The sequence below is a fragment of the Phocoena phocoena genome, chromosome 8 (assembly GCF_963924675.1).
Source record: "Phocoena phocoena chromosome 8, mPhoPho1.1, whole genome shotgun sequence".
NCBI classification, from domain to species: Eukaryota; Metazoa; Chordata; class Mammalia; order Artiodactyla; family Phocoenidae; genus Phocoena; species Phocoena phocoena.
This window is the reverse complement of record NC_089226.1, coordinates 37,543,600-37,687,778: the sequence shown is the minus strand read 5'-3', so window position 1 is coordinate 37,687,778 and position 144,179 is coordinate 37,543,600.

Genomic DNA, 144,179 nt, shown 5'->3' with positions numbered 1-144,179 from the left:
TTTAAAATTTGTGTGCTGGGGGTGCTTTGGCTGACTATCAAGGATGGAATGACTAGAACTTAGTGAACTGAATAAAAGGCAACTTGAGCTGGTGGTAGACACAGGCTGGAAAAGAAGAGGATTTTAATCTCAGCTTTATTAATACTAGCTATGGTCAGTGGTCTACTAACTTAACCCTTTTGGCCTCTCCTTGTTCAGCTGTAAAATGAAGTATTAATTTGAACTAGATCAGTGATTTTAAAAACATTTTTTAGCAGACAAATCTATTCCTCAATTAAGTGGAAAAATAATGTGTTCAAGAGATACAAGAAATGCTGTGATGATTAAGGTAAGGTGACAGGCCCCCTGAGTCCAACCTCCTTTGCTCTCATCCCCTGAAGCCGCTTCTGAGATATATCCATAGAATCCCATAGAATCCCATAGAATCCGTAGAAACCAGTATTAAAACAAAAATAAAACAACAACAATAAAAATTTACTATACCTTAGATTCTTTCCAAAGCCAGTTTTCCAAAGATCTTTTTCAAACTGAAATGTGCATTCATAAAAATAAACCCTCCAGATTGTGTGCCAATGCCCGGACATCAACCAGTTGTCTGCCTTTTAAACCCTCCCCCCAGGGTTCATTGATTGTTTGCGTTCTGCCTTGCTTTGTTTGTTCAGCAGTACAAATCTATACCCACACAAATGAGAGAACAGGGCCTTTGTGAAGCACAGCCACCCAGAGAGTATAAAACATACTGTACAGATCAATGGTTCAAATCATGGCTACAGATACATTTCGGGTGGAAGGTAGATGAAGATTCTTATTACTGCAAGACAATGTAAAAAATATTTGTCCTCCTCCAAATGCTATAGCAATGCTCTTTTTCTCTCCTTATTTACAGCCCCCTTCAGCCCCTATCTGAATTAAGGAACATTGAATGGTTAGCTTTCTTTTCACTGGCATTTTGTTTTCCAATTTACATAATTGAATTTTTGGCTGAACTCTGAGCTCTCAAATACAATTTGAATCCTACTGTTCATTTTTATATAGAACACAAACACAAAGCAATAACTTATCAGAAGTGTTACTAGAGAGCTAAGCATAATACATTTCTATTAAAAACAACAGCTAAAAGACAACTAAAGACACTAGCCTGAGCATTATTAAACTGAGGGGACTAAAGCATCCATTTTTTGGTGTTAAGGAGCAAATGGGTGTTGGGTTAAATTCCAACATGGGGTTGGAATGTTGAGACTTCTGGAAGTTTATGACCCTAAGACATTTTGCGATATAGATTATTGGGAGTAAATACAATAAAATCATTGTTTAATTTTCTTAAGCCCCTTTTGATTAGGAGTTACCATTGTGGGATCTTAAAAAATAATTAGACATGAAATATCAAAAGAACATTTTAAAATCACATGTGTGTGAATTCTTACATAAAATGAGGTACATATGAGTCAGATACAGGAGGAAAAGGCTGATTTATTTATTTACTTTTATTGAAGTATAGTTGATTTACAGTATTATATTAGTTTTAGGTGTATAACATAGTTATTCAGTATTTTCATAGATTATGCTCCATTAAAAGTTATTACAAAATTAGGGCTATAATTCCTTGTGCTGTACAGTATATCCTTGTTGCTTACCTATTTTATACATAGTAGTTTGTATCTCTTAATCCCATACCTCTAATTTGCCCCTCCTCCCTTTCCTCTCCCCTTTGGTAACTACTAATTTGTTTTCTATATCTGTGAGTCTGTTCTGCTTTGCATATACATTCATTTGTGTTATCTTTTAGATTCCACATATACATGATATCATACAGTATTTTTTTTTCTCTGTCTGACTTATTTCACTAAACATAATATTCTCTAGGTCCATCCATGTTGTTGCAAATGGCAATATTCCATTATTTTTTATGGCTGACTAGTATTCCATTGTTACTTATTATTAATTAATACTAGTTAATATAATTAAAATTACTTTTTAAAGAATGCATGTATCTTCCCTAACCTGAAGGAACTCACTTGAGGAAACAGACATACCTTAAAATAAACCAGTATGATAAGTAGTATAATGAAAGTAATAAGCTTTAGTAATTGTTCAAAATCCTACAACTCTATCTGTGCCCTGTTCACATACCGGACAGCCTGTAAATACCATCTCCAAAGCATACTATCTCCTTCCACCCTAAAATACTATCTTCTTCCCATTTATGGAGTAATCTCTACTGTGTATACTGGTGGGATGCAATGCCCCACCTCCCACCAGAGAACCTCAGAGGAGAAACCCTGGAAGCCAAGGTTTGGGCAAGTGACTTGTGTTCAACCAATTAAATTCTTCCCAGAGAATTCTCCCTGTCTCCTCTCCCCTTGTAACTTGAGTGATACAAAGAGGAAGAAATAAATAAAGTTTGGGGGTAGTCTGCCAGTGGTGTCCAGTGGCAGTGGCTGTGTCAAGCAGTGGCAGTGGTAACAGCACAGGAGTTATGTAGAGAGATGGGATACTCTTCCTGCTGGCTCACCCCAGAGCTGTGCTAGTCCTTTCTCCTTTGCTAAGCCTTCCTTGGACTCCCTGAACACTCTTAAGACAACCAGAGTTGGTGTCTATCAAGAAGAACTATGACTGTTAAATGCCCCTAAGATTTTAAAATTATGTCTACATGGTGTCATGTGGACACATATTAAATTACCTAAATAAAAATGACTAAAGAAAAATGACCAATAGTTTTATAATATTGACATTAATTAATTTATATTACATATTTATCATGCACTATGTGCTAGTCATTTTATCAAGCTATTAAACTGTATTGAAAAAAGTTAACAAAATGCAATATTAAACATAATTAGTATTGTTATGTATAGTACTTTACATATTATGTAAAGTACTTCTGTGTCAGAAACTAATCATAAAATAATATTAATAATAATGCCACCTTGACTTACAGTGTGATTGTTAAGTTTTAAAAGTCCAAAAGGCTGCATCTGGGGAGAACATTTGAAATCACATCATTGGCTAAATTGTTATGCTTAGGATGGTTGTTATATGGCAGAGATTTTTAAAGGTCAAGCTCATGCTGGAAATTCTTTTTCTGCCACATCTCAGGGTGTGAAATAAAACCCCTTCCAAGGAGGTGCTCTATGTCAAAGAAGTAGAGAGCAAATCTGATTATACAGGTAGCAGAGGAGCCATTTCTTGAATAGTGTGGCAGAATTGATATTTTTCAGAAATATTTCTTTGCAAAAAAGAACATCTATATTTTTAAACTTACTTTTAAACATATTTGGGTATGTGTAATAGAAGTTTAAAAAATTCTAGTAAGTAAATCTTTAGAAGTCACAGAAGAGGATACAAAGTTCAGGAATGAGGTAGACTAGGACAATAGAAGCAACAACTACACTGAATATAGTAGGATTGGGGCAGGAAGATTTTCGTGAATATGGATAAACTAATCTGTAGGGACAAGGAAGTAGAAGTTATCATTGGAACCAAAGTACGTAGTATCACACTTGTATTTAGGTTGTAAATGATCAGTAAATGAAACATGGTTTATTTTATCAAGCTGGGTTCAAGCATACTCATTTATCCTTTTTATTGTTGGTTTTACATCATCCTTGACTCTTCCCTTTCATCAATCCATATTTTTGCTTCTCCTTCCTGATTGTTCTATAATGTTACTTTTCTTTACTCTCAGTGCAAATACCTTGCTTTAGATCTTCATTATGTTGCACTTTGTTTATTTCAGTAGCCTTTTAACTGGTTTAAAAACTCCAGGATTTTTCCTACACGGCTGTTCCTTTCTCCTGCATATAGAGTACCATTACTAAAAATACAAACCTAATTTTAACTTCTTTCTTTAGAATTGTTCAGTAACATTGCATCCTTTCAAGATAAATTTCCAGATTCTTTGTGCAATATGCAAGATGATTCACAAACTAGTTTCTGTTTAATTTTTTACTCCACTAAACTTTTGTGCTTTCTTTAGAAGATACTACATCTCTCTTGCCACATACCTTTTTGCATATATAGTTTTCTGAAATTGAGCTGGCCTTTCTCTGTTTCTATGCCTACTCAAAACTCTTTTTTCTTTAAGATGCATCTCAAATATCTCCTCTTATGTGAAGTCTCCCAGTTGTAATTGCTTCTAAAGCGACCAGTGCATTTAGCAAACAGTTTTGATTATTATCTGCTCTTTTGTCTCGCTCCTGTGTTAAATGCTGAGTTCAAGAGATTTGAGAAGATGGCAGAAGAGTAAGACGTGGAGATCATCCTCCTCCCCACAAATGCATCAGAAATACGTCTACATGGGGAACAACTCCTACAGACACCTACAGAACGCTGGCAGAAGACCTCAGACCTCCCAAAAGGCAAGAAACTCCCCGCATACCTGGGTAGGGCAAAAGAAAAAAGAGAGACAAAAGAATAGGGATGGGACCTGCACCAGTGGGAGGGAGCTGTGAAGGAGGAAAGGTTTCCACGCACTAGAAGCCCCTTCATGGTTGGAGACTGCGGGTGGCGGAGGGGGAAGCTTCAGAGCAGTGGAGGAGAGCACAGCAACAGGGGTGCGGAGGGCAAAGCGGAGAGATTCACGCACAGAGGATCGGTGCCAACTGGCACTCACCAGCCCGAGACGCTTGTCTGCTCACCTGCTGAGACGGGCGGGGGCTGGGAGCTGAGGCTCGGGCTTCGGTCGGAGCGCAGGGAGAGGACTGTGGTTGGCAGTGTAAACACAGCCTGAAGGGGTTAGTGCACCACGGCTAGCCGGGAGAGAGTCCGGGTAAAGTCTGAACCTGCCAAAGAGAAAAGACACTTTTTCTTGCCTCTTGGTTGCCTGGTGCTCGAGGAGGGGGATTAAGAGCGCTGCTTAGCAGCCGCATGGCACAGAGATATTGGCTCAGTGCTTTGTGGCAGCCTGGAGGGGTGGGATAGGGAGGGTGGGAGGGAGGGAGACGCAAGAGGGAAGACATATGGGAACATATGTATATGTATAACTGATTCACTTTGTTATGGGGCAGAAACTAACACACCATTGTAAAGCAATTATACCCCAATAAAGATGTTAAAAAAAAAAAAAAGAGCGCTGCTTAAAGGAGCTCCAGAGATGGGCGCGAGCCACGGGTATCAGCGCGGACCCCAGAGACGGGCATGAGATGCTAAGGCTTCTGCTGCAGCCACCAAGAAGCCTGTGTGCAAGCACAGGTCACTCTCCCCACCACCCCTCCAGTGAGCCTGTGCAGCCCGCCACTGTCAGAGTCCGGTGATCCAGGGACAACTTTCCTGGGAGAATGCACGGCGCACCTCAGGCTGGTGCAACGTCATGCCGGCCTCTGCCGCCGCAGGCTGGCCCCACAACCGTACCCCTCCCCCCACTCCCAGCCTGAGTGAGCCAGAGCCCCGGAATCAGCTGCTCCTTTAACCCCGTCCTGTCTGAGCAGAGAACAGATGCTCTCAGGGGACCTACACGCAGAGGCGTGTCCAAATCCAAAGCTGAACCCAGGAGTTGTGCAAACAAAGAAGAGAAAGGGAGATCTCTGCCAGCAGCCTCAGGAGCAGATGATTAAATCTCCACAATCAACTTGATGTACCCTGCATCTATGGAATACCTGAATAGAAAACGAATCATCCCAAATTGAGGAGGTGGACTTTGGGAGCAAGATATATTATTTTTGTCCCTTTTCCTCTTGTTGTGAGTGTGTATGTGTATGCTTCTGTGTGAGATTTTTGTTTGTATAGCTTTGCTTTCACCATTTGTCCTAGGTCTCTGTCCATCCAGTTTTTTTTTTTAACTTAAAAAAATTTTTTTAATAATTAATTTTTATTATAATAACTTTATTTTATTTTATCTTACTTTATTTTATTTTATCCTCTTTCTTGCTATTTTTTCTCCCTTTTATTCTGAGCCATGTGGAGGACAGGCTTTCTGTGCTCCAACCACGTGTCAGGGCTGTGCAACTGAGGTGGAAGAGCCAACTTCAGGACACTGGTCCACAAGAGACCTCCCAGCTGCATGTAATATCAAAGGGTGAAAAACTCCCTGAGCTCTCCATCTCAACACCAAGACCCAGCTTCACTCAACGACCAGCAAGCTACAGTGCTGGACACCCTATGCCAAACAACTAGCAAGACAGGATCACAGCCCCACCCATTAACAGAGAGGCTACCTAAAATCATAATAAGGCCACAGACAACCCAAAACACACCACCAGCTGTGGACCTGCCCACCAGAAAGACAAGATCCAGCCTCATCCACCAAAACACAGGCACTAGTCCCCTCCACCAGGAAACCTACACAACCCACTGAAACAAACTTAGCCACTGGGGACAGACACCAAAAATAACGGGAACTACAAACCTGCAGCCTGCGCAAAGGAGACCCCAAACACAGTAAGATAAGCAAAATGAAAAGACAAAAAAACACACAGCAGATGAAGGAACAAGGTAAAAACCCACCAGACCTAACAAATGAAGATGAAATAGGCAGTCTACCTGAAAAAGAATTCAGAATAATGATAGTAAAGATAATCCAGAATCTTGGCAATATAATAGAGAAAATGCAAGAAACATTTAACAAGGACCTAGAAAAACTAAAGAGGAAACAAGCAATGATGAACAACAAAATAAACAAAATTAAAAATACTCTAGAAGGGGTCCAGAAGAAACAGAAGAATGGATAAGTGACCTGGAACATAAAACAGTGGAAATAAGTAATGCAGAGCAGAATAAAGAAAAAAAGAATGAAAAGAACTGAGGACAGTCTCTGAGACCTCTGGGACAACATTAAATGCAACAACATTCGAATTACAGGGGTTCCAGAAGAAGAAGATAAAAAGAAAGGGACTGAGAAAATATTTGAAGAGATTATAGTTGAAAACTTCCCTAATATGGGAAAGGAAATAGTCAATCAAGTCCAAGAAGCACACAGAGTGCCATACAGGATAAATCCAAGGAGAAACACACCAAGACACATACTAATCAAACTATCAAAAACTAAATACAAAGAGCACATAATAAAAACAGCAAGGGAGAAAAAAAACAATAACACACAAAGGAATCCCCATGAGGTTAACAGTTGATCTTTCAGCAGAAACTCTGCAAGCCGGAAGGGAGTGGCAGGACATATTTAAAGTGATGAAGGAGAAAAACCTGCAACCAAGATTACTCTGCTGAACAAGGATCTTATTCAGATTTGATGGAGAAATTAAAACCTTTACAGACAAGCAAAAGCTGAGAAAATTCAGTACCACCAAACCAGCTTTACAAGAAAACACAAGAGAAGGAAAAGACCTACAATAACAAACCCAAAACAATTAAGAAAATGGGAATAGGAACATACATATCAATAATTAAATGTAAATGGATTAAAGGCTCTTACCAAAAGAAACAGACTGGCTGAATGTATTCAAAAACAAAACCCATATATAGGCTGTGTACAAGAGACCTACTTCAGACCTAGGGACACATACAGAATGAAAGTGAGGAAATGGAAAAAGATATTCCATGCATATGGAAATCAAAAGAAATCTGGAGTAGCAATTCTCATATCAGAAAAAATAGACTTTAAAATAAAGACTATTTTAAGAGACAAAGAAGGACACTCGATAATTATCAAGGGATTGATCCAAGAAGAAGATATAACGATTATAAATATTTATGCACCCAACATAGGAGCACCTCAATCATAAGGCAAATACTAACAGCCATAAAAGGGGAAATCAACAGTAACACAATAATAGTAGGGGACTTTAACACCCCACTTTCACCAATGGACAGATCATACAAAATGAAAATAAATAAGGAAACACAAGCTTTAAATGATACATTAAACAAGATGGACTTAATTTATATTTATAGGATAGTCCACATAAAAACTGCAGAATACACATTTTTCTAAAGTGCTCATGGAACATTCTCCAGGATAGATCATATCTTGGGTCACAAATCAAACCTTAGTAAATTTAAGAAAATTGAAATCGTATCAAGTGTCTTTTCTGACCAAAACGTGAAAAGAGTAGATATCAATCACAGGAAAAGATCTGTAAAAAATACAAACACATGGAGGCTAAACAATACACTACTTATAACGAAGTGATCTCTGAAGAAGTAAAAGAGGAAAACAAAAAAATTACCTAGAAACAAATGACAATGGAGACACGATGACCCAAAACCTATGAGATGCAGCAAAAGCAGTTTTAAGAGGGATGTTTATAGCAATAAAATCCTACCTCAAGAAACAGGAAACATCTCAAATAAACAACCTAACCTTAAACCTAAAGCAATTAGAGAAAAAATAACCAAAAAAACCCCAAAGTTAGCAGAAGGAAAGAAATCATAAAGATCAGATCAGAAATAAATGAAAAAGAAATGAAGGAAACTATAGCAAAGATCAATAAAACTAAAAGCTGGTTCTTTGAGAAGATAAACAAAATTGATAAACCATTAGTCAGACTCATCAAGAAAAAAAGGGAGAAGACTCAAATCAATAGTATTAGAAAAGAAAAAGGAGAAGTAACAAATGACACTGCAGAAATACAAAGGATCATGAGAGATTACTACAAGAAACTCTATGACAATAAAATGGACAACCTGGAAGAAATGGACAAATTCTTACAAATGCACAAATGGCCAAGACTGAACCAGGAAGAAATAGAAAATATGAACAGACCAATCACAAGCACTGAAATTGAAACTGTGATTAAAAATCTTCCAACAAACAAAAGCCCAGGACCAGGTGCCTTCACAGGCGAATTCTATCAAACACTTAAAGACGAGTTAACACCTTTCTTTCTCAAGCTCTTCCAAAGTATAGCAGAGGGAGGAACACTCCCAAACTCATTCTATGAGGCCACCATCACAGTGATACCAAAACCTGACAAGGATGTCACAAAGAAAGAAAACTACAGGCCAATATCACTGATGAACATAGATGCAAAAATCCTCAACAAAATACTAGCAAACAGAGTCCAACAGCATGTTAAAAGGATCATACACCATGATCAAGTGGGGTTTATTCCAGGACTGCAAGGATTCTTCAATATATGCAAATGAATCAACATGATACACCATATTAACAAATTGAAGGAGAAAAACCGTATGATCATCTCAATAGATGCAGATGCCTGTGCTCCACAATGGGAGGGGCCACAACAGTGAGTGGCCCGCATACCATAAAAACAAACAAAAACAAAACAAAACAAAACAAAAAATCTAGAAAGAATAAATGCTGGAGAGGGTGTGGAGAAAAGGGAACACTCTTGCACCGTTGGTGGGAATGTAAATTGATACAGCCACTATGGAGAACAGTATGGAGCTTCCTTAACAAACTACAAATAAAACTACCATACAATCCAGCAATCCCACTACTGGGCATATAACCTAAGAAAAGCATAATTCAAAAAAAGTCATATACCAAAATGTTCATTGCAGCTCTATTTACAATAGCCAGGACATGGAAGCCATCTAAATGTCCATCAACAGATGAATGGATAAAGATGTGGCACATATATACAATGGAATATTACTCAGCCATAAAAATAAACGAAATTGAGTTATTTGTAGTGAGGTGGATGGACCTAGAGTCTGTCATAAAGAGTGAAGTAAGTCAAAAAGAGAAAAATAAATACCGTATGCTAACACACACACAAACACACACACACACACACACACACACACACACACATATATATATATATATATATATATATATATATATATAATCTAAGAAATAAAAATGGTCATGAAGAACCTAGGGGTAAGAGAGGAATAAAGACACAGACCTACTAGAGCATGGACTTGAGGATGTGGGGAAAGGGGAAGCCTAAGCTGTGGCAAAGTGATAGAGTGGCATGGACATATATACACTACCAAACGTAAAATAGTTAGTGGGAAGCAGCCGCATAGCACAGGGAGATCAGCACGGTGGTTTGTGACCACCTAGATGGGTGGGATAGGGAGTGTGTGAGGGAGGGAGGTGCAAGAGTGAAGAGATATGGGAACATATGTATATGTATAACTGATTCACTTTGTTATAAAGCAGAAACTAACACACCATTGTAAAGCAATTATATTCCAATAAAGATGTTACAAAAAAAAATGCTGAGTTCAAGAAACCATACTTTCCTGTTTTATACATTTCCAGTATCTAACATAAGACCTGACATACTACAGGTATTCATTTGTATTTGTTGATATGACGCATATTTTTTCATGAATGAATGACAGAATTTTCACACACTTTAACTTATTTGAAATGTAGAAGAAATCCTTTGAGTTAAGCCTTCCATATTATTATAATAATACTTTCAATGTATATTGGGAGCTTTATATGTATTAAAAATGCATTTTTATATATTAGCTCTCCTAATCCTAGTAGCAAACCTCTCTTGTAGATAAGGAAGGTATTGTCATTTCAATTTACAAATGAGAAAGTAAAAAACAGTAAATTTAGGTAAGCTTATCCAAAGCCATAGAACTAGTTGGGGGAAGATTACAACCCACCTCCAAACAGAGCGTTTTGATATCCAAAGAATTATTTTATTTTTTCTGCTTCCTCTGTTTGCCCTCTACACTGGCTTCTCTATCTCAATTTAGCTTCAACTTAGTGCATTTGATCTAAAGGACTGTAAGACTCAAAACCTTCTAGAAATACCAAGTGATCTTTCTTGAAGAGTACTAATAAAGCAACTGCCTTTTGTGGGATGGGGGTGAGGGATAAATTGGGAGATTGGAATTGACATATACACACTACTATATATAAAATAGATAACTAATGAGGACCTACGGTATAGTACAGGGATCTCTACTCAGTACTTTGTAATGACCTATATGGGAAAACAGTCTAAAAAAGAGTGAATATATGTATATGTATAACTGATTCACTTTATTGTACACCTGAAACTAGCACAACATTGTAAATCAACTATACTCCAATAATTTTTTTTTAAAAAACCTAACAAAAAAAATGCAAGACAGTATTTCCAGCTGCGATATCTTGGACTGACTATTGTAGTGAAGTCCTTATCCAATGTCTTCAGAAAGATGTAATTAAAATCTTAGAGTCAGATTTGGAAGAAACCTTTGAATTTCAGCTCCAGCCTCTAATCCCTGAATAACCTTTACAACAAAATAACATTTTTTCTCAGATTTAAAATTAAAGAGATTAAAAAAAAAAAATAAAAGCAATGGTTTTACCTGTTTTCTTTAATAGTGGAATTATTATTTAACTTTAACTTTTAAAAAATTTGGTAATTGCTTGAATATAATCACTTAAGGCAAAAGGAAGTTATGTTGCACAAATATTGCCAGTGAAAACAATATATATTTTAGAGTGTGGAATACTTTCACATGTGTTTTCAGATTTATAAATGGAAAATCAGGTTTTTATTACTTTATTTTACATGAATACCTCTAAGATTTTTCATAAGCTGGAAAAAGAGGTGTTCTTATTCTGATTTGACCTTAGTTGTATAGAAACCACAAGACTTTTATTATTATTTCATTACTTTTAATTACTTTGAGAGATTTATTTTGTTGTTGTTAAAAATACAGCCAGTTTACAATAAGGACAAGAGCATGGGTTTAGAGTGAGAGAAAATGTGTTTAAATTCTGACTATTGGATCTACTGCTCCTGTCATTGGACAATGCAATGAATCTTCTGAAACTGCATTTCCTTACCTGTAAAATGGAATTCTATTTTCCCTAGATTAGATCCCTTGTCGAATAAGCTCCTTGATAACATAAGCCAGGTCCTGTCTACCACTCTGTCCTTAGCACTAATGATGCCTCTAGTGTCATGAAGATCAAGTGAAACAATGCCTTGCAAACAACAAAGTGATTTAAAAATCTAAGCTGTCATTCGTATAATGGTATTTATTTCCGTTTGGTAGAAAAGAAAGAAGAATCTATAAACTTGAGGCACTGTCTAGAGTGCTTGTTTTTTGTAAAAGGACTTTGAATATATAAAATACTCATGATGTTTCTCTGCCATGAACATTCTTGTAGATGTATTTACACATGGGTAGAAATTACTGTAACTTATAAACCAGGGTGGGAGTTTTTCTACATCATAGTGTAACTGGGTATTAGGGTAAGTGTACCTTCCATTGTACTTAATATTACCAAATTGGTCTTCAAAATTTTACACCAGTTCATATTTCCACCATCATTGTATAAGAATTTCCTTTATATAATCTCTTCACAATGCTTGATATTCTCAGATTTTACTTTTTGTCATTCTTATGTTTATGAAGTGACATCTAATTCATGCATTTATTTATTTAACAAAAAATAATTGAACACCTACTATGTATCAAACATTATTCTAGGTGCTGGAGATACAGCAGTTTAAAAACAACACCCCTGTCTTTACGAAACCTGCATTCTAATGAGGAATGGGGACAGATTATAAACAAAGAGATATATGAAACAGGTTAAGAAGAAAATGACTATGGAAATGGAATGCTATTTCATGCCAGGTGGTCAGGCAAAGCTGCTTTGGTGAGCTGATATTTGTAGAGAAATCCAACTAGGGTTTCCTGGTCCACGTTCCCTCAGCACTTACCGCTTATGTACATCTAATGGCTTCTTTACTGCAGCAATTGGTACTCTCACCTGTGGGTATTCTCTGGCTAACAGAGTGTGCTAGCTCTACACGTAGGTTAGCCCAGGGGTGCTAGGGAGATAACATCTACAGAAGTAATCTTCTAGTAATGATGGATGAGAGAGGAGGTAGATAATGTCCCGCTTTTTGATCCACATGTCTCTCAGAGGCCTCAAGGGGTTCAGGGACTTACACAAACTGAATTGCTTTTCTCCACGTTTCTGTTCAAATAATTCATCTATCTGTTCTTGGGACCACTTCCCAAATATAATACTTGCTCTGAAATCTGTGTCTTGATGTTTTCTGTGGAGGGACCCTGATATAATATAGAAGTTAGCCATTTAGATATCTGAGGGCAGATAATTCCAGGTTGCAAGAACAGCACTTTCAAAGGCTCATTGTCTTTATCATGATTACCAATTTTAATATAATCAAAAATTTCAACAAAATCTTTTCCTTTTGGTTTGTGATTCTTAAGCCTTGTTTGGAATTCTTTCTTTTCTTTTTTTAGCATCTTTATTGGAGTATAATTGCTTTGCAATAGTGTGTTAGTTTCTGCTTTAAAACAAAGTGAATTAGTTCTACATATACATATGTCCCCATATCTCTTCCTCTTGCATCTCCCTCCCTCCAACCCTCCCTATCCCACCCCTCTAGGTGGTCACAAAGCATCAAGCTGATCTCCCTGTGCTATGCATCTGCTTCCCACTAGATATTTATTTTACATTTGGTAGTGTTTATATGCCCATGCCACTCTCTCACTTTGCCACAGCCTACCCTTCCCTCTGCCCATATCCTCAAGTCCATTCTCTAGTAGGTCTGTGTCTTTATTCCCATCTTGCCCCTAGGTTCTTCATGACCACTGTTTTTTTTTTTTTTTTTGATTCCATATATAAGTGTTAGCATATGGTATTTGTTTTTCTCTTTCTGACTTACTTCACTCTGTATGACAGACTCTAGGTCCATCCACCTCACTACAAATAACTCAATTTCATTTCTCTTTACGGCTGAGTAATATTCCATTGTTATATATGTGTCACATCTTCTTTAACCATTCATCTGTTCATGGACATTTAGGTTGCTTCTATGTCCTGGCTATTTAAAATAGAGCTGCAGTGAACATTTTGATACATGACTCTGTTTGAATTATGGTTTTCTCAGGGTATATGCCAGGTAGTGGGATTGCTGGGTCGTATGGTACCTCTACTTTTAGATTTTTAAGTAACCTCCATACTCTTCTACATGGTGGCTGTATCAATTTACATTCAAACCAACAGTGCAAAAGGGATCCCTTTTCTCCACACTCTCTCCAGCATTTATTCTTTGTAGATTTTTTGATGATGGCCATTCTGACCGGTGTGAGATGATATCATATTGTAGTTTTGATTTGCATTTATCTAATGACTAATGATGTTGAGCATTCTTTCATGTGTTTGTTGACAATCTGTATATCTTTGGAGAAATGTCTATTTAGGTCTTCTTCCCATTTTTGGATTGGGTTGTTTGTTTTTTTGATATTGAGCTGCATGTGCTGCTTGTAGATTTTGGAGATTAATCCTTTGCCATTTGCTTCATTTGCAAATATTTTCTCCCATTCTGAGGGTTGTCATTCCATCTTGTTTATGGTTTCCTTTGCTGTACAAAAGCTTTTAAGTTTCATTAGGTCCCATTTGTTTATTTTTGTTTTTATTTCCATTTCTCTAGGAGGTGGGTAAAAAAGGATCTTGCTGTGATTTATGTCATAGAGTGTTCTGCCTATGTTTTCCTCTAAGAGTTTGATAGTGTCTGGTGTTACATTTAGATATTTAAACCATTTTGAGTTTATTTTTGTTTATGGTGTTAGGGAGTGTTGTAATTTCATTCTTTTACATGTACCTTTCCAGTTTTCCCAGCACCACTTATTGAAGAGGCTGTCTTTTCTCCACTGTATATTCTTGCCTCCTTTATCAAAGATAAGGTGACCATTTGTGCATGAGTTTATCTCTAGGCTTTCTATCCTGTTTCATTGTTCTATGTTTCTGTTTTTGTACCAGTATCATACTGTCTTGATTACTGTAGCTTTGTAGTACAGTCTGAAGTCAGGGAGCCTGATTACTCCAGCTCCATTTTTGTTTCTCAAGATTGCTTTGGCTATTTGGGGTCTTTTTTGTTTCCATACAAATTGTGAAAATTTTTGTTCTAGTTCTCTGAAAAAATGCCAGTAGTTGTTTGATAGGGATTGCATTGAATCTGTAGATTGCTCTGCATAGTATAGTCATTTTCACAATGTTGATTCTTCCAATCCAAGAATAGGGTATTCATCATGGATATGGTATCCAACTATTTGTAACATTTTTAATTTCTTTTATCACTCTCATAATTTTCTGCATACAGGTCTTTTGTCTCCTTAGGTAGGTTTATTCCTAGATATTTTATTATTTTTGTTGCAGTGGTAAATGGGAGTGTTTTCTTAATTTCTCTTTCAGATTTTTCATCATTAGTGTATAGGAATGCAAGAAATTTCTGTACATTAACTTTGTACCCTGCTACTTTACCAAATTCATTGATTAGCTCTCATAGGTTTCTGGTAGCACCTTTAGGATTCTCTATGAATAGTATCATGTCATCTGCAAACAGTGATATCTTTACTTCTTCTTTTCTGATTTGGATTTCTTTTATTTATTTTTCTTCTCTGATTGCTATGGCTAAAACTTACAAAACTATTTTGAATAAGAGTGGTGAGAGTGGGCAATATTCTTTTGTTCCTGATCTTAGTGGAAATGGTTTCAGTTTTTCACCATTGATGACGATGTTGGCTGTAGGTTTGTCATATAGGGCCTTTATAGGTTGAGGAAGTTTCCTTCTAAGCCTACTTTCTGCAGGCGTTTTATCATAAATCAGTGTTGAATTTTGTCAAAAGCTTTCTCTGCATCTATTGAGATGATCATATGGGTTTTCTCCTTCAATTTGTTAATATGGTGTATTACGTTGATTGTTTTGTGTATATTGAAGAATCCTTGCATTCCTGGAATAAACCCCACTTGATCATGATGTATGATGCTTTTAGTGTGCTGTTGGATTCTGTTTCCTAGTATTTTGTTGAGGATTTTTGCATCTATGTTCATCAGCGATATTGGCCTGTAGTTTTCTTTCTTTGTGACATCTTTGTCTGGTTTTGGTATCAGGGTGATGGTGGCCTCATAGAATGAGTTTGGGAGTGTTCCTCCCTCTGCTATATTGTGAAAGAGTTTGAGAATGATAGGTGTTAGTTCTTCTCTAAATGTTTGATAGAATTCACCTGTGAAGCCATCTGGTCCTGGGCTTTTGTTTGTTGAAAGATTTTTAATCACAGTTTCAATTTCAGTGCTTGTGATTGGTCTGTTCATATTTTCTATTTCTTCCTGGTTCAGTCTTGGCCGTTTGTGCATTTGTAAGAATTTGTCCATTTCTTCCAGGTTGTCCTTTTTATTGGCATAGTGTTGCTTGTGGTAATCTCTCATGATCCTTTGTATTTCTGCCGTGTCAGTTGTTACTTCTCCTTTTTCATTTCTAATACTATTGATTTGAGTCTTCTCCCTTTTTTTCTTGATGAGTCTAATGGTTTATCAATTTTGTTTATCTTCTCAAAGAACCAGCTTTTAGTTTTATTGATCTTTGCTATCGTTTTCTTCATTTCTTTTCATTTATTTCTGATCTGATCTTTATGATTTCTTTCCACCTGCTAACCTTGGGGTTTTTCTGGTTCTTCTTTCTCTAATTGCATTAGGTTTAAGCTTAGGTTGTTTTTTTGAGTTGTTTCTTGTTTCTTAAGGTAGGATTGTGTTGCTATAAACGTCCCTCTTAGAACTGCTTTTGCTGCAGCCCATAGGTTTTGGGTCATCGTGTCTTGATTGTCATTTGTTTCTAGGTATTTTTTGATTTCCTCTTTGTTTTCTTCAGTGATCTCATGGTTTAGAAGTGGTGTATTGTTTAGCCTCCATGTGACTGTATTTTTTACAGAGTTTATCTTTTAAGTGATATCTATTCTCATAGCATTGTGTTTGGAAAATATACTTGATACAATTTCAATTTTCTTAAATTTGCCAAGGCTTGATTTGTGACCCAGGGTATGATCTATCCTGAATAATGTTCCATGAGCACTTGTGAAGAAAGTGTATTCTGTTGTTTTTAGATGGAATGTCCTATAAATATAAATTAAGTCCATCTTTTCTAATGTATCATTTAAAGCTTGTGTTTCCTTATTTATTTTCATTTTCGATGATCTGTCCTTTGGTAAAAGTGGGGTGTTAAAGTTCCCTACTATGATTGTGTTATTGTCAATTTCCCCTTTTATGGCTGTTAGTATTTGCCTCATGTATTGAGGTGCTCCTATGTTGGGTGCCTAAGTATTTACAATTGTTATATCTTCTCTTGGCTTGATCCCTTGATCATTATCTGGTGTCCTTCTTTGTCTCTTTTAATCTGTTTTAAAGTCTATTTTGTGTGATATGAGAATTGCTACTCCAGCTTTTTTTGAATACCATTTGCATGGAATATCTTTGTCATGCTCTCACTCTCTGTCTGTATGTGTCCCTAGGTCTGAAGTGGGTCTCTTGTAGACAGCATATATATGGGTCTTGTTTTTGTATCCATTCAGCGAGTCTGTGTCTTTTAGTGGGAGCATTTAATCCATTTACATTTAAGGTATTTATCAATATGTATGTTCCTATTACAATTTTCTTAATAGTTTTGGGTTAATTATTTTAAGTCTTTTCCTTTTCTTGTGTTTTCTGCCTAGAGATTTTCCTTTAGCCTTTGTTGTAAAGCTGGTTTCGTGGTGCTGAATTCTCTTAGCTTTTGCTTGTCTGTAAAGATTTTAATTTCTCTGTCAAATCTGAATGAGATCCTTGCTGGGTAGAGTAATCTTGGTTGTGGGTTTTTCTCCTTCGTCACTTTAAATATGTCCTGCCAGTCCCTTCTGGCTTGCAGAGTTTCTGCTGAAAGATCAGCTTTTAACCTTATGGTGATTCCTTTGTGTGTTATTTGTTGTTTCTCCCTTGTTGCTTTTAATATGCTTTCTTTGTATTTAATTTTTTATAGTTTGATTAATATGTGCCTTTGTGTGTTTCTCCTTGGATTTATCCTGTATGGGACTCTCTGTGCTTCCTGGACTTGACTATTTCCTTTTTCATATTAGTGAAGTTTTCAGCTTTAATCTCTTCAAATATTTTCTCAGTCCCCTTCTTTTTCTCTTCTTCTTCTGGGACCCCTATAATTCGAATGTTTGTGTGTTTAATGTTGTCCCAGAGGTCTCTGAGAGTGTACTGAACTCTTTTCAATCTTTTTTCTTTATTCCACTCTGCAGTAGTTATTTCCACTATTTTATCTTCCCGGTCACTTATCTGTTCTTCTGCCTCAGTTATTCTGCTATTGATTCCTTCTGGAGAATTTTGAATTTCATTTATTGTGTTGTTCATCACTGTTTTTTTGCTCTTTACTTCTTCTAGGTCCTTGTTAAATGCTTCTTGTATTTTCTCCATTCTATTTCCAAGATTTTGGATCATCTTTAGTGTCATTATTCTGAAATCCTTTTCAGGTAGATGGCCTATTTCCTTTTCATTTCTTAGGTCTGGTGGGTTTTTTCCTTGCTCCTTCATCTACTGTGTGTTTCTCTGTCTTCTCATTTTGCTTAACTTGCTGTGTTTGGGGTCCCTTTTTCACAGCCTGCAGGTTCGTAGTTCCTGACGTTTTTGTTTTCAATCCCTAGTGGCTAAGGTTTGTTCAGTGGGCTGTGTAGGCTTCTTGGTGGAGGTGACTAGTTTCTGTGTTGTGGTGGATGAGACTGGATCTTGTCTTTCTGGCAGAGAAGCTCATGTCTAATGGTGAGTTTGGGGTGTCTGTGGCCTTATTATGATTTTAGGCAGCCTCTCTGCTAGTGGATGGGGTTGTGTTCCTGTCTTGCTAGTTGTTTGTCATAGGGTATCCAGCACTGTAGCTTGTTGGTCATTGAGTGGAGCTGGGTCTTGTTGTTGAGATGAAGATCTCTGACAGATTTTCACCATTTTATATTACATGGAGCTGGGAGGTCTCTTGTGAACCAGTGTCCTGAATTTGGGTATCTCCCCTAGAGGAACAGCCCTGACACCTGGCTGGAGCACCAGAAGGCTGTCATCCACACGGCTCAGAATAAAAGGGAGAGAAAAAAGAAAGAAAAAAGAAGAAGATAAAATAAAGTAAAATAACATAAAGTAAGATAAAATAAAATAAAGGTATTAAAATAAAAAATAATTATTAAAAAAATTTAAAGATAAAAAAACAGAAAGAAAGAAGAGAGCAACCAAACCAAGAAACAAATCCACCAATGATAACAAGTGCTAAGAACTATACTAGAAAAAATAAATAAATAAATAATAACAGACAGACAGACCCCTAGGACAAATGGTAAAAGCAAAGCTATACAGACAAAATCACACGCAGAAGCATACACATACACACTCACAAAAAGAGAACAAGGGAAAGAAACATACATATCATTGTTCCTCAAGTCCAACTACTCAACTTGGGATGATTCCTTGTCTATTCAGGTATACCACAGATGTAGGGTACATCAAGTTGATTGTGGAGATTTAATCCACTGCTCCTGAGGCTGCTGGGAGTAATTTTCCTTTCTCTTTTTTGTTTGCCCAGCTCCTGTGGTTCAGCTTTGGATTTGGACCTGCGTCTGTTTGTAGGTCACATGAGGACATCTGTTCTTCTCTCAGACAGGACAGGGTTAAAGGAGCAGCTGATTCAGGGGCTCTGGATCACTCAGGCTGGGAGGAGGGAGTGGTATGGATGCGGGGCAAGCCTGCGGCTGCAGAGGCTGGTGTGACGCTGCACCAGCCAGAGGTGCATCGTGTGTTCTCCTGGAGAAGTTGTCCCTGGAACATGGGACCCTAGTAGTGACGGGCTGCACAGGTTCCCAGGAGGGGAAGTATGTATAGTGACCTGTTCTTGTATGCGGGATTCTTGGTAGTTGTAGCAGCAGCCATAGCATCTCATGCCTGTCTCTGGGGTCTGTGCTGATAGCCATGGCTCACACCCACCTCTGGAGCTCCTTTAAGCGGCCCTCTTAATCCCTTCTCCTCACGCACCAGGAAACAAAGAGGCAAAAAAAAGTCTCTTGCTTCTTTGGCAGCTCCAGACATTTTCCCAGACTCCCTCCCAGCTAGCTGTGGTGCACTTGCCCTTTCAGGCTGTGTTCATGCAGCCAAACCCAGTCCTCTCCCTGGGATCCGACCTCTGAAGCCGGAGCCTCAGCTCCCAGTCCCCACCTGTCTCTGCAGGTGAGCAGACAAGCCTCTTGCGCTGGTGAGTGCTGGTCAGCACTGGTCCTCTGTGCGGGAATCTTTCCGCTTTGCTCTCCACACCCTTGTTGCTGTGCTCTACCCCATGGCTCTGGAGCTTCCTCCACACCACCCCCTGTCTCTGCCGGTGAAGTGGCTTCCTAGTGTGTGGAAACCTTTCCTCCTTCACAGCTCCCTCCCACTGGTGCAGGTCCTGTCCCTATTCTTTTGTCTCTGTTTTTCCTTTTTTTCTTTTGCCCTACCAAGTACATGGAGAGTTTCTTGCCTTTTGGGAGGTCTGAGGTCTTCTGCCAGAGTTCAATAGGTGTTCTGTTGGAGTTGTTCCACATGTAGATGTATTTCTGATATATTTGTGGGGAGGAAGGTGATCTTCACATCTTACTCTTCCGCCATCTTGAAGCTCCTCCCCTGGAATTCTTTCTTATTCTGGTTTCATGATGATATTCTTCTATCAAAAACTGTATATTTTTATGGACTTCTCCAGTGGTGCAGTGGTTAAGAATCTGCCTGCCAATGCAGGGAACATCGGTTCAATCCCTGGTCCGGGAAGATCCCACATTCCGCAGAGCAACTAAGCCCATGCGCCACAACTACTATGCCTGTGCTCTAGAGCCTGTGAGCCACAACTACTGAGCCCATGTGCCATAACTACTGAAGCCCATACACCCTAGAGCCCGCACACTGCAACTACTGAAGCCCGCACCCTCTAGGGCCCGTGCTCCAGTACAAGAGAAGCCACCACAATGAGAGCCCCGTGTACCACAATGAAGAGTAGCCCCTGCTGGCCGCAGCTAGAGAAAGCCTGCATGCATCAATGAAGGCCGAACACAGCCAAAAAATAAATAAAAATAAACCGCACATATTTAAAGTGTACAATTAAAAAAAAATAAAAATAGATCTTTAAATTAGGTATTTGTGTTTAATGTGTCTTAAATGACCAATATAAAACTTTATGACCTATAGAACAAAAGGTCTGAGAATTGGTGAAAAGTCTATTCTTTTCCCACTTATCTGTAATATCATTTATCCCACTTATTATAATCATGTTTTCATTTGTACATAGATCATTTTCTAAGCTCTCTAATCTAGGGGTCAGAAAAAATTTTCTGTTAATGGGCTAGATAGGAAAAGTTATAGGATTTTGCGGCTCTTTAATACCTCTTACAACTATTCAACTCTGCCATTTAGCAGGCAGGAAAGCAGGTAATATTTAAATAAATGAGTATGGCTGTGTTTCCTAAAAATCTTTATTTACAAAAACAGACAACAGACTAGATCTTGCACAAAGGCTGTAGTTTGCCGACCCCTGCTCTATCCTGTTCAAAGTGTTTATCTATGTGTCAGTGCTAAATGGCTTGAATTATTATAGTTTTTAAGTGATGTTTTACATCTTCTAAGCCTAGCCCTACTTCAACTCATTTTGCTTTTTCTACAAAATATCTCATTATTCTTGGTACATTGCAGTTACATATAGATTTTAAAATCAGCCTAATGATTGTACGAGAAACTGATTGGGTTTTGATTAGAATTCTGCAGATAAATTTGGCAAGAATTAACATTTTTATGAAATCAACTTTTCTTATCTGTGATTATGACATATTTTCTAGTTATTTAATCTTTGATGTATTTCAGTAAATGGCTATGATTTTCTGTGTAAGGTGTTGAAAATTTTAGTCAATTTTCCTTAGATAATTTGTATCTATATATATATATAAATTGCCACAGAAAATGACATATTTAAACATTATATTTTATTTTTTTGCTAGTATTTAAAAATGCTAAGTTTGGATTCTTGTCTGTGTATCTGGCAAAAAATGATTTATCCTACTAATTCTAATAATTTGTCTCTAAATCTTCTTTTTTTCTTTTAGGCAATCATTTACAATTAATGATACTTTTTGACTCTTTCCTTCCTTTTTTTCTATCTATTACTTGTTTTACTCTCCTTTTTATAAAAAAAATATTTTTTAATTTCTTTTAGTTTTTCATTATAAACCAAATAAGGTTAGTTTCCATGTTAGTACACACACATACTACTGTTTTTTTTTTTTAAATCACATAAATGATGTACATCTATTTTCAACTCTGAATCTCTCTTGACTACTAATATAATTTAGAGATACAAGTTAAACTTCAAAGTAACAAGGCTTCAGTAACTTAGTCATACCTTAAGACAAATTTTTCTAGTGTTTTCATAGAGAATTTCAGGTTACACAGCTGGAATAATTACTTTACATTTTTTCATTTAATTTTTTTTCAGGTTTTATTGAGATATTATTTATATATAACACTGTTTAGATTTAATATGTACAACAAAATGATTTGACATATGAATATGTTGCAAAATGATTACCACAATAAATTTAGTTAACATCCATCAGCTAACATCGCTAACATTTTCCCCCTGTGATGAGAACTTTTACGATTTCCTCATTTAGTAAATTTCAAATATACAATACAGTATTGTTACATACAGTTATTATGCTATAACTTACAACTCCGAATTCATTTATCTTATGACTAGAAGTTTGTATTTTTTGACCACCTTCACCCAATTTCCCCACCTCCCACTCTCACCTCTGGCAACCACAATCTGACCTCTGTTCATACGTTTGGTTTTTTTTTGATTCTGCATATAAATGAAATCATATAGTATTTGTGTTTCTTTGTCTGACATTTCACATAGATTAATACCCTCGAGGTCTATCCATATTGTTGAAAATGGCAGGGTTTACTTCTATTTTATGGCTAAGTAGTATTCCATTGTATATATGGAATACTATTTTCTTTTCCGTTTATACAGCAATGGACACTTAGGTTGTTTCCGTGTCTTGGTTATTGTAAAAGATGCTGCAATGAACATGAGGGTGCAGATATCCCTTTGGGATGATTTCATTTCCTCTGGATGTGTATCTAGAAATGGATTTCCTGGATCATATGGTACTTCTACTTTTAATTTTTTGAGGAACCTCCATAATGTTTTCCATAGTGACTGTACCAATTTACATTCTCACAGTGCACAAGGATTCCCTTACTCCACATTGTTACTAACATTTATTATCTCTTGTCTTTTGGAGGATAGGAATTCTAACAGGTGTGAGGACATATCTCATTGTGGTTTTGATTTGCATTTTCCTAATGATTAGTGACATTGAGCACTTTTTCATGTACCTCTTGGTCATTTGATTATCTTATTTGGAAGGATGTCTATTGAGGTCCTTCGCTCATTTTTAGTTGGATTATTAAATTGTATTATTATTATTGGATTTAATTGGGTTATTTAATTGGATTATTATTATTATCCTGTTGAGTTGTATGAGTTTCTTACAGTTTTTGAACATTAAGCCATTATCAGATGTGTGATTTGCAAATATTTTCTCTCATTGCCCTTTCATTTTATTGATTATTTCTTTGCTGTGCACCCAACATACAAAACTTCTGAGACATAGCAAAAGCAGTTCTAACAGGGAAGTTTATAGCAATAAACATATATATCCAGAAAAAAGAAAGATCACAAATAAACAAATTAATTTTACACTTCAAAGAACTAGAAAAAAAAGAACAAACTAAGCCCAAAGTTGACAGAAGGAAGGAAAAAATGAAGATTAGAGTAGAAATAAATGAAATAGAGAACAGAAAAACAATAGAAACGATTAACAACACTAAGAGTTGCTTCTCTGAAAAGATAAACAAAATTGACAAATCTTTAGCTAGCATAACCAAAAAAAAAAAAAGAAGAGAGATCCCAAATAAATAAAATTATAAATAAAAGAGGAGGCTTACAACTGATACCACAGAAATACAAAATATCATAAGAGACTACTAAGAACAACTATATGTCAATAAACTGAACACCAGGAGACATGGTTAAATTCCTAGAAATACATAGCTTATCAAGACAGAATTATAAAGAAAGAGAAAATCTGAACAGACCAATAATGAATAAGGTGATTGAATCAATAATAAAAAAAGCTTTCCAACAAAGAAAAGCCAGGACCACGTGGCTTCACCAGTGAATTTTACCAAAAATTTAAAGAAGAATAAATGCCAATTCTTCTCAGAGCTTCCAAAAATTTGAAGAGGACAGAATGCTCAAAATCATTTTACAAGGCAAGCATTACCCTGATATCAACCTGTATGAGAACATTACAAGAAAAGAAAGCTACAGGTCAACATCTTTGATGAATATAGATGCAAACATTCTCAACAAAATACTAGCAAACTGAATTCAACAACACATTAAAAGGATCATACATCATGATCAAGTGAAATTCCCCCCTGGGATGCAAGAATGTTCAACATAAAAAGTTCAATAAATGAGATACCTCACATTAATAGGATAGAAGATAAAAATCATATGATCAACTCAATAAATGCATAAAAAGCATTTGACAATATTCAACATCGATTCTTGAGAAAAACTCTTAACAAATTAAATACAGAAAGAACATACCTCAATATAATAAAAACATATATGATAAGCTCACAGCTAACTTCATACTCAATAGCAAAAGCTTTGAAAGCTTTTCCTCTAAGATCAGGAAAAAGACAAGTGTGCTCACTTGTACTACTGAATTTCAATATAAAACTGGAAGTCCTAGCCAGGGCAGTCAAGCAAGAAAAAGCAAAAAAATCATCAGAATTGGAAAGGAAGAAGTGAAATTGTCTCTACTTGCAGATGACATGATTTTATATAAAGAAAATCCTAAAGACTCCATCAAAAAATCTATTATATCTAATCAGAAAATTCAGTAAAGTTGCAGGATACAAAAATCAACATACAAAAATCAGTAGCATTTCTATACACTAATGACAAATTATCTGAAAAAGAAATAACGACAATAACCCCATTTATGGTAATACCAATATCAATAAAATACTTAGGAATAAATTTAACCAATGACATGAAAGGTCTCTACACTGAGAACTATAAGACACTGATAAAAGAAATTGAAGAAGAAACAAGTAAATTGAAAGATATCCTGTGTTTGTGTATTGGAAGAATTAATATTGTTAAAATGTCCATACTACCCAAAGCCATCTATAGATTCAATGCAATTTCAATCAATATTCCAGGGGCATTTTTTACTTAAGCTAACACACAAAATCTACTGCTACATATAGATCATTACCCTCTGAAAAATATCTGGAAACTAGATGATCTACTTCTCCTTATCAAAGGATAAAAGCTCCATGTCAAGATGGGTAGGGAAGTCAAAGACACAGTCTCACGAAAACCCCATCCCTGGTACAGGAACACACAACAGGAAGGGATCTCACCAGACACATCAGGCACCCCAACTGCTGGGATCTGCATCAGAGAGATGTTTGCCTTAAGAAACCAATAGAGCTGATGTCCAAGGGACACAGTGTGCTATAGGAAACTGAGATTCCCCTTTTAAAGGGCTCATGTGTAGTCTCACTTGCCCATAAACCCAGCATAAAAAGAGCAATTTGAAAAACACCTAGACAATAGGTAAAGGATACTCATTTGCTGATCTAAAAGCATCTGCTGAAGAGGTATGGGACAATTGAAACACTCCCTGGAGAATGAGAAGCTGGTTTATGCCATGATTGCACTCTCCACCTACGCTCTTAGAACAGGCGGGAAGTAAAGCTTAAAGGTGGTACCCTCCCACCACCTTGCTAATACAGGCAGAGCAATTGACCATGACACTAGCCCACTACTTTGCTCATGCCAGGCAAGCCCAGGTAAGACATCTTTCCTACTGCATTGCTGAAACCTGTTGGTATGCACACTCAAGACATTTTCCTGGTGAGCACACCCATGCCCTGTACTCTCTAGTTGCTTTGCTAATGCCAGCAGGTATGTGCAATCTACACAGGGGATTCCCCTTGATCTCCTGGCCCAAGTGGCCAAGGGGGCTGGCATTTTTGAGCTCTGTGGGACTGTAACAATCAAAAGGACAGTTCTTAGAATGCCCCCACCCCCACGGCACTGCATAGACAGCAGGCTGAAACACAACCCCAGGCTTCCTGTGAAAAAGATCTATTTACTTAGCCTGAAGTTTCAGCCTGAGTGACAGACTTCACATTTCTCACACATCGAGGGGCTAAGGAAGCACTTTCAGGAAACATAAGCAGGGAGACAGCATCCATGTGTATGACTTTGGCTTCACTATAGCTCAACAAGAGTTCCTATAAGCTCTTATAAACATAAAAGGAATTAATACCCTTGTCTGGAGGCTTGATTATTGCAACTGTTGCCCAGGGGACACCTCTAGATTTCTTGAACTGAACACCAGCAGGGATTACAATTGTGGCCCTACAGGATTGTATATATTTTCACACTTTAAACCTGCTGCCTGAGGATCTGGCTTCCAACTGCCTGAAACTAGATGCTAAATGAGTTTTCTCCTCTTAGAACACTGATAAGTTTGGGCACAGCCTCAACAATGGGGACACATCAAGAATAAACCAGGAGGTTTAGACAATCATAAAGGTTCAAGAAATAACCAACAGCTAGGACAAGGTTGAAAGAGAAATGTCATCACCTACACAAAGGCCATTCATTCAAGACTTAGAGAGGTAGATGTTTTGCCTAATATACAGAAACACACAGAGAGTCAAGCAAAATGAGGAAACTGAGAAATATGTTCCAAAGAAAAGAGCAAGTCAAAACTTCAGAAAAAAGACATCAATAATAGGAAAATAAGTAATCTACATGATAAAGAATCCAAAGTAATGGTCATAAAGATGTTCACTGAAGTTGGGAGAGAAATGAATGTACACAGTGAGCACTTCAACAAAGAAGAAAAAATAAGAAAGTACCAAACAGAAGTTACAGATCTGAAGAATACAATAACTGACTGAGAAATACACTAGAGGGGTTCAGAAACAGAGTGGATGAAGCAGAAGAACAGATCAGTGAGTTGTAACACAAGACAATGGGACTCACCCAAATAGAACAGAAAAAAGAACCAAAAATAGATAATTAAATAAAGAGAACTTAAGAGACCTATGGGACAATATCTGGCAGAATAACATTTGCATCATAGGGTTCCAGAAAGAAAGGAGAGAGAGAAAGAAAGAGGCAAAAATATTATTTGAAGAAATAATGGATGAAAACTTTCCTAACCTAGGGAAGAAATAGACATTCAAGTCCAGGAACCCCAGAGAGTTCCAAATAAGATGAACCCAAAAAAATCCACACCAAGACAACTTATAATTAAAATGTTAAAAGTTAAAGATAAAAAAAAAAAATTGTAAAAGCAGCAAGAAACCCCATAAGTCTATCTGAAGCTTTCTCAGCAGAAACGTTGAAGACCAGAAGGGAGTTGCAAGATGTATTCAAAGAGCTGAAAGAAGAAAAACAAACAGCAACAGCCAAACATTTCTAACCAAGAACACAATATCTGGCAAGGTTATCATTAAGAACTGAAAGACAACTAAAAGTTTTCCAGAGAAGCAGAAGCTAGAGGAATTCTCATTACTAAACTGGCCTTAGAAAAAGTATTAATGGGATTTCTTCTTGTTGAAAAGAAATGACATTAGTTAATAACAAGAAAACTTATAAAAGTAAAAGCCCCATTGGAAAAGGTAAATATATTGTAAAGTTAGTGGATTAATCACTTTTAAAGCTACTATGAAGGTTAAAACACAAAAATAGTAATAAAACTAAAATATTTTAGTAAAACTAAAATAATTTGATAAGACAGACATAAAATAATAAGATGTATAATGTTACATCAAAAACATAAAATGTGGGTGAGGGGAGGAAGAATGTAGAATTTGGAATGTGTTCAAATTTAAGTTGCTATCAACCTAAAATATACTATTAAATACATTGAATGATGTATGTGACCATCATGGTAACCACAAAACAAAAACATATAGTAAATACACAAAAGAAAATGAGAAAGAAATTTAAACACAAAAGAAAGTCATCAAACTACAAGGGATGAGACAAAGAGAAGAAAAAAGGGACAGAGAAGAACTGCAAAAATAACCATAAAACAATTAACAAAATGGAAGTAACTATATACATGTCAATAATCACTTTAAATGTAAAGGGAATATATTTGTGTGTATATATATATTCAATTTCCTTTATCCATTTATCTGTTATCAACACTTAGGTTGCTTCCATATCTTGACTACTATAAATAATACTGCTAGGAATATTGTGGTGCATATATCTTTTCAAATTAGTGTTTTCATTTTCTTCAGATATATACCCCTGAGTGAAATTGATGGATCATTTGAAAGTTTTACTTTTAGTTTTTGAGGAACCTCCATACTGTCTTCCATAGTTCCTGCACCAATTTACATATCCACAAACAATGTACTAGGGCTCCTTTTTCTCCACATCCTCGTCAACATTTGTTATTTGTAAACTTTTTGATGATAGCCATTCTGACAGGTGTGAGGTGATATCTCATTGTTTTAGAATTACATTTCTTTGATTATTAGTGAAGTTGAGCATCTCTTCGTGTGCTTGATGGCCACCTGTATATCTTGAAAAAAATGTCTATTCAAGTCTTCTGCCTAATTCTTAATCAGGTTGTCTGATTACTCAGCCATAAGAAAGAATGAAATTCTGTCATTTGCAAACAACATGGATGAATCTAGAGGCTATTATGCTTCATGAACTAAGTCAGACAGCAAAATATAAACAGTGTATGTTTTAACTTATATGTGGAATCTAAAAAGAAATTAAAAAAAAGAATGATGTGACAAAACAGAAACAGACTCACAGATATAAAGAATAAACTAGTGGTTACCAGAGGGGAGAGGGATGTGGGGAGGGGAAAGAATGAAATAGAGACTAAAATGACAATAGAAAAGATTAATGAAACCTAGAGCTTTCACTTTGAAATGATAAACAAAATTGACAAACCTTTAGCTAGACTTACTGAGAAAAGGTAGAGGGATCTCTTAAATAAAATAAAAAATAAAAAAGCAGATATTACAACTTACCTCACAAAAGATCTTAAGAAAGTACTATGAACAATTATCTAGCAACAACTTGAACAATCTAGAAGAAATGGATAAATTCCTAGAAATATACAATCTTCCAGACTGAATCATGAAGAAATAGAAAACCTGAATAGACTGATTACTATTAAGTAGATTCAATCAGTAATCAAAACCTCCTAAAAAGCAAAAGTTCAGGATCAGATGCCTTCACTGGTGAACCCTACTGAACATTCAAAGAAGATTTAATACCTGTCCTTAAACTCTTCCAAAAAATTGCAGAAGATGGAACATTGTCAAATTCTTTTTAAAAGGCCAGAATTACCCTCATACCAACACCAGACAAGGACACCACAAAAAAAGAAAATTACAAGCCAATATCCCAGCTGAGCACAGATGCAAAAATCCTCAACAAATTATTCATAAACAAAATAAAACAATATCTTAAAAGGATCCTACACCATGATCAAGTAGGATTTATTCCAGGGATGTAAGGATAGTTCAATATCCACAAATCAAAATGATACACCACATTAACAAAATGGAAGACAAATACCATATGATCAGCACAATAGATGCAGAAAAACCTTTGACTTAATATGACATTCATTTATGATAAAAACTCCGAACAAAGTGGGTATAGATGTACCTGAACATAATAAAGACTACACATCACAAATCCACCAATAGTATCATACTCAATGATAAAAAGCTAAAGGCTTTTCATCTAAGAACAGGAAAAAGATGAGGATGCTCACTTGTCCCACTTTTATTCAACACAGTATTGGTGGTCCTAGCCAGAGCAATTGCACAGAAAATAAATAAAAGTCATACAAATTGGAAAGGAAGAGGTAAAAGTGTTTGCAAATGACATGATACTATATATAGAAAAAGCTAAAGACTCCACCTTAAAACTGTTAGAACTAATAAATGAATTCAGTAAAGTTGCAGGACACAAAATTAATATACAAATCTGCTGCATTTCTATACACTAAAATGAACTAACAAGAGAGAGGCATGGATATATATACACTACCAAATGTAGGGTAGATAGCTAGTGGGAAGCAGCTACATAGCACAGGGAGATCAGCTCGGTGCTTTGTGACCACCTGGAAGGGTGGGATAGGGAGGGTGGGAGGGAGGGAGATGCAAGATGGAATAGATATGGGAGCATATGTATATGTATAACTGATTCACTTTGTTATAAAGCAGAAACTAACACACCATTGTAAAGCAATTATACTCTAATAAAGATGTAAAAAGAAAAAATTAAAGTGGATACAGGAAAATGTTAGGATTTTTCAAATCCATGCAATGACTACATGGATGTTTGTTATCACTAAATGCTCTATGTCATTATTTGTTAATAAAGAGATGTTTTCCAAACTTCAAAAAAAAATAGAAAGAGAAATCAAGAGAATAATCCCACTTACAATCCCTTCAAAAAGAATTAAATATCTAGGAGTAAATTTAACCAAAAATATGAATGAACTATATACTGAAAACTATATGACATTGGTAAAAGAAATTGAGGGGGCTTCCCTGGTGGTGCAGTTGTTGAGAGTCCACCTGCCAATGCAGGGGGCACAGGTTTGTGCCCTGGTCTGGGAAGATCCCACGTGCCGTGGAGTGGCTGGGCCTGTGAGCCATGGCCACTGAGCCTGCACGTCCAGAGCCTGTACTCTGCAATGGGAGAGGCCACAACAGTGAGAGGCCCGTGTACCATTAAAAAAAAAAAAAAAATTTGAGGAAGCTACATATAAAGAAAGATATTCCATGCTTATTAAATGGAAGATTTATTACTGTTAAAGTGTTCATAGTACTCAAAGAAATCTACAGACTCAATCCAATCCATATCAAAATTCCAACAGCATTTTTCATAGAACTAAAACAAGTAATTTTAAGATTTGTATGATACCACAAAACACCCTGAATAGCCAAAACAGTCTTGAGAAAGAAGAACAAAGCCAGAAGTATCATGCTCCCTGCTTTCAGTTTATACTAAAAACCTATAGTAATCAAAGCAGTATGGTAATGGCATAAAAATTGATATATGGACAAATGGAACATAATAGACAGCCTAGAAGAGCCCATACTTATGTGGTCAATTAATTTATGACAAAGGAGCCAAGAATATACTATGGGGGAAGGACAGTATCTTTAATAAATGATGTGGGGAAACTGGACAGCTACATTGAAGAGAATGAAACTGGACCACTACCTTAAACCATATACCAAAATTTACTCAAAATGGATTAAAGACTTGAATGTAAGACATGAAACCATAAAACTCCTAGAAGAAAACATTGCCTTTAAGTTCTGTGACACAATTCTTAGCAATTTTTTTTTTTTTTGGCTCTGACTCCAAAGACAAAGGAAACCAAAGCAAATAAAGAGGGACTAAGTCAAATGAAAAAGTGTGCACATAGCAAAGGAAACCATCAACAAAATGAAAAGGTAATCTATTGAATGGGAAAGATATTTGCAAATCATATATTTGGTAAGGGGTTAATATCCAAAATATACAAAGAACTCATACAACTCAATAACAAAAAACAAACAACCTGATTAAAACATATGTAGAAGATCTGAATAGACATTTTTCCAAAGAAGACATTCAGATGGCCAACAGATACATGAAAAGACATTCACCATCACTAATCAAAAGGAAAAAGCTATCTAAACCACAATGAGATATCACCTTACACCTGTCAGAATGGCTTTTATCAAAATGGCAAGCATTAGTGAGGATGTGGCAAAAAGGGAACCCTTGTACACTGTTGGTGGGACTATAAATTGGTGCAGTCACTAAGGAAAACAGTTATGGAGGTTCCTCAGAAAATTAAAAATTGAACCACCGTACAATCCAGAAATTTCACTACTGCATACTTACCAAACAGAAAAAAACAAGTAATTTGAAAAGATATATGGACTCCTATGTCCATTGTAGTATTCTTTATAACAGTCAGGATATATAAACAACCTGTGTGTCCATGTTAGATGAATGGATAAAAAATAAGTGTTATGTGGTAATGTGAATACTATTCAGTCATAAAAAAGGATAAAATCATGACACTTATGACAACATTGTTATACTTTGTATTATCCTCAGTGAAGTTAGACAAAGACAATTTCCATATGATTTCACCTATGTGTGGAATCTGAAAAACAAAATAAACAAAACAAAACAAAATCCAGACTCATAGATACAGAGAACAGATTGGTGATTGTCAAAAGGGGGGGGTGGGGGGAGTTGGGGATGCAAAATGGGTAAAGGGATCAAGAAATACAGACTTCCAGTTAAAAAAAATGAATGTCATAGGGTTGTAAAGTACAGCATATGAAATATAAGCCATAATATTGAATTAACTTTGGTGATAAATGTTAACTAGACTTATTGTGGTGATAATTTCACATTGTATACAAATGTTGAGTGATTATGTTGTATACCTGAAAATAATATAATGTATGTCAATTATACCTCAACAAAAATATTTTAAAAAATGACAGTCTGTGGTTCACTATTTGTTTGTTTGTATTTTTTTCTTTTTTGGTTGCGATGCGTGGCTTGTGGGATTTATTTCCCCGACTAGGGATTGAACCCAGGCTGTCGGCAGTGAGAGGGTGAAGTCCCAACCAGTGGACCACCAGGGAATTACCTGTGGTTCATTGTTTGATGTGACATTTGCTATAGGCTTGTAGTAAATATACTTCACCAGTTTATGGAAATTCCTCTCATTTGGAAATTAGTCTTCCTAATAGTTCTTTTTTCAAAAATTACAAATAAATAATAATTTTTGCTGAATATTTATGTACCTATTTAAATGAAAAATCATATTTTTTCTTCTTTTATCAGTTAAGGTGTTACTTACATTAAGTGTTTAATCTTTAGGTAAATCTGTGCCTTTGACCTGGTTCCTACATCTAGTTATATGTGATCTTGGGAAAGTTTCTTAATCTCTCCGATAATCAGCTTTATCATCTGTAAATTAGTGATAATATAAAAACTTTGCTGTACTATTGTGAGGTACAAATTACATTGCATATAAAATCTCTAAAACTTAGAAATTTCTAATTCAATAAAAATTAGCTCACTTTCTTTCATACCTTGTTGATGACTTATAAACCCCTGAAGTAAAAATCTATTTAAAATATTTTGATGGCTTCATGCTAAGCAAGTATTTACTATATTCTGTTTTGTTAGATAAATCCCAAAAGAAACTAAAAGGAAAAAAATAACACAACAAAGAGCATCTGCTACAGCCCTTGGCCATAAAATGAAATTAATCAGTATGCTACTGATGTAAATGAATCATACAAATGATAAAACAAAAGATTTCAAATAGAAAAAAATCTTGAATGACTTATCTATAGTGAAAGCTTAAATACTCCTCAAACATATTTGATATTGATGTATCATGCCAATAAAGAAAAGCTATGCAAAAGCTGTATTGCAGATGGATGGGTTACAAGAAAAAGAACTCACTGGACTTTTCTATCAGCCCACTTATATTTTTCTCAGCAGTGAACAATGAAAATAATCAGGTGTCTTATTTTCTGTTGCAAATCAAGTATGATTTTTGGCTTTTTACATACTGTTTATAGAAGACAGATTTTCAAGCATCATGTTCAATATTTGTCTTTTTCTTTTATCTTGCTGAAATGAGTGGAAATCACTTATAGTGTCCTATCATTTTTTTAAGAAATTTCTTCTGCTTTTAGAGTGAGTAAAATTTTAGGCAGACAGAGGAATTTGTTTTCTTGATCCACAGCACATAATCCTGCCCATATAGAAACATTCTATGTATATCCATTGTGCCTAAAATCCCAGGGTGCAAATTTGTATTGTTTTCATCATATTGAGAGTTCTAAGCTTAAAATAGTGACTTTCATTGGCATGGTTTTAGTTATTGAGTACATTATTTACATTGTTTTCTAAATCCTCATTCTGAGTTGTATCAGTAATTAAAAAAAATCACCATCAAGGAAAAAACCCTTTTTTTGTCATAAACTTTCTTACATTTAAATCCTTTTTCCACTTTGCAGTAATAAACCTTTGTGCTGAACTGTCATTAAAGGACATTCAGGAAAGACTAATTTGAATCCCGTGGTTGAGTTAGTCAACATTGTATGTCTTTGTTTTTCATTTCTCTTTTGGCCTCCTGCTTCTATGTATGAAGTCATTTGTGCTCAGAGATCAGGACTATTTATACATTTGTACAGAATACCATAGGAGGATTATTTAAAAATCATAACATGCTTTGTGCTTTTATTTCTTTCAAAAAGGAATGAATGTAGACAATATAAATACAAATAGAAACTTATTGATCCATTTCCTTAGTTTGCTATATAGCACATGCTTTTCATGCTTTGTAATTTCAAATTAATTTAGATCAGATTCTTGTATTTTATAAACCACTGAATTGAATCTCTTTATACCACTGTCAATTATTTCATATGAACAAATTTGCTTAATGCGTACATTTTTCATTTCTGTGCTAAAGGCATTTGATTGAACTTTGGTGTCTTCAGCTGTCAAAAAAGCCAGAATGAAACATTAGAAGGAAGACTGAATGGGTTTTCTTTCATTACCTCTGCAAAGGACTCATCTTTTTTATTTATATGACTGTTCTAACTATGGTAGAATTTTATGATAAGGAAAAATAAATTGTACCCTAAGGTAATATTCCCATTTTGATGGATTATAAAACATGTTAAAATTGGTCATTACACACTATAATTCTTCATGGTTTCAAACCCTGTTAGTATATATTTTTTTGAATTATAAAAAATAGAGATCAATTTAGTTGGTGCTATTAAATGGCAATGCATCTAGGCTACAGCATTGTAAAATGACAGCACCAGGTATCAGGGTTCATGTATCTGCACTCCTGTTGTTTTGAATGAAAACAGCCTTGCCTCCTATGGCATAGACAGGTGAGAATGACAATTGGACCTGAATCAGTGCAATATGTTTGAGGCTTGAAGAAAACCTGAATTCATATTTCACAGAAAATTACCATTATACCCTAAGAAAAAAAGCAGACATTCTTTTTAAAATTGCTTATAAAATAATTGAAGTGTGAGGGTAAAATATGGTCACATATGAAACAAAATTTCAGGGAACAAAAGGAGCGATGGTCTTAAACAGCAGAATAAAGCTTGGATTTTTTGAAAATATGTTGATCTAGCTTTTCCACAGATTTCTCATCAGTCTTCTAACAGTACAACATTCCCAATATAAAATTCTTTGCTTATAATTTCACTACTCGTTGGTCATTCAGACTTCCAATGTGCTAGACAGAGTCACATTTGGTTTCCTACTTAATCCACTTAAATTGTCAAGTAAGGATTATAATCACCATTTTATAAACATGGGAAGTAAATTTTACAGTTTATCAATTTGTCCTAAACCAAGTTACTAATATGTAGCAGAGCTGGAACCTGAACTTTCATTTATTCTGACTCTAAATCCTTTAGTCTTTTATTTTCCTGCTTTTCCACTTTGCTTTTACTTTTCTTGTCCTGCTGTTAATATGCAAAACACTTAGTAAACATTTCTAAATGTAAATAAAGCCTGAATAAACAAATAAAATGATAAACTTAAATACTTAATAATTAAGAATAATAAATATTATAAGGTAAAGGCAAAGCTAATCTAAAAACAAGCAGCATCAGATGTAATCTGGTAAAATATTCAAACTGATAGATAAGAGATCTCACAAGTACAAATCCACTTTAGACACAAAAAAACAAACAAAATTCATCCTTTGACCACTCCTCAATAACATTAAATGTTACCAGGGGACAAAAGAAAAAGGAACATAGAGCTGTTTAGGAAAAAGACTATAACTTAAGATTTCTCACTTTTTGTTAATGCAAGAAGACAACAGAAAGATGTTCTTACTTTTTTTTTTTTTTTTTTTTTTTTTTGCGGTACATGGGCCTCTCACTGTTGTGGCCTCTCCCGTTGCGGTGCACAGGCTCCGGACGCGCAGACTCAGCAGCCACGGCTCACGGGCGTAGCTGCTCCGTGGCATGTGGGATGTTTCCGGACCGGGGCACAAACCCATGTCCTCTGCATCAGCAGGCGGACTCTCAACCACTGTGCCACCAGGGAAGCCCAAGATGTTCTTACTTTAATGGGACTAAAACAAAAAAAAACCTTAATGTGAGGACAAATATTACTGTTGTATACTAGTGTTTAAAAACACATGTAATAAAGATGTTTTTAAGAGTAATTTCTGCTTTCTACATTGAGAGCAGTGGTTTTCAAAGGTTATGGTTGTGATATACATTTAGTAGAGAAGTATTTAACATCCATGTAATAAAGACGATTTTAAGAGTGCTATATGAATGCTACTTTAAAAAGAGTGTTATTTAAGGGAATGGATGTGATAGCCATCCTGGAATGCAAATAGAGAATTGTTTAAAAACATATGTAATAAAGGTAATTATAATAGTGCTATGTGAAAAAAAAAAAAAGAAATATTTAATGCCTACTAGAGGACAGGTACTAAGAGGATACCAGGGCAATGAGGTAATCAATTAAAAGAATAAGTACATTTGATTATTAAAATAATTTTCTTAAAAGTTCATAATGTGATAAAAAGGTAATGAAAGTGTTAGGATTCTAACTGCAGACTGCATCCACAGAAATTGGAAAGAAGTGGTTCATAAAAGCACTGATACCCATATTTTCCACCAAGGTAGTAAAAATTAAATAACTTGTTACTCATTTCAATAGTTAACTTAATATAAAAAGAAAATGAGAAAACTTTATAGCACAGTGGAGTGAAACAACATGTACTTTGGAATTTCTCAATCCAAGACTTGAATCCTTTTTCAAACACTTTCGGATTCTGTTATCTTTTGCAAGTTAGACACTCAAGGGCTCACTGCCCACATCTGTAAAAGACAGACAATAATGCCTATTTTACTATATTATTTTGAGGATGTTATACGTAAAGTTCCAAGTGTAGTGCTTGGCACATTTAATTTATATGAAAACTTCTTCTCTCTCCCTTTATTTTATTCACATAGATCAAATAATTTCTTAGTAGGATTATGTTGCATATTTTATTTGACAGAAATATTTCCCACATATATTTTCTGGTTACTACTACAACATGAAAGTTATATTTTCTCTTGTTTCCAGCCACTTCAATGGCTCATAATATCACTTTAATGGTTTCATTTAAATTTTTATTTTTTATTTTGTTTTCTTTGCAAATAATGATAATTTGTCTCTTTATTTTGATTTAAAATTTTACTGTTTTGTCCGGAATTGAAGAGTGGTCTTAACTCATCATTTTACAATTAATGTAATGCTTACCATTTGATATGTGTGTGTGTGTATGTGTGTGTTTGTGTTTATAGACACATTCACATCAAGGATTCCACATTATAAATAGTTGTTGTGTTGCCTTAGACTCTTCTAGACTCTAACAATCTCTCAGATTTTCTTTGTTTTGAAAACCTTGACAGTTTTGAGGAGTAATGGCCAGGTATTTTGTAAACTTTTGCAATTTTGCTTTATTGGATATTTTACTTGTTATTAAATTGGGTTATGAGATATTTATATTATGCTTTGTACTATAATCCAATACTATGTCATTTATTTTCTTGATCAAATTGTTCCAGCTTTGGACATTGGGAGCTCTATCAGTTGGCTCCTTGGTCTCTTTTACTCACATAATTTTGGTTTCTGAGTACTGCCTTACTTTCAGTCACTAAAAGATTCTCCCAGATTATCTTGTTTGTTCTTGTTCCAGCTCCAGAATCAGCCAGTTCTCCAAGAATCTCTGATTTCTTTTATTGGAGATAATATTAGAGACAAACATTCAAGTTTTGCGAGTGCAGTTGCTACTAGGATGTCATCACTTCTAGATCATATTAGCTGACAAACTATGGACATATATATACGTATACATATATCTATAAATATTTCTATATGTGTCCATCTGTATCTGCATTCAACTAATCATGAGTTCATACTGATGTCTCTAATTCTAATACAGTACTATATGGATCATTCAAGCTTCCCACTCTTACTTATCTGTAATCTCTCACTCCAACATGGCTCCCACCATCTGATATCTAATCACTTAATTACATCAGTGTCAATATACATTTATAGCAGTTTCAGAATTTTTAACCCTCACCCATGGGAAAAAACTTTACTAACTAAATGGAGTGCTTATGTACTGCTCATTTTGCCTTTGGTCTCACAAACGCCACTAATTTCAAAAGTTACCTAGATCAGCATCTTTTTCCCCCACCCCTGTTTAGTGAGGTTACTTCATATATTTATAATTCAGTTATGTTGTTTTGTAACATTCTGCATTCCATCCTGAGATCACCTGACCTCCTAAATGATTTCTTTTTAATTTGCATACATTAAGGGTCACTCTTTATCCTGTAAAGTTCTATGGGTTTTGAGTAATTTATTCAGCATCACAGTATTATACAGAGTAGTTTCACTGCCCTAAAAAAATCCCCTGTGCTTTATTTATTCAACCACCTTCTTCAAGCCATTGGCAACCAATGATCTGTTAACCAGCTCTACAGTTTTTCATTTGTTTCTGAATGTCATAAAATTAGAAACATATAATATGTAGCCTTTTTAGACCAGCTTCTTTAACCCAGTAATATACATCGGGGTTTATTTTTACCTTTATAGCTTGATGTCTTATTTCTTGTTAGTGCTGAACAAAATTCCACTGTATGGATCCACTACATTCTGTTTATACCATTCACCTATTAAAGGACATCTTGGTTGCTTCTAGTTTTCAGCTATTATGAATAAAGCTCTTATGAACATCCAACTGCAGATTTTTGTTTGCACTTAGGTTTACTAGTCATTTGGGTAATGACCTAGGAGTGTGATTTCTGAATTTTATGGTAAGGCTATATTTAGCTTTGTAAAAAACTGATAGACCGTCTTCCAAAATTACTACCATTTTGTATTCCCACCAGCAGTGAATGAGTTTCTGTTGTTCTGCATCCTTTCCATTAATTGATACTGTCAAGTTTTTGGATTTCAGCCATTTTACTGGGATGTGTAGTGGCAACTTACTGTTCTAATTTGCAATTGCCTAATGATTAATGTGCTCAGTTTTCTTTCATATACCTTTTTAGAAATCGTATTTTTCTCTTCTTCGGTGAGGTGTCTGTTCATACTTTTTGCCCTTTATTTTAATTAGATTTTTGTTCTCCTATTGTAGAGTTTTAATTCTTTGTATATTTTAGATACAAGTTCTTTATTAGACATGCGTTGGCAAAATTTTTCTCCCAGTCTGTCTTATGAATTTAGTTTCCTATTGCTGCTATAACAAATCACCACAAACTGAGTTACTTAAGCAATACAAATTTATTCTCTTATTGTTCTTGACATCAGAATTTCTACAAATATGGTGTTGTCAAGGCTGTATTCCTCCTAGGGTTTCTAAGGGAGAATTCATTTCCTTCCTTTTTCTAGCTCCTAGAGGTTGCTTGCATTATTTGGCTCATGGCCCCACCCTCCATCTTCAAAGTCAGCAGCATGGAATTTTACGATCTCTCTCTCTGAGCCTGACTCTCCTTCCCTCATTTTATAAAAATCCTTGTGTTTACATTGGGACCCCCAGATAGTCCAGGATAATCTCCCCATCTCAAGATTCTTAATTATATCTGCAAAACCCCTTTCGCCAAGTAAGGTAACATATTCACACAACTTATTCTTAATCGGGAGATTAGGATGTGGACATCTTTAGGTGACCATTATTTAGCATATCACACTTAGCTTTCAATTCTCTTAGCAGTGTATTTCTCAAAGAAAAATTTAAATAAAGTTCATTTTATCATTTTTTTTTGATGGATTGTGCTTTTGATATGGTATCAAAAAATTCATCAAACCAAAGGTCACCTATATGCTTTCTTCTATAAGTTTAAAATTTTTCCATTTTCCATTTAGGTCTATTATCCATTTTTACTTAATATTTGTGAAGGGTGTAAGGTCTGAGTCAAGATTAATTATTTTGCGTAGGTATTCATTCTTTCTTGTTGCTACAACGAATTACCACAAACTCAGTGGGTTAAAACAACACAAATATATTTTCTTACAGTTTTTGAGTCAGAAGTCCAAAATGGGTTTTAGGGGCTGTGTTACTTCTGGAGGTTCTAGGAGAGAATCTTTTCCTTGTATTTCTAGCTTCAGAAGACACCTGCATTCCTTGGCCCATAGACACTTCCTCCATCTTCAAAACAACAACAAACATATTCAAATCTCTGCTTCTGTTACTTGCCATATCTTTCTCTCTGACCTTCACCCTCTTGGCTGTCTCATATAAAAGACCCTTGTGATTACTCAGCCTTATCTGGATAATCCAGGGTAATCTGTTTATGTCAAGATTCTTAATCACATCTGCAAAGTCCCTTTTATCATGTAAGGTAACATGTTCATAGGATCTGGGGTCAGGACATGAACATCTTTGAAGGACATTATTTTGTTTACCAGACATAGAAACAACCAATTTTTCTAACACCATTTGTTAAAAAACCTAATCCCTACTCTACACAATTGCCTGTACTCCTTTTTAACTGTCAGTTTAATATACTTATGTGGATTTATTTCTGGGCACTCTTTATGATTTATGTGTCTCTTCTTTCACTACTGACACCACATTGTCTTGATTACATAGCTTTAGAGTAAGTCTTAAAATCATGTATTGTGAATCCTTCAATTTTGTTCTTCAGTGTTGCATTGCCTATTCTCAGCTTTTTGTGTTTAAATTTTTTTTAAATCAGTTTGATAATGTCTACAAATAGCTTGCTACAATTTTGTTTGAGGCTGTTTTGAATTTACATATAGAGTGGGAAGAATTGACATCTTAATAACTTGAGTCTTCCAATCTATGAACATGGATTATTTCTCCACTTATTAGATATTATTTGAATTTTCCATCAGAGTTTTGAAGGTTTTGGTGTTAGATACTGAAAATATTTTTTAGATTTGTACTGGAGTATCATTTTTTGGTGTTACTGTTCAATTTCAAATTGGGATTTGAATTTCAAATTCCAATTACTTATTACTGGAAAACAATTAACTTTTGTGTTTTAAATTATAGACTTCCTGCAAATTTGTTTATTTTTTCCAGGAGGACTTTTACTTTTTTTCTTCATTTCTTGAGGATTTACTACATAAAAATCCATATGATCTGCAAATAAAAACTTCTTTATTTCTTCTTTCCTGTCTATACATACTTTATTTCCTTTTCTTATTTTATTGTACTACCTAGTACCTCCAGTACAATATTGAACAGGAGTGGTTGGAGAGTACACCTTTCCCTTGCTCTTAATCTTGATGAAAAAGCATTCAGTTTCTCACAACTCATTATGATATTAACTGTTGGATTTTTGTGGATGCTATTTATCAAGTTAAGGAAGTCTCTGTTTCTAATTTGTTCAGAGTTTTTAATCATAAATGAGTGTGACATTTTCTTCATCTATCAAGATGTTCATATAATTTTTCTTCTTTAGCTTATTAAGGAGGTTGATTACATTGATGTTTGAATATTGAAACAACATTGTATACATGAAGTAAGTCACACTTGGTTGAAATCTATAATTATTTGTATACATAGTTGGATTTAATTTACTAATATTTTGTTGAAGGTTTTCTCATCTATGTTCATAAAAATATCAATCTGTAATTTTTCTTTCTTGTAATTTCTTTGATTTTGGTAGTAGGGCAATGGTGGCCTCACAGAATGAGTCAGGAAGTGTTCCCTGTGCTTCTATTTTCTAGAACACATTCTGGAAAATTGGTGTCTTTTCTTTATTAAATGTTTGGTAGAATTCACCAGTGAAACCATCTGGGTCTGGTGCCTTTTCTTCCCTTTTTTTTGAAGGTTTTAATTATTGGTTCAGTTTCTTTAATTGATATAGGCCTATTCCACTGATTTATTTCTTCTTGGGTGAGTGTTGGTAGTGTCTTTTAAGAAATATGTCAATTTTTTTTCAGATATCAATATTTTGGGCAGAGGGTTAGTCATAGCATTCCCTTATTAGGGAATCAGTAGAAACGACCTCTCTTTCATTCCCTGTATTAGTAAATTGTACTGTCAATCTTTATTTCTTAGTTACTCTGGGTAGACAATTATCAATTTTTTTGATCTTTATAAATCAGTTTTTTTATTTTGTTGACTTTTCCCTATTGCTTTCTTAGTCTCAATTTCATTGATTTTTACTCTAATTTGTATTATTTCTTTTTCTTCTGCTTGCTTCAGGCTTACCTTGGTCCTCTTTCTTTAGTTTCCTAAGGTAGTTTCTTCTTTTCTAATGCATGCATTTAATTCTGTATATTTCTCTCAAAAAACTTTTTTTACTGCATCCCATAAAATTTGATAATCTGAATTAACATTTTACTTAGTTCATTACATTAAAAAGTTTCTCTTCTTTAATCCATGAGTAATTTTGAAGTGTTATTTAATTGCCAAATGTTTAGGATTTTCCAGCTCTCTTTCTGTTATTAATTTATAGTTTATTCCATTCTATTTGACAACACACTTTGTATGTCTTTTCATTCTTTTAAATTTGCTAAGGTATGTTTTATGGTCCAGCACATAGTCTACCTTGGTGAGTTTTCTTTATGATATAAGAGAAAAATATATATTTTGCTGTTGTTGGGTGGAGTATTTTATACATGTCAGATCAAGTTGATTGATAGTGTTATTCAGTTCAACTGTATTCTTACTGAGTTTTGCCTGTTTGTTTTATCATTACTTAAAGAGGAGTTCTTCCAACTGTAATACTGAGTATATATCTTCTTGTGGTTCTATTATTTTATTGCCTCACTTTTTTTTTTTTTTTTTTTTGCGGTATGCAGGCCTCTCACTGTTGTGGCCTCTCCCGTTGCAGAGCACAGTCTCCAGATGTGCAGGCTCAGCGGCCATGGCTCACGGGCCCAGGCACTCCGCAGCATGTGGGATCTTCCTGGACCAGGGCACGAACCCGTGTCCCCTGCATCGGCAGGCGGACTGTCAACAACTGCACCACCAGGGAAGCCCTGCCTCATATATTTTGATGCTATATTATTAGGTGTATACATATTAGGGATTGTTATATATTTTGGAGAATTGACCTTCATTATTATATAATTTCCTTTTTTACCTCTCAATTTTCCTTTTAGTAAAATTTGCTTTGTCTGAAATTAATATAGATCCACATTGATTTTCAGGTTTCCTAGCTTCTTCTTGTTTTAAGGATGGATATGATGACTTCCAAGCTCTTTATATATCAGGGCTGAAAGCAAAAATCAGAAAATGTAATTTAAACTTGAAGTGGCAGAAGCTTTCTCTAAAATTGCATGCTTGGTATAAAAATTTAAATTTTTTCTCTAGAATTATTCATTTTATGTAACTGTCAGTGACAACTTGAGTTTTACTTTATTTCTTTTAAAATCAGTGCTTCTTCATAATGTGCTGCATGGTCTACCTGATGGGTCTGGTTATGAGATTGATTGCACCTATATCGGAGGATTAAGAGATGTGTCTGTACCCAAGTCTGTGTGTTTGACTAAAACCCAGATAATACTTAGTTTAGCAATCTTTGCTCTCAAACTCAATTTTCCTTGAGATGTTTTCATTACCACACATCCTCTCTTTTAACTAAATATTGGACAAATAATTGTGTGCTATTCTATGCTGCCTGATCACAGAGATTTTATGTCTTTAGTGAAGCTAAGCCACATAATGAGAGTGATATAGTTTGATAATTTTCAATCTCTTCCAGCTATTGTCATTTTTCTTTCCCTAGGCATGTGCTTGTTTGATTACTCAGCTGGGAATTGCTATGATCTAAGGCCTTCTTTTCTCTCCAACTTCACTTCTTTCTGCCTTTACCAATACCTTCTGTTTTCTTTCATACCCAACACTGTACAGGTACCCCAAATCACTCATTATTCTTGGCATACTATTCTCTTGCACCTCTTTAGAGCCTAACCATCCATGTTCCCTCTTTCCCATTCAGTTTTTCTAGTAAACCCTCATTCACCTCCTAAACACTACCTCCTTTTAGGAAGCTCTCCCAGATTCCTCCATACAAAGTGCATTTTATAGCACTATACCTTTAGCCCCCAATTTTATCCTTTATGTCAACTGTTTAAATATTTCTGTCTTACAAAATAATATGGGCTACTTGGGCACAAGAGTGGTATCTCTTACTTTTTCTTTCCCCTTTAATGCTTAGCACAGAGTCTGGAGCCTATAAGTGCTCAGCTCACATACATAAAAGTGAATGATAAATGATGAAATCAATAATTGGTAACTCTGACTTCTTTTAAAAAATATTATTATATAAGTTTTAGGTTTACAGCATCATAATTTGACATCTGTATACACTACAAAGTGATCACCTCCATAGGTCTTGTTGCCATCCATCACCATAAAGGTGACCCCTTCACTTATTTTGCCTATCCCTCAACCTCCTTCCCTTCTGGTTACCACTAATCTGATTTCTGTATCTATGAGTTTGTTTTTATTTTGCTTATTCATCAGTTTTTTTTATATTCCACATATGAGTGAAATCATATAATATTTGTCTTTCTCTATCAGTTATTCCACTTAACATAATACCTTCAAGGTCCATCCATGCTGTTGCAAAAGGCAGGATTTGCTTCTTTTTTATGGCTGAGTAATATTCCATTGTGTACTTATACCACATCTCCTTTATACATTCATCCGTCCATCAATGGACTCCTAGGTAGTTTCCATATTTTGAATATTGCAAATAAAACTGTAATGAACATAGAAGTGCATGTATATTTTGAAATAAGTGTTTCAGAGTTCTTCAGATAATACACAGAATTGGAGTACCTGGGTCAAATGGTAGTTCTATTCTTAAATTTCTGAAGAATCTCCATACTGATTTTCATAGTAGTTGCACCAACTCACAGTCCCACCAACAGTGTACCTGTGTTCCCTTTTCTCCACATCCTCTCCACCATTTGTTATTTCTTGTCATTTTGGTAATAACCATTCTGTCAGGTGTGAGATGATCCTTCATTGTGGTTGTCATTTGCATTTCTCTAATAATTAGTGATTCTGAACATCTTATCATGTGCCTGTTGGCTATATGTATGTTTTCTTTGGAAAAATGTCTATTCAGTTCCTCTACCCATTTTTTAACCAGTTGTTTGTTTTTTTTAATATTGAGTTGTATGCGTTCTTTATATATTTTGCATAGTAACTCATTATCAGATATATGATTTGCAAATAGTTTTTTCCCATTCAGTAGATTGCCTTTTCATTTTAATGATGATTTCCTTTGCTGCATAGAAGCCTTTTCATTTGATGTAGGTCCATTTGTTTATTTTTATTTTTGTTTCCCTTGCTTTTGTTTTCCTTCCCTTCCCTCCCCCACAAAAATGATGCTAAGACCAATGCCACTGAGGTTACCTCTTACATTTTTCTTAAGAATTTTATGATTTCAAGTCTCACATTTAAGTCTTTAGTCCATTTTGAGTTAATTTTTGTGTATGGTGTAAGATAGTGGTCTAGTTTCATTCTTTGCATGTGGTTGTCCAGTTTTTCTCCACATCATTTATTGAAGAGGCTCTCCTTTCCCCATTGTATGTTCTTGGCTCCTTTGTCAGAAATTAATTGTCTGTATATGCATAGGTTTATTTCTGGGCTCTCTATTCTGTTCTGTTAATCTCTGTGTCTGTTTTTGTGCCACTACTGTACTGTTTTGATTACTATAGCTTTACAGTATACTTTTTTTTTTTGCGGTACGCGGGCCTCTCACTGTTGTGGCCTCTCCCGTTGCGGAGCACAGGCTCTGGATGCGCAAGCTCAGCGGCCATGGCTCACGGGCTCAGCCGCTCCGTGGCACGTGGGATCTTCCCAGACCGGGGCACGAACCCGTGTCCCCTGCATCGGCAGGCGGACTCTCAACCACTGCGCCACCAGGGAAGCCCCACTTTACAGTATACTTTGAAATCAGGGAGCATGATATCTCTTTCTTTGTTCTTCTTTTTCAAGATTGTTTTAGCTATTCAAGGTCTTTTGCATTTCCATACAAATTTTAGAATAATTTGTTCTATTTCTGTGAAATAAGCCATTGGAACTTTGATAGAAATTGAATTTAATCTGTAGATTGCTTTGGGTAATATGGACATTTTAACAATATTAATTCTTCCAATCCATGACCATGGGATATCTTTCCACTTATTTGTGTCTTCTACAATTTCTTTCATATCTTAGAGTTTTCAGTGTATAGGATTTTCAGCTCCTTGAGTAGATTTATGCCTTGGTATTTTATTCTTTGTGATGAAATTGTAAATGGGTTTATTTTCTTGATTTTTCTTTCAGATTGTTTGTTATTAGTGCATAGAAATGCCACAAACTTCTGTGTATTGATTATGTATCTTGAAATTTTACTGAATTCATTTTTTAGTCCTAAAGTTTTTTTGGTGGCATTGTTAGAGTTTTCTATTTATAATATCATGTCATGTGCTAATAGTGACATTTTACTTCTTACTTTCTGATTTGGATGACATTTATTTCTTTTTCTTTTATGATTCTCTGGTTAGGACTTCCAATCCTATGATGAATAAAAGTGGAGTGAGTGGGCATCCTTGTTTTCTTCCTGATCTTAGCAGAAAAGCTTTCAGCTTTTCACCATTGAGTATGATGTTACCTGTGTGTTTGTCATATGTGGCCTTTATTATAGTGAGGTGTATTCCCTTTATATTCACTTTGTTGAGAGTTTTTATCATAAGCAGATGTGGATTTTTAAAATGCTTTTTCTTAATCTATTGAGATGACTGTATAATTTTTAATCTCATTTTGTTAATGTGATTTATCACATTGATTGGTTTGCTGATATTGAACCAGCCTTGTATCCCTGGAATGAATCTCATTTGATTGTGGTGTATAATTCTTTTTGTTTTTTTTTTGGTGTATAATTCTTATAATGTATTGTTGAATTCAGTTGCTAATATTTTGTTGGATATTTTTATGTTTATCAAGGATATTGGCCCATAATTGTTTTTTTGTGTGTGTTGTGTACTTATCTGCTTTTGGTGTCAGTGTAACTCTGGCTTTAAAAATAATGTTTAGAAGGTTTTCCTACTCTTCAATATTTAGAAGAGTTTGAAAGAAGAATAGGTATTAAATCTTCTTTAAATGTTTTGTAGAATTCATCAGTGAAAGTTTCTGGTCTTTGGCTTTTGTTTGTTGGTAGATTTTTGATTATTGCCTCAATCTCATTCTTCTCAGATGTACACAAATTATTCTCCAGGATAGATTACATGTTAAGTCACAAAACTAGTCTCAATAAATTCAAGAAGATTGAAATTATATCAAGCATCTTCTCTGATCACAATGATATGAAACTAAACATCAATCACAAGAAAGAAGGGCAAAAACCACAACAATGTGAAGATGAAACAACATGCTACTGAAAACCAATTGGTCATGAAAGATGTCAAAGGATAAATTAAAAATTACCTAAAGACAAATGAAAATAGAACTGTCACATATCAAAATCTATGGGATACAGTAAAACTGTTTCTAAGATATAAGTTCATAGCAGTACAGGCTTACCGCAGGAAATAAGAAAAATCCCAAATAAACATTCTAACTTTATGCCCAGAGGATCTAAAAAAAGGAAGAATAAGAGAAGCCCAAAATTAATAAATGGAAGGAAATATTAAAGATCAGAGTGGAAATAAATGAAATAGAGACTAGAAAGAACAATGGAAAAGATCAATGAACTAAGGGCTGGTTCTTTGAAAAGATAAACAAACAATCCTTTAACTAGACTAACTAAAAGAAAAAGAGAGAGGCAGGACTCAAATAAATAAAATTAGAAATGAGGAGGAGAAAAGACAACTGAGACCCCAAAAATACAAAGGTTATAAGAGTCTATTATGAACAATTATTTGCCAGCAAATTGGACAACGTAGAAGAAATGGATACATTCCTAGAAACATATAATCTTCCAAGACTGAATTATGAGGAAATAGAATGCTCAACATCACTAATTATTAGAGAAATGCAAGTCAAATCTACAATGAGGTATCACCTCACACTTGTCAGAATGACCATCATCAAAAAAATCTATAAACAATAAATTCTGGAGATGGTGTGGAGAAAAGGGAACATTCCTACACTGTTGATGGGAATGCAAGTTGGTAGAACCATTATGGAGAACAGTATGAAGTTTCCTTAAAAAACTACCATATAATCCAGCAATCCTTCTCCTGGGCATATATCTGGAGAAAACCATAATTTGAAAAGACACATGCACCCCAGTGTTAATTGCAGCACTATTTACAAGAGCCAAGATATGGAAGCAACCTAAATGTCCATCAACAGATGAATGGATAAAGAAGGTGTGGTACATATGTACAATGGACTATTACTCAGCAATAAAAAAGAACAAAATAATGCTATTTGCAGAAACATGGATGGACCTAGAGATTATTATACTAAGTGAAGTATGCCAGACAGAGACAGACAATATCATATGATATCACTTATCTGTGGAATCTAATAAAAAGTGATACAAATGAATTTATTTACAAACCAGAAACAGACTCACAGATCTCAAAATAAAACTTATGGTTACCAAAGGGGAAATGTGGGGGAAAGTGATAAATTAGGAGATTGTGATTAACATATACAGAGTACTATATACAAAATAGACAACTATTAAGGACCTGCAGTATAGCACAGGGAACTCTACTCAATATTCTGTAAGTCAACTATATTCCAATAAAAATTTTTAAAAAAAGGAAATCTAAATAGACTGATTACTTGTAACTCTGACTTCTTTTTTACTTCTGAATAATCATTCATTTGCAGCTGTACTTTCAAGTTTCATATAAACTCCTCTCTTTTCTCTGCCTTTTAAACTTCAATTAAATTTTTTTGTAATATTAGAAATGTAGGATGCCTCATTTTTTATCTTCTTCACAAATTGTTTATCCTCATATATAAGCTAAAAGAGTTCACTTAGTTTAGATCAAATGTGGGTTTGGAGTCAGAGACACTAACCTCAAGTTCTACTTCTATCTATCTCTGCTCTTAAAGTATATGAACTTGATTAGAGCTTATTTTATCTATAAAATAATTTCTTCACATTATTTGGCAGAATCTTTGGGGGTGCATGTGTCTTTTTGGCAGTAAGTAGATAAAGTTTTCTTAATTGCAGTTAAATCATAGTTTTCCATTTCTACTTGCAATGGAAATGAAAGTTCCTGGATTCCTGGACAGAGTCTTAGTGCTGTGTGTTTGCTGCTGGCACTTGTTCTCTTAAAATAACATCTTGAGAAACAAACAACAGATGTTGTAGATATAAGAAATTAGATACTTGAGAGCTGAGCTGGTTAATGCCTTTATTGATAGCAGTGAGAGCAGCTTTCATTTATCATATGACAAAATGTGCTGGATTATTTTTTTAAGTGAGCACTTTTAAACATTTCCTTATTTAATTCTCGTAATATATTTTGAAATAGATGATAGTGCTATCCCCAGTTCACTGAGTGGGAAACACAGCTATCTGACCACAAATAGAGGATATAAATTATGAATCCAGTAGACTACCATCACCCTTCACCTAGAGATGGCTGTGCAGGAATTCTCTTAGTTTAATTTGTAATGTGTGCTTCTGCCTAAACTTTTCTAATAGCACAATTCATTTTCTTTGCCCAAACTCTAAATGCATCTTCAGAGACCAAAAATCTCAGTTTATCATAATTAACATGGCAAAAATTAAAATAGAGAAATCTAAAGGCAGCAAGAGAAAAACAAAAAGTCATATACAAGGGAATCCACAAAAGGCTTTGAGCTGATTTCTCTGCAGAAACTTTGCAGACCAGAGGGAGTGGCATAATATATTCAAAGTGCTGAAAGGGATACTCTACCCAGCAAGATTATCATTTAGAATAAGATAAATAAAGAACTTCTCAGGCAAGCAAAAACTGGAAGAGTCATCAATATTAAACCTACCCCAAAAGAAATATGGATGGATCTTCTCTAAATGGATGTCAGAAACACTGAAAGAGGAACTTTCTTTACTAACAGATGGAAAACAATTTTTTCTCGCTCTTTGTCAGTATACCCAAATGTACCATAACATGTCTGAATTGGTGGTACTAAGATTGAGAGCCCAACTGGCCAAGAAATCTTTGGGGATGAAGAAATTGCCATTAAAGATAGATCTCTGTAAGTGGCCATTTCCAACCACCTGTGACAGAAACAATTTTTCATTTGCAGCACAGAAATGCATGAGTTCTGTGTCAAAAACTGCATCAGTCAGAAATCCAATTCTAGTTTAAAATGAAGGTGTCATGTCTGCTACCTCAGTATGCCAATAAACAGTGAGACCTGTGTGTGGTTGTAGCGTTTATGATTCATTTGTCCTTTGGCGAATTAAAATGTTTGGCATTACTGCATTAGGCTGTAAAACGCAGGAGGATATTAAGTGGATAGTATAAACTCTGTGATTCATGACAGAGAGGAGTGAATGTAGCATATTATCTGATCATCCTTGCAGCCAGTTTAGAGCCACTTATCTGTTTTCTTCATGTCTGGTGCATAAAGATAAACTATTTTCAACGTCACACCCTGAAAGTGGTGATGAATCGTTCTTGGAAGTTTTCTGATTGACATTTTCTGAGGCTTTACATTCTAATGTTTTAATACAACCAGTTGGGATTATAATGTGTGGTTTTTCAATAGCCAAATAATTAGATTTGTGGAAGTGATCTGACCGTAAACAATAGAGACTTCTTTCCCCTTATTGATAGCACCTAGGATATCTTTTTTAAAAATCTGAATGCTATTGATTTGGTGGATTAAATTTATGACTGTGCAGCATAATTCTTTACAAATGAATCTCTCCCTTTCCCAAGGGTGCCAAACATGCTAGCTGACAGAAAATCATTTGGTAGGAAAGGGAATGTTTAATATTGCCTTGAGGCACAGCTCAGGTGCTCACTTTATACATGCTGAAAGGAATTGATAACCGATGTCTCCAAAAGTAAAATATTCTGATGTAACTGAGCCTAGGATCAACAGAGATAAAAGTGTGTGAGAACAGATAAGGCCTGTTAGAGTTTTCCCCTGTTAGAGTTTGTTCCCTGTTAGAGTTTGTATTTATTTAGAGAAGTGGGAAAAGTGAAGGGATTTTCCTGATTCTTCATAATCAGCTTCAAATCTTGCCATTGCACAGGTGAGCCATAAATAGATATTTGAAAAGCTTTTTTTGGTGGATGGACTTTTGCTTCTGTTGGGCTCACTCTCACTCCAATTACATCAGAAATGGTGAAAATCAATATGAAGTGATGCTGTTGAAGGTCAGGAGTGAAAAAGAGTTCAGTATAACAATAATTTAGAGGACCTGCAGAAGATAACCTATCAACTATTAAAGATCAGTTGAACCATTATTTTTTTTTTAAAGGTTGTGCTTGACCAGTCTCAGTGCTGAGGGTTAGAAGGGTGAGGCTGTTGAGGCAGAAGGAAAGAACATGCAGAAGGAAGCACCCTCTTGGACGTTTTCCTGATTGAGAAGCCTTGGTAGGAGCTGCATTGGAGTGGAGGCCACCATGCAACCATGAGGAAGAATGAGAGCTTAAAACCTTTCCAGCCAGATCCTGTCCGAATGCTGCCATCTCTCTGTAATGTGTTTGTTGTTTGTGTGCTGTGGTAAATTAAAATGCTGGTGTCTGCTCTCAAACACTTCCTACTCCCTTATTCCAATTTAATCCTGACAATGTACATAAGCCAGATAATAGAAAACTATACACATTTTAATCTATTTCTTGCCTTTAATTTTGTAGAATTAACCTGTTAGACCACTAAAAAGTAATTCTTTTTATTTTCCTTTCAACTATCATTTCTCACCAGGTATAAAAATGCCTGAGAAATTAATAACAGAAATTGGTAGAAAAATTATTTTCTCCAGTGACATTGCATAAGCTGCTCCCTTTTGGTTGATTAGTGGGTAAGCTGTAATAGTGAATACAATTCTTGAGCAAAAAGATTCTCACACTTATAATATACACCCTAGAGAACTAATGGTCTTCTAAGAAAATTTTAATTTTCTGCAGGCTCATTTATTTTTCGAAAATCATGAGCAAAGAAATGGCTGTATTTTTTCTTTGGAAGTGGTTTTATATTTTCACACAAGAGAACCACACTTTTCCTTCTGCTATGGTCCTCTTTTTCTCTATGGACTTTATGATGTACCCAGCTTCTGTCTTAACCCTGCTCTTTACATTATTGTCAACAGTCTTAGTAATCATAATCAATGTTTTTTGAGGACAAGGTTTTGACATTCGTGGGTGTCATAGTCTTTGTTCTTAATGGGACCAAGGTTGTTGTTTTAAATTTCTATGTTAATACTATTGGTTTTACTCTTCTAGTTATTCTAGGGCAGGTAGATAAGCTATGACCTCACCCAAGACCTCAAAAAGATTAAGAAGAGTGAGAAAAAAATCGACAAATTGTGTTCATAAATAATGATGTCAAGATGAAAGGGAAGAAAGGAACCATTCAAATATTTAATAAGGTAACCACATGTCCTTATTTGCCGAGGATGGTCTGGTGATAATTATTAATAGCATTTTCATCCACTCTCAAGTATGTCCTTAATGGATGAGTAATTAATTAGACTTCTTGTATTAAAAAATAACACGATTAGAGAGGTACTTTCTCAAGTTCAGGTCAGTCAGTTACTTTTTTTAGTAGTCTTTCAACTGAAACTTAGAACACCTAAATATACACAGATCATAAGAATACAACTTGTCAGAGGGGACACACCTGGGTAACCAGCACCCAAAACAAGAACTAGAACATTGCCAGTATTCCAGAAGACCTCTTCATTCCATCTCCTAGTTCTTCCCCCTCCATCAAGGAAACCACCATCTGAACCTCTAGAGAATAGGAATCTTACAGAAAAAATTTCTATCAGCATCTTTCACTCACCATTGTGTTTGAAATATTTATCAATGTTGTGCATGGAGTTTGTTTTCATTACTGAATAACATTCTGTTAAACAATTAAACCATAATTTGTTTATTCTATACTTGGTACACTTTGGATTCTTACCAAATTTGGAATTGGAACGGGGAAATTGTAAAAAGCATGGTTTGCAATTAACTATAATGATATCCATTAGCCATTCAAAGTATTTTGGATGTGCACTTTTTTAAAAAAAATTTATTGATGTATAATTGGTTTACAATGTTATGTTAGTTTCTGCTGTATAACAAAGTGAATCAGCTATACATATACATATATCCCCATATCTCCTCCCTCTTGCATCTCCCTCCCACGCTCCCTATCCCATGCCTCTAAGTGGTCACAAAGCACTGAGTTGATCTCCCTATGCTATGCAGCTGCTTCCCACTAGCTATCTATTTTGCATTTGGTAATGTATATATGTTAATGCTACTCTCTCATTTGTTCCAGCTTCCTCTTCCCCCCACCACGTCCTCAAGTCCATTCTCTACATCTACATCTTTATTCCTGTCCTGCCCCTAGGTTCATCAGAACTTTGTTTTTTTTTTTTTTTGATTCCATATATATGTGTTACAACACACTATTTGCTTTTCTCTTTTTGACTTACTTCACTCTGTATGACAGGCTCTAGGTCCATCCACCTCACTACAAATAACTCAATTTTGTTTCTTTTTATGGCTGAGTAATATTCCATTATATATATGTGCCACACCCTCTTTATCAATTCATCTGTCGATGGACACTTAGGTTGCTTCCATATCCTGGCTATTGTAAATAGAGCTGCAGTGAACATTGTGGTACATGTCTCTTTTCGAATTATGCTTTTCTCAGGGTATATGCCCAGTACTAGGATTTCTGGGTCAAATGGTAGCTCTATTTTTAGTTTTTTAAGGAACCTCCATACTGTTCTCCATAGTGGCTGTATCAATTTACAATCCCACCAACAGTGCAAGAGTGTTCCCTTTTCTCCACACTCTCTCCAGCATTTAATGTTTGTAGATTTTTTGATGATGAGCATTCTGACTGGTGTGAGGTGATACCTCAGTGTGGTTTTGATTTTTACTTCTCTGATTATTAATGATGTTGAGCATCCTTTCATATGTTTGTTAGCAATCTGTATATCTTTGGAGAAATGTCTATTTAGGTCTTCCCCCCAGGTTTGGATTGGGTTGTTTGTTTTTTTTTATATTGAGCTGCATGAGCTGCTTGTATATTTTGGAGATTAATTCCTTGCCAGGTGCTTCATTTGCAATATTTTCTCCTATTCTGAGGGGTGTCTTTTCATCTTGTTTATGATTCCCTTTGCTGTGCAAATCTTTTAAGCTTAATTAGGTCCCCTTTGTTTATTTTGTTTTTATTTTCATTACTCCAGGAGGTGGGTCAACAAAAGATAGTGATGTGATTTATATCAAAGAGTGTTCTATGTTTTCCTCTAAGAGTTTTATAGTGTCTGACCTTATATTTAGGTCTTTAATCCATTTTGAGTTTATTTTTGTGTATGGTGTTAGGAAGTGTTTTAATTTCATTCTTTTACATGTAGCTGTCCAGGTTTCCCAGCACAACTTATTGAAGAGGCTGTCTTTTCTCCACTGTATATTCTTGCCTCCTTTGTCATAGATTAGGTGACCATATGTGTGTGGGTTTATCTCTAGGCTTTCTACCCTGTTCCATTGATCTATATTACTGTTTTTGTGCCAGTACCATACTGTCTTGATTAGTGTAGCTTTGTGGTAGAGTCTGAAGTCAGGGAGCCTGATTCCTTCAGCTCTGTTTTTCTTTCTCAAGATTGCTTTGGCTATTCAGGGTCTTTTGTGTTTCTATATAAATTGTGAAATTTTTTTGTTCTAGTTCTATGAAAAATGCCATTGGTAGTTTGATAGGGATTGCATTGAATCTGTAGATTGCTTTGGGGAGAATAGTCATTTTCTTTTTTTTTTTTTTTTTTTTTGGGTGGTACACGGGCCTCTCACTGTTGTGGCCTCTCCCGTTGTGGAGCACAGGCTCTGGACGCACAGGCTCAGCGGCCATGGCTCACGGGCCCAGCCTCTCTACGGCATGTGGGATATTCCCGGACCGGGACACGAACCCGTGTCCCCTGCATTGGCAGGCGGACTCTCAACCACTGCGCCACCAGGGAAGCCCCAGAATAGTCATTTTCACAGTGGTGATTCTTCCAATTCAGGAACATGGTATATCTCTCCATCTGTTTGTATCATCTTGATTTCTTTCATCACTGTCTTATAGTTTTCTGCATACAGGTGTTTTGTCTCCTTAAGTAGGTTTATTACCTACCTAAGGTACATATTTTATTCTTGTTTTTGCAATGGTAAATGGGAGTGTTTCCTTAATTTCTCTTTCAGATTTTTCATTGATAGTTTGCAAGAGATTTCTGTGCATTAATTTTCTATCGTGCTACTTTACCAAATTCATTGATTAGCTCTAGTAGTTTTCTGGTAGCATCTTTACGATTCTCTATGTATAGTATCATGTCATTCTGCAAACAGCAAGAGTTTTCTTCTTTTTTTCCAATTTGGTTTTCTTTTTCTTCTCTGATTGCTGTGTACAAAGCTTCCAAGACTATGTTGAATAATAGTGCAGAGAGTGGACACTTTTGTCTTGTTTCTGATCTTAGAGGAAATGGTTTCAGTATTTCACCATTAAGAATGATGTTGGCTGTGGGTTTGTCATATATGGCCTTTATTATGTTGAGGTAAGTTCACTCCATGCCTACTTTCTGGAGACTTTTTATCATAAATTGGTATTGAATTGTGTCAAAAGCTTTTTCTGCTTCTATTGAGAGGATCATATGGTTTTTATCTTTCATTTTGTTAATATGGCATATCACATTGATTGATTTGCATATATCGAAGAATCCTTGCATTCCTGGGATAAACCCCACTTGATCATGGTATATGATCTTTTTAATGTGCTGCTGGATTCTTTTGCTAGTATTTTGTTGAGGATTTTTGCATCTATGTTCATCAGTGATATTGGCCTGTAGTTTTGTTTTTTGTGTGACAACTTTTTCTGCTTTTGGTATCAGGGTGATCGTGGCCTCATAGTATGAGTTTGGGAGTGTTCCTCCCTCTGCTATATTTTGAAAGAGTTTGAGAAGGATAGGTGGTTACCTCGTCTCTAAATGTTTCCTAGAATTTACCTGTGAAGTCATCTGGTCCTTTTCCCTCTGGTGTGCAGGACCATGTCTGGTGGTGTGTTTTGAGGTGTCCATGAAGTTAGTATGACTTTAGGCAGCCTGTCTGTTAATGGTTGGGGTTGTTTTCCTGTCTTACTAGTTGCTTGGCACAGGGTGTCTACACTGGAGCTTGCTGGTCATTGGGTGTGGCTGGGTCTTAGTGTTGAGATGGAAATCTCTGGGAGAGCTCTCACCTATCAAAGTTACATTGGGCCAGAGGTCTCTGGTGGTCCGATATCCTGAACTTGGCTTTCCCTCCTTGGAGGCTCAGGCCTGACACCGACTAGAGCACCAAGATGCTGCCAGTTGCATGGCATGGAAGAAAAGGAAGAAAAACAAACAAGCAACCAAATAAACAAACGAACAGACAGAACCCCAAGACAAGTGGTGAAAGCAAAACTAAACAGACAAAATCACACAAAGAAACATACACACACACACACACACAAAGAGAATAAAAAAGGAAAAAAGAAGGAAGAGAGCAACCAGACCAATAAGCAAACCCACAAATGAAGACAAACACTGAAAACTAAACTAAGATAAACATATAACCAAAAACAAAGCAAATGGAGGAAGCAAACCTCAAGTCTACTGTTGCCTCCAAAGTCCACCACCTCAAGTTTGAAAACACTCTGTCCATTCAGGTATTCCACAGATGCAGGGTTTACCAAGCTGATTGGGGGTATTTAATCCATGGTTCCTGAGGCTTTACAGGGAGATTTCCCTTTCTCTTCTTTGTTTGCACAGCTCCTGGGTTTGAGCTTTTGTTCTGGCCCTGCATCTGCATGTAGGCTGCCCTCAGGTATCTGTTCCTTTCCCAGACAGTACAGGGTTAGTGCAGCAGCTGATTAGGCCTCTCTTGCTCACTCATACTGTGGAGAAGGAGCAGTATGGTAGTCATAATTGGAATGTGGGGTGAGCCTGAGGTGACAGAGGCTGGCATGACATTGCAACAGCCTGAGGCACACCGTGTGTTCTCCCAGGGAAGTAGTCCCTGGATCACCAGACTCTGGCAGTGGTGTGCTGCACAGGCTCCTGGGAGGGTTTGGTAGTGACTTGCATTTGCACACAGGACTCTTGGTGGTAGCGGTGGCAGCGTTAGCTGTCTGTGCCTGCCTCTGGGGTCTGGCCGTAAGGTGATAGCTATGGCTAACACCTGTCTCTGGAGCTTGCTTAGGCAGTGCTCCGCCATCTGTGGGCACACGGAGCAGGAAGCCCCTCCCTTTGCACACCCCAAAACAATGGTCTCTTGCCTCTACAGCAGGTCCAGACTTTTTCCGGGACTTCCTCCCAGCCAGCTGTGGTGCACTAGCTCCCCTCAGGCTGTCTTCATGCAGCCAATCCCAGTCCTCTCCCTGGGATCTGACCTCTGAAGCCCAAACCTCAGATCCCAGCCCCCACCCACCCTGACGGGTGAGCAGACAAGCGTCTCAGGCCAGTGAGTGCTGGTCAGCACCGATCCTCTGTGCAGGAATCTCTCTGCTTTGCTCTCTGCACCCCTGTTGCTGCACTCTCCTCTGTGGCTCTGAAGCTTCCCCACCCACCCACCCCCTGTCTCTGCCAGTGAAGTGGTTTCCTAGGATGTGGAAACTTTTCTTCCTTCACAGCTCCCTCCCAGTGGTGCAGGTCCTATCCCTATTCTTTTGTCTCTGTTTTTTATTTCTTCTTTTGCCCTACCCAGGTACGTGGGGATTTTCTTGACTTTTTGGAAGTCTGAGGTCTTCCGCCAGCATTCAGTAGGTGTTCTGTAGGAGTTGTTCCACATGTAGATGTATTTTTGATATATTTTGGGGGAGAAAGGTGATCTCCATGTCTTACTCTTTCGCCATCTTGAAGGTCTCTCTCTGGTTGTGTACATTTTTTATTTTGAAACTGTTTACAGCCCCATGTGTGATTATACTTGATGTTTTCATATACAGTAAAAATACATAATGTCAAAGTTTCATAAATTAAGTAATGCTTTAGATAAGATTTTTTATTAGTTATAGCTAGACACATTTGAAAAACAGTTGTATTCGCTTGTGTGAAATGTATTCACATATTTTATGATTCTTTGGACAATGCTTGGGACCCAAAGCAATGCTTGGCTTCTGCAATAACTTCAAACCTGATGACTTGCATATAAGATAATGAGAACTCAATTCAGGGTAATGGAAGAGTAGTTGAAAAGATGGTTTAAGGGTTACTTTGAAATATCAATATAGATTGGTGATAAAGGGGGCAATTATAATTAGATCACTTAAATCAAAAGTCTTGCTCATAATCTCCTCTAATAGGGAAACCCAACATTGCTGGAATATGATCCAGGAAAAACACATGTTAAATTTTCCATTATTTTGCTTTTTATAAAAAATATCTTTTCATATTTCAACATACACAGACTTGGGATCTATTGCTAAAGTCAGATTTATACAATGAAGCGCCAACAATTTAAAATATAGTCCTGGGCTTCCCTGGTGGGGCAATGGTTGAGAGTCTGCCTGCCAATGCAGGGGACACGGGTTTGTGCCCCAGTCCGGGAAGATCCCACATCCCGCAGAGTGGCTAGGCCCATGAGTCATGGCCACTGAGCCTGTGCGTCTGGAGCCTGTGCTCCGCAACGGGAGAGGCCACAACAGTGAGAGACCCGTGTAAAAAAAATAAAAATAAAATAAAATAAAATAAAATATAGTCCTTTCATGAGATTAGAAAAGAGATTTATTCTTTTGTCCTATTTTAAGTCATGGCCACTGATGCTTACAATCTTGTGAAATAAACACTAGGCTGGGTGAACATAATGCTTTGTTTATTTTGTTGTGAAATATTTGTGGGTATGTGAATCTCTTTTCAGTGATTTGACATACAAGAAATTTGAGCTATAATTCAGATTCTATCTCTAATCTTGGGCAGGGTAAAATTGTGTGAAGTCAGACATAAAGTGGAAGATCTGACACTTAAAGAATTGGGTGATTTGGGATACTTATTAACTCCTCAGAGTCTCAGTTTCTTCACAGAATTGGAACATAGGGGAATAAATAGTATATCATAATTAAAATAAGAAATGTGTAGCAAAATAGGATGCGGCTATATTAAGCCAAAAAATATCTAATAAGAAGGTTGAAGAATAAACCAAAATTCACAGCAACAGCAACTTCACACTTTGACCTGAAAGGGAGTGGGGAGGTAGATGGGCTGTGCTGTACCCAAGGTAAGGACCTTGGTGTCTGCTCTAGTCAAATGCCCACATTTTTGTATCTGCACAGAATTGTCTGTGTCTCCACTGAACTATTCCATATGCCTCATATAAGCAGTGTCTTGAGAAAGTTGGATATGCAGAGAAGGAATTTGCAGATTCTAGGAACTCTGGTGACAAGTAGAGAAAACATATCACTTTAGAGGAAAATGCAGAGTACTTAAATTTTGACATTAAATTTGAGAGTTGTTTTTATAGGCTGAATGTTTAAATCCCCCCACCCCAAATTAATATTTTGAATGCTAACTCCAAGTATGAAAGTATTAGGAAGCATCTTTAGAGTAAATCAGTTCATGAAAGTAGAGTCCTCATGAATGGTATTAGTGTCCTTATAAGTAGAGTCAAAAGAGTTTATTTCCTGGCTCTGCTCTCTTTCGTGAAGGACACAAGAGTCAGACTTCTGCAAACCAAGAAGAGAGTTCTCACCAGACACTGAATCTCCCGGTGCCCTGATTTTGGACCTCTAAGCCTCCAGAATTGTGAGAACTAAATGTTTGCTGTGTATAAACCTCCAGAATTGTGAAAACTAAATGTTTGTTGTGTATAAACCTATGCTATTCTGTCTTAGCAACCTGAGTTGACTAGACAGTTGACATGACTCTGGACCTCTGTAAAATCAACTAATGTGACCATGCAGAAACATTTACCTAAATAAATCTCATTACTTTAAATGTCTTGTTTCTTTGTGTCTTGTTCTGGTGACCCAAAATAGGAAGCATAAATAGGAAGGATTCCTATGCTAATATTCATGGTTGTCCTGAGAATTAATAAATTGAAATGCTTGTATATAAAATCCTCATCATGCTGCTTTTTTTAAAAAAAATTAATACATATATCCACATAAACCCTCTCCATTTTATTAAATTTTTAAATTTTATAATTTATTTATTTTTAGCATGTATTGGAGGATAATTTCTTTACATTGTTGTGTTAGTTTCTGCTGTATAACAAAGTGAATCAGGTATACGTATTCATATATCCCAATATCCCCTCCCTCTTGCGTCTCTCACCCACCTTCCCTATTCCACCCATCTAGGAGGTCATACCAAGCTGGTCTCTTTGTGCTATGCAGCTGTTTCCCACTAGCTATCTATTTCACATTTGATAGTGTATATATGTCAATGCCACACTCTCACTTCGTCCCAATGTACACCTCCTCTTTTCCGTGTCCTCAAGTCCATTCTCTAGGTCTGTGTCTTTATTCCTGTCCTGCCCCTAGGTTCTAGAGAACCTTTTTTTTTTTTTTTTTTTTTCAGATTCCATATACATGTATTTGTATACGGGATTTGTTTTTCTCTTTCTGACTTACTTCACTCTGTATGACAGACTCTAGGACCATTCAACTAAAATAACTCAAATTTGTTTCCTTTTATGGCTAAGTAATATTCCATTGTATATATGTGCCACATCTTCTTTATCCATTCATCTGTTGATGGACACTTAAGTTGCTTCCATGTCCTGGCTATCGTAAATAGTACTGCAATGGACATTGTAGTACATGTCTCCTTTAGAATTATGGTCTTCCCAGGGCATATGCCCAGTAGTGGGATTGCTGGATGATATGGCAGTTCTCTTTTGTTTTTTAAGGAAGCTCCATACTGCTCTCCATAGTGGCTGTATCAATTTACATTCCCAACAACAGCACAAGAGGGTTCCCTTTTCTCCACACCCTCTCCAGCATTTATTGGTTGTAGATATTTTAATGATGGCCATTCTGACTGGTGTGAAGTGATACCACATTGTAGTTTTGATTAGCATTTCTCTAATGCTTAGTGATGTTGAGCATCCTTTCATGTGTTTGTTGGTAATCTGTATATCTTCTTTGGACAAATGTCTATTTAGGTCTTCTGCCCATTTTTGGATTGGGTTGTTTGGTTTTTTGATATTAAGCTGCATGAGCTGTTTGTATATTTTGAAGATTAATCCCTTGTCAGGTGCTTCATTTGTAAATATTTTCTCCCATTCTGAGTGGTGTCTTTTCCTCCTGTTTATGATATCAGTTGCTGTGCAAAAGCTTTTAAGTTTCATTAGTTCCCATTTGTTTATTTTTGTTTTTATTTCCACTTCTCTAGGAGGTGCGTCAAAAAAGGATCTTGCTGTGATATATGTTATAGAGTGTTCTGCCTATGTTTTCCTGTAACAGTTTTACACTGTCTGGCCTTACATTTAGGTCTTTAATCCATTTTGAGTTTGCTCTTGTGTATGGTGTTAGGGAGTGTTCTAATTTCATACTTTTACATGTAGCTATCCAGTTTTCCCAGCACCATTTATTGAAGAGGCTGTCTTTTCTCCACTGTATATTCTTGCCTCCTTTATCAAAGATAAGGTGAACATAGGTGCATGGGTTTATCTCTGGGCTTTCTATTCTGTTCCATTGATCTATATTACTGTTTTTGTGCCAGTACCATACTCTCTTGATTACTGTAACTTTGTAGTATAGTCTGAAGACCAGAAGCCTGATTCCTCCAGCTCCAGTTTTCTTTCTCAAGATTGCTTTGGTTATTCAGGGTCTTTTGTGTTTCCATAGAGATTGTGAAATTTTTCGTTCTATTTCTGTGAAAAATGCCATTCATTGTTTGATAGGGATTGCATTGAATCTGTACATTGCTTTGGATAATATAGTCATTTTCACAATGTTGATTCTTCCAATCCAAGAACATGGTATATCTCTCCATCTTTTGGAATCAACTTTAATTTCTTTCATCAGTGTCTTATAGTATCCTGCACACAGACTTTTTTATCCTTTGGTAGGTTTATTCCTAGGTATTTTATTCTCTTTGTTGCAATGGTAAATGGGAGTGTTTTCTTAATTTCACTTTCAGATTTCTCGTCATTATTGTTTAGGAATGCAAGAGCTTCCTGTGCATTAATTTTGTATTGCACTATTTTACCAAATTCATTGATTAGCACTAGTAGTTTTCTGGTATCATCTTTAGGATTCTCTATATAGTATCATGTCATCTGCAAACAGTGACAGTTTTATTTCTTATTTTCCAATTTGGATTGCTTTTATTTCTTTTCTTCTCTGATTGCTGTGGCTAAAACTTCTAAAACTATGTTGAATAATAGTGGTGAGAGTGAGCAACCTTGTCTTGTTCCTGATCTTAGTGGAAATGATTTCATTTTTTTTGCTATATATGGCCTTTATTATGTTGAGGTAATTTCCCTCTATGCCTACTTTCTGGATAGTTTTTGTCATAAATCGGTGTTGAATTTTGTTGAATTTTTTTCTGCATCTTTTGAGATGATCATATGTTTTTTTATTCTTCAATGTGTTAATATGGCATATCACTTTGACTCATTTGCATATATTGAAGAATCCTTGCATTCCTGGGTTAAACTCCACTTAATCACGGTGTATTATCTTTTTAATGTGCTGTTGGATTCTGTTTGCTGGTATTTTGTTGAGGATTTTTGCATCTATGTTCATCAGTGATATTGGCCTGTAGTTTTCTTTCTTTGTGACATCCTTGTCTGGTTTTGGTATCAGGGTGATGGTGGCCTTGTAGAATGTGTTTGGGTGTGTTCCTCCCTCTGCTATATTTTGGAAAAGTTTGAGAAGGATATGTGTTAGCTTTTCTCTAAGTGTTTGAAAGAATTCACCTGTGAATCCATCATGTCCTGGGCTTTTGTGTGTTGGAAGATTTTTAATCATATTTTCAATTTCAATACTTGTGATTGGTCTGTTTATATTTTGTATTATTTCCTGGTTCAATCTCAGAAGGTTGTGCTTTTCTAAGAATTTGTCCATTTCTTCAGGAGTGTCCATTTTATTAGCATATAGTTGCTTGTAATAATCTCTCATGATCTTTTGTATTTCTCCTTTGTTACTTCTCCTTTTTCATTTCTAGTGCTGTTGATTTGGGTCTTCTCCCTTTTTTCCTGTTGAGTCTTGCTAATGGTTTATCAATTTTGTTTATCTTCTCAAAGAACCAGCTTTTAGTTTTGTTTTACTTTGCTATTGTTTCCTTCATTTCTTTTTCATTTATTTCTGATCTGATCTTTATGATGTCTTTCCTTCTGCTATTTTTGGGGTCTTTTTGTTCTTCTTTCTCTAATTGCTTTTGGTTTAAATTTAGGTTGTTTATGTGAGATTTTTCTGGTTTCTTAAGGTAGGATTGTATTGCTATAAACTTCCCTCTTAGAACTATTTTTGCTGCATCCCATAGATTTTTGGATATCATGTTTTCATTGTCATTTTTTTGTAGGTTATTTTTTTAATTTCTTCTTTGATTTCTTCAGTGATCTCTTGGTTATTTAGTTGCATATTGTTTAACCTCCATGTGCTTGCATTTTTTACAGTTTTTTTTCCTGTAATTGATATGTAGTCTCATACTGTTGTAATTGGAGGATATACTTGATATGATTTCAATTTTCTTAAATTTACCAAGGCTTGATTTATGACCCATGATATGTTCTATCCTGGAGAATGTTCCATGAGCACTAGAGGACAAAGCATATTCTGTTGTTTTTGCATGGAATATACTGTAAATATCAATAAGTCCATCTTGTTTAATGTATCATTTAAAGCTTGTGTTTTCTTTTTTCTTTTTTTTTTATTTTGGTTGATCTGTCCATTAGTGAATGTGGTGTGTTAAAGTCCTCTACTATTATTGTGTTACTGTTGATTTCCCCTTTTGTGGCTGTTAGCATTTGTCTTATGTATTGAGGTGCTCCTATGTAAGGTGCAAAAATATTTACAATTGTTATATCTTCTTCTTGGATTGATCCCTCGATTATTATACAGCGACCTTCTTTGTCTCTTGTAATAGTCTTTATTTTAAAGTCTATTTTGTGTGATATGAGAATGCTACTACAGCTTTCTTTTGACTTCCATTTGCATGGAATATCTTTTTCCATCTCCTCACTTTCAGTCTGTATGTGTCCCTAGGTCTGAAGTTGGTCTATTATAGACAGCATATATACAGGCCTTGTTTTTGCATCCATTCAGCCAGTCTATGTTTTTTGGTTGAGGCATTTAATCCATTTGCTTTTCAGGTAGTTATTGATATATATGTTCCTATTACCATTTTCTTAATTGTTTTGGATTCGTTATTGAAGGTTTTCTCCTTGTCTTGCATTTCCTGCCTCAAGAAGTTCTCTTAGCATTTGTTGTAAAGCTGGTTTGTTGGTGCTGAATTCTCTTAGCTTTTGCTTGTCTGTAAAGCTTTTAATTTCTCCATCAAATCTGAATGAGATACTTCCTGGGTAGAGTTATCTTGGCTGTAGGTTTTCCCCTTTCATCACTTTAAATATATCCTGCTACTCCCTTCCGGCTTGCAGAGATTTTGTTGAAAGTTCAGCTGTTAACCTTATGGGGATTCCCTTGTATGTTTCCTGTTTTTCCCTTGCTGCTTTCAATATTTTTTGTTTGTATTTAACTTTTTATAGTTTGATTAATATGTGTCTTGGCATGTTTTTCTTTGGATTTATACTGTATGTGGCTCCCTTTACTTCCTGGACTTGATTGACTATTTGTTTTCCCATATTAGGGATGTTTTCAACTATAATCTCTTCAAATATTTTCTCAGTCCCTTGTATTTTCTCTTCTTCTTCTGGTATCCCTATAATTTGAACGTTGGTGCATTTACTGTTGTCACAGAAGTCTCTGAGACTGTTCTCCATTCTTTTCATTATTTTTTTCTTTATTCTGCCCTGTGGTAGTTGCTTCCACTATTTTATCTTCCAGGTTACTCCTCCATTCTTCTGCCTCAGTTTTTCTGCTATTGATTCCTTCTGGAGAACTTTAAATTTCATTTATTGTGTTGTTCATCATTGTTTACTTGCTCTTTAGTTCTTCTAGGTCCTTGTTAAACCTTTCTTATATATTATCCATTCTATTTCCAAGATTTTGGATCATCCTTATCATGATGCTTATTATATAAGCATCATAATGCTTATATAATATTAATAATTATATGAGCATCATAATGCTTATATAATAATAATTATTATATTATATAATAATAATTATGATCCTTATTATAATAAGGATCATCCTTATTATCATTACTCTGAATTCTTTTTCAGGTAGACTACCTATTTCTTCTTCATTTGTATGGTCTGGTGTGGTTTTACTTTATTCCTTCAGAAGAATACAGAAGCTCTTTATTTCTCTTTCTTCTCATTTTGCTTAACTTACTGTTTTGGGGGTCTCTTTTTCATAGCCTGCAGGTTTATAGTTTCAGTTGTTTTTGGTGTCTGCCCCCACTGGGTAAGGTTGGCTCAGCAGCTTGTGGAGACTTCCTGGTGGAGGGGACTGGTGCCTGTATTCTGGGGGATGAGGTTGGATCTTGTCTTTCTGGTGGGCAGGACAACATCCAGTGGTGCGTTTTGGGGTGTCTGTGAAGTTAGTATGGCTTTAGGCAACTACTCTTCTGATGGGTGGGGTTGTGTTCCTGTCATGCTAGTTGCTTGGCATGGGGTTTCCAGCACTGGAGCTTGTTGGTCTTTGAGTAGAGCTGGTTCTTAGCATTGAGATGGAGATCTCTGGGAAACCTATTGCTGACTGATATTACATGGGGTCGGGAGGTCTGTGGTGGTCCAATGTCCTGAATCAGCTCTTCCACCTCAGAGGCTTAGGCCTGACACCTGGATGGATCACCAAGACCGTGTCAGCCACACAGCCATTTACATGGGGAGTTTCTTGCCTTTTGCAAAGTCTGAGGTCTTCTGACAGCATTCACTAGGTGTTCTGTAGGAGTTGTTTCTCATGTAGATGTATTTTTAATGTATTTGTGAGGAGGCAGGTGATGTCCATGCCTTACTCCTCTGCCATCTTGAAGGTCATTCGCATGGTGCTTGATATAGTAATAGAATTAGCAAATGTTAACTTTTCTTCCATCAGTATGACTGTTTCCAGATACATGAATGAGAGTGTGTCTAAAATCCCGTTAGGTCTGAAATGTCGTGTTTTTATGTTTCATATATTTAGAGGCAAAGAATTGCAACTGAGCATGATGGACATTTTTGAAAGAGAAAATGTTTTCTGCCATTCCAATTCTTATGCACATAGTAGGTCCAATTTACAGAGTAAAACTATCATAGCATAATCAAAATATAAATCATCAATACAACTGTAAATTATGCAAAATAAAAGAAAAAAAGAGTTATTGAGAAAGGAATGAAAAGAAGTGAAAGGAAAATGCTCTCATTTTATACTCATTGCATTGGTAGCTGGTAGTTAGACCTCCTAAAATGCACTGGTTATTGTTTTTACCAGCATAATATGTTTCTTTTATCCTTGACATATTTATAAAAATTATTATCATTGTAATTATTTGCCTTTCCCCTCCATTAAGCTAAATTTTTTTTTCCATTAAGCTAAAATTTTTAAACAAAATATCTTATCTGTTAATTAAGATGAATTCCAGAAATGTCAATTATATAAGGTATAAAATAAGGTATAAGGCAGTTTGTTAAAAGATTAAGATAAAAAAGATAAACTTCAAACTTTTCCTGGAAAGTTTATCAGCTTCAACGTTTGCAGTCAGTTACTTGTAGGTTCTGACACCTGAGTGGAATCTTGAAGTTTGAATAGAAGTTATCCAATATAGAGAGAACAGTAAAAACACAGGTAAGAAGGCATGGATTGTATTGGATATCCAAAAAAAAAAAAAAAAAAAAGCATTCAGCATATTAGTACATAAAATGTACATAGTACATAAAATGAAGGTACTGAGCATAAGTGATGAAGATGAGCAGAGACCACATTTGAAAGTCCTTCTTTCACTATGGAAGATGTTTGGAACACACTTAAAGAACAATCAAAAGCTATTGGAGCATTTCATGTAAGAGAGTGACATGCTTAAAATTTTTGTTTAAGATGCTCTACCAGTCATGGAATTCTGGAAAACTGTTTTAATAAATTAGTCCCCAAATCTTCATGGCTTTGGCTGGAAGAACTAGGGATCAGACCTAAGTATTCACCGAGGAGCCCTGACTATCAGGGCTGTACAATCTCTTTGGTTGACAATCCCAGGGAATCTAGATTGGAAATGAATACATGGACTTTTCATCACCTTCACCTGGAAATACCACTTCCCTACATAAACCATTGCATGGTGCTACTCAACTGTAATATGTCTGAAAAGGCTGGAGTTTTTCTATGTGCAGCAAGAAAGAAGAACTTGAAATGTTTGCGAGCAGTAGTAATTTCTATCACTATTGTACTTCTCTAGAGGCAGTCAGGAGGATGGGTTTGAGTAGTACAGTACTGAAAACAGAAAGTATCTAAATTATCTGGGCAAAATATTATGAATGCATTGCCAGATTAGTAGAGATATAGATGGGATGAGGGGGATGATATAATAAATAGTTAGGAATTAAAATAATCAGAATTGATGACTAATTTATTGAAGTGTGATTTGAAGCAAGAATACAGAGAATCTAAGACTACTCTGAGATTTCTGACATGTGTAATTGGGTAGATGTTAGTATGATTATTCAGACTGGAAATAGAATACTGGAGAAACATGAAGTTTCATTGGTGGGATGGGAAAAATAAGTTTTACTTTTGAATTTGTTGATTTAAAGAACTTCTTGTTCTGTGGAAAGAGAAGTACAGAAATACAAAAGAAGAGCAAAAATGTAAAGCTGAGTATAAGACTGCTCAAAAGGAGAGTGTGATGTGAAAAGAAGAGTGGGCCAGCTGTCAGACCTTGAGGGAATTCCCAGAGTTGGCAGAAGAAGAAAGCACAAAGTAGAAATGAATTAGTGATTAGAAATGTGGGAGAAGAGTCAAATGAGAGATGAATCAAAGAAGCTGGAGTGGAAAGGTTGTAGAAGTGAATGCTCAACTTTGCCTTATATATGAAGGCCTTTGTACCATAAACAAAATAATGTCCAAATAAAATAGGATTTAAATTTTAAAAATCAAACCTTAAAACTCTAGGAAAATATAGGAGAATAATTTCTGATTTGGGGGTAAGAAAGACTGTCATAACTCCTAAAATATAAGGAAAAAAATGAAAAGGACTGCGTTGTCTTCTATATATGATTTGGGAGTATGCTTACTGGGTTTTTTTCCCAGAGAAGTTTCAGTGATTTCAGCAGAAACTAGAAGAGGGCACAGAGTCAAGGAAGAATGAATTTTTTGAAGGGGTAGACATGATTATATTTATAGAACAAGAGGAAAAGGTCAACAAGGAGATTTCGGGATGAACATATTTTGAAAGACAAATTAACTATTTCAAAGTTGGGAGGAATATATTTTTTTAAAGGGTAATTTTGTGTGTTCAGTAGAATCTTCAGAGATGTTTAGGTCTTTCTGGAATCACTTACAGCCTAATCTCAAGTTTATAAACAAGGATGATGATTTAGGCCAGAGGCACATAGAGATAATATTTTGGTTTGTGTTCCTCCCAAAGCAGATCTCAAGCAAGGATTCGAGTGAAAGTAGTTTATTTGTGAGATAACCCTAGGTATCATTAATAGGGAAGTGAAAAAGTGTAAAAGGGAGAGAAGGAACCAGAAAAGAGGTGGATTATCAAGCCAACTAATGTGGTGGGCAATTAGGGCTTACCCCTACTGGAGAGTTCTAGGGGTTGTGTAGAAAGAAGCCTTAAAGTTATCCCAGTAAAGGAGTGAGGAAGCTGGGGTATTTATCCACCAAATCCCTGTCCATCACTTGTTGAGGGCCTTTCCAGAGCTTTAACTGTTTGGTACTCTGTGTGTGCTCCATATGCAGGCTGAGGGTGAACCTGCAGTCAGAAACAAAGACCTCAGGCAGAATCTTCCGTCAGCACTACTGTGTAGCGGTGAATCCATGGAGAGTAGACATGAGACACTGACAGAATTTGCTACAGGTGGGTGAACTAGGAAAGGCCCCCAGAAGTGCAGCAAAGGACAAATACACCATTATATGGTTTTAAGCACATTCCTTCACCCTTCTGGATTGATCTACAAAGTGGGTGGTGTCTTAGTCTGCTGGGGCTATGATGACAAAATACCACAGACATGGTGGTTTAGACAACAGATGCTATTGTCTTACAGTTCTGGAAGCTGTAAGTCCATGATCAAGGTGTCCGCAGGATTGGCTCCCTGTGAGGCCTCTCTGTTGCTTGCTGATGGCTTCCCTCTTGCTGCCACTTTACATGGTTGTCTCTCTGTGCATGTATACCTTTCCTGTCTCTGTGTCCAAATTTCCTCTTTTTATAACAGTGTCAGTCAGGCTGGATTAAGGCCCACCTTGATGACCTTATTTGAAATTAATCCCATTCTTTAAAGGCCCTATCTGAAAATATAGTCACATTTTGAAGTAATAGGGATTAGAGATTTGCATATGAATATTTTGAGGGACACAATTCAGCCTATAAGATGTGGCTTAGTTTGACAGTCCCTAAAGTAAGTATATTCTAATAACTTTTTGTTTTTGCTTTTAAGCTCCTTTGCTTCTTTTTCATAGCCCTATAGCAAGCTTCTGAATTTTGATCTGAATTTTGATCATTTCTTCTGAATGTGATTTAATCTTTTTTTTTTTCTACTCTGCAATTAAGTTTTGTCAGTAAGAGATCTATACCACTACCTTGACATATTCATCAAGTGCACACACTACTGTCAAAGGCAAGCTTTCACCATTCTGTCTCTAACTTTCCTCCCTGTATACCATTAGCTGCCTTGGAGGGGCAGTGCTGTCTCACGGTTCAGATGAGAAACTGCCAGTCAGGAGATTTGGAATTTTCAACTATATCTGAAAGCCTGAAGTGACTCACTTAACCTCTCTGTATCTCAGTAACCACATTTAGAAAATGAAGGTAAATAGTATCTTATCTGAGAGGGGTGTGATAAGGACAAATCAAAAGATACTGTTTAAAAAGTTTGAGCAGTTAAATATTGTAGTAAGGAAAGTGGTGCTATTATATAATGACTTTTTAGCTAATGTCCTGATGATTTTTAACTGCAAAAAGACTCAGCCTTCAAACTTGGACTGTATCTTCCTGAAAAGTGTCTTTAGTGTGGTGTCTCTAGTGTGGTGTCTCTAGATACCTGGGAAAGAGCAAGGAGGAATATTCAAAGTAGTCAGAAAATATCGAGGTGGACCAAGTATAATCTGTAGATTGAGTAGATATGCTTTTCTTTTACATTCACTCATTTTCACATATACTTTTTCAAATATATGAAGATACTGTTGAGCCAAATAAAAAAAAAGGATCTACATTAATAATAATTTAGTTATTATCCATGGTTCGATTAGTGTCCAAGAAAACCACAGCTATTAGGGTCCAATCAAATTTTGTTGATATTAAAAAAGGGCACTTATACGTGAAAATCATAGCTGTAAAATATAATTTTTTTGCTTTGGAACTTAGTTAATACCACATGAAGTATCTTTTGTTTTGTTTAGCAAATCTTCTAATTGGAATTGGGCTGTAATAATGATTATTCACCAAATGTTTCATGATCACAATTATCTAGCAACAAGTTCAAATTCTTATTACTTCTCACATTTGGCTGGGTGAGCATTTCCAAACTAGAGATTACTCTGTCCTGCTTCCAGGGATTCTGATTAATAAGTGTAGCAGCCTGAGTGATTCTGTTGTGTACTTAGGTCAGGTAACCATTGTGTAGGCTGCTTAATCAATAAGCATTCACTTTCTTTTGAAAACATATGGCTTGCAAAAGAGACTTACTTCTTGTTCTAAGGAAGCTTATATTTTCCTTAGTGAAATAAAATAACTGTTTTAAGCTGCCCATTATTTTAAACAAAGATTTATTTAGTACCTTGTAATGATAAAGCATTGTTGTGTGCTATAGCAAATAAAGAGTTAGCTGATTCATGCTTTGGAATCAATGAGCCACAGGCATGTTCCAAATCATGTAATCAAGTCAGAGTTGAAGGTTATGAAGAACAAATGCTGAATATGATTGACAATTTGTAGACCTAATCAGCTTTATCCTTCTCCAAGAGCACAGGCTGCTATTTCTACATATTCTTGAGAAGACAGAAGAAAGGATGTCGAGCAGGGCCACTATTCTTGATAAAAAGAAGTTGCTTGATCATGGTTATTTTCTGTGTTTGGATGTTTGCATGTTTAGGGGGTTAGAGCCAAATATGCTGCTGTTTAACTAATGTTTTCCATGGTAATCTGTAGATGAAAACTGTTCCGGATTTTTTTTTTTACAAGATATACTTTGGAATGACAATCTGCTTTGAAGGGTGGGTTTATCTTAAAGCTACTCTCAAGAACTGAGATGGGCTTGAGAATGTATCCTACTTGCAATCTTACAAGTTAGCTATTACAGTTTCATGGACGCTGAAAGAAGCAACAAGATACCTGGAGTAAGAGAGGGTTTTCTTACCCACTGTACAGCAAGTCGCATGAGATACATGTTTTTAAGATTTCCTTTTGTCCCCCAACTCCATGGAGGTGACGGGAAAGGAGCCAGAAAAATGCCACATATGTAGTGTGTTCCATTATACCTGAGGAGCCTCAAGTTTAGTGAGCTCAGATATTTTATAACAAACTGCAAGCAAACCTGCCTTTTGTTCTTAAGTGAGATGTTATCTTTATCATACTGGGCAGTAAACAAACCTACCCTTTGCTCAAGAGGCACACACTGTCTCTATCTTCCAAGAAGGTTCACTACACAAAAGTCCTTGGAAAGATAGTTTGGAGCAAAGATTGTCAGTGCCTCTGCTCTCAAGAAGTATAGAAACAAGAGACCCATGGAGAACTGTCTTCCAACATCTGTATTTTTATAAAGCATAATATAGAAAAGATCATCATAGGATGACCTTGAGGAGCTAATGGTATGGGTAAGGAGAAAAGTACTGCTTGGCAGTGACAATAAATAAATACATTTACACTGTTTCAGTAATTTTGCTAATTGAGTTATATATACAATAGAATTTAAGTGTTCTAAACAGATTTGATTCTGTCTAACCTTTTCTAAGTCATCTTTGATAGGTTGAAATCCAGCTCTTGCTTAAATGCCTGTAAGACAGAAGCTCCTTATCTTATACCTTGACTTTTTGAGGGTTTATTTTGACTGGGCATTGTGCTAGGTGCTGGAGACACATGTATGGATAAAAAGAGGCCTTTTTGTCAAGAAAATTTCCCTTTAATAGAGGAAAAATAGTATACATACTTTCTTGTTAAAATCATAAATAAGAATACCCAATTGAGTCCCATATTTTAGGAAAGGCTTGTTTGGGGGAGGTGAATTTTTAACTAAGTGTTGAAGGATACACATTATCAAGGCAAGGAGTAGGGAGAATAGTCTAGGAAGAGGGGAAAATGTGAGCAGAGAAATGCACAGGAAAAGAGTGAGGTAAATTCAAGGATTATCAAACCATTCTGAATTGCTAACACATAGGATGTATGTGAGTGAGTGGTGGGAGATAATGCAGAGTATGCAGGCATCAGAATATATAGACATTTGGGTGTTAAGCTAAGGAGTTTCAAAAATCTATGTTTAGGCTTTTTAGAAGGTTGGTAATGAAATCAAATCTGAATTTTTGAATGTTCTCTCTGATAGTCTTAAGGAGAATTGATTGGGGGGTGCTAGAGTTTAGATCAGAAGAGTAGAAGTAGAAAAGAAAAAGAAATTTAGGATGCTGTTATAGTAATCAAGATCTAAGTCAAGGGTGTGTCAATGGGAATGAGGGGAAAGATGGATTAAAGGGATATTTATGGAGTAGCATCAATAGGATTTGATGACTGATTCAATGTTGGGAGTTAGAAAGAAAGTCAAGGATGACTTCATTGTAACAGGGCAACTGTTCAATAGAACATTTTGGGGGAGATGAACAGGTTTGTGTGTGAGGAGGAGTGGTGATGGTGATAATTTTGGGCATACTGAGTTTGTGCTGTGTGGAATTTAAATAAGGTCACTGCAGAGAAGACAAACAGAGGGTCAAGAATGGAAGCCTGGATAACATCAACATTTAAGAGACAGCTGCAGTTGTTAAAAAGTCTGTATTATCATAAGTTAGAAAATTGGTATGTTACAACTATCACTTCTTGTAAAAACAAAAAGTAAAACAAATAATAAGGCTTTTAAAACAGCAGAAGCATAATGTCTTCTATTCACTTAAAATAATGACATCCTTGAGGATTTGTCATTATATGTAGACAATATTATCAAAATGTGCTGTCTCCAATTTTGCCAGAGCTGGATAAAGACTTGAAACTTCTAGAAAAGGAAAGATTGGATGAATTGTTTTCATAGGGAAAATTATTAGAAAAGTATTTACTTTTATGTAATGGTGTGTTAAAAAAAATAGTAGACTTTAAAAAACTGTAAAATAGAGCCATTTGCTAAAAGGATATATAGGAAGTATTTATATTGTGCCACTTATGAAAAAATAGGTTCATTTCAAAATATAGATAAATGTTTCACCTTCAAGGGAATCTACTTTGATACTGATTACCATAGTAGCTTTTTTTCTTCATAGACATTCCTTTAAGTGGTTTTTATTATTCTGGTAAAATTGATTTAGTATACAAAAAAGCATCAGCTTAATAGAGCTATTCATCTGGAAGGGTTAGCATTCTATTAGATTTTATTTTGCTCTGTAGTACAGTCTTTTAACTACATTATTTTAACCCGGTTTTCATTTAAATGATTTAAGCAAACAATAAGGAGGATAATTCCTGGATTTCCAATGAGAGTTATTGGCCTTTTCAGTGATTCCTAGTGTCGATGATATTTCTTGGTTAATAAATTTATGATAAGATGTCCTGAATCATTATCAACAATGGAATTTAAAATATCTATCACTTCTGTTGTTTCCTAGTCCTGTAAGCAAGTTAGAAATAAAATTTAGGATAATCAGTACTGGTAAGGGTGTGGGAAACTTAACCCTCTCACTCATGGTTTATAGGAATGTACAATCTTTCTGGAGGATGATTAGACTACATGTATCAAAAGATCAAATAAGTACTTTGCGTTTAACCCATAAATTGTACTTCCAGGAAATAACACTAATAGAATTGTTGGAAAACTAGTTTTACATATAAAATTGTTCATTGTAAATACTTTCTGAAAATTGGAAACAAAATTGTGAAGGATTTTTTTTTCTTTTTTCTATGTTAACAATTTATTAAATTCTTTACATCTTATACTTACAATAATCCTATTGTACCGTATGTGCAAAGTAAATTCTAGGTGTACTTAAAGCTTAATTATGAACAACAAAATATAAAAATAGTAGAAAAGACATATGAAGGACTCTATTAATTCATCTTAGGCAAATATCTTTAAAAAAATACTCAAAAGCAGAAATAATAAAGAAAAAATGACAAGAGACATACAGATGCCCCGCAGGTACATGAAAAGATGCTCAACATCACTAATCAGGGAAATGCAAATCAAAACCACAATGAGATATCACCTCACATGTTAGAATGGTTATTATCAGAAAATCAATAGCTAACAAGTATTGATAAGAATAATGAGAATTTGGAAACCTTGTACTCTTGATGGAAATGTTAAAATGGTGCAGTCATTACGGAAAACAGTATGGAGGTTCCTCAAAAAATTAAAAATAGAACTACCATATGATCTACTTTTGGGAATTTATCCAGAAGAATTGAAATCCAGATCTCAGTGTACTACCATGTTCATTGCAGCATTATTCACAATAGCCAAGAAACAACCTAGTGCCCAGCAACAGAACGGACAAAGAAAACATGGTAAATATATACCATGGGATACTCTTTAGCCTTAAAAATATGAAATACTGCCATGTGATAACATGGATGAACCTGGAGGACATTATGCTAGTGAAATAAGCCACCCACAGAAAGGCAAGTGCAATATGACTCCACTTTGAGGAGGTATCTAAAGTAGCCAAACACACAGACACAGAGGTGGAATGGTGCTCACCTGGGGCTGGGGGGAGGAGACATGGGGAATTACTGTTCAACAGGTATGGAGTTTCTGTTATGAAGGTGAATGAATTTTAGAGATTTGCTGTACAACACTTTACCTATAGTTGACAATACTATATCACACACTTAAAAATGTGTCAAGAGGGTAGATCTTATGCTAAGTGTTCTAACTACAACAACAGTAATAAAATTGGTAGATAAACAAAGGGGGTTAAAGGGAGCTGACTCCTTTTTTCATCTCTGAGTAGCAGGGGAGAGTTCTTTAATGAGGAAGGCATTTGGGGAAACAGGTGGGGTGAAGGTGTCTCAGGCAGTGTTGTCACTCAGCAAAATGTCCAAAGCTATTAAAAAGTATACTTTGTTTATATACTCAGCATTACACATTTTTTATATGACAAGAACAAACAAAGAAAACTCTCTCGGAAGATCCTTTCTGTAGTTTGCAAACTGTCTTTTTGTCCTTGCCCATTTATCCCTGTGATGCAATCATTCTTTTTATAATTGATTGAAGGAATTCTTTTCATATTAAAAAGTACTTGTATAGCACAGGGAACTGTGGGTTTATCATGTTGTAATCCCATCATGAATTAAGGAAGATCTGTACTTATTTTTTTTGAACTGCCTGTGACATGTTCTTGATTCCTGGAGATCGAAGTACATTCTGAGCCTGGCAGGACTCAGGGGAAATCTAGCCTTTCCACTTGATGCAGACACAATGAACTGCAGTTTCTGAAAAGAATTGCAGTCAAGGGCTCCTAAGTAACTCTTAATATATACATAGTGGAATAGAATGCAACTTTTCAAAAATGATAAGGATTATGCCTTGACAAGGTGTCATATTATATATTTTACTGGAAAAAAAAACATTTCAAATGATCTAAATAGATGAGACCCAATTCATTCTAATTTGAGCCTGTTGGCTCAAAGTACAGAAATCCAATAGAAAACTTGTAATTTAATTATTATGTGGAAGGTACGTTCTTAACGCACAGCGAAGTATCTTCAGTTTCCCACCTGTATATCTCACCACTCTCAATATCCTCCAGCTGAATGGTACCTGGTCACCAGTCCTTGGAGGTGACTGGTTTCTCAACTCCCTTTGTCCTTAGACTTATATTAGAGGCTTCTTTGAAGCAAATCTCCTGTTCTGTTCTTCCAACTTTGCTCTGCCTACTCATTTCTCTGTTTCTGTGTCATAAAAGTCAAGAAAAGACTGGGTAAGTTTAGTATCTATGATAACAAAAATAAACTTCTATCAGTTTTGGTGGAACAGGGGTGTGGTGAGTGAGCTATGAACATTGCAAAAGTAATAAATTTAGTATAGTCTTATTTAATTTAAAAACCATGTATATATAAAAACATGTATAGTCTGGAAGGATATATATCATAATATTAAAAGTTGTTATTACATAGTAGGATTTCAATTAATCTCTATTTTTATATGCTTTTCTATAAGTTCTGAATTGTCTACAATAAGCAGATGTTGCTGTTATAATTAAAGGATACAATAATGCTTCAACATGCTTTACTACAAATAGATGAAAGATCATTTATTCTGAAATAAGTCTGATGTTACCTTTATTCAGTGCTGAACACATATATCAGGTCTCAAAAGTTAGGTCAGCAGATCTTCACTAGCCTTCTCTACTAGAAATTGTACCTTGAGCTCAAACATTTGACAATTTCACTATAAAAAGTTTCCATTAAGTGTATCCTTCCTACTAAAAAATTTTAACACAGGAAAAACTCACATACTTCATTTTTACCTCAAAAATTGATTTTGTAAAATGAAATTTCATTTTATTAAAGAGAAGGGGGCTGCAGTGATGATTCTCAGGCAAAAGACTAGGCAAAATGAAATCCTTAACCTGCCCTGTTTCCTACAGAACAAAAGGTGACTCCTCCTGACTCCTATTTTAAAATAATACAAAATGTGACAGTTTTCTTCTCTTACACAGATGATGGAAATTTTTGTTGATTAGACTCATTTGAACTGCAAATTTTCTGTCTGAAACATGCTTATGACAGCACAGGAAGTCTGGGTAATTGGGATTTTTCATAAAGGGACTTATCCACTTGTGTATCATTTGCAGAATAAGAGTAGAAATTTTTAATTTCATTTGAAGACCTGAAGAGTGACAAATTTGCTATCTGACAGTTATTAGTGTCTGGAACCTAATTGTTTCAAGTTTAGGAGATTCAGCAAAGGTTCAACTGAAGGATTTCTTTCATCTCCCTTGATGGAGGGGCCATGTGATCAGGAGGCAAGGAAATGTCCAACTGGTCTTGATATTTACACACTTTCTCAGACACAGGAAACTTATTGAGTCAGTTCATGGCTTTTTTTTTTTTTAACATCTTTATTGGAGTATAATTGCTTTACAATGGTGTGTTACTTTCTGCTTTATAACAAAGTGAATCAGTTATACATATATATGTATAGATATATGTTCCCATATCTCTTCCCTCTTGCATCTCCCTCTCTCCCACCCTCCCTATCCCACCCCTCTAGGTAGTCACAAACCACTGAGCTGATCTCCCTGTGCTATGCACCCACTTCTCACTATTTTACGTTTGGTAGTGTATATATGTCCATGCCTCTCTCTCACTTTGTCACAGCTTACCCTTCCCCCTCCCCATATTCTCAAGTCCATTCTCTAGTAGGTCTGTGTCTTTATTCCTATCTTACCCTTAGGTCCTTCATGACTTTTTTTTCCTTTCTCTTAGATTCCATATATATGTGTTAGCATACGGTATTTGTCTTTCTCTTTCTGACTTACTTCACTCTGTATGACAGACTCTAGGTCCATCCACCTCACTACAAATAACTCAATTTCGTTTCCTTTTATGGCTGAATAATATTCCACTGTATATATGTGCCACATCTTCTTTATCCATTCATCTGTTGCTGGACACTGAGGTTGATTCCATGTCCTGACTAATGTAAACAGAGTTGCAATGAACATTTTGGTACATGACTCTTTTTGAATTATGGTTTTCTCAGAGTATATGCCCAGTAGTGGGATTGCTGGGTTGTATGGTAATTCTATTTTTAGTTTTTTAAGGAACCTCCATACTGTTCTCCATAGTGGCTGTATCAATTTACATTCCCACCTACAGTGCAAGAGGTTTCCCTTATCTCCACACTCTCTCCAGCATTTATTATTTCTAGATTTTCTGATGATGGCCATTCTGACCGGTGTGAGATTATATCTCATTGTAGTTTTGATTTGAATATCTCTAATAATTAATGATGCTGAGCATACTTTCATGTGTTTGTTGGCAGTCTTTATATCTTCTTTGGAGAAATGTCTATTTAGGTCTTCTGCCCAGTTTTCGATTGGGTTGTTTGTTTTTTGTTATTGAGCTGCATGAGCTGCTTATAAATTTTGGAGATTAATCCTTTGTCAGTTGCTTCATTTGCAAATCTTTTCTGCCATTCTGAGGGCTGTCTTTTGGTTTTGTTTATGGTTTCCTTTGCTGTGCAAAAGCTTTGAAGTTTCATTAGGTCTCATTTGTTTATTTTTGTTTTTATTTCCATTTCTCTAGGAGGGGTGTCACAAAGGATCTTGCTGTGATTTATGTCATAGAGTGTTCTGCCTATGTTTTCCTCCAAGAGTTTGACAGTTTCTGGCCTTACATTTAGGTCTTTAATCCATTTTGAGCTTATTTTTGTGTATGGTGTTAGGGAGTGATCTAATCTCATACTTTTATATGTACCTGTCCAGTTTTCCCAGCACCACTTATTGAAGATGCTGTCTTTTCTCCACTGTATATTCTTGCCTTATTTATCAAAGATAAGGTGACCATATGTGCATGGGTTTATCTCTGGGCTTTCTCTCCTTTTCCATTGATCTATATTTCTGCTTTTGTGCCAGTACCATACTGTCTTGATTACTGTAGCTTTGTAGTATAGTCTGAAATTAGGGAGCCTGATTCCTACAGCTCCATTTTTCATTCTCAAGATTGCTTTGAGTATTTGGGGACTTTTGTGTTTCCATACAAATTGTGAATTTTTTTGTTCTAGTTCTGTGAAAAATGCCATTAGTAGTTTGATAGGGATTGCATTGAATCTGTAGATTGCTTTGGGTAGTAGAGTCGTTTTAACAATGTTGATTCTTCCAATCCAAGAACATGGTATATCTCTCCATCTTTTGGAATCATCTTTAATTTCTTTCATCAGCGTCTTATACTTTTCTGCATACAGGTCTTTTGTCTCCTTAGGAAGGTTTATTCCTAGATATTTTATTCTTTTTGTTGCAATGGTAAATGGGAGTGTGTTCTGAATTTCAATTTCTGACTTTTCATCTTTAGTGTATTGGAATGCCAGATATTTCTGTGCATTAATTTTGTATCCTGCTACTTTAGGAAATTCATTGAATAGTTCTAGCACTTTTCTGGTAGAATCTTTAGAATTCTCTATGTATAGCACCATATCATCTGCAAACAGTGACAGCTGTACTTCTTCTTTTCCGATTTGGATTCTTTTTATTTCTTTTTCTTCTCTCATTGCTATGGCTGAAACTTCCAAAACTATGTTGAATAATAGTGGTGAGAATGGGCAACCTTGTCTTTTTCCTGATCTTAGTGTAAATGGTTTCAGTTTTTCACCATTGAGGACGGTGTTGGCTGTGGGTTTGTCATATATGGCCTTTATTATGTTGAGAAAAGTTCCTTCTATGACTATTTTCTGCAGGGTTTTTGTCATAAATTGGTATTGAATTTTGTCAAAAGCTTTCTCTGCATCTCTTGAGATGACCATATGGTTTTTCTCCTTCAATTTGTTAATATGGTGTATCATGTTGACTGATTTGCATATATTGAAGAATCCTTGCATTCCTGGAATAAACCCCACTTGGTCATGGTGTATGTTCTGCTTAATGTGCTGTTGGATTCTGTTTGCTAGTATTTTGTTGAGGTCTTTTGCATCTATGTTCGTCAGTGATATTGGCCTGTAGTTTTCTTTGTGACATGTTTGTCTGGTTTGGTATCAGGGTGATGGTGGCCTCGTAGAATGAGTATGGGAGTGTTCCTCCCTCTGCTATATTTTTGAAGAGTTTGAGAAGGATAGATGTTAGCTCTTCTCTAAATATTTGATAGAATTCACCTGTGAAGCCATCTGGTCCTGGGCTTTTGTTTGTTGGAAGATTTTTAATCACAGTTTCAATTTCAGTGCTTGTGATTGGTCTGTTCATATTTTCTATTTCTTCCTGATTCAGTCTTGGCAGGTTGTGTATTTCTAAGAATTTGTCCATTTCTTCCAGGTTGTCCTTTTTATTGGCATAGAGTTGCTTGTCGTAACCTCTCATGATCCTTTTTATTTCTGCAGTGTCAGTTGTTACTTCTTTTTCGTTTCTAATTCTGTTGATTTGAGTCCTCTCCCTTTTTTTCTTGATGACTCTGGCTAATGGTTTATCAATTTTGTTTATCTTCTCAAAGAACCAGCTTTTATTTCTCATTTGATCTTTATGATTTCTTTCCTTCTGCTAACCTCGGGGATTTTTTGTTCTTCTTTCTCTAATTGCTTTAGGTGAAAGGTTGAGTTGTTTATTTGAGATGTTTCCTGTAGGTAGGATTGTATTGCTATAAACTGCCCTCTTAGAACTGCTTTTGCTGCATCCCATATGTTTTGATTGTGTTTTCATTGTCATTTGTTTCTAGGTATTTTTGATTTCCTCTTTGATTTCTTCAGTGATCTCTTGGTTATTAAGTAGTATATTGTTTAGCCTCCATGTGTTTGTATTTTTTACAGATCTTTTCCTGTAACTGACATCTAGTCTCATAGCATTGTATTCGGAAAAGTTACTTGATACGATTTCAATTTTCTTAAATTTACCAAGGCTTGATTTGTGACCCAAGATATGATCTATCCTGGAGAATGTTCCATGTACACCTGATAAAAATGCATATTCTGTTGTTTTTGGATGGAATTTCCTATAAATATCAATTAAGTTCATCTTGTTTAATGTATCATTTAATGTTTGTTTCATTTTGGATTATCTGCCCATTGGTTAGTTTCATTTTGGATTATCTGCCCATTGGTGAAAGTGGGTTGTTAAAGTCCCCTAGTATGAATGTTCTACTGTTGATTTCTCCTTTCATGGCTGTCCGTATTTCCCTTATGTATTGATGTGCTCCTATGTTGTGTGCATAAATATTTACAATTGTTATATCTTCTTCTTGGGTTGATCCCTTCATCATTATGTAGTGTCCTTCGATGTCTCTTGTAATAGCCTTTATTCTAAAGTCTATTTTTTCTGATATGAGAATTGCTACTCCAGCTTTCTTTTGATTTCCATTTGCATGGAATACCTTTTTCCATCCCCACATTTTCAGTCTGTATGTGTCCCTAGATCTGAAGTGGGTCTCTTGTAGACAACATATATATGGGTCTTGTTTTTGTATCCATTCAGCCAGTCTGTGTCTTTTGGTGGGAGCATTTAATCCATTTACATTTAAGGTAATTATGAATATATGTGTTCCTATTACCATTTTCTTAATTATTTTGGGTTTGTTATTGTAGGTCTTTCCCTTCGCTTTTTTTTCCTGCCTAGAGAAGTTCCTTTAGCATTTGTTTTAAAGCTGGTTTGGTGGTGCTGAACTCTCTCAGCTTTTGCATGTTTGTATATGTTTTAATTTCTCCATCAAATCTGAATGAGATCCTTGCTGGGTAGAGTAATCTTGGTTGCAGGTTTTCCTCCTTCGTCACTTTAAGTATGTCCTGCCACTCCCTTCTGTCTTGCAGAGTTTCTGCTGAAAGATCTGCTGTTAACCTTATGGGGATTCCCTTGTGTGTTATTGGTTGTTTTTCCCTTACTGCTTTTAATATGTTTTCTTTGTATTTAATTTTTGATAGTTTGATTAATATGTGTCTTGGCATGTTTCTCCTTGGATTTATCCTGTATGGGACTCTGTGCTTCCTGGAGTTGATTGATTATTTCCTTTCCCCTATTAGGGAAAGTGTTCAACTATAATCTCTTCAAATATTTTCTCAGTCCCTTTCTTTTTCTCTTCTTCTTCTGGGACCCCTATAATTCAAATGGTGGTGTGTTTAATGTTGTCCCAGATGTCTCTGAGACTCTCCTCAGTTCTTTTCATTCTTTTTTCTTTATTCTGCTCTGCAGTAGTTATTTCCACTATTTTATCTTCCAGGTCACTTATCCGTTCTTCTGCCTCAGTTATTCAGCTATTGATCCTTTCTATTTTTAATTTCATTTATTGTGCTGTTCATCATTGCTTGTTTCCTCTTTATTTCTTTTAGGTCCTTGTTAAATGTTTCTTGCATTTTCTCTATTCTATTTCCAAGATTTTGGATCATCTTTACTGTCATTTTTCTGAATGCTTTTTCAGGTAGACTACCTATTTCCTCTTCATTTGTTAGGTCTGGTGGGTTTTTACCTTGCTCCTTCATCTGCTGTGTGTTTTTCTGTCTTCTCATTTTGCTTAATTTACTGTGTTTGGGGTCTCCTTTTTGCAGGCTACAGGTTCATAGTTCCCGTTTGTTTTGGTGTCTGGCCCTAGTGGCTAAGGTTGGTTCAGTGGGTTGTGTAGGATGTCTGGTGGAGGGGACTAGTCCCTGTATTCTGGTGGATGAGGCTGGATCTTGTCTTTCTGGTGGGTATGTCCACATCTGGTGGTGTGTTTTGGGGTGTCTGTGGCCTTCTTATGATTTTAGACAGCCTCTCTGCTAATGGGTGTTGTTGTGTTCCTGTCTTGCTAGTTGTTTGGCATAGGGTGTCCAGCACTGTAGCTTGCTGGTCATTGAGTGAAGCTGTGTGTTGGTGTTGAGATGGAGATCTCTGGGAGATTTTTGCCATGTGATATCATATGGAGCTGGGATGTCTCTTGTGGACCAGTGTCCTGATATTGGCTCTCCCACCTCGGAGGCACAGCACTGACTCCTGGCTGGTGCACCAAAAGCCTTTCATACACATGGCTCAGAATAAAGGAGAGAAAATAAAAAGAAAGTGGGTAAAATAAAATGTAATCAAATAAAGTAAGATAAAATAAAATAGTTATTAAAATAAATAATAAAAGATAATTATTATGAAAATAATTTTAAAAAGTAAAAATGAAAAAAAGAACGGATGGACAGAATCCTAGGACAAATGGTGAAAGCAAACCTGTACAGACAAAATCTGACACAGAAGCATACTCACAAAAAAGAGGAAAAGGGGAAAAAATAATATATCTTGCTCCCAAAGTCCACCTCCTCAATTTGGGATGATTTGTTGTCTATTCAGGTATTCCACAGATGCAGGGTACATCAAGTTGATTGTGAAGATTTAATTCGCTGCTCCTGAGGCTGCTAGGAGAAGTTTCCCTTTCTCTTCTTTGTTCGCACAGCTCCGGGGGTTCAGCTTTGGATTTGGCCCCGCCTCTGCATGTGAGTCGCCTGAGGGCGTCTGTTCTTCGCTCAGACAGGATGGGGTTAAAGGAGCAGCTGATTCCGGGGCTCTGGCTCACTCAGGCCGGGGAAGAGAAGGGTAGGGATGTGGGGCGAGCCTGTGGCAGCAGAGGCCAGTGGGACTTTGCACCAGCCTGAGGTGCACCGTGCGTTCTCCCGGGGAAGTTTTCCCTGGATCACAGGACTCTGGCAGTGGTGGGCTGCACAGGTTCCCAGGAGGGGATGTGGGTAGTTTCTTGGTGGTGGCAGCAGCAGCCTTAGCATCTCATGCCCGTCTCTGTGGTCCACACTGATTGCTGTGTCTGGCGCCTGTCTCTCGAGCTTCTTTAAGCAGTGCTCTTAATCCCCTCTCCTTGCGCACCAGGAAACAAAGAGGGAAGAAAAGGTCTCTTGCCTCTTTGGCAGGTCCAGACTTTATCCCGGACTCCCTCCCGGCTAGCTGTGGTGCACTAACCCCTTCAAGCTGTGTTCACGCCGCCAACCCCTGTCCTCTCCCTGCAATCCAACCAAAGCCCTAGCCTCAGCTCCCAGCCCCCGCCCGTCCCTGGTGGGTGAGCAGAGAATCCTCTCGGGCCGGTGAGCACTGGTCAGCACTCATCCTCTGTGCGGGAATCTCTCTGCTTTGCCCTCCGCATGCTTGTTGCTGTGTTCTCCTCCGCGGCTCCAAAGTTCCCACCCACAGTCTCCACCTGTGAAGGGACTTCCTAGTGTGTGGAAACCTTTCCTCCTTCACGGCTCCCTCCCACTGGTGCAGGTCCTGTCCCTATTCTTTTGTCTCTGTTTATTCTTTTTTCTTTTGCCCTACCCAGGTATGTGGGGAGTTTCTTGCCTTTTGGGAGGTCTGAGACCTCCTGCCAGCATTCAGTGGGTGTTCTGTAGGAGCTGTTCTACTTGTAGATGTATTTGTGATGTATCTGTGGAGAGGAAGGTGATCTCCACGTCTTACTCTTCCGCCATCTTCTCCTGGTCCCTCCAGTTCATGGCTTTTTAGAAAAAGTTACATGAATTTCAGAGTAAGCCATGATCTCTCCTCATGTTGACCAACAACAGCTTGATATTTAAGCTCATTCCTTGTGATGAAAGCAATACTGTTTCTGAAATACATCAATGTAGTTATTTTTTCCATTTCTTTGTTCCTGAACTTCCTCTCTTCAGCCAGTGGTGTATATTTAACCTGGTGGCTGATTGGGATCATATTAACAAGGATGCTAAATAAAGTCAATGTAGTTCTCAACATCCAGAGTAGCATTTTGAATCCTCAAGATCATAGTCATGAAAATCATGACTTGGGGAGAAAAGAGGATTATGTAAATTAATTTAGCTTTGATGGGTATATCCAGAACTATAAGTGTGAGACTCCATCACAAAAATCAACAATAATCTAGGGGTGGAGAAAACTGAAAATACACCTTAGGAACTTCTTCCTCATAAGACTGGGTGAGAATGGGACTTCCCTGGTGGTCCAGTGGTTAGGATTCCATGCTTCCACTTCAGGGAGGTGCAGGTTTGATTCCTAGTTGGGGAACTAAGATCCCACATCCCACATGGTGCACAATGCAGCCACACACAAAAAGAAGAGAGTGGGTTAGAAGCCCTCTTACTTTAATCCTAGAGGATTGTGGGAAGAAGTGCAGTGACTATGGTGGGGGTATCAGGAGTTAATGGCTCTGCTTTTAATGGCTCTGCTTTCTCCACCTCAGGATGAAAGCTAAGGAAACGTTCCTGGGCACAGTCTGGGAGAGACTTCATGTTTCCAGGAGAGGATCAGCAGAATGCAACTTCCAACTGGTGCAAGAGTGAGAACACAGCACCAGGGATCGGAACTAGTTAGATAGTTTAGGATAGTGAGTTCCAAGTAGAGCTTTGTTCCTATTCTGTAGCTCCGTGGGTAATGCTAAACTCAGACGTTTCCTTGGGACTTTGAAAGGTCACTCAGGAGAGCTGGGAGAATCAACTGTTCATATTGCATAGCGTAGGATAAAGGGTACAATGTGTTGCAGACTCCTCAACTTGAGGTGGTGACTGCCAGAAGTACAGCCTTAAAAGGCCAGCTCTGGGACCAAAACAGACCAGCCACTCTGTTGCTGAGACTGCCAATGGTTCAGAAAACACAGCACTACACCCCTGCATATATGATGACACAGAGTACCTTACAGTCCCAGATTCTATCTTATACCATTTTGGAGAAGGGAAGGAGAGAGGGAAGCAAGCTAAAAGACTAATAATTTACCCAAACTGACAGAACAGAGGAGATTATTTAAACTGAATATATGAAATGATATTTGTCAGCAAATTTAAAGTTTAGTTTTCCCTCTGTGTCCACCCTATTCCATGTGTGTAAGGCTCAGGAGGAAGATTAAATCAGTTAGTGGGGAACAAAGATGCTGCATTTTCATCAAATATCACAGTGTAGTGTGTTAAATTTTTCAGACCCCTACATTTGTTTAATACACATATGGTTGTTCAGTGTAGAGGGTGTGTCTTACTTATTAGAAGTGGGGAAATAGTTAAGATCTCTAAGGATCCCTCAAAGTATGGGGTCAGGGTCTAGATTCTATATTGTAAAACTTCTCCAACACCTCAACCAAGTGGTGCATCTAAAGAATAGCCTAGAAATTTTAGAGTTCTATCATTGATATATACCTAAATTCTATATTTGATCCACTATTGCTATTGTATAAATTAAGGCCTAGGGAAAGCTGAGGACAGTGATTTGAACTAATTGACAGGTGATCTTAGTTCTGAGTTCCTGTATGGCCACTGACTAGCTGTATTGAACGAGTAGCTTAATTTATCTGAGGATATTTGCTCTTTTATATAATGACTCCAAAAATGATGTTGGTGTGTCTGGATTAGATGATATCTGAGATCCCTTTTAACACTCTATCATTCTCTGACTAGGCTTTGCTCTTTGAAAAGCATTTGAAACCCTTCAGAGCTATCCCTTATATTTTCCCTTAAGGGGTACATTATGACAGTTTAAACAATTCAGAGAGCAAGAGAAGAGTCAACAACAGGAAAACAATGTAATGAAGAGTTAAGAGTGTGGACTGTGTTGTCTGGCCACCTCGGTTCAGATCATAGTTCCATCGCTTAAAGCTCTGTGACCTTATTCAATTTCCTTAAGCCTCAGTATCTTCATATGTAAATTGAAGGTAATAAAACCCCATGTTCTCCTCATTCTCCTCTTCCTATCCCTTGAGATATCAATGAAATCTTTCACTCAAGAATGCAACCGGTATTTATCGAACACCTACTATGTGGCAAACATTCCTCCAGATGCTCAACTTTCCTATTGGAAACCTGGGGGAGAAAATTTTGGAAAAGAAAAATACTGGCAGGGTCGTGCCCAAGTTTTGAAGACAGATGGTAACCTGCAATGAGGAGGAAAGACTTCCTTTTCCTCTTGATGATGATGACAATGATGATGATGATTTTAGCTATTCATTCTTTATATCTAAAGGTATAGCTTTGGGCTCTTTTTGTTGTTATTTTCAGGTGCTCATTCTAAACATTAAGTGGGCGTATAAGGCTATGTCAGGGCATCTGATCTCTACCTTATAGTGACATTCATGTAGAAGACTCATTAGGATGGGTTTAATCTGGGAAATCTGCAATTCCCTGCACTCCAACTGCATAACCATCTTTTCTTCTGCAAATAAAGTGAACATACCCATGTATGAAATGACACTTCCATTAAGATAGAAATAACATTTTATCTTACATAATATATTTATGAAATACATCCTTACAACCAAATCAGAATCTCTGAAAGTGGTGCTCAGCAAACCATATTCTTAAGAGACACTTAACAGCTTACCTCAGTTGATTTTTATGGATGCTTGGGTTTGTAAAGGGTTTGTCTTTCATAGAAATACTTACCAATTAGCTTCAGTCAATATTCCACCAAGAAACAAGCATAAAAACATAGGTCAGAAGAGGATAAAAATTCTAATTAAGTTTTAATAATGCTGAATCCTCTAATTGTAGTGGGAAAAGATAATAAACAGTAAATTTGGGTCAAGGCTAAAACTTAACATTTTGTTTCTGTTAATGATCAGTGGATTACTGATTGTTCCTTTCTTTCTTGTTTCAAACTGTTCTGGGACTCTAATTTATGTACAGCTAAATAAATCTTGACTTGCATGGCAGATGTTTTATTGTTATTATCATTATAAGTGATCACTTTTAATAGCTCTCTCATTATATTTATTTTACAATGGATAGCTGGCTTCACTGTTTCTTGGGTTGAAGTAACATTACTTTCATTGGAAACGTGTTCTAAAAAATGGTTATTCTGGTTAGTCTTCCTTAAGAAGAAAACTATTAAAAATATATTTAAGGGGCAAAGGAACAGGGATATGTTTCTTAGGAGATGAATAAGATATGGTCTTTACCATCTGGAAATTTAATAAAATCAAAGAATCTAGTCTTCATCAAATATCATTCAATTTCCTGACATTTGATGATCACCAATTCTGACTTCTTTCACAATACTATCTGCTAATCAAAACATCAGTGAGAGCATTTATGAGGCAATTTATATTCTGATGAATGAATTTGGTATGTCAAATTCCCATATGTCTTACTTCTGTTGAATGAAGACCAGAGCAGGACAAATTCCGAAAGAGAGAATGAACTGTACATTGCTTCCTAAGCAGTAATAAAGATATTGCTTCATCTTTTATAGTATAAATCTGAAGTAGCAGGAAATATTTTATCACCATTTGTAAAAAAAGGAATCAATTACCTTTGCAAAATCACTGTGGATGTTTTATATTAATATTTGGGAAGTTGCCTAACTATAATTTTTCTTTACTCATCTGCTTTACATAATGACATTATTAAACCATGCTTTTAGTAATTAGTGTAGTTTGAACTGATGTTAAGATTCTTTTCAGAGCTAAGAATGAACACTTTTCCTTATAGAAAAGAACACACACAGTTTGGTAATGAAAAATTGTTTCCTTACTTTAAGTACTTCTCTTTAGAGCATCTAGCTGCCTAGATTTTGAAGCCTTTGCTGTATGTACTTGTTTATATAGTAGTTATTGGTCATCATGGATGCAGCCCTGACCATCACAAGGAACAATGAAGTATGAAAACTTGGTAGGAAGATAGCTCCTATCACACATAGTTTCTTCTCTGGAGTCCTTCCTTATGCTTTTGGACAGGCTTCCCTTTGTCTTTTGGTGGGTTGCAGGGGCAAAGAAAATAAAACATTCAGAGCAAGTAGTAGTAGTTGGACAAATCCTATAAGGAAAGTGTTAAAAAAAAGTGTCTAGAAATTTAAAAAAAAAAAATAGGAGAGAGGAAGACAGTTCTCACAGTCTTTTATTAGAATCTTTCCAATTTGGGAACCTGATTCCTTTGTATTTGGAAACATTCAAAACAAAATGTTCCCAAGCCATATCTAGTTAAGGGTACGATCAACAGACTAATGAAAGTGAATTTGCAGCTATGCCCAAACATATGTCTATGTCTAGATAAGTATCTTTAGGTGTCTGTTACTATTAACATATATTAAAACAAACTGACATATGTAGTAAATAATGCATGCTAAGTTCTGAATTACTTTCATTTAGCTATTTATATTTATAGTCTTGAGTTAAGACTCCCTCTGATGTCAGTAGAGGTGTTCATGCTAATAAAACTAGTCAGTGTTTGCTCTCAGTATCTTCATGCTCAGCGTGGACAGAACAAAGAGCATCCAGAGGATAATACCTGGACAAGACTGTTCCTGTTCAGTTATAGACAGGATGGATTCTAAACATCCTAATTTCTAGTGACATCCTCAATTATATTGCCAATTCAATTCAAATAAGCATGTTGCCCAAGTACTTAACAAGTTTTCTAACTTTGAGGAATTTCCGGTAACACTTTAAATGAAATGCCTTCAAAACTATCTTCTCTAAATCATGCTCCTCACCTCTGCCGAAGCTCCTGATACTTGTGCAGGATGGTATCATTTTTCTGTTATCGTTTCTAGATCCTTTGTTCCTTGACCTTTGTGTAATAGTCTGTACAATAGTAATAGATAGTGACTGTGTTTCTATATTTACAGATGTGTATTTATATTTCTACTGGTTCTGTCTATCCCTTCCCCATCTACCAACCAGATAAACCATAAAGATGCTGATGGGCAGAAATAAAGTTTTCTGCTTTGATTTCCAATGCTATGGAGAACCCTAACCATGGTAAGAATTCAGTCAAAGGCAATGTTAACCAGGTATTGAGGCCTTGTCTTTGACATAACATACTATACAAGCTGGAAATTGTAAAATTTATTGTTATTGTCATTTCAGTAAATAGCTTGTTACTAGAGATGCTGAAAGGCATCATGGCATGTTTACCATTTCATAAGGGATTAAAATCCTGAGAAAGATTTTGGCAGTGAGATGGCAGAGAATATGAATTGGCTTTATCAAATATAATATTTGTTGAACAAATATCTCTGGTGAATTAATTGAATAAAATGAGTAGTTGCTAACTCTGGTTGTTTTTATTGAATTCACTGGCAGACTAATCAATTTCATTAAAGTGTCCACATTTCCTGTATTTGAATATACCATATGCCATACCATAGGCAACATGGTAACATTGAGATGTCCTCTTGATTATATGGAGAAAACAATTGTAATGGAATATACAATAGCTTTATTTAGCACCAATTCCTTCAAGTACCTCACATCTCATTTACTACTTTTTATGTTGCAAACACAGAGAGTGGTTTTATAATGTTATGTTGATCTATATTAGATTACAGATTCTTAAATTGGGACTTTTTATCCATGAGTGGGTTTCAGGGAATTTGTGAACCCTATCAAACTGTGTTAACAAATTTGGATATATGTGCCTCTTTCTGTGAAGAGAGTTTACTGCTCTAAGTAGACATATAAGAAGCCCAAACTCTTAAAAGATCAGTGCACTGAAATATTAATATAGATGACATCAAAACAATTAGTGGATTAAGTATTAGAAAATATTAGGTTTAAATATCTAAAATTCTGTGATTCTAAGAAAATAAGTAAGCATTTTGCTCATTGGTCTAACAAAAACATATATATTCTTTACCTTTTACATAGTTTGGCCTCAGCAAAAATTCATAGACAACTGTTTCAAAGTTTTGAAATGGGTATCACTGGAGTGTATAGATGCCTAATGCTGTAAACCAATGATTCGTTTTATCCGCAACCCCACTCCCACCCCCGCTGACCCCCAGCATTGACAACAAAATGCTCTCTCTCTTAGCGAGAAAAGAAAGCTGTAGGGTCCAGGTTGAAAGTGCCAGATTAGGATTTAACTGCATAGCCACCGTCAGTGGGAGTCAGTAGCTAAATTGCTTGCACTCTGCACTGAAAACATACCCCTGAGAGTTAATACATTTCCATACTGGCAGAGTTTTTTCTGAGCTCCTATGTCTATAGAAAGCTATCATTTAATCTCAAGTTCCTTCAAGAAAGGTCTGCACTCCTGAGGCCTGGCTCCATATGCCTGCAGTTTCTTTGATGACTGATATCACCTGGTTCTTAGAAACTCTCCAGGGCTTGCCAAATAAGTATGAGCTTCATTGTTTATTTTTTTTGCTGAATGCTGTGAAGGCTTTTCTCTTGGTGTTTACTGAAGATCCTTTGCAGTCAGGAATGTTGAAAGGTAACCAGGCTGTTTCACCTCTTGCCTCCCAGCTCCCATGGGAAGAGAATTTATATTTACTGCAAATGAAATAGTGGGGGAAAAACATAAGTGCTCCCTGCAGGAGTCTGTGCCTGTAAACAAGGTATCCAGAATACTATGATGTGTGCACAACACAAGGGACTTGTCTCAAAGAGGAGTTCAAGTCAGGTTGGACTGCAAGAAACTAATTTTCCCTGTTTACCTATTTGTCTGTGTTTATTCAGTTTCCTGAGTTGCATCCAAATGTCTCTGGGCAAAAGAGACACATGTGCCATTTCTTTCCTTCTTTTTTTCCTTTTTGCTTAGTTAACATATTTTCCTTTAAATGAGTTTTAGTATGAAGTGTGTGTGTGTATGTGTGTGTTTAGTTTTTTTTTTTTTTTAACATCTTTATTGGAGGATAATTGCTTTACAATGGTGTGCTAGTTTCTGCTTTATAACAAAGTGAATCAGTTATACATATACATATGTTCCCATATCTCTTCCCTCTTGTGTCTCCCTCCCTCCCACCCTCCCTATCCCACCCCTCTAGGTGGTCACAAAGCACCGAGCTGATCTCCCTGTGCTATGCAGCTGCTTCCCACTAGCTATCTATTTCACATTTGGTAGTGTATATATGTCCATGCCACTCTCTCACTTTGTCACAGATTACCCTTCCCCCTCCCCATATCCTCAAGTCCATTCTCTAGTAGGTTTGTGTCTTTATTCCTGTCTTACCCCTTGGTTCTTCATGACATCTTTTTTCTTAAATTCCATATATATATATACATATATATATATATGTGTGTGTGTGTGTGTGCGTGTGTGTGTGTGTGTGTGTGTGTGTGTGTTAGCATATGGTATTTGTCTTTCTCTTTTTGACTTACTTCACTCTGTATGACAGACTCTAGGTCCATCCACCTCATTACAAATAGCTCAATTTCGTTTCCTTTTATGGCTGAGTAATATTCCATTGTATACATGTGCCACATCTTCTTTATCCATTCATCCGATGATGGACACTTATGTTGTTTCCATCTCCTGGCTATTGTAAATAGAGCTGCAATGAACATTTTGGTACGTGACTCTTTTTGAATTATGGTTTTCTCAGGGTATATGCCCAGTAGTGGGATTGCTGGGTCATATGGTAGTTCTACTTGTAGATTTTTAAGGAACCTCCATACTGTTCTCCATAGTGGCTGTATCAATTTACATTCCCACCGGCAGTGCAAGAGTGTTCCCTTTTCTCCACACCCTCTCCAGCATTTATTGTTTGTAGATTTTTTGATGATGGCCATTCTGACTGGTGTGAGATATCTCATTGTAGTTTTGATTTGCATTTCTCTAATGATTAATGGTGTTGAGCATTCTTTCATGTGTTTGTTGGCAGACTGTATATCTTCTTTAGATAAATGTCTATTTAGGTCTTCTGCCCACTTTTGGATTGGGTTTTTTTTTTTGTTATTGTTGTTATTGAGCTGCATGAGCTTCTTGTAAATTTTGGAGATTAATTCTTTGTCAGTTGTTTCATTTGCAAATAGTTTCTGCCATCCTGAGGGTTGTCTTTTGGTCTTGTTTATGGTTTCCTTTGCTGTGCAAAAGCTTTGAAGTTTCATTCGGTCCCATTTGTTTATTTTTGTTTTTATTTCCATTTCTCTGGGAGGTGGGTCAGAAAGGATCTTCCTGTGATTTATATCATAGAGTGCTCTGCCTATGTTTTCCTCTAAGAGTTTGATAGTTTCTGGCCTTACATTTAGGTCTTTAATCCATTTTGAGTTTATTTTTGTGTATGGTGTTAGGGAGTGATCTAATCTCATACTTTTCCATGTACCTGTCCAGTTTTCCCAGCACCACTTATTGAAGAGTCTGTCCTTTCTCCACTGTACATTCCTGCCTCCTTTATCAAAGATATGGTGACCATATGTGCATGGGTTTATCTCTGGGCTTTCTCTCCTGTTCCATTGATCTATATTTTTGTTTTTGTGCCAGTACCATACTGTCTTCATTACTGTAGCTTTGTAGTGTAGTCTGAAGTCAGGGAGCCTTATTCCTCTAGCTCCATTTTTCATTCTCAAGATTGCTTTGGCTATTCGGGTACTTTTGTGTTTCCATACAAATTGTGAAATTTTTTGTTCTAGTTCTGTGAAAAATGCCAGTGGTGTGTGTTTAGTTTTTAAACACTCTTTGGGCATTATTTTCTTTTTGCAACCAACCTTTGTTTTCTTCAAAGTTATGCTTTTGAACACCTGGATCTAATTTCATTTTATTAATTAAAAATTGTTCTAATTTATCTTGGTAATTAGATAATCATTTTTTAAATAGACATTTCTCTGTCTTTGTCTGGATTTTGGCTTGTTTCTTCAGCGGTTCTGGTTTTACATGCTTGGCAGCTCTGCTCTGGTAAAGAGGTGAGCAGTCAGGTATGTTGAGTATAGACTTTGAAACCTGGAAGGAGGTTGAAAACTGACCCTTAGCTTCACTGATGGGAAAACTCTGGCCTTGAGAGATAAGTGACTTGCTAGAGGTTTTGCAGTTGAATAAGTGAGAGGGGAGAGAATGGAATTCTGAGAATGTTCATTAACACAACACAGTCAAACGTAATGAGTACAGAATAACAGTGTGTTCTGTTGTCATTACCAGGACATCATGTGTAACTATACTCCCATCCTACCTTGATTTCAGTTTAGGATAGAGAAGCATCAAGCTGATCTGGTCAATGGAAATGTGGAAAATGTATGGCAGCCTAATGCCCTTCACTATTATAGGGCCAGGCTGTATAGTATGTTAAGCCAAAATCAAAGAAGCAAACTTTGCAAAATCTTTGATCTGTTGGACTAACCCCTTTAACCAATCATGTTTTCTCCAATCCATTGTCCTATAATAAGTGCTGTCATTTTTTAAGAAAGACAGAAATGTATATTGATTTTCTTCTGGATTCTTGTGTTCTCCTTCTGGGCCTTTGGCATCTTATGATCTAATTGTCTTATTTGTTATTGAGAACAAATTCTAGACAGAATGCTAGGTTGTATGAAAGTATCACATTATTTATCATTACTTTTTGCTAAGTCCATATCCAAATCCCCATCCTGCCTGGCTGGGGGGAAAATTAACTGTAGTCATTTGGTTTCCTCTCCTCCTCCTAGGATTGTGCCAAGGTTTCCAGGTGTCAATCTCTTTAAGCACCTTTAATTAGTTAACTATTTCCTGCTGATTTTGCCCCCATTATATCTAATTCTGTTGCTACTCCCTTAGTTTGGATGTGTCTACAACTTCTACCTGTAAAAAAATTCCAAAATTTGGAGGTAAGGCAAAAAAAAAAAAGAATGACTATGTGGCCATCACACCATGCTGGAACTTCATATAAAAAGAGTTTTCTGATCCTCTAGATGGAATTATATGTATTTGCTCTAGTATTTACTATTGAATTGGACCTTTACAACTTTATAAAAATAGATCGTATCAAATAAATCTGATAAGATGAAAATGTTTTATTGTGAAGAGATATTTCTGTTCCATAAAGAAGGTAATTCTAAATATTATTTATTATTGTCCTGTAAGACAGCATTAACTAGTTTTATAATTTAGGGATTTTATTCTGGAATTCTCTATGTCTTTTTTCATTGACTATATATGCATGTTACTTTACCATCCTTTGAACCAGCTTTGCTATTCTGATGATACAATCGTTATGAGTTGATGCATGCTCCTTATTTATTTGTGTGAGAACTATGTTTCTTAACATGTAAAAAATTATATTTTGGGCTTCCCTGGTGGCACAGTGGTTGAGAGTCCGCCTGCCGATGCAGGAGACACGGGTTCGTTCCCCGGTCCGGGAAGATCCCACATGCCACGGAGTGAGCCATGGCCGCTGAGCCTGCGTGCCCGGAGCCTGTGCTCCACAGTGGGAGAGGCCACAGCAGTGAGAGACCCACGTACTGCAAAAAAAAAAAAAAAAAAAATTATATTTTGATACACCTTACCTCTGGTGGCATGAAACATTTGATGATATTGAGACTCTTCCCCTTAAACCTGGCTCCAGTGTACTCCCTCTGGCTTCTGTGCCTTGATCAGTGTGCTGTCAAAACGTGGTCATTGTTACTCTTGCATCACCACCTACAACCCTTTCCAGGCTGAAGTAGTCTCTTGTATTCTCTCTCCTCACCCCCAAACACTTTTCCTCTCCCCTCTTTACACACACACACACTTAGTTTTATCTTGTCAAAAGATTAAGGATGTTTTTAAACACAGCAAGACCTTTGCCTTTGGATTCCTTATGCTTTTCTATCACACCGTATGTCTGAGGCAAAGACAAGGTACGAAATAGGGCGGGACATGAGAGTGAAGAAATAACATTTCTTATTTCAGTAAGTTTTTCTGCCACAACACTGTAGTTTACAATAATCTGTAAAGAAAGTGCTACATTCCAAAACCAATCCTCTGATTCCTTCTATTGCTCAAAGTTTTTATGTGCTTTAATTTTTATTTTGCTTATTTTTCAGAATGGTTTTATGACAGAAGCTCTGGGCAGATTTCAGATCTTTCTTATAGACTATTGCTTATTTCGATGGTATTATATTACACGTTGTTGAAATTTCAAGTGATGTGTTAATGTATACACGTAGTCACCTCATTAACAAAGCAGGTTTTCATTTCCAAAAGTTTGGTGGTCATTTCCTATCTTTCTTGAAGAGAGTTATTTAAAAATAATAATATGTCTTAGTGAGCATGAGTAAGCAATTCATTACTTATAAGAAGCTTGAGTAACTAGTTTATCACTTATAAGAAGATCTTTGTCTTTGGTATCTGTAGCCTGTAATATTGGTATAGTGAGACAGCATGCTGAAGTAATAATCTGCCCTTCATTTCCACACCTCTTTGCAAAGCACCCTTGGCTTCAGAAGGCAGAGACAATACACTGCCTCGAAAAAAATTAGTTGCAGCAATGAGAAAGAAAGAAGTTTTTTTTTTTTTTTTTTACTTCTGAAATATCCTTATCTTGAATCATTTATCAAAGAAAATAGTTTTGAAAGCAAAGCTTTTGATATCCTATTCAAATTTCCAGGCTCTATTTTACAGTTTATTCACAACATTTATCACTATAATTTACTTATTTGTTATGTTAATTGTAGATTTAGAATAACAGGGGCATTTATTTGTTTTGTTCATTGATACATCCCAAATATGTTGAATAGTGCCTGGTATACAGATGGCAATTTATATGTATCTGTTTAATGAATGGAAACATAAAGTCACTGAAGTAAGTAAGGCATAGAGTTGATGCTATAAAAAGAGACACAGAAGAGAATGTTAGAAGATTTAGATTATTTCACTCTTTGGGAATTTTATTTCTGGGCTTAGACAGGAGGGCATAGGTGGGAGATGGAAAATTGCGCATAAGGAGAGGGGACACAGAACCATCTAGAAATCAGGAAATGAGTTTGGAGAGACCACACAACACAATATATTTCTAGGTTTAAGAAAACTCACTGTGTTGACTTAGTAACTGGAAGCTATGCTTAACCATTGGAATAAGCTCCTGAGGTGGTCTGAATATCTTGTCTTTGCTCTCTGGAGAAGACTTTCCATTAAGAGAAAACTGCATGTTGCTCATGAACCACCCATCAGAAGGGATGTGTGTCCATGCCTCAAAACTTCACTGAGCTCCATCTGAATAATGTCTAACAGACATCTCACTATTCAGTGGTTCTCAATATCATAAGGCCGCTAAACCATAAAGTTAGGATTTGGCATTCAGAGGGATGTTGTTGGTTTATAAGGGAAAGTTGAGCCTAGATACAAATTAAATCCATTGTAATATTGGTGATAACCATTTTCTCAGTTTGTAAATATATTGGAAAGCTTTCTGTAAGAAAATATAGACCCTTGCTTTTATGTTAAATATTAAGTATCAACACTGAAGGACTGTGTGATTTAAGAAAGTATTAGATATTTGGCTGAATTAAAATGTATAAGGTATGTGGTAGTTTTAAAACTTGTACCAAGTCCTTTGACACTCCTCCCATAAAAGGGCACATGCCTTGAGAGTCCTGAGCCAATATTAAGAATGTCTGGCTATACTGAAGCCACCATGTTAGAGATCACGTGGAGATACTACAAAGATATAGAGAGATGTTCAAGGAGCCTCAAGTGTTCCAGCCCCAGCTGTTTGAGATTTCCAGACATCATGCCAGACAAAGGAATGAAGAAACCTTTCAGATGACCCCAGCCTCAGCCACTATCTGACTATAACATCATGAGATACCCCCAAAGCAGAACCACCCAGCTGAGCTGCTCATTAATCCCCGAACCACAGAAACAATGAGAGATACTCAGAAACTGACTACATTTGATAGTCAGTAGAGTTAGCCATTAAAGTAGCCATTATGGGTTGGAGTAATCTGTTATGTAGCCGTAGTAAGTAGAAGTTTCCTGACAGAAGGCAGAGGGTGGACAAGAATTTCATTCATTCATTTATTCAAAATATGTTGTACCAACTATGTGCCATTTACTGTGTTATTCACTGTTGATACTAATATTGATGGGATACAATTTATGAAAGAAACTTCTTGAGAAAATAGTAGTCTGGTCAGTAATGTATATCCATATATAATGAATGAATGCAATTACAGGAATGAGAACACATATTGTGAATTAGTGTTTGAGACTCATTTAGGTTAAATAATCTGATTCTTTAAACACTTCTTTCTGAATAATTTTGGACATGTTTTTCTGTAGTAAAACAATGAAAAGAAGAAAAGATATTCCCAACATCAGTTATATTATTTCTAATACATATAACATTATATTATACATTTAATATATATTAAACACACTTGTTTATATACATTAACCACAAAGAAATATTTAATACATAGAAATGAATAGTGTAAAATAATAAAATTTGATATTATATAAATAATCCGGAATACTTTTGGTCCCAATTTACTTTTATATTACTAGTATAAAATATTACAAATGTTCTTCAGAAGTTATTTAATATCTGAATATAAAGGCAGCTGGTCTTTGTGTGAAAGGATAGCAGATTTTATTCTAAAAATCTTTTAAAATTAAGATAAAATACTATTATCAACAGCTACTGATTTCTAATTTGATGAAATTGGAAAAGAGATATATTCTAATAATATAGTGTCTGCAATCAGAAATCCATTGCACCAATTAAGGTCCATTTAGGGAAATAGAACCAGTACAAAGGATGTGTGATAAGAGATTTATTATGCAATTGCAGGAGGAGCTGAGGAAGTAAAGTTCTATTGGAGGAGCTAGAAGATCAGAGAGAAGTTACTAATCGACCTCCTAAAGCACTGAAATGAACGGACTGGTATAGGAACTTTCAGCATATCTGACAAGTAAGGGCATAAGTCTATGGATAGCTACTGCTCCTGCAGTTAACAGCTCTGTGGTACACAGACAAGCCTCTGGTGGTGGCTAAGGCTGTTGTTGGTCAGCTTGTCCAGTAGGTGGGAAGAAAAAACTGGACACAAATTGGAGAAAAGGGAGGCCAGCTGGATCCAGCTGGACACCTCTGTGTCTGTCCATTACTATATTAGACCCTAAAGTCCTTTGGGAGTGATGGCCATTTCTACATTTTTGCCACTAAAATCTGATGCAGCTTCCTCTAACTTCAAACCTCTAACCTCTTTCTGTATAGGGAAGGGAGTTCTGGAACACAGTCTCAGCTTTATAAAGTTGACAGTAGAATGATAGAGCATTCCCACAACTGCTTATTATTTTACTTTGTGGAATTTATCTACATCTGTAAAACATTTCAATAGTTTGTTATACTTTTAATCTAAAGAATATTTGTGTATGTATAACTGTCAGGAATATGGATGTTTCTGATAACATATTTGACTTTTTCCTATTCATCATTTACTTTCTCACTAAAACATAATTTGGTATTTTAAAGACAGGGTCCTTTTAAGAAATGGTGTTTTTCCTGGTCAGTGATATAGGTTGAATGTTATGTTCCCTCCCACTGCAAAAAAAAAAAAAAAATCGTGTTGAAATTTAACCCTCAAAGTGAAGGTATTAAAAGGTAGGGCTTTGGGGAGGTGATTAGGTCAAAACCTTCTTGAATGGGATTAGTGATTTTGTAAAAGAGGTGTTTCCACAATGCAAGGGCACAATGAGAAAATGGTTGTCTATGAACCAGAAAGTGGGCCCTTCCCAGACAATGAATCTGCTGGTGCCTTGATCGTCTACTTCCCAGGCTCCAGAACTGTGAGAAATAAATTTCGTTTATGGTATTCTGTTACAGCAGTCCAACAGAAAGAGAGTGGTTAAAGTGAGGGTATCAGAGAAACATTTCAGTAACTGCTGGGTAAGTCACACATGCAGGACTTGCAATCACTTCATGCCCAGTCTTCTGACTTTGTGTGGATGTTTGGAGTCTCATATTCTCTCTCTCTTTTTCCAGAACCAGAACAAGGAAGAAGGAAAGAACATTGTATTAGGAGATTTCATGATGGCCTATATAGGTTTCTGTACAAATTATGAATTAAACACTCAGACCTCTTAATTACTTCAATTTAATTCAGTTAAGTTCAATTTATTTCAACACTACAAATATTCTCTCAGCATTTACTCCGTGCCAGGTACTGTCCTAAATACTGTGGATAGAGAATGTTAAGTAAATCAGGAGGCCACTAGACAAAGGTGGTTCTAATGTTGTGGAAGCCTACATAAACAAATCAAAATCTAAGCCTGTAAAAGTTCAAGGTTATGAAATTGAAACCTGAGGACAACCAGTCACAAGCAGCCAACTAGGCTTTAAGCTATAGCCTGTCAATAGCTTCCTTACTTTGCTTTCATCTTCCCTATAAATATCTCTCCCCAGCTCCATTCAGCTGAACACTCCTAAGCCCTTTGCTTTGGCACTGCCTGATTTTTAGATTTTTGTTCAAATAAACTTTTAAAATTTTTAATATGACTCAGATTTTCTTTTAACAAGATGAAAAGAATAGCAAAGTATTTTGCCTTCATGGAGCTTTCAGTCTAACAGAGAAGATAGCGATTAATTCTGTGTAGAGTAAGGTATAATAATCATTCTTTCTAGAAAATGTTTCAGTAGGTTCTTACTTTACCTAGTTATTCTGCTAATTTGTGAAAAGTTCTAAATTCACAAGTTTCTAGCTATTAATGGAGAGTTTATATTGTCCATCATTTTGTGTAAATACCTAAATATGTCACTCAACCTTTTATAATAACCAGTGATGGCAGCCATAAGAATGTTTGTAGGTACACAGAAGAGATATCCTTTTAGAATGTCCACATAAGTAAATCTTTATATGTTTCTTCTCCCATGAAAGCTTTTCATCAAATACCTGTGTTTAAAATAACTAAAAATATCTTTTCATTAGTAATGTTTCCGTATGGTGTGCTTTCTCTTACACTCCATGCGGACGTGTAGGATGCAACCGAATGTACTGGATAATTACGCCTCAATAACAACAGCTCTATCAATTATGCCTAAATCAAATATACATTTAATATATATTAAACACTTCATTTAATGTATCTGTGAGTGTATTTTGAAGATCATAAATTTTCCATTCCAGAGGGACTGTATGAAACTTCATTTATTATGTAATGATTGGTAACTTCTGCTATCAGAAGTTTGAGGCCACAAATAACTTTTGCATGTACTAATGTGTAGAATATGAGTTTTCAATTAAACAAATGTTAAAACATGTGTTAAAAAAGCTGTTTTCTGCTCTATTTACAATAGCCCAGAGATGGAAACAACCTAAGTGCCCATCACTGGATGAATGGATAAAGAAGATGTGGCACATATATACAATGGAATATTACTCAGCCATAAAAAGAAATGAAATTGAGCTATTTGTAATGAGGTCGATAGACCTAGAGTCTGTCATACAGAGTGAAGTAAGTCAGAAAGAGAAAGACAAATACTGTATGCTAACACATATATATGGAATTTAAGAAAAAAAAAATAATATCATGAAGAACCTAGGGGTAAGACAGGAATAAAGACACACACCTACTGGAGAACGGACTTGAGGATATGGGGAGGGGGAGGGTGAGCTGTGACAAAGCAAGAGAGAGGCATGGACATATATACACTACCAAACATAAGGTAAATAGCTAGTGGGAAGCAGCCGCATAGCACAGGGAGATCAGCTTGGTGCTTTGTGACCGCCTGGAGGGGTGGGGTAGGGAGGGTGGGAGGGAGGGAGATGCAAGAGGGAAGAGATATGGGAACATATGTATATGTATAACTGATTCACTCTGTTATAAAGTAGAAACTAACACACCATTGTAAAGCAGTTATACCCCAATAAAGATGTTAATTAAAAAAAAAAAAGCTGTTTTTTGAGCATAGTCTGTTTTTTTCTCTGGGCAATAAAGAAACTCATCTCCACTCCAATGTGCTGCTGTGGTAGATTTCTAAATGGTGAAAAATATAAGTCATAGTTGCATATGTTTATAGGCATCTTTGCCTATGGAACTATCATCTGGAATATGAGCTTTATCACATATGTGTCCATTATCTGAAATATATTGGTCTTTCAGTTAACTACACAGTATCAGATACGATCTGGTCAAAATCCATTGTATGTTTTTAAATTGAAAGAATTTAATACAGAGAATTGGTTACTTGGATAATGGAAGACCTGAGAAGCCAAGCAGAAGACTGTGAGGCAACCTCGAGATCATCAGCAGCTAAAAACAACTTCCACTTCCAGGGCCCTCCAGAGCTCAAGAAAAGAAGGGAGATAGTATTTTCAGAGCCCAGAAATCAGTGCTACGAGTAGGGTCTGTCTATCTGGAGCTGGAACCAAGGAGGAGACATGGTCTAGTAGAGTTGAAGTCATGGAAGACACAGGGCCAAAATTTTAAATGCAACCCCAGGTGGAGGTAGTGTGAAGCAGAGTTGGCGGTAGTGATGTCTGGAATAACTTGGCCTCTCCCCCTTCCTCTGCAATCTAATATCTTACCACTACTCCCCATTGACTCAACCTATCTGGAAGTCAGGTAACATAGGAGCCTGGGGAAAAAAAGCCATAGGCCAACCTGTCCTCTATTCCCACCTTAACAAGAGACAAAGGAGAGTAGGGCAAGGGAAGTGGATGGATTTATGGGCAAATGTCCAAAGTCCTCTCAGACACCTGGCTAGGACAATCAGTGCTTGAGACTATAGTGTAAAGCAGTGGTTCACAAACAGGGATACCTAAATCAGAATTGCTAGGGACATTATTAAGTACAGCTTCTCAGGCTTCAATTTAGACCATTGAAATCCTTGCTTTTAATAAACACTCCTGGATTCTGGTATGCAGCTAGGTTTTGGGAAACACTAGAGCTAAAGTCACACAAAGGCCGTTAATTCTGAATTCACATTGTATCAGATTATCACAAAGTTAAATAGTAGATGGTTTTCCTTTAATTCTCCAAAATAAGGCATCAAATAATTATAATTTAGTATATGATACCTTCTCCCTGTCCTCTCCAACATTTATTTTTCTTTTTTTTTCCGAGGATCATTACATAAGGTTTCTGAGAAAATTACTGTGTATCACCTAGTAAGTTTCTCTTGATTAACTGTTCTGTTTCCTCTCTGTAGTTGTCAAGAACAATTATATTATTCTTTTTTCTCTTCTTGCTTTGGCTGTGAAGAAGCTCAGTAGGAATTCTTAGTCCAGTATTTTTCACGTACCTATTTTCTCTTTCATGTATTCCTCTACCTTTGTCTTCTTGTTCTTTCACCCAGGTGGTAAGCATAGATTTGTTTTATTCTTCCAGTATCTTTTCTTTGTGGGAGTGTCCTCTTTCCACCACAAATGGTTCTGCTTGAACCGGTCAACTATAGTATCCTGATCCCTTTTGTCACAGGGGAGGACATGTGACTAAGGCTGAGCTGATTAGTCCTGCCCCCTTTAGGACAAGGCTTGAAAGCAAACTCAACCTGCTGACCCAACTTACACCAAAATACACAACCACAGTGGGAACAACAACAGAAATTTCAAAAGCAAGAGACATGGCAGACTAAGACAATTTCCTTAGCCCAATACCAAATCTTCATTTCTGAGTAGTGACTTTGATGATACCAATTTAGGTAAAGTATATACTTGTAGGTCAATCAACTGTGTACTTATCTACCATGTGTATCTTGTTTGCCTGATGACTCTCAATGCAGATATATTCAAATATAAAGCTTGTATGAATGGTTCTAGTCACTGGATCCCCAAATATACAGAGAAGGAATCTTTTTTCCCATTCTTGATTAAAACTTCATCCATCCCAATAATATCCACAATTAATCTACTTATTAAAATTTATATTTCTCTTGGGTGAATAGTCAGTAAGTTGTTTGATATAATCATTACTTCAATCACTCTTCGGATTTCAAACTCTCTTCTTTCTGAACTTCCTTCCCTTCATGTCTCCATGTTGAGTGTGTATACTCAAGGCTGTCACTCTCATTCTTGTTTGTAGGTCAGACAGCAGGGAGGAAAGTAGTGCTGCTCATGGGATGGGCAGTGGGTAAGGGAAGAGATTCTCCTACTCAGTCTGTTTGGGTCTGATGGGTGTGGTCTTGACATGGGCCTTTGTGCATGTTTCTTTTTGACAGCTTTACCTTGACCCTGTCCATTACAGAAAGATCAAAGGATAACTGTGACTATTTGGACCCTGCCAGCAATACACACTTTAACCTCTTCTCTGAGTTGTTCTTCCTCTGCTTGGCTCAGTAGCCCTCTGGGCAGCACTGTGGTTCTGTGCTACCTCCCTATATGCTATATCTGAATAATATATTGTCAGCCTTCAGAAGTCACCAGAGGGGAAGCAAACATCAGTTTCTATACTCAAGTTCACCCGTCCACAAGGAGACATCTATCTGATACTGTTTTCCCATTCTCCAGGGAAATAAAATGAAGGCAAGGAAGGATTAGGAGCTATACTCTTAGCTTCCTATATGCTTTCTTTTCAAAGCTTTTTCTTACCCTCTTGCCTTTTATATCTCACAATATTAAAAATATAAATATGTTTTAGCCTATAGAGAACCCAGAAGGATATTTTATAGGAATAAGCAGGCTTCCTCAAACTCTGCCCTCGGGAATATAATCACTTTGTTCTAAACAGTTTCTGTCCTTGCACTACAAGTTGCACAAACTGTGGAATCCCTGCACTACAGAGTGTGTATCTCTGAGAAGAGTGGGGGAGAGGAGGGTTGAGCAAAAATGGTTCTATCCATTTTACACACATTTTTTGTTACATATGATTTGTAAATTGCCTCAGTTCTTTTGCAAGTAAGGAGTATATTAATTGACAAGTATAAATAATAACAATCATTAATTCATGCCCTGCAAAATTTTATTTGCATTTACCTTTTCTTAGGTATATTGTAAACTTGAGTCAACTTTTTTAATATTTAAAAGTAAATAAAAATGGGCTTCCCTGGTGGTGCAGTGGTTGAGAGTCCGCCTGCCAATGCAGGGGACACGGGTTCGTGCCCCAGTCCGGGAAGATCCCACATGCTGCGGAGCTGCTTGGCCCGTGAGCCATGGCCACTGAGCCTGTGCGTCCGGAGCCTGTGCTCCGCAACGGGAGAGGCCACAACAGTGAGAGGCCCGTGTACCGCAAAAAAAAAAAGAGTTTGCATTGGTTCTATCTTTTTTACTTTATAAGTACATGTAAAGTAACTTTGGCCTTATTATGTGTTCCTTGTTCTTGTGAATGGACATGGGGACATAAAGACCACTTATAATGTTACTTTATGAGAAAGTATATTCTTTTTTTTCTATACATATATTTTGGATGTCAGTAGTATATGAGAAGAGGACTGACTCATATTTTGTTCTAGATTATATTTTAATTGTACATTATTTTGCTTTTCTTTTTCCTAAATATTTTTCTTGGCACTTTTTCCCTTTTATATGCATCCTTCTTTTGCAGGACATTTTCTAGTCTCAAAAGTTCATTTTAATTTTACTCCCAGCCTAGATCCTTCTCAGGAAAATTACTCTAGTTATTTATTTATTCACTGTGTACCCTGTTTATACTTTAAAGCTGGACTTATTTTTATAATATGAGTTTATTCTCTGGGACATAAAAAGTTTAGAGTTAAAATCTGGCATATTAATCTCAATGTAATTTTTCTTTTATTTGTTACAAAAGCACTAGTAAAAATGATTAGTATTAGTAGAAAAAGGCAGCCTTTGTGAGTTCTGATGTGGAAGGTATTTGTGAAATCTATCCAAGTGTATGAAAGTTCTTGGCTTATAACTGATATTATAAATCACTGGGTCATGTGGTTAATCTTCTGAGCTCTTCAATAAAAACGATCCAACTTTGCAGTCTCCCACAGCTTTCAGTTTCAGTCATATGTGAGTCTTGCCTATAAACTCAGCGTCAATAAACAGGTTAGAGATAAATAGAAGAGAAATTTTTGATTAAAAATAATATGAAATGCTGAAGAAAGTTTAGCTACTTCAGGAAGAAATAAAGTTCTGAGCATCTGGGATGATTTAGAAGACTTATAGATTGGTGCACTGGAGCTGGGCCAATGATGTTCACTTGAAATTCTACATCGACCAGTTGCTGATTGAGCTTTGTAACTCAGTCTCCACTTCTAACAAGCACATCAGTAGGATATATATTGACTTTCTGATGCATTGGTTTTATTAAAGAGCGAGCTGTTTTCAGTTTTGTAAGTGGAGCGCTTCTGTAACAGTTGCTACACTTCAATTCTAAACATTACTTATAAAAGTCATTTAGAAGTGCTTTTTCACAACTATTATGTTTTCACTTAATTCTTTTTGTGCTATAAATTTTTAAATGTGTGTGTATTGAAGACACACTCTAGTGAAAACGGTTCTTGTATAGAAATTAAGAGCTCAGTGCCTCAGTTTTCTTTCTGCTATTAATTAGTTATTAATTAGTGAGTTTGTACAAATCACTTACTCTCTGTGAACCTGAGTTCATCATATTTGAGGACAATTAAGAGAACAGATCAAGAGGACAGACTAAATGCATCCATTTTCTCCCTTCTCATCCAAATCATATAGAAACAACACAGAAAATAATCTTCCTGTACATATACATCTAGGATGAATATATTTTTATTTGCCTGTCTTTCTATCCTTCTAGAGTAAACCTATAATGGGACAAGAAATAAGACAGGGTACCATTAGCAAACCAGAATATTTTAAGATGTTTTAGAAGATGTTAGCCAGAAAGATTAGATTAATTGTGCAACCAGAGCACAGAATACAGATCTAGGCAGGAGCCATTCTTCTGGGTGAACTCTTGAAAATCGTTCCACCTTGAAGACATAGGCTGTTTACTGGAAAACACCTAAGAGAAAATCTTTTTAAAAATTGAAAAGAATGATGGAATATATGTACTAGATTAATGCTAATAAATAATAAGGTATGAGAAGTAATGTTGAGATCAGAAAAAATAAAATATTAAAACTAAATCATTAAATACATTTAAGGAGATATTATATAGTAATAAAAGTTTCAGTTTTCAATATATAAGAGTTATAGACTCTGCCCCAGCCTACAGTGGAGATTCCATAGTGTTAAAATGAGGCTGGGAAAGGAGGGTACAGGTCACGGTTCAACTACCACAGATTCTTATAATTCTTCATAAATTTTAGTATATTTTTTGAAGCTTTTTACTTATCTGTCTTTTGTGCCACTTCCAGAAATTTCGAATAATTGAAGTTTACAATAATTTTCATTATTTTCACTGGAGACTAGATTGCTGGAGTTTCCCACACTCTTATATAAGAAGCAGAACTTTGTCAGAGCCTTTGAATTCAGAGACAATTCAACGTATGGATAGAGGAGAAGTTTTAAGTGTAGCGAATAGGACAAAGAGCCACAGAGATAAAGACAGATAGTTGACAAGGTCAACCAACCTCAGGTCAGAGTTATAGTGTGAAAGTTTTCTTGGAACTTGAATATGAGTTTGCTTTATAATAACCTAGTTGAAGAAGTAATGGCCTGGCAAAACTCTCCCCTACTCCCAAATGAAATATGTTTGGAGCCTGCAGACATCAGCTAATACTAGATTTTTCCCTCAAGTCATGCACATTTTTTAGTGTTATTTGTGAAAAACGTGAAAACAAGGCCTTAAAGATTATCCGTAGGATTTGGGGCTAGAACCAGACTCTTCAACTCCAACTCTTGATCTTTCTGGGCTAGGGTGAAAAACAAGGTTATCCCACGATGGGCCCAAATAGATTGGACTTTAAGGAGCTCTGACAATAACTGGTTAATTATTCTGAGGCAACAGTGGACAAGGGCTATGATCCAAGTCACTTGAAGCTGGAAAATCAGGCCTGTCTGGAGGAGTGCACATAGTCATGGACCCCAATCACACCCAAGCTCCTTGGCTGGCCAGCAGGAAGTTGAGGGCAATGTAGTTATCTGACATTATATGAGCCACAGAATTGAGCTGGTCCTTTTTGCCTACAAAGCAGAGGTATTATCATTAATGACCTCAGCGAGGGTCAGGATGGGTTGTGCAAAACTTTTCTTAACTGAATGCCCCTCATGTTGGGGTAACCACATGAGCATACCTGTGAGCAGAGAGTTCAGAATGCCACTTGTCAATTCCCTCTAGTAATTGGGCTCTGCCTGGTTTTGGAGCTCCCACCTGTGTCAGCATAATGTGACATATTCAATTGGAGGGGATGTTCTTATTAATGCCCATATGTATGTCACATTTGTAAGAGGAAGAAAGGTGATGGGTTGGTTTTTGTGGATGAAATAATATCCCAAGAGGGTGCACACACAGTGTTGAGAGGGTAGAGTCATTGAATACTACAAGGATCAACCAGCTAAGAGTCTCTCCTGGTGGGCAGAATTCTTGAGCAGAATTGAAGAGTTTGTGTAGGACTAGGGCAAGTGTAGGGGAAGACTGGAGGAGAAGACTGCCACTACCCATACCTAAGTAGCACTGATGGCAAAGCCTAGGATCCCTTTCCCAGGTGTTCCCAGTGTACCTCTGATAGCACTTAGCTTCTGCAGTGTCAGAGTCCAGTTGCAGCAAAGCATCAGTTCAGATGAATAAGGTTTGGGTACAGGAGGTGTCAGAAGGTCTGTGGTTAGAGAAATGCCTGTTCCTGGTATTCACTGGCACAGTTATCAAATGTTTATTTGTGGGATCAGGCAGTGAGTGACATATCCAATGGCTTGTCACATTCAGGACAGGGGTGACTGCCTGGAGCAGATTTATCAACAAATTCAGCAAGGCAGGAGTCACACAGTGTATTCTGTAGGAGAGAGAAGAGAAGTTACATCCCCTTCCCCTCCCTCTCCTTTACCCAGTCTCTTAGGTTTGAAGGAGCTCACATTCTATAGGTCAAGGAGACCTTCCCCATTGACTGCAGTGTGGCAATCTGTCCCGTACCTTGGGCAAGGATAGCATTCTTAATCCATTTTCTGGGGTGATTTACCCAAATCTTCTGGCTTGGATCCTCCAACAGTTCAATAAATGTTTCTATTCTATGTATTGATATAGATCCCATGGGGCTACATGAAGCAAAGCAGCAGGGCCACCTTAGGGAAAATATTAAACTAGAGTCTTCAAATTGATGATCATAATTTTCAAAGTCCTTGTTGGCAAAAATCCATCCTCTGCACCTGTGTAGTAGATGGAGAAGGAGGTTACTGACTCTCACTCCTCACTGTTTAATAGCCCTTCTAATCACCCATTGATTTGAGTCTTCAGGAAGAGTTAGAAAGGGACGGAGGGTCCTTGCAAGGTTCCTTATAGAGAACAAACTGTCAATAATTGTAAAAAAAAGATTGTACAATTGAAGGAAGAGGGCAGGCATCCTGGTAAAATGTATGGGGCAAATGAGAGGTACCCTTTTAGGGAATTTCTGCATTGAGATCCCAGACTGATCACTTGAGATTTGAGTTCAGACTAGAATTATCTTTACTCCTCCCATCAAAAGACACTTAAACCTGTCTTTTGATTGTCCATTAAAACGCTCAATCACCTCTGCAGCTTGGGAGTGATATAGAACCTGAAAAATCCATTGTATGCCCATGTTGGCCCCTGATGTGGAACATGAGCCACAATTTGGGGTCATTACTAGACACAATGTGCTCAGGAAACCTGAACAAGATACAAATATGGTCTTGTGTGACCTGGGCAGTGTGGTCTAAGTCAGTGGAATTCACAAGGATGGCTAGGTCAAACCCAGAGAAGGTGTCAACTGTAATCAAGATCTAGTGGGTATTTGAGTCAAGTTACTGAGTATTTGAGTCAAGCCCCAACCAGTGTCATCCTGCCTGGTGTCAGTCGCATCAATAGAATGAGACCAAGTTCAGTCCAGAAGCAAAGTTTTATCCTTTGATCAAAGAACGGAGAGGTGTGAGCTCACGTTCTAAAGTACACACTCTCCCAAACAGGCTGATGGTGGGGCTGGTTTGTAGGATTCTCATCTGTGGAGGGAGGGGTGGAGTTCTTGCAGGTCAGGCGTAGTTATGTTGCTCAATGCTCCAGATCGAAGTGCTGGGCACAGCATCTCTGCACATGGTCCATCATCACCATCTTTATTGAAGTGCTGTGGGTAGCTCTTCTCCACACGACTTTCCAACTTTCAGTCTGCGCTGGGAACTCTAATCCAATGTGTTAAGGGCAAGGCCTCTGCCCATGGCTGCCTACAGGCAAGTGAAACCACAAAAGAAGAGGTTAGACCTCATCTTATAACATAGATTCCATCTTATTTTTCCTGGGGACCCCAGTGGGCTTTTCTGGTGATAGAAACCTCTGGATGGGATCAGAGACCTGACATAATCTATTTGTCAAGAACTCCCTGGACCATTAGATTGAAAGATTTGCCCCTGGTCAGTACTTTTGGCTTTGGCCATGGCCTGGCAGGTAGGACAGCTTTTTCATGCTGTTTTTCTTCAAATATTAGTGGCAGTCTAAGCACATAGGCTAGTCTAAAATGGTGCTTGAATTTCCATAGGCTGATTTCTCATGGATCCAGGAGGTAATGGGATGCATGTCTGCTTGTCCTGAGTTAGAGGGCTATTCAGTCTTTGTATTTAGGTGACAGATGTGATCTGCTCATTCGTTATGTTCTCCTCAGTCAGTACAAGAGCCTTTCTGGTAAGCATCTACACAGGTAACAGAAACTTATTAGGAGCAGAGCTAGTTTCGATACAGATGTCTCATCCTCACAGGGAAGATTGTTTATATGGAAGTCTGAGGCTTGCCAGTGGCCTGACCAAACAGCCAGGCTATTAGCCACAGCCCCATGAGTCAGTGAAAATATAGCACAGCTCATTTATTGGGGTGGCCTGAGGCTACCACATTGCATGAGGCTCTGCCCATTGTGCCAAGCATCCTTTACTGTCCCTCTCAGGTTGGATGGCAGCTGTGTTACCAATCCTCAATGGGTCAGGGATCCCTCAATGGGTCTTTTGTCCAGCATCACAAGTGCTAATCAAACAAACCAGGTTTAATGTAATTGAGCAGAAACTATTCATTGATCAAGGAATGGTGAAGGGAGAACTTGTACTCCAAAATCACCTTCTCCTTAAAAAGAGGAGAATAAGGGAATTTTAAGGAGTAGGAGGCAGACATGTCATCGGGGCTCTAGGAAAGGGACAGAGATTTCCAGGGGCAGCTACGGGTAGCCTGGGCATGCTCAGTCTTCCACTTACTTTGTACACTGCACAAATTGTGCCCGACAGAGTACAAGTCCCTCCCTTGGTGTAGATCTTAACATGGTAATGAAGCAAAGGTAACTTTTGGACACCTCCAGGTCTCATCTATGCAGGTGTGTTCCTGTGGTCAAGTCAGACCCAGTTCAGGGCTGTTGATCACTGCATATTTCTTAAAGCACAGCTGCAAAACATCTCTGTCAAATAACACGTGCTTTTGAAACAAACACAGAGAAAAATCAAGGAAAGTATCCTTTAGTTCTCAGGGGCTGGTATGAGTGAGAACTGTACCCTATTCCATCCTGGTAGAAGTTAGCCAGAAAAGTCATCAGTAAACCAGATGTATGTGTGGTTCAGGAAGTTTCTATATTTGAGTTTCCACTGTCCAGGTAAGGCAGCAGCTTCTTGAGCAATATATGTGGGGGGCAGAGAAATACTCATGAAATACTCATGAAATTCAGAATACTTGTTTTGTGTCCTAACATGTGATCTATCCTGGAGAATATTCCATGTGCCCTTGAAAATAATGTGCCTTCTGCTGCTTTTGGATGGAATGTTTTTTATATATCTCTTAAGTTCATCTGGTCTAATGTGTCATTTAAGGTCAATGTTTCCTTATTGATTTTCTGTCTGTTGTCTGTATTTTGATATGAGTGGGGTGTTAACGTCCCCTACTATTATTGTGTTTCTGTCAATCTATTTCTTTATGTTTGTTAATATTTGCTTTATATATTTAGGTGCTCCTATGTTGGGTGCTTACATATTTTAAACTGTTACATATTCTTCTTGGATTGATCTCTTTATCATTATGTAATATTCTTCTTTGTCTCTTGTTACAGTCTTTGTTTTAAAACCTATTTGGTCTGATATAAATATTGCTGCCCTGGATTTTTTTCATTTCCATTTGCATGGAGTTTGTTTTTACATCCTCTTACTTTCAGTCTGTGTCTTTAGATCTGAAGTAGTTTCTCATAGGCAGCATATATATGGGTCTTCTTTTTGTATACATTCAGCCACTCTATGTCTTTTGACTGGAGCATTTAGTCCATTTAGATTTATAGTAATTATTGACAAGTATGCACTTATTGCCATTCTGTGTCTTGTTTTGGGGTATTTTTGTAGTTCCTTTTTATTCCTTTATTATTTTGCTCTTTTTCCTTGTGATTTAATAGTTATCTTTAGTGTTATGTTTGGATTCCTTTCTCTTTTTTGTGTGTGTATCTATTATAGATTTAATATATGTATTACAGATATATATATATTTTAAAATTGACGATCTCTTAAGTTAGAACACATTGACTACCCTGCATTTTACTCACCCCACCACATTTAATGTTTTTGATGTCATATTTTACATCTTTTTGTTTTGTGTATCCCTCAACTACTTATTCCACAATAAGTAGAATATAGATGATTTTACTACTTTTGATTTTATCTTTCCTACTAGCTTTTTAGGTGGTTCATTTACTACTTTTACTCTATATTTACCTTTACCAATAAAAGGTTTCTTATGGTAATTTTCATATTTCTAGTTTTGGTCTTTTCATTTCTGATAGAGAACTACCTTTAGCATTCCTTGTAAAGTCAGTTTCAAGGTACTGAACTCTTTTAATTTTTTCATGTCTGTAAAGTTCTTCATCTTTCCTTCAAATCTAAATGATAGACTTGTGGGGTGTATTATTCTTGGTTGTAGGGTTTTTTCCTTTCATCACTTTAAATATATCATGCCACTCCCTTCTGGATTGCAGAATTTCTGCTGAAAAGTGAGTTGATAGCCTTATGGGACCTCCCTTGTACAAAAGTAGTTGCTTTTCCTTTGCTATATTTGATATTCTCTATCGTTAAATTTTGCCTGTGCCTCTTTGGATTCTTCTTGTTTGGGACTTTCTGTGCTTCTTGGACCTGGGTATTTGTTTCTTTTCTCAGGTTAGGAAAGTTTTCAGCTATTATCACTTTGAATAAGTTCTCTACTCCCTTCTCCCTTCTTCTGGGATTCCCTATAATGAAAATATTAGTACACTTGATGTTGTCCTAGAGGTCTCTTAAATTGTCCTTATTTTAAAAATATATATATTTTCAGTTCCATTTATTTTTACCACTCTGTCTTCCAACTGATCCATTCCTTTGTATCATGTAATCTATTGTTTTTTCCTTCTAGTGTATTTTTTTTTTAAATTTCAGTTACATATTCTTCAGCTCTGTTTCTTCTTTATGTTTTCTAACTCTTGGTTATACTTCTTACTGTATTCTTCCATTCTTCTTCTGAGTTTATTGAGCATCTTTATGATTATTAACTTGAATTCTTTATTGGGTGGATTGCTTGTCTCTACTTAGTTCTTCTTCTGGGATTTTATCTTGTCCCTTTATATAGAACATATTCCTCTATTGCCTCATTTTTCCTAATTATCTGCTTTACTTCTATGTATTAGATAAATCAGTTATGTTTCCCCATCTTGAACAAGTGGTCTCATACAGGAGACATGCTATGGGGTCCAGCAGTACATTCCTCTCTGGTCACCAGAGCTATGTGCTCTAGAGGTGCCCTCTGTGGGGGCTGCATGGGTCCTTCTGTTGTGGCAGGACTGACTACTGTAAGCATGCTGGCAGGCATGAATGTACTCTTGCCTGGCTTGTTGCCAAGCCCTGCCTAATGTGGAGACTGCTGATCACTGCTGGGAGTGGCTGGGTCATTGTACCACTGTCTGCATGGCCCAGGGAGTTCCAGTTTTGGTGTTTGTCTGCTAGTGGGCTGGGCCAGTTCACAAGGCAGATGGCTTCAGGGGCCAAGTGTTCTGGGGCTGGTGTTGGCCTGCTGGTGTGTGGGGCTGAGACCTGAAGGAACCCAGGTCAGGTGCTGGTCCACTTGTAGGCAGGCAGGATCCTGACACAGCTCCTTGTGGGACTGTGGGGGTTTGGGATTTAGTGTCAGCCTGCTGGTTTATGGGACTGGTTTCTGATGTGGTCTGCTGTGGGCCTGGGGTGTCCTGGAACTATCAGCTTGCTGGGTGATGAGCCCAAGGTGTCCTGAATCTGGTGTCCACTTGTGGTGGGTGGGGTTGGGGCCCAGGTGGTCCCAGGACGGATGCCTGTCCACAGGTAGTGAGCCTGGTCCCAGGGCTAGTGCTGGCCAGTAAGTGTGAGGAGCTGGGCCCTGGGATCTTTAGGTGAAGGGCTCAGAGGTCCTGGAGCTGGTGCTAGCCTGCTGGTGGGTGGGTCTTGGTCCCAATGCCTGGCTGCAGGGCCCCATGGGGTCCTGAGGCTAGTGCCAGTCCACTGGTGGGTGGTGCTGGGTTCCAGTGTCCCTGGCCACAGGGTCATGGGGGTCCATGACTGGTATCAGCACACTGGTAGGTGGAGCCAGGTCCTAGGGCAGCTGAGACGCTCGGGAGGGCTTATGGCAACTGGTCTACTCTTGTGTGGGGCTGTGTCTTTGCCATCTGTGTCTATGTCTTCTTTGCCTGGGGCTAATGAGCTAGAGGTAGGACTCCAAGACAGCACTTTCTAGCACCAGTATCCTCATGGTAAAGTGAGCTCCCAAGAATGGATGCTTCCAGTGTCTGTGTCACAAGGATGAGTCTCAGTTGTTTCCTGCCTCTCTGAAAGGTTCTCCAAGATCAGCAAGTGGTCTGACCCAGGATCTTTTTAAATTATTACTTTTGCCCTGGATCTCAGAGTGTGTGAGATTTTGTTTGTGTCCTTTAAGTGTGGAGTCTGTGTTTCCTACAAGCCACTGACTCTCCTGAAAGCAAGTCCCACTGTCTTTCAAAGCCAAAAGTTCTGGGGCTTATATTCCTGGTGCAGGAACCCTGGGCTGGGAAGCTGGATGTGAGGCTTGGGCCTTTTTCTTCTTGGGGAGACTCTCTGCAATTGTAATTATCCTCCTGTTTGTGGGTTGCCCACCTGGAGGTGTGGATCTTGTCTATAATGTCTCTGTCCCTCCTACCCATCTTGTAGTGCTTCCTTCTTTATATTTTTAATTGTTGAAGCTCTTTACTGCTAGCCTTCAGGTTGTTTTCATTAATAGTTGCTCTATAAATTGTAATTTTGGTGTCCCCATGTGTGGTACTGAACTGGTCTTCCTATTCTGTCATCTTTGGCCCTCTTCTGTCTAGACTCCTGTAAAATCCATTGTAAAATGAACAATTAAAGACATAGAAAGTGGATAGTGAAATTCCATTTGTGTAACCCCTCTAATTTTGTAGGTAAACTTTTACTTATATAACATGACATGATAAAGTTTAAGAATATCAATGATGAAAATAAAATTGTCTATGTTTTCAGAGATTTTTTAAAAAGTCACCTATGAGCAACCAGGAATCTATCATTAGATTTTTCATTAGCAACACTGTGTAGGAAAACCATGGAATAATATCTTCAAATATTAAGAGAAAATATAATCATCACAGAATTTTATATACAGTTTTTAATGACTTAAAGAAAGTTTTTGAGATGTAATATTACATTAGATGTGCAATATTATATATAATATATACAGCATGAAGAAAACTGTGGATAGTTATACATATACTCCTAGAAGTTGTACAGATTTAGCAGTAGCTATGTTGAGTGATGGGACTACAAGCAATTATGTCTTCTTTTCAGAATTTTTTCCCTTTTATTTTCCAAATTTTCTACAAAAGTGTATATATGGAAAAAAACATCTCTATAGGTCTGTGTCTATTCATGGTCATCAGACTACTTACTTTAGAATCACATAGGATAAACAGATTGCTCTAGGCCCTCTCCCAGGCTCATTGAATTAGGAATGGGGTTTGGATCCTACACTTTGAAAAGCACCCGTTAGTGTGTTTTATGTACAAAAAAGTTCAAGAACCACTGACTTAGGTGGAACACAAAGGATTCTAATTACAATGCATTGCCTTGGCAAGTCAGAGATTAGCATTTCATTGAGTTTTCTTGCATTTGATGATTGGACACTATGCAAAATTTAAGACAAGAGCCTGAAGAAGACCAATATTGTCTCTCAACTCATTCCAGGGACACCAATGTTAAATCTGCTTTCTTAAATTATTACAGCATTCTTAATTCTTATCGTGTATGTTTCCCCCAGATGTAGAAACAGAAACTTCACTTTGTCCACATTTCACAGAAGGTATTTTTTTGAAGCTATTTTTTTTGCTAATTGTCTATTTTTTTAAAAGAGAATTTTCTTACCCATATTTTGTGGACCCTTATGTCACATTTGCTTAGGCTATGTGTTTACATGTAAATAAAAACCAACAATGATTTATAAGGCCTATGCCTTGGGCTAGAAGAGAAAAATAGATGGTGCATGAAAAGCTGAAACTACAGGTGTGTGAACTTTTGGTTCCCAAGTTACTCTGGTCCATTGCCGCTGCTGTGTTCCTTTGTTGAGCTGTGACCACCTGGGGCAGAGGACAGAAGTTAAAATTAGCTCCATTTAAAAAAATGTTTATTTCAGGAAAATGTTTGATGTAATTTACTAGTAACAGAAGTTACATTTATGAGCTATTAATTTTCCATTGTGAGTGGGTTGTAATACAGATTCAGGAATCCAACTTTTCTGTCACTTAAAACTTTAAAACCTAATGGGCTGAAACATTTAATGCTGCTGTTTTGCCTAGACGGAGTGGAAAAAAATCACTTAGGATCTTGTGAAGAAAATTTATTTTGTTTAATTAAAGGCACATTAATTAAAATGCTGTTTTACTCATTAATGGTGCTTCAAAATGCATTTATTCATTTTTCTCCTTTAAGGACAAATAAATCAATTATAAGTCAGATGTTTCTTTAATGTAAGGTGTGACTAGGAATATGTATGATTCTTAATCTGAAAGAATGTTGGTCAAAATAAATTTGCATTCAAATCATTAGCATAAATGACATTGAGTGTCATTTATCCAGGACTGATCATAGGCTGAATTGTGAAATAGGCAAATTAACTTTGTGATCTCATTCTTGTCTCCTTTCTGTTGCATCCCTCTCCCTTTTAGTAATCTCATTCTATGTCATCCCCTTGACCTCCATCTGCATTCACCAAGAGCAGTTTTCAGAGTAAAGACTCAAGTTAGCTGTTGAGTTGAGTGATTTTCTGAGTCCTAGAAATGAACAAAGCTTTGGAACAAATGTCATAGTGGCCAATGTAGGGGTGTTGAGGGGTGATTAATGAAGGCCTCCTCTTCATGACCTCACTTGCAATCAAATTAACTACTTTGAAATTTGTTTTACAGTTGAGTTTCTCTGTGAGATTTTTTTTTTTTTTTTGATGGGAATGTTTTCCTGCTGGTAACACAATTACAACAAGACAAAAACAAAAATGAATACAAAAAATTCACAAAGTCTGAGAAGTACTGGGATAGTGACAGGAATATGGGTCATGACTGGATTCTAGACTCCAGCAACCATTACTTAACAAATTAATCTTTCTAAACTGAATTCTTCTTATCTGAAAGCTTTGAAATAATTTTTAAAAATATTCTTACAGGACTGTTGTAAAGATTAAAGGAGAGACTTTAGTCAAATTATTACTAAGTGCCTGGCACATAGTAGGGATATAAAAAGAATGTTAGGGGATTCCCTGGTGGCGCGGTTGAGAGTCCGCCTGCCGATGCAGGGTACACGGGTTTGTGCCCCTGTGCCCCGGTCCAGGAGGATCCCACATGTCGCGGAGCGGCTGGTCCCGTGAGCCATGGCTGCTGAGCCTGCGCGTCCGGAGCCTGTGCTCCGCAACGGGAGAGGCCACAGCGGTGAGAGGCCCGCGTACCGCAAAAAAAAGAAAATAAAATTAGTTTGGCCCTTTCTAAATTCCAGTCTTACCACACTGTATTTCCTCAATGTCTGTTCCTTGTCCTTTGCTATGTTGTGGTCGCATATAATCATTCATTTGGGTGTGAATAGAAAGGCTAAAGCAATGATGATAATCAGTATGGAACTCAAGTCAGGGTTTGCTCTGAGGTAGGTAGGACATCATGGGCTCCTCAAAGCATGCCATCCACAGCTAAGGGCAAAATATCACTCGTAAAATGTAATCAATATTACAATATTATTGTCCTTGTAATTGTTTAGCTATGAGAGGGACTTGCCTATTAAGATGATGCCTTCAAACTAGGAGCCACAAAGGAATACTGAATAAAAACCTTTTTCAGTGAAATCTTCTGTCCACAGCAGGCCATACTTATTTTTGGGTCTGGAGGATTAGGAAACCTTGATCTTCCTTTTTCTAGAATGAAACAGAACCTATATAGATCCAAAACCAGACATGACAATATCTAAGCATCTTCCCCTTGTTCTTCTTTCTTCATTTTCCAAAGCAGTCCAACCCACTGAATGATGAATGAGAGAAAATAGGACAGGGACCCCATATCATACTCCCAGTGACTGCATCATTGAGTTAATTTGACCAGTGAGATGCACTGGAACTCCTTTAAAATGTGGATTTCCCTAAATGGATTATTCAACCCCTCTGGCTTCTCTTGTTTTCACACAGCTGTACACTTATTAGCTCTGAATAATTTTCATTCTACAGAGTAATAAAAATGCCCTATTTTTTATAGCACTGTATAGTTTTCAAATTCCTTATTTCATGTGATCTTGGCAAAAACCTTGCAAGATTGTATTGTATTCTGATTCTTTACCAAAGAGGAAAGGGAAGTTCTAAAAGGGCAAATAACCTAAAATAATTCTTTATTTGATCCAAATGCTAGAAAATATAGAATTTCTCCATTCCAAGTACCCTAACAGTTAAATTGTGCTTCTTGATGGGTAAGGATTGTATTTTAAACCTCTTTCATGCCATATAACACTGGCATATGCTCCTTTGGTTTCCACTTGTCAGTTCACCTTGGTGCTGATGTATCTTTATTGTCTTTGGTGCTTATTTTTGATAAAGGTGTAAAAACAAGTGTCATTTTTTCTTTTTCTTTGATACTTGCCTGAAAAATTCTTCAATTCACCTGAATAGCAATTTTATTTTCTTTTTTAAAGCTCTACCATCATTTTTAATAACAACGTGCTTTTCATGGCTACCTAATTAACACAAATTTAGTAAGTGTTAAAGATTTACTGCTCCTCATGGATCTGAGCAAAGTAAACTTTCCTCTACTTAATTATACTGCATCATTTATCTTGAGGACATTTGGGTGACTAGAAAAGAAAATCGATCATTTATGTCTTTCTACAGTTTGAAAATATCATATTCTGGCCATTGTTTTTGAGATAATTACTCTACTTTTTATTTTACTCATGCTACTAGTCTGTAAATTTGTGAGAATTTTTATATTTGGGTATGAAATAACACATTCCCTCAAGATTTATGGACATTACATGCTATGGAAAAATTACGTAGAGAAGCTAAGGTTCAACAATTTTAAATAGTAGTTTAAGTATTTGAGATTATTTGCAATTAATTGCTGGAAAGTACTATTACTTGTATTTTCCTTTGAGAATGTCTAATCATCACAATCATCCAAAAGCCCTCTTCTGCAATTTTTTTTTTTTTTTTCGGTACGCAGGCCTCTCACTGTTGTGGCCTCTCCCATTGTGGAGCAACAGGCTCCAGACGCGCAGGCTCAGCGGCCATGGCTCACAGGCCCAGCCACTCCATGGCATGTGGGATCTTCCCGGACCGGGGCACGAACCCGTGTCCCCTGCATCAGCAGGCGGACTCTCAACCACTGCACCACCAGAGAAGCCCCTGCAATTATTTTTGTGTGGGGTAGAATTTAGAATGTATTTGAAAGGTTTAATTGGTAAACATAAAAATAAAGTATATATATGACTATGTAAAAAGGATGCTACCCTAATGGCCTTAACATTGTTATTTTTCTATCATCTATCTATCTATCATCTATCATTTCCCAGTATCAGAAATTGTTTGTATGTACATGTCCATATTGCTCAATGAGCTCCCTGGATTACTAACAAGAAGTTTTGTGAGGAACTTCCTTGGTGGTGCAGTGGTTTAGAATCTGCCTGCCAATGCAGGGGACATGGGTTCGATCCCTGGTCCAGGAAGATCCACGTGCTACAGAGCAACTAAGCCCCTGTGCCACAACTACTGAGACTGCACCCTAGAGCCTGCGAGCCACAACTTCTGAAGCCTGCATGCCTACAGCCCATGCTCTGCAACAAGAGAAGCCACCACAATGAGAAGCCTGCGCACCACATGGAAGAGTAGCCCCCGCTCGCCACAACTAGAGAAAGCCTCCGCACAGCAATGAAGACCCAATGTAGTCAAAAATAAAATAAAATTTTAAAAAAAGGAAGCATTTATAAAAAAACAAAAACAAAGAAACAAAAAAGAAGCTTTAGGGATATATCTGTTCCTCATCTGAGGGGTAAGATTTGGGCCCAAGTTTAAATCTCAGCTCTATCACTTTCTTTCAATATCTATACAATGAAAAAGTTAAATTGTCTTATTTTCATCCTCCTCATCTGTGAAATGGGAAGTGATAATACCTTACAGGTTATTTTTAAGGATTAAACGAGATAATATATGCATTGTTTAGTACAAGGCCTGCCACATATAGATGCTCAATATATTTCTTTTTTCTTTTTCACAAATCCTCTCTATTTTTCAGTTGACAACCATCATTGAAAAGAGAAGAGCTAAATCACTGGCTAATCTAGTAGTCCAAAACACACCCTTGAATTCCTAGTACCTATGCATTTATAAAATGAGCTAGTCAGCCAGAGAGTCTTTCAAATAATTGGTTTGGTTAGATATCAAGATTTTTTTTCACTGAATCCATCAGTTTTTCAGAGTTAGGTAAAGCAATTGGTGGTTTTTGTAGTGGAGATAGAGTTATGACTTCCATCTGAAGCTATTTATAAGTGAATACAGAGATCCAGGAAGCACAGATTGTGGTAAATCAGAGAGGATTCAGAAAATTGTTATTTTCCATATATGAATGTAACAAGTGTAAAGACTAGAAGCACCTGTCTTGTTATTCCCTTTATACATAGATGCCAACAAAATAAGAAATTCGCAAAAGAGAATGATCACACCTTGAAATAAGGAGAGAAAATGGGAGAGAGAACAGTCTGAATTTTCAGTGTTAGTCAACTATGGTTATGTATATTTTACCAAATTGCATTTTATCTTCCTTATTCTTTTAAAAAATATGTATTTTCTAAAAACATCAGGTTCCCTCTTATGCCAAGGTTAGAGATTTTCCCCTGCCAACAATTCTGATTGAAAAAGCTCCATGTGGTACGTTCATTAAGGCAGATGAGAAAAATCAGAATGCTGTAGTCTGCTATATTTTTGTATTTTGATTCTGTGAAATATTTCAACTAAGTAGCAATGTGATTTTTATAGTTGATAACAAGCTGATATGTTTGTTCAATTCTATTTATATTTTCTTTAGGTGAGCGAGTCTAAGGAACTCCTAGGCAATGGGGTCCAAGAAACACCTTCATTACATTTTGTTATTGCTATATAGAGCCTGGTGATATAGATAATTTTTTTTTTTTTTTTTTTTTTTTTTTTGCGGTACGCGGGCCTCTCACTGTTGTGGACTCTCCCGTTGCGGAGCACAGGCTCCGGACGCGCAGGCTCAGCGGCCATGGCTCACGGGCCCAGCCGCTCCGCGGCATGTGGGATCTTCCCGGACCAGGGCACAAACCCGTGTCCCCTGCATCGGCAGGCGGACTCTCAACCACTGCGCCACCAGGGAAGCCCTATAGATAATTTTTTAAAGAAAAAGTGTTGCTTCTGATATTGAAGTGGTGTTTTAGCATTTACAACTAACTAGCTAACTAACTAACTATGTAAAACTTCTTCCTTTTTTTTTGTTTTTGGCTGCACCACATGGCTTGCGGGATCTTAGTTCCTCCACCAGGGATCAAACCCCTGCCCCCTGCAGTGGAAGCATGGAGTCCTAACTACTTGACTGCCAGGGAATTCCCTTATTTATTTATTTTTCTTTTTAATAAAACATATTTCTGATTGTGTTCCACTGTTTATACCTTCTCATTCGCCCACCCCATGTCTGCATTCGATCCTCCTCTTGTGTATATCTATTATCTCTTGGGATTTTTGCTTATAGCATTTGCTGTACCATATTATAATATGATTTACCTATCTTCCCTTACTATTATAATATTATCTCTTTAATAGAAGTAATATGTATGTCATTCATCTTTTTTTTTTTGGCCCCCAAATCAAACACAGTAACTGGTGCATAGATGATGCTGCTAAAACATATTTATTGATTCAATGAATGGTTTGCAACTCAGCAAAAACTCTCCCCTAAGAGAGGAAATACAATGTACTGACTACTTTACTCTTATACATGTCTGCCAGCTCTTAGCTTAAAATTTCCATTTTCATCAATCATTACCTCCTAGTTAATTATATTGAGATGGAAAGATAACTAGAAAAAAGCCTTATATTACTTACAATCAATATTTACATATTTTCTTTGACTTCTTAATTAATATTTTAGGTTTCTGTTTGTGGACATGGGCCCAAACTGGCTGTATAACTTTAGATGATAGATAGATGATTGATAGATAGATAGAGGATAGATAGATAGTTAGATATTATCATTAAAGAAAATATCATGTCAGAAACTTGGCTACAATTCTTTGTCAGGGATTACCTTTTCTTAACACTCCAAGATGAGATTCTTTTCATCCTGTATTTTATGTAGGTTAATAGTTAAATTAATGGTTCATTCACTATGAGATAACACAGAGGATCTAATTGTCAAATCACACACACATAAATCTGAGCTCTTACTCATTCAAGGACACAAGCTATCAGTGGCATGGGCAAAGCAGGGAGAGGACTTGGATATCCCATGTGGCCCTCTTGGTCTTCTCGTGTATCAGACGTACTTTCTGGCCCACAGTAATAGAAAAGGTCTCCAGGTGAGGTATGCATGTCACCTTACCCAGTGTGAGCATCTAAGTTATGAAACATCTCTATTTTATATCCAACTTATTACAGGGCTTTCATGACACTTTCCAGGAGTGTGCCTCCTAATTTCATAGACTCTAAGTTTCTTTACCATAAGAAATCTTAAAGCAGGATCGTCCTTCTAAGAGCACTTCACAGAGAAGCATTCTTCTATTAGCAATTACTATTTGTCTATTTTCCTAAGGTGAGTTATTATCTTATATGCAAAGGAATTCAACTGAAACACTTGCCTCCCCCTGCCCACCCAGGAATGTTCCTCCATTATTGGTAAAGATGCAAATCCCAGGCCAGTTTCTGTAACCCTTTCCTCCTCTGCCTGCCTTCTGACTTCAGTCAATATCTCTGACTTCAATCAATATCTCCTTGCAACATATTTCTCAGTTACTTTTTCCATTATCTGTCCTACAACATTTTCTGCAAAATTAAATCTAGAAGATTAGGCATACTAATACCCTGAAGGCCACCAGACTTTGAAACACCCAGTGAGGTTAGAGATTGCTTCTATAAAGCATATTAATTGTGTATATATCCCTTCAGTTACTCTTTTTGCTCCACCATTTACAGTTATGTGAAACTGTTAGTATATATTGACAGAGTGGCTTGATTTAGTGTTTAATTTTTCTAAGGGCAAATTCATTTCCTTTTCTGGCCAGTGTGCAGAGGTATGGGGAACTTCAACACAGTTTCCCTAAATATTAACTTACACTGAGAATCATTATCCACATAAGTCTTCTTTTCATTTAATTATGTGATCTTACAATTCAATGATCTAACAAACCATATAGTTGAAGCAGAGATAAAAGGATATTTGAAACACTAAACAGTTAAAATTTGAAGTATCATTCTTCATTTCATTACCAACAGAAACAACCTTTCCAATGTACTACATATTCCCAGAGACTGAGATTATGACCAGTAAATTTCGGATCCCATCAGGTTTGTGAGTAAAACCATACCCCAGATAGCATAGTACAGGGTTTTATATACATCAGCATCTAGATGTCATGGGTGTAATGCCACCCATCTTCACTAGGGACTATGTGAACTATGCAAAGTTTATTGTGCAGATAACATGCATAGTAACACGGTGACAACTAGAAATTACGTCTTTTTTGTATTCATTATTCTTTCTGAGTTGATCAACTTATGAAAATGTTTGATTTAAAGTTATGCTATTCAAACCACTTTATATCTAACACATTCTCCTTATATCGAAGATAATTAACTAATTGTACAAATTTATCAACTTATTTGTCAATGTTCAACCTCTTAAGTTAGACAATCACAAACTATATAGCCAGCTCCACCTCTACCTGTTTTAGTTCTTTTCCTCTGATTGTTATCTGTATTATCATTTCCTCATTCCTTAAAAGGTGTTTTCTGTGCTTACCACTAATATTGTAATGTCATCTTTGCCTTGTTTTATTGACTATGATAAAAAAAATCATGTTTAGCCTTGTGACATTTTTGCTGCTTTTTTATGATATTAAGTTTATGTAACACATATATATCTTTGCATATAGTGTTATAGTATGGAGAGTATTTTGTTTTCTGATCACCTAATTTAAAGTTACACCATAAGTATTAAATCGTTACTACATAGTATCTATTACTATACATTTTTTTATATACTATTAAATTTTTTAGAAAATAAGCATTGTAATTTACACAATGATTTCTCTATTAACTGACATGTAGTTTGCTCTTGAATTTTTTTCTATTAAAAAGGAATATGTAACTAGCAATCACTCTCCTAAATGTGCCCCAAAAAGACATGTACAAGATTGTTTCATAGCAGTTTCATTGATAATATCTCAAAATTAGAAATAATCTAAAGGTTTATCAGAGAGTGGATGAATAAATTGTAGTATATTAATGCAATGGAATGCCACAGAGAAAAATAAAACTCAATACATGTAACAGACCTTGCAGACTTTTAAAAATTAATTTATTTATTTTTGGCTGTGTTGGGTTTTTGTTGCTGTGCGTGGGCTTTCTCTAGTTGCAACGAGTGGGGGCTACTCTTCGTTGTGGTGTGTGGGTTCTCATTGTGGTGGCTTCTCTTGTTGCAGAGCACAGGTTCGTCAATAGTTGTGGCATGCAGGCTTAGTACTTGTGGCTCATGGACTTAGTTGCTGCTCAGCATGTGGGATTTTCCCAGACCAGGGATCTAACCTGAGTCCTCTGCATTGGCAGGCTGATTCTAAACCACTGTGCCACGAGGGAAGTCCCACTTGCAGGTTTTATAGATGTAATATAGAGTGAAAGGAGCTTGCACAAAAATTATATATTATTCAACTTACATGAAGTTTGGGAACGTACAAAAACTAATCTATGTTGTTAGAAATGATAGTAGTGGTTACCTGTGGTTGGTGTTATTGACATTGAAGACAAAGGAGCCTGCTGGGGTGCTGGGAATGTCCTGTATCTTGACCTAAGTCGAGATTACATGGTTATATACGTAAGAGTTCACTGAACTATATACACTTAACATGTACATCCTTTGTGGTGTATATATTATACCTCGTATAAAAATTAAAATAATATTATGCTGCAATAAACACTTTCATCCATAACATTTTTTACCTCCTCTTTCTGATTAATTCCTTAATCCATGTCAAAAGAAATACATTTTTTTTGTGTGTTTTTAAGTATTTTTTTTAAGTATTTGGTGTTTTTAGACAAATTTGTCAGATCCTCTGAGGTATGTTTATTTGTTTATTTGAGTTGTTTCAATACAGATCCTCTCACTGCTTTACAATTTCTCTGAAAAAGAAAAGTTATGCTGGACTTCACTTCACTTCAGTGGCGCCACAACTGCTGAAGCCCACATACCTAGAGCTTGTGCTCCACAAGAGAAGCCACCACAATGAGAAGTCTGCACACCACAAGAACAGTAGCCCCACTTGCCACAACTAGCGAAAAGCCCTCGCGCAGCAACAAAGACCCAACACAGCCAAAAATAAATAAATAAATAAATATTTTAAAAAAGTCTCTGAGAACAGGGCCTATGCTGTTAGTGGCAGCCTACCTTGTTTTGGGGGGTTATAGTTTTAACATTTATTGTCTAATTATAGCTGTCCAAGATATGGACTTCTGGCTGCCTGCTTTCACCTGTATTTACCCTGCCATGTTTACAAAATGTTTCTGAGTATATTCTCCTTACTTCCATAAAGGTAAGCAGAGAGAGTCAAATATTTCTAATTACCCACAAAGCTCATAGTATAGTAAAATCACTCTCGGTATCAAGCATACCTTCACTGAAGGTTTTTAAGTCTATACAATTTCTCCGTTTTTTAAAAAAAAACAATAACACCTCTGTCAGTCTTTTAAAATCCACATTGTTGTTTTAAACCTGCAACTATGAGTTTCTTGAATTATTTCCATGTCATTATCCATCATTTGTACTAATCCCACTAATTTAATTAGCATGTTACAAGGCAGCATTGATACATGTCTTGATTATCTTTTGTTATCTTTTGAATTTTTCTCTCTACATTACCAAGACCTTATTTTAAAGTTTTGTAAACTGAGGTGGCGGTGAAATTTTGGAAAAATAGTGGCTGGAGTCATATCTGAGTTCTAGCACTGGGTCTACAATGAAGTTCAGAATCAGATGATTGATAGATACATTTTCTTCACCACAATGAGAAATTTATAAAGAATTAGATCAGGTAGATTTAATTTTTTTCCAATGTAAGTCAGCAAGTAAATATTCTCCAAACTGAGATTAGTAGTAAAGATTATTATAAATAGAATGATGAAACACACTGACTATAGCTGCATTGTAGGTTTCAGCAAAGATCATATGAAATGTTACTGATAACAAATCTTCATATGAGGCCCTTCATTTCATGGCCTTAATCTTGACATCCAGATAGGAGTTACAGGGCCATCAATCTCTTTCTTCAGCTACTGGTGCTACTTCCAATGTTAATGTTGGTTCCATTTATAAAAAGCCTTCCTCCTGTTTTATCTCTGACAACTTGAACATATCCAGTGAAAAGAAAGGCGCCAGGAGACAAAAAAGAAGTTATAGTTTAGAAGAATGAGAAAGATTCTTACTTTGTGTTAGAAGCAGGTCATCTAAATATAGTAATTCATCCTTCTAAGATTAAAAAAATACTGAATTCAAGCTGTCATGAGCACTTACTCTTTTCAATGAAGACATTTTTGGCAAAAATATATTTTTGGTCTTTTTTTCTCCATCTTGAAAGCTAATGGGATTACTGTCCATATGCATTGTTTCTGAATAAAATGTCCAGTGCTGCCTGGAATTCATGCACAGGAAGTACAGCTGATGTGGGAAAAGCACTGCAAGATGACATAATTCACCATTCTAATTGCATCTCCAAGGGAGTGTAGAAGCACTAATATTACATATTGCACACCCCTCTCTGCTAGGTGCCTGCATAATCACAGCATTGAAATTGACATATTGTCACAGACAATCACATTGGAAACTTTCTGAAGCTATAAATAGTGGCTAGGGCACCTATAATATTTTCCAGATGCAGAGACAAGGCAATTAATCTTGATGTAATCTGCACAGGGTAGAACCCAAGGCACATTCAGATTGAGTGCTTGTGGCTGGGCTATTACATGACACCCAGAGTTCCTGAAACTCAACAAACCTCTTTGTGTTAGATGAAATCTTACAAGAATATCTGGGGCAGCTCCACTGCCTTAGAGATAAATAGCCCTAGTGAGATGATAAAATAGACTTCTTTCACAGATTTCCTGAGAGAATTATCCATGTATTCAACAAATATTTGTTATTAAGAAATAACACTGGCCACATTCCCTACATGCAAGACACAGATCCAAGAACTTTACATATATAATTTTAATTAATACTTATCTCTATTAGAGAAACTAATTTTTACCCCTATTTTATGGATGAGAAAACCAGGCCACAAGAAAGTTAAGGGTAGGTGTTAATATACTCTGAAAGGTAGGGCATTTTAGTGGTTGAAAGCATGGTTTTTGTGACCCCATTTTCTAAAATCCCAACTCTTCTATTTATTAATTTTATGACATAGGCAACATATTTAAATTCTCTCTGCATCAGTGATTTCATTGGTAAAATGTGGATAGTAACTATAGATACTTCAAGAGCTATGAGCATTACATGAATGGAGGTAGCCAATCAGGGTGGTGTCTGATAGTCTCAATAAGTGTCAATGCTACACTATTCTCTTTCCTATGTTAAGAATGTTTTATATTCAAGCACTGTACTGAAATGAGAATCTTTTATGTCTCTCTCCCTTATTAGGCTGTGTGCTTCTCAATTATAAGGACATAGTTTAACTGATGCTAAGTACCTAGCAAGATAGGTGTTACACATAACTTCACTGAATGAATGCATGAATAAGGCACAATGTCTCTTTCTTAAGGGTATCATGATATGGTGGAGGAACCAGAACATCGCAGTCACTAGAATACAAAAGCAGCGTGTACAACAAGATGATAGTAGAGCTACTCATGCATTTTCCTGGTTCTTGTGACATTTTTGGAGATAATTGTTTTACAGTATTTATACTAGATGATAATGCTTCTCCTTACTGATTTTTTTTCTCTACTAAACTGAGAATTCCTAAACTGTTCAGGGGCAGAGAAACTCCAGTCCACTCACCATCTTTTAAACTGCAGTGTCTGGCTTCGTGATTGTGCGTATGTTGTGAGCGTGTGTGTGAACATGTTTGTGTGTGTGCCTGCGTGTGTGTAAGTGAGGTGCAAAGGTAACCTCAACACTGCTATGGCAGATGTTGTGAGGTTAAACTGAACCAGAGGTAAGAGATCTGATTGAAAGTCCCTGGTGTACTGCTTACTTTCTTCTTGGCCTTGTGCAAAGCACTTGGCATGAGCTGCTATGGATGACAAATAGAGCCCCTTGAATCCCTTTCTCCATAGCTCCTTAGTAACTGTGGCTCTTAGTGGGGGTTATTATAAACAATTGTGTAACTATTACATGGATTTTCCCATGTAAAGTTTAGGACAAATCATAAACTGAATTCTTAGATATATAGTGATATATCTTGAACTGGAGGGAATCTAGTATGTATTACCAGTAAGTCTCCGGGCTTCAGGAAGCTGCATTTCTGCAAAAAAGGAAAAAGGACATAGTTGAGTAAATGTTGGAATTCTTCTGCTAGGTAATCTGATTTTCAGATTCCCCTGGTGTACATAAACAATGCAAGGCCAAGGCTTTGCACATCTCCTTTCAAAACAAACTATTGCAAAGCTCACATTCAAAAGGAACTGCTCCTCACCACCTTCCCTGACCCTGCTTCTTTGCAGACTTGGGGATACAGTAGCCATGTATTGCTAAGATAAGAAGAGGTCAAGAAGACATTCGGAATTGAATTAGCACAATATGACATAGAGGATATTGCTACACAGGTTATGTTTTCCATCACTTACTCCTTTTTAGCGTGCAATCTGTGTTTTGAAAGTGCTTTGCTACTGCAGTTGGTGGAAACCTTCAATCTGAGATCATTGAGTTAAAAGAGTTGTCATTTGACAATTGTCAAACAATCTGTTCAGAGGAACTCAAAGCCTTTTTAGTTATTTTAGCAAAGGTAAAACTCATTTTCAGAAAACCTTAGGTAAGAATCTATTTTTAAACACAGTGTCATGTAATCAGCAGATATCTGTTGGAGCTTAAACGTGTTTTAAATGGTTTTGTTTTCTAAGACTTTTGAATGATAGAACAGCCTTTTCTCAGGCAGTCAGAATCCCTGGCAATGGAAGAAGGCAGAGAGGTCACCAAAGGGCATATCAAAGTATACTCTGAGGATCCAAAAAAGTGCTTTGAAGAAGGAAGTGTGTCAGACATGTTTCCTCTTATTCAAGAATTGTGTTACTCAATACAGAAAAGATTCTAGTGAGAACCATTTTCATTTAGGCTAAAAGAGCCTAAATAGTGTTGGGTTGAGTGGTCCATGGGCAGGCATAAAGCAAAGGAATGGAGCTTTAAAAAAAAAAAATAGTAGCTATAGTTCCCATCTTTGTGGGGTTTAAAGACAAAGGGTGAAGGCCAGACAAATACCTGGAAAAGAAAAACAATTGAATAGAAAACCTCAAATATTTGATTTATTCATTAGGCAACTTTAGCTTGTCCAGGACTCCCATAGAGCAATTGAGCTACATAGCTTACTATTAGAAATATGTCTGCTATGATACTTCTTATGTGACACTCTTGCTTTTTATAGGTTAATTTACTTTAGGTCTGGATACATGTCTGTAAAGGTAGGGCCCATGTCCTATTTTTTTCATTTCCCTGTGCCTAACACTGTTTCTATCATATAAAAACTGTTTGAATAGAAGTCTGTCCATAGAATGAGCCAAACACTTATATGCAAGGGTGCTGCTTTTTCCTGTTGTATCCTTTATGGTGCTCTGTTTTCCATGCTTCACTATGAGAAATTTCTGCAGGACAGATGGATCCTTCTAAAACCTGGTTCTATTTTGCATGAAATCCAAATTGTAGGGCATAAGACCTCTGCCCCATTCTTTATGTTTTCTATCTCTTGCATGCTCATAATTCTTGGTTTGAATTGCAAAGCACTCAGCACATTGCCTCATAGACAGGAGAAAGCTTGTTAAATTGAATTACATTGATAGTGATCACAAGGTTTGGAAAGTAGGATGCTTTAGAAAAGATTAAAAGAACAGAGATTGTTTATCTTAAACAAAAGATCAAATGCTATTCTAAGAGTTTACAAATCAATAAAGATTTTATATCCCCAGTGGAGGAAATGGGAAGTGGTAGTAGAGTGGGTGGTTACTGACTTTTCCCAAATGTCTACTTATGGTTTTGGATAGAATGGGCAAGGACATACATCCCTTCTGTGCACTCTGATTATATAAGTCAGGTATTTTTGTATAATCATACCTCATTGGCTCCACTAAGGCTCTGAATAATTCAATCCTAACTTCTACCTATATTTATAATTGGGAAGCTATTGTTTTGTAAATAGGATCACTTGTTGCATATAATTGCTCTGCTTTTTAAGCCAGATCATCCTTGTAAGCTTAACTTGTTTACTATCTCTCACTGAAATATTTACAATCTTTTATCAATCTTATCTTATTCGACAAGTATTTATGGGTCATGACATCAGCAATATATCAGAGATCTGAAAATGAATATAATGTAGGCTCTGCCCTTTAAAGGCTGACAATCTGATAATGGAATATCAGAGTAAAAGAAAATTATATAATGGTATAATATGTGATGATAAGGAAATGGATCTATTAAGTTATGTGGGAGCACATGAATGGGAAGGGAATGATTTGTGTAGATCAGCACTGTCCAAAAGAATTATAATGCAAAGACACATGTAATTAAAAATTTTCTAACAGTCCAAAAGAAGCAGACAAAAATAGTTTTAATAATACATTTTATTTAACCCAATATAAAAATCATTAATGTGATACTTTACATTTTTTGTTGTTGTTCTGTTTTTTAACTAAATGCATCCTTGAAATCTAGGATGCATTTTATACTTCCAGTGCACCTCAATTTGGATTAGCCACATTTCAAGTGCTTGATAACAACAAGTGGCTAGTAGCTATCATATTGGACAACACAAGTCCAGGAATTTAAAGAGGGAATTTTGGATAATTTGATAACGAGTTGGATTTTGGAGGTTTAAGAAGAATTCCCAGATCTAAGAGATGGGGTATTGAGTCCATGGGGGCACTATATGCAAAAGCACAGAAGCATCCAGATGTTAGCAGAAGTTCCATATGTGTAGTCATGACAGAGAATTAAGCCAGAAATAAAGGTTGAGGCAAAGCCTTCCAATTATCCTTGAAGATCTAATAACACTAGATTTCATAGCTAAGAACTCATAATATTATTGGATCTAATAGCTAATAATGTTTTGTTGCTTTACTCAAGTATGTATAGGAGTGCTTATTACATGTCAGGTAATGTTCTAAACATTTCTTACATATTAGCTTGTTTAATCCTGCAGTAACTGTGTAAGGTAGACGTCATTATTACCTACCTCATATTATAGATTAGGAAATTGAAACATAAGGATGTCAGATAATTTGCCCAATGGCACACAACTAATAAGTGGAACAAACAGAATTTGACTCCATAATCTGTGCTCTTAACTACTATGCTATATTAACTCTACAAATCAGTCTGCTCTATACTATATAGACTCAGGGCTGAATTTAATGTTCTATATAGATCAGTAGACACTAAATATTTAAGAGCTATCAAAGTTGTAAAATGAGTTAATGAAGCAAATTTGTTTTCCTAAAAATAAAAACAGATTGAAGACTGAATAAAATTTAAAGTTGGAAAAGTAAAATGGCAAACAGTTGATAATATTCTAGGAATGCAGTGCGTAGTCCCTACAATAGTCCCTAATGTTATTGCAAATAATATGAATAAATTTGAAAACTTCATTTCACCCAAGTAGTTTCTATCAATTTCCTGAAATGTAAAAGAGAAAAATATATTTATGTTGAATTTAAGAAATACATCTAAAATAGTCACAGTTTGGAAGTACAATAAAAGAATGAAAAGGTTATGCCATGCCAGGACTAATCAAAAGAAAGCTGGTGTTGCTGTATCAATATCAGACTTTAAGGCAAAAAGCATTACTAGAGATAAAGAGGAATACATCAGAATGATCCATAACTAAATCCACCATAATATTTCAAAAATTTTTTAAATTTATCTAATTATATACCCTCAAATATATATAAAGTAAAAACTGACAGAATTAAAAGAATAGAAAAATCTATAATCATTGTGGTGAATTTAACCACCTTTCTCAGGAACTGACTGAAAAATGCAGACGTGAAAGCTGTAAGAATACAGGAAATTTGCCCATCACATTTAACAAACGACATAATTGACTTATACGGAAATTTGTACCCCACAGTTGCAGACCACCCGTTACTTTGAGTACACACAGAAGTTTTGCAAAAATTGATTACATCCTGGGTTAGAAAGCAAGCCTCATTAAAATGCAAATGATGTAAATTTAAGGGTACATTTTCCTAAATATTTTGGGCTTAAGCTAGAAGTCAATAAGAAAATGATTTTTAAGATCCCCATATGTTTAGAAATGAGTAAACACACATATATACATATATATCAAAGAGGAAATAAAAATCAAATTTAGAAAACTATTTTGAATTTAATATACTGAAAATTCAACATATCAAAACTTGTGGAATGTAGCTAAAATGTGTATAAGGTGGAGTTTATATGTATAGTTTAGAAAAACAAAGTTTAAAAATCTGTAAACTAAACATCCATCTCAAGAAACTAGAACAATAGCAGCAAATTAAACATAAATAAATGGTAGAAAGAGTGAAAAATGAAAGGAAACATAATAAAACTCATAGAAATACTAAGTAATAATTATTTGAAAAAGATCAATAAAATTGACAAACGACGGTCAAGACAAAAACTCTCCTCCTTTAAAACTTCGTAAATGATAGAAGAGTGCTTTGGTCTGTCTCCCTCTGTTTTATGTTCTCTCTGTCTCTGTAATGGATGAGATTAATTTTCAAAGTTGAACCCTCTTTGCATCCTAAACATGCAAAAAAAAAAAGGCGGCCTTGAATTGAGCCATGAAAATTAACACTTTATTTTTATTTTCTGTCATTAAGAAAATTGGGGCTTCCCTGGTGGCGCAGTGGTTGAGAGTCCACCTGCCGATGCAGGGGACGCAGGTTCGTGCCTTGGTCCGGGAAGATCCCACATGTCACGGAGCGGCTGGGCCCGTGAGCCATGGCCGCTGAGCCTGCGCGTCCAGAGCCTGTGCTCTGCAACGGGAGAGGCCACAGCAGTGAGAGGCCCGAGTACCGCAAAAAAAAAAAATGTGCACACATTTGCTGTATCACACATTTCTAGGACAATGTTGTTTCTCCATTTCCCACCCCCCTGACTCTTCCAGTGGGTAGTTGTAGCCTCCCTGTGACCTTCAGTGTTAACATAATGACCGTAGAGAAAAGAATAACTCAGAGAATCTTAAGAAACTTTATAGGCTTCATGATATTCTCTAGTATAAGAATTTGTGATGTAGTATCTCAAACACAGCCTAAAAAATAGATAAAACCCTTTATCAAGTAGCAACAATTTCATGTTTTTGTTTGTTTGTTTTTTTTTCAGTTCAGCTCTCTCTATATACCATAATCAGCAATGGGAGTGTTTCTAGGAGAGTTTGAAGTTCAAGCCTGCCAATGGGATCAGCACTCCTCATTTGAAGTTGCTTTTCCTTAGCCATCCCAGGGAATGTTATAGTTTTGAAAGCCCTTGACAAGATTGTATATGCTTGTCTCAACTATTAATAACTGAAAACACTTCTGTTGGTTCTCTATACTCTAACAGCCTCATCAGGTTATGCTTAGGTCCAGACATAGCCTCTGCCTTGGCATAGATAACACAGATACACAATTAAATTAATCCAACATGACAGATATGGAAATGCCAAAAGAAGTTCTCAGCTATAAGAACAATGCTTAAATAGTCGACACTGGATGTTCTCTAATCACAAAAAGAGACTAAAATAGTTTAAGATAAAAGGAAAGTCATAAGATAGCACACATCACAGATAAGAAACTGCAGTCTGTTACAGCTTAAAAGCACTTCTGAGGGGAAGATAAGGAAGAGAAACAAAGGCCAAGTCAGGCATAAAGTGTCCACCAAAGGGTATTTTAATTATTTTTGGAGTATTATGAGAATGCTAATTCTTACATTTTTACAGAAGAGCAAAGAATTGCCAAGATACCCCTGACAAATTTAATAAGTTTAGGAACCTGCTTGCCAAATATCTAGGCTTATTTTAAAAGTGAACTAAGACAATGAGGTATTAGCACAAGGATGGGTATTTGACACAGTGGATCAGAATAGAGATCCCAGAAGCCTACATCAAACCTATATGACAAGATATCTAGGAGAAAGATATTTCTTTGATAAATGTCATTGGGGCAATTGATTATATTGAATCATACCAAATATATATTAATTCCAGGCAGATGAAAGACTTAAATATAAATATCAAGGTTATGCAAATTTTAGAAAATAAGAGAAGAATTTCTTTATGATATTATAAGAGAGAATTTTCAGTAACATTCAAACAGCACAAACTATAAATGAAAGTTTTGTGATACATTTATATTACTAAAAATAATAACATCTGTTCATCAAATGCTATATTAAGTAGTGGTAGGACAAACCAACATTTGAAGAACAGATTTCCAATTCATATAACTAACAGATGATAGTTTTTAATACATATATTTGTTCATATAATATTTATTATACACACATGTAGATGTCTCTCTATATATGTACTTTTTTCCTACAAATTATAAGTAAAGGCCAACAACCTCAATGAAAATAAACAAAAATTATGAATAAGCTTTCCACTGTCAAATGTCCAGTAAACAAATATAAACATTTTTAGCCTAACTAGTAATTGGGGAAATCACAAGGAAACTCCATTTTACACATAACAGTATGGAAAATATAAAGTCTGACTATAATAATGTTGGCAAAAACATTTGGCAGTGAGTTTCTCCTTCCAAACCACTTCAGAAAACAATTTGCTATCAAGTAATAAAGTTGAAAGTAAGCCTAGCATAGGATGTCATAAGTCCATTCATAAGCACATGATTAATAGAAATTTTTGCCCCTATGCACCAAGAAATGGGAAAGAAAGTTCATGATAGCCTTGATTGGGAAGGAAAAATATACCATAAAGGGAAAAGTATCCACTGACAGGAGATTGGATAAAAAAATTGTGGTACAATCACACAATGAAACAGATAAATATTTTGCTCTATGCACTAGAAAAGCTGTACTTCAGAAACATAATAGATAAAATAAAGTTAGTTACAAAAGAATACGGAGAATAGGGTAAAATTTATAATGTGTAAATGGGCAAAACAATATATTGATCATACATACACAAGTACACCAGTATGATTGTTAAAGTAATCAAATGAATGAGAAACAAAATTTAAGGTAGCAGTTTCTTCTGTGAAGAGTGAAGAGATCCAATTGGCAAATGGCACACAGTGGTTTTCAAAACTGTTAAATTTCGGTTTCTTATACATTCTAGTGCACTGTTAATTTTGTTATTATTCTTTGTGCTTTACATATATGTTTTACTTATTCTTTTTATATATGACATTCATTAAAAAAATTTTAAAAATATCAAGGAGAAAGGAAGCACAGGTAGGTCAGTTTGAGAGCAGATTTACAACATTCAACAGAGACCATTCTTATCTAATAAATAAAACAAAGAAGAAAAGTAGTACAAGGTCATCATTAGGCAACATGGCTTCTTTATGGTAATTAGGAGATTGCCCTCCACCCTCTGGGGGATATGGTACTAAAACTGAATGCAAAACTTTTGACTGAATTCTCACCAACTTTTGCATCCTTAACACAGCAACTTTATGCAGCTTCAGAGTACAAAATTAATTGTGATTTCTAGAGTAGAAATTCCAAAAAACATAGCTTTATTTTCTATATTTCTTGAGAAGAACATAGGCAATGGTACAAGAAAGTACTATATCCCCTGTGGACTACTGTGTAGCAAGAAGAGCTTGGGAAACACAGAAGCCTAGCAGATCCTCGACAACATCAGCCTGAACCAAAGGTGAACTTAGTCAACACTTAACTGAGGAGGAACTGAAGTTTGATTTGTGCTCCACACACATAACTTATGTTGTTCTGTAGAACTTTATAGCTATGTACATATTATTCTTATCCCATAATATTATTTAGTCATTTTGCTAATCATTTCTGTGTTTACAAATAATTATTTAAAATAATCTTTTTTATTTTAGAACAATTTTGGGTTATAGAAAATATGGTTTTAGAATACAGAAAAATAGAAAAGTTAGTACAAAGAGTTCCCGTATACCCTACATGCAGTTTCATTATTATTAACATCTGATATTGGGATGTACAAAATAAAGGTCATCCCAGTGACCCAGCCCAGATCACAAATCTAAACCTAAGTCAGCCTGCACTTATTGGAAACACATGTTAAGGAGACCTAACAAATACCAATCACAATTCTTCAACTGAGTTTTAGCTACCTGACTTTTTCCTAGAAAATAAGACCTGCTAGTCTTATAAAGAAATCCTTGACCCCCTAGTCAATCATTCCCTGTTTCCATATTGCCTTTGCTAATGTTCTATAAAACTCATCCTTGCCCAATATCCCTAGAGAATAGTGTTCCACTGATTCTGAGGCACTGTACTCCCCCAATCCATGGGTTGTTTCCCTTTGAATAATGGACATTAAACTCATTACTAAATTGTTTGTTTTGTAGTTTGACACATCTTACATTAGTATGATACATTTGTTGCAATTAATGAACAATTTTAATAAATTATTAAGTAAAGTCCATGATTTATTCAGATATCCTTAGTTTATACCTACTGTCTTTTTTTCTATTTGTGGATCCCATCCAGGGCACCATATTACATTTAGCAGCCATTTCTCCATAGGTAATTTTGGCTGTGACAAATTTCTCAGATTCCCTGATTTTGATGATTGAGAGGTTTGAGGAGTACTGTTTAAGTATTTTGTACAACATTCCTCATCTGGGACTTGTCTGGGTCTTAGAAAGGTGTTATGTGTTTTGGGGGAGAAGGTCATAAAGATAAACAGCCATTTTCATGGCAATCAGATTGAGTATATACTATTAATATGACGGACATGGCTTATCACTGTTGATGTTAACCTGGATCACCTGGCTGATATTGTAATTTCCAGGTTTCTCCACTAAAGTAACTCTTTTCCCCCCTTCCATACTGCACTCTTTGGAAGGATTTCACAATGTGTAGCTCACATGATGAAGTGGAGAATCATGTTTTAGCTCCTTGAGAGTGTAATTATTACTATTATAAATACATAATTATTTGGAATTCTCTGAATGGAAGATTTGTCTATTATCTCCTTTATTATTATTATTATTTAAAATTTTGATTGGAGTATAGTTGCTTTATGTGTGTGTTACTTTCTTCTGTACAGCAAAGTGAATCAGTTATACATATACATATATCCCCTCTTTTTTAGATTTCTTTCCCATTATGCAACCCAATGTTCACTGCAGCATTGTTTACAATAGCCAGTACATGGAAGTAACCTAAATGCCCATCAACAGAGTAATGGATAAATAAGATATGGTACATATATACAATGGAATATTACTCAGCCCTAAAAAAGAATGAAATAGTGCCATTTGCAGAGATGTGGATGGACCTAGAGACTGTCATACAGAGTGAAGTAAGTCATAAAGAGAAAAACAAATGGTGTATAATATCACTTATATGCGGAATCTAGAAAAATGGTACAGATGAACTTATTTATAAAGCATAAATAGAGACACAGATGTAGAGAACAAACTTACATATACCAAGGAGGGAAGGGGGGTGGGGGTGGGATGAATTGGGAGATTGGGATAGACATATATAACTACTATGTATAAAATAGATAACTAATGAGAACCTACTGTATAGCACAGGGAACTCTGCTTAATGCTCTGTGGTAATTCCATTTACCATCACAACAAAAAGAATAAAATACCTAGGAATAAACCTATGGAAGGAAACAAAAGACCTGTACTCAGAAAACTATAGGATACTGATGAAAGAAATCAAAGATGATGCAAACAGATGGAGAGACATACCATGTTCTTGGATTAGAAGTATCAATATTGTGAAAATGACTATACTACCCAAAGCAATCTACAGATTCAATGCAATCCCTATCAAACTACCATTGTCATTTTTCACAGAATTAGAACAAAAAGTTTTGCTATGTGTATGGAAACACAAAAGATCCTGAATAGCCAAAGCAATCTTGAGAAAGAAAAACAGAGCTGGAGAAATCAGGCTCCTTGACATCAGACTATACTACAAAGCTACAGTAATCAAGACAGTATGGTACTGCACAAAAACAGAACTATAGATAATTGGAACAGGATAGAAAGACCAGAGATAAACCGAAACACCTGTGGTCACTCAATCTATGACAAAGGAGGCAAGAATATACAATGGAGAAATGACAGTTTCTTCAGTAAGGGTGCTGGGAAAACTGGACAACTACATATAAAAGAATGAAATTAGAACACTCCCTAACACTATACACAAAAGTAAACTCAAAATGGATTAAAAACCTAAATGTAAGGCTGGACACTATAAAACTCTTAGAGGAAAACATAAGCAGAACACTCTTGGACATAAATCACAGCAAGATCTTTTTTGACTCAGTTCCTAGAGTAATGAAAATAAAAACAAAAATTAAAAAAATGGAATCTAATTAAACTTAAAATTTTTTGCACAGCAAAAGAAACCATAAACAAAACAAAAAGACATCTCTCAGAATGGGATAAAATATTTTCACATGAAGTAACTGACAAGGGATTAATCTCCAAAATATACAAACAGCTCATGCAGCTCAATATCAAAAAACAAACAACCCAATCCAAAAATGGACTGAAGACCTAAATAGACATTTCTCCAAAGAAGAAATGCAGATGGCCAAGAGACACATGAAAAGATGCTCAACATCACTAATTATTAGAGAAATGCAAATCAAAACTACAATGTGGTATCACCTCACACCAGTCAGAATGGCCATCATCAAAAAATCTACAAACAGTAAATTCTGGAGAGTACGTGGAGAAAAGGGAAACCTCCTACACTGTTGCTGTGAATGTAAATTGGTACAGCCACTATGGAGAACAGTACGGTGGTTCCTCAAAAAACTAAAAATAGAACAATATGACCCAGCAATCTCACTCCTCAGCATATACCGGGAGAAAACCATAACTCCCTTTATTATTTATTACATCATTTATGTATATAATACATTGACCTATAGACATTTATTTTATACTTTGATTTATAATCCAATACCACTTTATTTATTTTGTTGTTCAGATTGTTCCAGCCATGGTATTAAAAGCTCTTTCCAGTGTCTCTTGTGTCTTGTGTCTTTTTGTGTCCAGTGTCTCTTGTGTCTTGTGTCTTTTTGATATACCTCATCCTGTATATTTCCTGCCCCAGTCCTAGAATTATCCATTTACCTAAGGAGCCCTGGTATATGTACATATTTATAAAGATTTCCACATGAAATATGTATTAAGATGAACATGGGGTCATCCTGATGGCTCCAACTCTAGCCCAGTACCACACGGATCATTCGAGTCTTTTGTTCTTGCTTATCTATAACCTTTACAAACAGAGAAATCTAGTTCCCACCATCTATTAACATTTTCTTAATTATTCAATTTCAGTATAAATATATAGCAGTATCAGAATTGTTACCATATCACATGGGAAATAAGTTTATCAACTGGAATACAGTGCTGTTGTTTTTCTCCTTTTGCCTTTAGTCTTCACTTTAGACTCCACTATTTTCCTTTACTTAGATCAACACCTTATTCATCATCCTTTTGGTGAGATTGTTTCATATATTTGTAACAGTTAGATTGTTTCTGTCATTGTCTGCTTTTCATCCTGATGGTCTGTGTCTTCCAAAATTAATTTCTAAATTTGTGTACATTGATTCACTCTTTGTGGTGCAAAGTTTTATGGCTTTTGAAATTGTCTAGTATCATATATTCACAATTACAGTATAATACAGAATATTTTATCTGCCCTAAAAAATTCCCTGTGCTTCACCTATTGAACTTGTCCCCTTCCCCATCTCCGTTGTCTTAGCTTTCTCTTAATGTACAATTGCACGCTTGTATTTAGCCTTTCCACGCTGGCTTCTTGCACTTAGCAATATGCATCTAAGCTTTATTTATCTCTTTTTGTGGCTTTTCTCTTTAGCTTGTTTATTTCTTTTCATCTCTGAATAACATCCCATTGTATGGATATACTTATTTGCCCATTCTCCTATTAAAGGGCATCTTAGTTGCTTGAGTTTTGGATGATTATGAATAAACATACTATAAACATGCAGGCTTTTGTGTAGGTGTTCTTTATGAAAACGAGGCTGCTCTCCTGTATTTGTAGTTTACTGAGAATTTTTATCATGAATGAGTGCTGAGAATTTTTATCATGAATGAGTGCTGGATTATCTCAAATGCCTTTTCTGCATCAGTTGATATAACCATATGACTTTTCTTTTTAACTTGTTAATTTGGTGGGTTATAAGTGTTTGAATTGCAAATGTTGAATCAGCTTTGTATCACTGAAGTAATTATTGTTTACTTGTTTTCAGTGTCATGAATTTATCTTCTAATTTTTTATTATTTTTTTTTTCTTCTGCTTGTTTTAGGCTTAAATTTCACTTTTCAAAAATCTAGTTTCCTAAGGTGGAAGCTTAGATTATTGATTTTAGATCTTTCTTTTCTAATATGCACATCTAATGCCATAAAATTTCCTCTAAAGACTGATTTCACTGTATCTTACAAATGTTGCTATTTTTGCTTTTATTTTCATTTAGTTAAAATATTTTAAAATTACTCTTGAGACTTCTTTGAATCATGGGTTATGTAAAAGTGTGTTTATACTTTCCAAATATATAGCAATTTTCTAACCATATTTCTATTATTTATTTCTAGTTTAATTCCACTGTGGTCTGAGAACATTCTTTGTATGATTTCTATTTTTTAAAATTTGTTAACAAGCATTTTAAGGACCAGAGTAATGTCCGTCTTGGTGAGTGGTTCATGTGAGATAGGGAAGAATGTGTATTCTGCTGTTATTGGCTGGATAATTCTCTGTCAATTAGATCAAAATGATGGATAGTGATTTTTCAGGTCAACTATATCTTCTCTGAATTTTCTGCCTTCTTAATCTATTAGTCACTGACAGAGGCTTCTTGAAATATTGTATTATAATTGTTCATTTTTCTATTTCTCCTTTCCATTTTATCATATTTTTCTCATTTACTTTGATGATCTGTTAGGTGCATAAATGTTTAAAATTTTTATGTCCTGGTAATTGACCTTTTAACCATTATGTAGTGCCACTCTTTATTTTTGGTAGTATTCCTTGTTCTAAAAACTGTTCTTCTGAAATTCATGTATCTAATCCAGCTTTCTTTTGAATAGTATGAGCATGGTATATCTTTCTCCATCTCTACTTTTAACCTGTCAGAGATTTTATATTTAAAGTTCCTTTTTGCTTAGTAACTAATAATCAATTTATTAAAATAGTTGACTTAAACATCTAGAAATGTGACTTTAATCTCTGCTCTTGGCTCAGTACTGATGGAAGTAATCTGCTTAACGATCTTGCAAGGACTGTGAAAGTTAATGAGATGCTTGTGATTCTCATGTAGAAATAATCCCAGGTTTTAGAACCTTCATTGCAAGTAGTTTATCTAGTGATTCTCAGAACTTTGGTAGGCATCTAAACTGGTTCTTTTAATTTGAATTTTCTTTCCTTTGTGCTGCAGATCAAGGCAGCATACACTTTCTCCTGAATATGTTCTATCAGTTAATAGGAATTAAGCTAAACAGGACTTCAGTTGAAGATTTTTTTAAAATTTGGCTAGGAGTTTGGTCATGTGTCATATTTGCTGTAGCTGTAGGCATCAAAGGCCAAAAATCTCTTATTACCCTTGGGCTTGTTTTCCTCCTAGACTTCAATCATCCTTAAGTACTCCTCCGCAGAGAGAGTCTACCCTGAAGCTCTTTTAGCTATAATCTACTGTTAATATTGGCGTAATGGTAATGTGTGGCAAAGGAAAGCATTATATACTCTCAGTGATTAAGTCTCCATGCTTTCGTGGGCTTTTATCCCTGGGCTGTGACTTTCACAGGTATTTCTTAGTTGTTTTTTTCCCCTTGAGTGAAACAGGAAGGACAGAGAGAGCTGGAATCAGAGAAACACACTTTCCCTAGATGGGATGAGGCTCTGGTGAAGTCTTGTTCCCTGGAGAATAGAACTTTGTGATAGAGAGTACTATGCTGTATCTCACAATGGCTTCTTTTCTCCTTTCCCTGCCAGTGCCACAGGGGGATCTCTCTTGGCTCTTAATTGTGAAAAACTTCTGGATTCATAGAGGTAAAATCTACAAAGTGTGAAGCCACTCTAAGACTGCAGCCCCCAGGAGTTTCTCACTCTTAAGTTTGTCCACAGTCCACCTCCATCATTTCATCTTAATTATCATTTAAATTCTTTCTTCCAGTTCATGGCTCTAGCAGCTTTACTCCAGCTAACATGAATTTTGGCTGTGACTCTCTAGACTTGCTTATCCAGAATTCAGGGTATTGTTTTGCCTTGAAATCTCAGTTCTATGATGGGCTGGGAGAAAGTTATTGATTTTCAGGTTTTTTTTGGCTTTTTCCTATGCAAGATTAGACTAATGACTTCCAAGCTTTTAACATGTCAGAGCTAAAAACAGTTGTTTTACAAAGTATTATGGATAGATATATGATCTGGGTATACTAGATTGAGGTTTGGTGTTCAAATTATTATGCCCACTCATCATTCCTTTATTTTTAATAAACTTTTTCTGAACTCAAGCCTGTGATGTCTACCAAGTCAGCTGCAAACATGGCCCTGCCACTGTTGAACTTATGATTCCAGTGAGAAAGATATGCAATTAAAACACGCTGTTTTGATTATTGTTTGAATATTGTGCACTATGAGACCACATAAAAAAGCAACTTGTATTTTCCAGAGTGTCTCTTTCTAGAATAAGTGACGATTTACTTACTGATTAATTGGGGCTTGGCAGATGATAAGGAGGTTTTCTGGCAAAGAGGATAGGAAAGAGTATTCCAGGGTGAGGATATCAGTGTGTTAGAAAGCCTGAAGCAGAGAGTGGATATGATGCTGTTATGGCTGTATGACACAGAAAAACCTGGAGAGGAGGGGAAAATAAATAGGCAGCACCAATATTAAACGTGGCAATAAGGATTCTGTCTGTCTTGGTGTGCTACCACCTTTCATATGCATCACCAGTTAAGGTTTTAGCATCAGAAACATGACTTGGTGGCCATACTTGACTAATTTCTTGGTTGTGACTTTAGAAAATAATTTTCTATCTCAAGTGTATAAAAATTTCTCATCTTTAAAAATATCATAGTCCTACATAGCCAATGGTTTTTTAAGGCTGTTTTCTGGGTCAAATGAAATAACGATTGGGATAGTACTTTTTAAAATGTGAAGAGTATGTACACACTATTGGACTACATTGTTGAATATTTTTAAGATTTATGCCAGTTATTTATTATTTCCTTCACAAGTATTATAAGATGGCAAGATAAGGGACTAAGGGGGGAGAGAAGATGGCAATTGCCAGCAACTCCTCCCTTCAAGAGATTAGTCCATGCAGCTATAATTTTATATACGTCCTTACTATTGTGATCTGGGCCAGTCCTCAAGAGGTAATTCTACACAAGTGTTCCCCAAAGCTAATTTGCTTTGTACTGAAATTAGATAACAATATGCCTGAAACTTTGGCAGAATTT